Source organism: Ochlerotatus camptorhynchus, unplaced genomic scaffold (genome assembly GCF_037179485.1).
Source record: "Ochlerotatus camptorhynchus isolate MF236.1 unplaced genomic scaffold, CSIRO-AGI_Acam_v1.1 ptg000147l, whole genome shotgun sequence".
NCBI lineage: Eukaryota > Metazoa > Arthropoda > Insecta > Diptera > Culicidae > Ochlerotatus > Ochlerotatus camptorhynchus.
Window position 1 is genome coordinate 529,153 of NW_027040637.1, and position 109,032 is coordinate 638,184.

At 40.1% G+C, this 109,032-nt stretch overlaps 3 protein-coding genes across 4 annotated transcripts; 2 read left to right on the forward strand and 1 right to left on the reverse strand.

Annotated features, from left to right (window-relative positions):
- Positions 1–11,812: 11,812 nt before the first annotated feature.
- LOC135701032 (uncharacterized) lies at positions 11,813–27,630 on the forward strand. The gene is made up of 3 exons (XM_065221738.1): positions 11,813–12,167; positions 26,343–26,879; positions 26,943–27,630. Exons 1-3 carry the CDS (start codon positions 12,137–12,139, stop codon positions 27,482–27,484), a joined length of 1,110 nt encoding a protein of 369 aa, XP_065077810.1. The 5' UTR covers positions 11,813–12,136; the 3' UTR covers positions 27,485–27,630.
- Positions 27,631–32,423: 4,793 nt separating this feature from the next.
- Gdh (glutamate dehydrogenase, mitochondrial) lies at positions 32,424–77,160 on the reverse strand. Of its 2 annotated transcripts, XM_065221732.1 has the most exons (7): positions 76,989–77,160; positions 72,177–72,606; positions 42,486–43,078; positions 42,260–42,421; positions 41,988–42,192; positions 33,645–33,686; positions 32,424–32,749 (listed from the first exon to the last, which is right to left on the reverse strand). In XM_065221732.1, exons 2-7 carry the CDS (start codon positions 72,595–72,597, stop codon positions 32,478–32,480), a joined length of 1,695 nt encoding a protein of 564 aa, XP_065077804.1. In that variant the 5' UTR covers positions 72,598–72,606; positions 76,989–77,160; the 3' UTR covers positions 32,424–32,477. The 2 variants fall into 2 exon arrangements, with proteins under 2 accessions (XP_065077804.1, XP_065077805.1); XM_065221733.1 differs by lacking the exon at positions 33,645–33,686 and having other exon boundaries at positions 76,989–77,159.
- A 6,055-nt stretch (positions 77,161–83,215) lies between these two features.
- Pex16 (peroxin 16) lies at positions 83,216–91,820 on the forward strand. The gene is made up of 4 exons (XM_065221718.1): positions 83,216–83,503; positions 83,578–83,830; positions 90,678–91,067; positions 91,129–91,820. Exons 1-4 carry the CDS (start codon positions 83,374–83,376, stop codon positions 91,376–91,378), a joined length of 1,023 nt encoding a protein of 340 aa, XP_065077790.1. The 5' UTR covers positions 83,216–83,373; the 3' UTR covers positions 91,379–91,820.
- The last annotated feature ends 17,212 nt before the right edge of the window (positions 91,821–109,032 follow it).

Genomic DNA, 109,032 nt, shown 5'->3' on the forward strand with positions numbered 1-109,032 from the left:
CTAGGTAGAAAGTCACGTTAATTGGTCACGACTGGTCGGAAATGCTCATTTCATTTGTAAAAATTTACTAATAATAAGCACTTTTTCGTAGCTTCTTGTCTCCAAGCTTGATCGTCGGTAGAGGTGGTTTGTTATGATGTGGAGGGCAACCGGCGAGAGGGACCCAGATAGCACTCTCATAATTAATTTCATAGTTTGTCCTTCTTGTCAAGAAATGTGTTAAATACTTCGTTCTTAGGAAACTGACACCCGAGAGGATAATGTGGTTAAAATTTAAAATTTCTTATAAACTATAAATTTTGCTTTAAAAATTATGAAAATAGCGAAGTTTCTTCAAATTTATCGGATTTATTTCATAGCACCTTCGACCGCAAAATGCTTCTTACTTCTCGCAGGAGTTTCTTGTGACTTCCTTTTGAAGTTTCTAAGAACTTTTCCCAACTTTCCTGTGAACATGTGAAGTTTATTTTTGTAATTTTCATACTGATTTAAGAAAATTACCACGCTATTTATAAAAACAGCAGCAACAGGGTAGCTCGGAAATATTTCTATGCGGATGACTTGCGAATCTATAAGCCAATGGTTAGTTTTCGTTATAACGGGAAACTTCTTCCATGACACCAAGTTTTGGAGAGATATTGGGGGTGGGATGGATTTTTTGTTAAATTGTATATTGTATAAAACTGAAATTTTATATTGTCGATGGATTCATTATTCTTTTAAAGATAAACTTTTAGTTATGTAATTGGTATTTTTTAGCCACCCTTTTTGAGCAGTTCTTTGAAGTTTTGATGATCTTATTGTCGCGACCGGCTGGACAATCGAACCCAGGCAGATCTGCCATATTCTTTGGTTTGGATGATCCGGCCGCAGGTTCCTCGAAAATCAGGCGAGAGCGATGTCACTCGCTTACTCGACTTATTGTCGGATGCCGCTACGAAAAACAGCCAACTTCTACCCTGGTCTGCTTCTACTGGATCGTTGCCGACAAGCGAGAGCGATGCCACTCGCTTACTCGACTTATTGTCGGATGCCGCTACGGAAAACTTCTACTGGATCGTTGCCGACAAGTGAGAGCGATGCCACTCGCTTGCTCGACTTATTGTCGGATGCAGCTACGGAAAACAGCCAACTTCCACCGGTGCTCTGCTTCTACTGGATCGTTGCTGACAGGCGAGAGCGATGCCACTCGCTTACTCGACTTATTGTCGGAAAGGTGCTGGTGCTGCTGTTGTTGTTACACTGCCGCTGGTTACTACTGCTGCTGGTTAATACTGCTGCTGGTTACTGCTGCTGGTTACTGCTGCTGCTGTTGTGGCTTGTACCGCATCTGCCGAAAAAGTCCGAGAGCGCAGTTTGTGCTCTCTTATTTATACCCAAGATCGTTTCATTTCCCCTTTTCTTCTGACCAATGAGCATCATGATGACGATTTTAGTAAGAAGGGAGATTTATTGACGCTTGCCTTTTTTTTTTTTTTTGATACATATGTATATATTGTTATTCTTATTATTATTATTATTTTTTTTTATTATAATTATTATTATTATTTAATTTAATTTTTAAATTATTATTTCAATCCTGTCTCTACAATTCCTCTTGCCTCTACTCTCTAATGCTAATCAAACCATATCTTTTTAGCTATTTGGTATTATTTTTTTTTTTTCTTTTTTTTCACATAGGGCGTGATCTGATCAACTCTTCATGGCTAGATTGGTTCCGCATTCGTTGTTGGTACCAAACTTCATCGATTCCAGAGAATTTTGTTTCTTGGTAGCACATCTCTGGATCTTTCAGTGGTTTCTGTGAAAACAAAATCTTCTATTATTAACTCACTCAAAGCAATTTTTTTTTTTTTTTTTTTTTTTTTTTTTCATTGCAATTTGTCTTACCTCTAATTTCTAATCATAAATGTTAAACAAAACCATATTTTTCAGCTTATCCGGCATTCTTCTTTCACGTCTAGGGCGTGATCTGGTCAGATCTTCATGGCCAGATCGGTTCGGCATGTGTTGTTTGTGCAAAGCTTCATCAGTTCCAGTTTCACTTGATTCAGTCGTATTTTTGTGACCGTTTTGGTAGTGCATCTCTGTATCTTGCAGTAGTTCATCGGCTATGAGAGTTTTTGAGCTATCCAGAATATCACCATAATTCTGTGGTTTCCATACGTCTATAATAACCTCGATAGCCCTTTTGGCGTCTGCTACGTTTCTCGAATATACGACACCACGATCACTTTTGACGATTAATTTTGCCCCATCTTTGGCTATTACAGTGAATTTTTCTGGTCCAAAAGTAGGATCTGATTTGATTCGTTTAGATTGTGCTAGGACCACTCTGTCTCCAACGGTGAGATCAGAATGTTTAGCTCCTCTTCGAAAATCCGCATGTTTCTTACTATCAAGCTTGGAAAATCCGTCTTTTTCTCTGACATCTTCACGATCTACTTTTGACTGATCATTAGTTTTCCATAGGCCAGGAAAAATTCCTCTATGTTTCCAGCCAACCAGTAACTCAAATGGTGTTATTCCGAGTCTACTGAGGGGCCGTACTTTATTGTGCATATGAACATAGTTGTTCAGAGCACTCCTCCAATTAATATTATCTAATCTTGATGCTGCCAGTGCTTTCTTTATTCCTTCATTTTGGCGCTCAACAGCTCCATTGGATTGTGGGCTTAGAGGAATTGACTTTCTAATCTTCACACCTCTGTGCTCCCAAGTATCCACAAATTTATCACTTTGAAACGGAGGGCCGTTGTCACTTTGTAGAACTAGCGGGTAACCCCACACAGCAAATATTTTGTTAAGTGCTTCGATGGTTGATTCCGCATCAGTGTGGCGCATCTCCAAGACATGCAAATAACGTGAGTAGGTGTCAACTACCACGAGAAATTCTCCAAACCCGAACTCCTTATCGGTAAAAAAATCAATTTGCAGAATCTCCCAAGGGCCGTTAGGGAGCTCTCTGCTGGTAAGAGGAATCGGTGGATTCTTTTTCGAAAGCAAAAGGCATGTCTCACAATTTTGAATGAACGTCTCTACTGCTTTACTCATTCCAGGCCACCAGAAATGCTGTCGTAATATCCTTTTAGTTGATCCAACTCCCATGTGACCTTGATGAGCTGATTTAATTGCCTTTGCTCTCAAGGCCTCAGGTAGCACAATTCTATCGCCTTTGAACAGCATGTTTCCCAGGATAGTAAGCTCTTTTGCTTCAGATTCATATTTTGTTAATCCATTCTCCCACACTTCTGATTTAATTGACATTCTGACTCTTGCCAATTCTTTATCGAGCTCGGATTGTAGCTCAATCTCATCCCATCGGATTTCCATAGCACCCGAATCAATGAAGTAGAGCAGATGTTTTTCATCGGCTCCATCATCAAACGACTCAGATGTCTGCGATTGTGTGACCAATCTTGAAAGGGCATCTGCCACATTCATTTCTCCAGGTATACTGCATACATTGAAATCATACGGTTGTAACCGTAACGCCCATGACTCTGCTCGAGATACAGCCCGTTTTCCGATCCTGTGTAGTCCACCAAAAATAAACGCATTTGATTCGGCATCAGTTCTCACTGTAAAATTTAGGCTCATGAGGTACATGGAAAATCTTTCAACTCCCCAGACCATTGCTAGAGCCTCTTTTTGAGTCTGGGGATATTTTCGCTCAGTGTCCGTTAGAGTTTTGGAAGCACAAGCAATCACTCTTGGCTTAGATGTTTCGTCAAACTGTACCAGAACTGCTCCTAATCCATAAGGAGAGGCATCTACGTAGAGTTCCGTTCGATCTTCTCTCCTGAAGTAACCTAATGTTTTGATGGTCTTCCAAGCTGTTGTTCTGACATACTCAAATTCATCTTCCAGCGCATGATTCCAATAAAAATTGTCTGATTTTGCCAACTCTCGAAGTCTCCAGGTCTTATCTGCTCTTTGTGGGATGAATTTCTCGACAAAGTTAATTAAACCAAGAAAACTTTTAACCTCAGCTAAAGTTTCCGGGGTTCTGAAGTTCTGTATAGCTGCAATCTTTTCGTTTTCTATCTTCCATCCTTCATCAGAGACTATGAATCCCAGAAAATTAACAGAGCGTTTTCCAAACGCACATTTAGCTTCATTAATTTTGACGTTGTGGTTTTTAAAGCATTTCAATACTGCGGTTAAATTTTCGTCGTGTTCTTCCTTTGTTCTTCCGAAAATCATTACATCGTCTAAGTAATTAACGGCCCCTTTGCATCCAGCAAGGACAACAGTTTGAAGAACTTCTTGAAATATGTCCGGGGCGTTAGTAAGCCCAAAAGGTAGCCTACAGTACCTGTAGACTCCATCTCCAGCGAAAAAATTTGTGAGATGCCGAGAGTCTTCGTTCAACTCTATATGATGAAATGCGCTTGTAAGATCTATGGTGGAGAACCATTGAGCACCATGTAGTTCCATTACTATCGACTCGAACGTAGGCATCTTGAAGGGTGTGCGGTAGATACAACGATTTGGTCCGCGGAGATCTATGACAAGACGAATGTCATCTTTTCCTTTTGGTACTACCAAAAGGGAAGAGCAAAATGATCGATCCATATCTTTTGACACTTCCTCAATAATACCACTCGACAAAAGGTATTTAAGTCTCTGCCTTGTGGCTTCCTTAAACGCTACCGGAATATTCGTATACACATTACGAGCTGGAGGCATCTCTTTGTCGTATCTTAACGAAACAGCAGGGATATTGAATTTTGGAAACTTGTCAGGAATTAAAACTTCTTGTGTAAAATAAATTGTATCTGTGTCACATTGGCTTGACAGCAACCGATGATGACGTATTGGAACGTCTAGGCCAACGTCAAGGACGCAATACCTAATTGCAGTGTTGAAGCCCAGAAGTGCTCTTGATTCATCCACAACATAAAACTTTTCCACCATAACTGGCCTGTCCTCTGAGATAAACAATTCAGCGAAAAAGTTGGCAATAACCTTTATCTGACCGTTGGTCGCATATGCCTTCAAAGGTTTATCAGTACAGTAACGCAAAGCAAGAATCTTGGATACAGCTTTTCTCTTGGCCAGAATCTCATCAAACATCGACTTAGTTATAGTATTAACATGAGCGCCGGAATCTATCAAAAACTCGACTTTTACACCGGCAACTTTCGCTTCAACTATTGCGCTGTTATTTTTGATAATTTCCTTCCCACGTGATGGTTTGATTAATGACCGAACATGAGTCGTACAGCGTACATCTGTTTGCTGTGATTGTAATAATCCAAAACGCAATTTCTGTAATGCAGTGTACATTTAGTCATATTTATTCCAAAACAATTCAGTTAAATTCAATACAAAAGGAAATCTCAACGAATTATTAAAAAAAATTATTCAAGATCTTCATTTTCGCATACCTTGGTGTCGAATGACGCAGCTTTTGTATCTTCGATCGCTGCGATTTTCTTCTCAACGCCCGAATCTTCCTGGTCTGCAAAACGCTTTAGCTCTCTGGTCTGGTTTCTAGGCGGATTAGAAGTGCCACGAGAAGCACATGCCCGAGCAATGTGACCCAACCGTCCACAAACTCGGCATTCTTTGTTGATTGCGAAGCATCCAGACGCCCGATGAAAAGCACTACCACATCGCCAGCAATTTGAAGGTGCTTGTGATCGAAAATTTCCTCGTGAAATTCCATATCCACCTCTTCCATTACGGCGGTTTCCTCGATGGTATCCTCTGGGATACCAGTTAGAGTTGAAAGATTCACGATGTCCTTGAAACTCAGAACGATCTTGAGAAACTGCTGATACTTTCATGGTCTGACTGTGGCTACGAGATCTTTGAAATTCCTCTTCATTTGATTTCTCTATTTCACGGTCGCGTACAAGGTCAATAAGGTCTTGCATTGAACCTTGCTTTACCCAGTTACGGTGCGCTAGTACTCGTACTCTTGCATCATTTGCATTCTTGGTGATAACTCTCACCATGGCCTCCATTTCTTCGTCCGACCCGTAATTACACAATTTTGCTGCTGATCCTACACGCCGAACAAAATTGACGCTGCTTTCCGTATCCATCTGACTCATCATCATGAGTTTTCCCCGTTGGGATAGAGTGTAGGTCCTTGATCCGTAGTAATCATTCAAGCGAGCCATAGCATTCGAAAACGGTTGGGTCTCCTCATCAGGCATTCCTGGGACAGAAGATGTTGCTTGGAATATTTCACGTAGTTTTAGTCCCGACTTTATCTTAAACACACCGAATTTTGTTTCTTCATCTACAGCGTTAATAAGCTGAAGAGAAGAAATAAGGATATCTTTCCAGTATTCAAACGCTTGTTTGTCTATATCCGCTTCGCCAGATGACGGAACACACTCTGGAATGTTGAGTGTGCCCAATGTCCAGTTGTTCATTTTGGCTAGCATCGAAGAATCTTCACGTGAGCTAGCCTGATGAAATCCACTTCCGAATCCCTGATCCGCATCAGCGGAAAGTCGTGCTACTTGTTCTCGCAAAGTATTGTTCTTTTCGATGGCCTCCGTTAGTTCTCTCAAAATACGGTTTTTTGAAATCTTTCTGCAACAAAACAGTGAAATAAAAAATTCTCTATAAGTTACTTTAATGGATGATTGGGGCTCCGTCTATCTCCACCGGAACCCAGTATTCTGCAAAACTCTACCCTCCTGCATCAGTTTTTTTTTATTATTATTATTATTGCTGTCCGTCTTTTACCACCGGATGCACAAGCTATTGGGCGTTTCGTCTATCTCCACCGAAACCCCAGATACTATTATCATTTTGTTTAAACTTACTTTGGGGGAGCCGTTGGTTCATTTGCCGCGCCATTGTCGCGACCGGCTGGACAATCGAACCCAGGCAGATCTGCCATATTCTTTGGTTTGGATGATCCGGCCGCAGGTTCCTCGAAAATCAGGCGAGAGCGATGTCACTCGCTTACTCGACTTATTGTCGGATGCCGCTACGAAAAACAGCCAACTTCTACCCTGGTCTGCTTCTACTGGATCGTTGCCGACAAGCGAGAGCGATGCCACTCGCTTACTCGACTTATTGTCGGATGCCGCTACGGAAAACTTCTACTGGATCGTTGCCGACAAGTGAGAGCGATGCCACTCGCTTGCTCGACTTATTGTCGGATGCAGCTACGGAAAACAGCCAACTTCCACCGGTGCTCTGCTTCTACTGGATCGTTGCTGACAGGCGAGAGCGATGCCACTCGCTTACTCGACTTATTGTCGGAAAGGTGCTGGTGCTGCTGTTGTTGTTACACTGCCGCTGGTTACTACTGCTGCTGGTTAATACTGCTGCTGGTTACTGCTGCTGGTTACTGCTGCTGCTGTTGTGGCTTGTACCGCATCTGCCGAAAAAGTCCGAGAGCGCAGTTTGTGCTCTCTTATTTATACCCAAGATCGTTTCATTTCCCCTTTTCTTCTGACCAATGAGCATCATGATGACGATTTTAGTAAGAAGGGAGATTTATTGACGCTTGCCTTTTTTTTTTTTTTTGATACATATGTATATATTGTTATTCTTATTATTATTATTATTTTTTTTATTATAATTATTATTATTATTTAATTTAATTTTTAAATTATTATTTCAATCCTGTCTCTACACTTATTTTTTTTGTACAGTAAACGCAGCATGTCATAAAATTAAGACGATTCAGAATTTAAAAAAAAACATGAGATTTTTCCTTCTTTCAACCATGAGCAGTTCTTTGCAGTTCTATTCATGGTGGGTATATAAATGGTGATACAGCTTTGTCACTATATAGGCGAGGAGGTCGCGGGGGGGAAAAGTGCGGTTTTAGAACAAATTGTAAACAAACTCGGTCGCTGTCCCATACAAAAATCCAACATGGCTGAATCATGAATTTGACACATTAGAACACCTATATGTAGCTACCTTGGTTCTATTATTCGGAATAATGAAACTATGAGATTTTTTTCCGTCAATCTTGTTTTCCGTGCTGAGCACCAATGCTACCGACGCCAGGGAGGCAGCTCCCATACCTGGACCCTACCTATCGACCCATCAACTCATGAACCGGGGACCAACGGCTTTACTTCCCTTCCAAAGAAAGGCGTGATCAGAGATGTTATGCCTCAGAACATCCCGGCGGCGCCGACTGGGATTGAATCCAAGCCTGCTGGGGTGAGAGGTAATAACAAACTATGAGATATTATAATGATATTTTTTATTTGTAACATGCAGGAAGAGGAGGTAAAGTTTGTTTATGACTCATAAAACTTGTCAATTTCGCTTCTAAAAAACGCCCGCGAACGGTTGGTTTTTTTCGCTGGCGCTGATTTTATCTGTTTTCCACATTTTTTTTTTTTTAATTCGACCAAATCAAAAATATTAGTTTTCGCGTGTGGATAAGCGTGAATTAGGATCTATATCACGTTTTAAGAAGCTTTTTAGTGATATTGTAATTAACGTGAAAACTCTGGGACAAGAATTTGTTTCGAGTAGCTGTGTTGCTGTGGTGTGAGAGATGAACTAGCCGTCAGCTAAAAATCTCTTAAATAAAGATTTAAAAAAATATATGCTGTGGTGTCGCGTTGGTCGGTTTTTCTTTTCGCTTATTTTTGGTGCTTTGCCTCCCTCCCAAGAAGTGTTTTAAAGGGTTTTTTTTTCTTGGTGCTGGCGTTCTGCCTTCCGGAGGATGCACGCGAATGAGGTGTTACACTGTAACTGGAAAGTACCCATTAATGGGTACAATTTCACCAATTTTGATGTAAAGTAGGTTAACCAATTTAATTGCTAAAAAAGCCCATTAATGAGTATCTAATACCCATAAATGAGTAATTGTTACCCATAAGTGGGTAAACGTTACTCATTAATGGGTAACCTACTTTACTTCAAAATGGGTGAAATTGTACTCATTAATGGGTACTATAATGTTAGAGTGTAGGCAAAAATTCGGTGCAAATGAAAAACTTCGCATGTCATTCAAAATGTTTTGTTCGGTTGTAAAAACAACGCGGAAGATTTTTTTCGATTACCGCGAGTGAACAAACCGGTGCTTTTTCGGAGAGAATTTGGTGAGATCCATCTGATTATAAATCAATCATAAATGCATATTTCCCTATATGTATTACTAAATACGCGCCAGATTTCGCAATCTGGAAGTGTGTTTGCAGAAGCGTTGTTCATATTATAACGGTATTGCTTACATGCGGGGCTTATTGTATGTGAAAGTAACCTCGGAATGGACGTGAATTACCAGGCATTCTGAAATGGGTTGTTGAATCTGCAATAGAGCTATCGCTTTCTAACTCCCGAACTAAACTTCGACCAACATCGACCGGAGGAAAAATTACCCGAAATAGGGTACGGCCAGGGTAGAAGCGATTCGCGATGCGACGCGACGCGAAGCGATCGATGTGGAAGCGATTTTTAACGCGAATTGATAGCCAGAGTGAACGCGATCAGAAGCGATGTCGTGCAATGAGATGCAAACAGGAGTGGCCCAGAGAATTTGTCGTTGCTTCCCTTCTCTCACTGTTCACATGGGTGATGGAGCTTGATGTCACATCCCGTCAACGATCAATAGAGTGAAAGAACGAGCGAGACGACGAATTCACATGGCTTCACATATTTACCGCTCATTGGATGTCTTCATGTGTCAATGTCATTGCCAACGCACTTCAGTTTACAAGTTTATTGAAATTATACAGAAATGGATTTCTCTGATGAAGAATATTTTGCTTCAGATGCTGTGCAACGATATTTTTTTTTTGAACTTTTGAAAAGTTCGTAAAGCTTTTGAGAAGCATGTAGAATTTATGAGGGATTCATAGAGGTACTTTCTGAATATTGGAGGTTTTATTTATATTTGTGTCATGGATTGAAAGTTTAAAAACCATAACATTATCCATTCTCGTTTATAATATATTCTAAAACATCTGACTACACTCAAAAAGAAGCTGAAAAACTCTTATAACTAATATCACCCTCACTTTCAGTGTGCGAGCTTTGGGCCTTTCTATATAGAGCTTTTTGACGTTTAATCGGTGCACACTACTGCACCATTTAAATCGAACGAGTGCAAGCAAGAGGGAAACAGATTAGTGGGAAAACAAACCGTGCATTCATCCATGTGTGCTAGATAGAGAAAGACGATTAAACGTCAAAAAGGTCTATACACATAATCAAGCACAACTTGTTGAATTTTAATCCTGAGTTCCAGCCTCGGTTCCAGCTTGTGGGGACCGGGGCTGAAAAAATCACTAAAATTCATCAAAGTTCACTATGGATGAAAAATTCATTTCATAGTGAATGCTGGTGATTTTTTCTGGGGTCCCTCATTTCATCGTCCTGATCATTGGCTGCTGGTGTGGGTGCAATCTTAAGGTTTTCGGTTGATTTTCGGGGTTTCATCTGCTGCCTCAAGAATTGCATGCAGGTAAAATATGGCCAAGTGCTGTTGTGGCAGCTTTTATCTCCTGCACCACCGGATTTAGATACCAGCAGCTTGCGCAGTTCCCTAGCATAGGTATCTCGAAGGTTCTTCCACTTCCACTCAATTCATTTGCTGAAAATACAATATCAATTAAGAATCACAAAAAGAGTCGAATCAGTCATGAAAATACGTGCTGCTATAAATAAGGCGAATGCACCAAATTTGTGAAGTTTGTTCCCCAGTACAGCGAAAATAAAATATTAAACTTACCGAGAATCGAAAACTCCTTCTCGAGTTAGTTCCATCCTTTCTCCACCAGAACACGGTTCCGGTATTTTCGGGATGTTTGATCCCACAATTCTTCCCGCAAGAAAATAGCACCGATAAAATATTCTGCATCGATTCCGGTGGTAGCAGGTTCTGTTTCCGCCATCGTGAATTCATACGAAATCTGTTTGCAGAAGAAATACATACCATCAATTACTGTCAATGGTCGAAAGGTACAGTAGCAGCACCTACCCCACCCGTGTCCCCTCGAGATCGTCAAGTCGACGATGACAGGAGCACATATCGTGGTAGGGGTAAACAATAGTTGCAATATCCAAACCTACGACTGGATGCCTTCCTTCAAATAACAACTGAAGTGCGGTAAAAAATCGGTAGAACTGTTGGTACTTGAGCGGTCGATTTTCATCTCTTTTTGCCAGTGGTGGCGGGGGGGGGGGACACCCCTCACCATCCCTCTCCAAAGGGGGAGTTTGGTAAAGACAGATGAAAAAACCGATTTGTACCTTCCTTAAAAGTTGTCCTAGCTCGCTATTCTACTATCTATATGCAATTTTCACACTGCCGTACTCTAACGGAACTATCAACTCTATGCTTTCATCTACTCCATCTATCGTATAAAAATTACCACTACAGTCTGTTATTTGAAATTAGCATCTTCAACTATGTAAATCGTTGACTTCACGCAGAAGTAATACTAAAACATATAGTCAAAGTGAACATATTTGTTCCGTCCACTAGCGGTCCTACGTCAAGCTTCCGTTCGTGCCGCTAGGCACAGACCCTTCTACTTTTTTTTAAGTAACCAATGATTTTGTGAAGCAAACAATAGGTTTTGATTAATTATAACCATACGTTATATTGTATTTCTATGATATTTTGATTAGGGCAGCCCTACCTCCGCATCCTATTTCAACGTTTGACTTAAATATGATTTATTGCCAGTCAAACCGAAAATTAGAGCCATTGTGCGACGGCTGTTGATCAACGCAGCGGCAATTTTAACCGTAAGCGGCTACGATGGTTTGACAACCATACAAGCGAGCCGGCAAATTGACGTAAAATGTCTTGTGCATACTATGACAAACCCGTATAGACGAAGCACGCAAAGCAAAAGAAGCAATAACTTAAGGCAGACGTTTTCAAGTCACACGAGCGGCGAGAGTGCTTCAGTTAGCTTCAGTCATTCCTAAATTCCCGTTCGCTTTCGCCGTGTGCCATCAACAGTTCGCATTAATTTTGAATAGTTTTAGCGTATTATTTTTTACATTACCGTACTGTTTTGCGTGTTTCTTTTTTAATGTTTGTTACAACATAATCCAATTGGTGCATTGAGTTTGAATTGTGATTTGTGATACAAGAGTTTTCCTATCTATTTGGATTAGTTTCTTAAGTTTAGTGTAAGGGAAGGCAGAAATCACACACCGATAAAAGTGCATTATCATGTCGAAACCAAGGGTGCTTATTCTAGGAGGTAAGATTTTCAAAACCATTCACTGTTAGTACAGGAGGAACAACGCTGAGAAGCCCTTTAATAGATATAATTTGATTTAATGGTAGATATCCTTTTCCTTGAACGAACGAATATCTACACGAAGGAATGCAGAAAAGTAGCATGTTCCAATTGCGAACGAAAAAAAAAAAAAAAAACAAGTAACGTAACCAACACCAACGTCTGGTGGCGCACTGTTGCATGAGTAAAGTGTGATATACTTCAGAGCTAAATACTCTTCAAGGTTAGCAAATTTCTTCTTTGCTCCTTGCAGAAGAATCGTTCATCCCTGTGTGCAGTGCGATATTCAGTTGACCTAGGGGAGATAAGGGCCTGATGTAAGTTGTTTATCAACTGGAAGTACCGTAGATATGTTAATACGGTGCTAATTAGTAGCCATTAAGACTGTAGAACAGCTTATCATTATGTCGTAATACATGCTAAATCTAATTTTGAAAGTTCAGAGGCAGCTTGGGCGAGTTTTGATTCGCGAGAAATCTTCGTTGATTAATAAAAGTAAATACATGCTCCTAAAAATCTGCAGTGTCTACAAGACTGGAAATAAATGATTCAATCGTTGCTTATTTAATTACCCATCGGCGTGTATAAATGTATTGGGACTGATAATGCCCGGTGCGGCGGGTCAGTAGCCAATGTATTACGATAATAACGACTGTTTAATTATGTTTATCTCTTCTTGGTGGACGGCTGTGTGTTGTGCCTTGGTAAAACGACGGTTCTGCTTTGTGACGTAGGACTACAATGTCGTTCGTTGTTGGAAAGCAGGAGAACGAATAAATTATTCATAAACACAGCTCTGTGTATCTCCAGTTTTTTTTTTTTTTTTAATATGAGTAATATTTCCGTGTGAGAAAAGGAGATAGCAATACAAATTTTACTCAGTTACGAGTTAGATTGAAAGGCCGTGTATGGTCGAGAGTCAACTTTTTCTGTACGTACCAAAAGATTTGATAAAGAGAAACCAATCGTTGAGATATTGTCAAAAGTGCACTGCTTCTGGACGCCAAACTCGGCCTACGGATTTTAAACTCGACCTAACGTATTGAAACGCCATTGAAACGCCAATTAATTCACTTCGGCCTATCCGATGAAGATAAAACTTGATTAGGTCGGAGCCCTTCTTTTGTTTTTGGGAATAATGGGTGCAAACCTTCATATCACGCGTTCTAATTGACTTTGTTCGGTAGCTTATTAACTAATGTATCGTACCAAACGCATAATTGACTTGTTAACTCTGAAATCATGGATTTATTTGAAGTTTTCTGCTCGATAGGCCCAAAATGGGCGATTAGGCCGAAGTAGTTCTCTACCCTATTTATTTGATTTACGAACCAAGGCATACCAGCTAGCCGACTTGAACACTACACACTAAGATTATTTCACAGATTTCAACAAGCAATTTCAGTTATAATGGCGATGTACACGTTATGAACTCTAAAAAAATAATAGCTCGTCCTCATCATCTTTCTTCATCTCTTGAGCATTCCAATTCAAAATATGTAATGATTTAAAATCCATTACTAAACGTCGAAGTCATTACGATATTGTTCGTAAATTTAACTCCAGTTTGAATAGCATCAAACATAGAGTTTGTGTTCAGCATATCAGTAATCATGTCGATTAATAATTTCTGTGTCAGTGTTCACTCGGCTGTCGACAAAAGCAGGCCACTCTCGATGTGTGCTACGCGATCGTCTGTTTTCTCGGCAGCAACCATTGTGTGGTCCTCCTCATTGTTCTTTTTTTTTTTTTTTAACCAGTATGTTTATTTGGAAGGCTCAATCGCGTTAGCTTTACGGAGCCGATAGTTCATTGTTCTTTGTTTGTAACAAAATTCACTTAATTCTATGTCTAGTAGGAGTTGGGCCGAATACTCGCGGCTTACACGAGGTTAGAGAGGTACATTGTCGAAGGATAGGATCAGGGGAGGAGCTTGGGGGTAAGGTTTCGTTGTCTCATCAGAGCGTTGTCGCCAGTATGAATGGTAGTGCGGTTCTAGTTTCGTCTGGAGTTCGACCGGCTATGGTGGGTGACCAGTGGGCGACGATGAGACTCATCGAGACGGGGGGACAAGACAAACAAAAACTAATAAAGAGAGACAAAAGACAAAGGAATTAAATTCTTATACTAGACATTTGAAGAAATACATAAACCGACTGCATATAGCAGATATCGCGAGTTCCCAACACGTCTCTGATAGGAACATAGGGTTGTCTTCCTTGGGCCTCGAGGGTATTCAAAAGTCGCTCTCTGGCGGCGTAATTATCCGTACATTGCCAAACTGCATGATCGATGTCATCGTAACCGTTTCCACACCGACAGATGTTGCTGTCCACGAGGTTTATTCTATTGAGATGAGCATCTAGCGAGTAGTGGTTGGACATAAGTCTACTCATCACGCGAATGAAGTCACGACTTAAGTCCAAGCCTTTAAACCACGCTCTCGAAGAAACATTAGGAATAATTGAATGTAACCACCGTCCAAGATTTCCATTGTCCCAATCGGTTTGCCAACTCGAAAGGGTACTCTGACGCACTAAATAGTAAAATTCATCGTGTGAAATTTGCCTGTCATAAAATTCGCCTTCCTGCGCGCCCACCTTTGCGAGAGAGTCCGCCTTCTCATTGCCTGGGATTGAGCAATGTGAGGGGACCCATACAAAGGTAATCATATATGATCTTTCGACCTGCACACACATCTGCTCCCTTACTTTTGAAAGGAAATAAGATGAGTGCCTACCTTGTTTCATCGACCGAATAGCCTCAATCGAACTGAGACTATCCGTGAAGATGAAGTAATGGTCTGTGGGCATATTGGAAATCATCCCCAATGCGAAGTTGATTGCTGCCAGCTCAGCAACAAAAACGGAACAAGGTTCCTGAAGTTTGCGGAAGGCGCTAGAGTTTTCATTGAAGACACCGAAGCCAGTGGATCCATTGAGACGGGACCCGTCTGTAAAATATCTTTTCATGCAATTGACTTGTTGGTACTTTTCAGTAAAAATACGCGGAATAATAATAGGTCGAAGTTGATCGGGAATCCCATGAGTTGCTTGTTTCATGGTCAGATCATATTCAATTGAGGAACTGCGATTGGTGAAGTGAACACGGTCTGGAGTATAACAAGGAAGACACATATCTGATGATATGTAGTGGTGGTAGATTCTCATAAATCGAGATTGTGTGTTCAGCCCAAGAATTTCTTCAAAATTAGCAATTATAAGTGTGTTCGTCACTCCGCATATGATTAGTATTCTGAGAGAGAGCTCCCAGAAACGGTTCTGGAGGTGTGTTACTCCTGCCAGAACCTCGAGACTCATGTTATGCGTTGAGTGCATACAGCCTAGAGCAATACGCAGACAACGATATTGAATTCGTTCCAATTTTATTAGGTGACATTTTCTTGCCGAGAGAAAGCAGAAAGAGCCGTACTCTAGAACAGAGAGAATAGTTGTTTTATAAAGCGTTATGAGGTCTCCCGGATGAGAACCCCACCATGTGCCGCAAATTGAACGGAGAAAGTTGATCCTCTGCTGACATTTTTGCTTCAAATACGTAATATGGGCATTCCAAGTGCACTTTGAATCAAACCAGACCCCAAGGTACTTGAAAGACAATGATTGGATAATGTTTCTGCCCAAAAGATTAAGCTGCATTTGGGCTGGGTACCGCTTTCGAGTAAACACTACCAGTTCAGTTTTCTGCGGCGAGAAATCGATCCCTAGATTCCTAGCCCAAGACGACAAGTTATCTAAGGAACTTTGCAATGGTCCTTGCAAGTCCACGGCATATGGACCTCTTACGGAAACCACACCGTCATCTGCAAGTTGTCTAAGCGTGCATTGTTCTGCCAAACAGTTGTCGATATCTTTGACATAAAAGTTATAAAGAAGAGGGCTGAGACATGAGCCTTGGGGCAGGCCCATGTAGCTAATTCTGGAAGTTGTCAGTTGTCCAAGGGAAAAGTTCATTTGCTTTTCTGACAACAAATTGTACAAGAAATTATTTAAAATTCCAGAAAGTCCACATCTGTGCAGATTGTCTGACAGAATTTCAATGGAAACTGAATCAAAAGCCCCCTTAATGTCCAAGAATACTGAAGCCAATTGCTCCTTGTGCGCAAAGGCCAGTTGAATATCTGTGGAAAGCAGCGCTAGACAATCGTTTGTTCCTTTGCTCTTGCGGAACCCAAACTGTGTATTTGATAGCAAGTTATTTGCTTCGACCCACTGATCGAGTCTCCGAAGGATCATTTTCTCCAACAATTTCCTAATGCACGAAAGCATTGCAATCGGACGGTATGAGTTATGGTCAGACGCTGGTTTGCCAGGTTTTCGAATGGCTATTACTTTGACCTGTCTCCATTCAGGCGGTGCAATGTTATTTTCTAGTAAGGAATTGAATAAATCTAGCAAGCGTCTTTTAGCGATGTCTGGGAGATTTTTCAGAAGATTGAATTTAATCATATCGCTTCCCGGTGAGGAGTTGTTTGATGAAAGAAGAGCCATAGAGAATTCCAGCATTGTGAATGGTCTATCCAGAGAGCTGCCGCTCGGAGACGCTTCTCGAAGAATGTGTTGTGCTGGAACTGAGTCCGGACAGACCTTTTTAGCGAAATCGAATATCCATCGGTTGGAGTATTCTTCACTCTCATTAGAAGATGAGCGGTTACGCATGTTGCGAGCCACCCTCCACAAGGTGTTCATTGAGGTTTCTCGTGAGAGTCCCTCGACGAAATTGCGCCAATAACCGCGTTTTTTTGCTTTGATTATTTGTTTCAGCTTTGTTTCAAGCTTTGAATATTCCTCGAAGTATGTGGAGGTTTTGTGTCTACGAAAAGCTTTGAAAGCATCAGATTTTTCTAAATACAATTTTGTGCATTCTTCGTCCCATCCAGGTGTGGCTGGTCTCCTTTTGAAGGGCGCACTTGGAACTTTTCTTTTTTGTGCTTCCAGTGAGCTTTTGTATATCAAATCGGCGAGGAATCGATATTCTTCCAATGGTGGAAGCGTATCTATTGATTCGGCACCGATTGTCACCGCCGTTGCATATTTCTGCCAATCTATGTTCCTTGTAAGATCAAATGGAACACGAGATGGTTCTGCAGAGTGAGGGGCACACTTAATTGAAATGATGATTGGCAAATGATCGCTACCATGGGGATCATTGATAACCTTCCACATACAATCCAATGATAGCGATCTTGAACACAAAGATAGGTCGAGTCGGCTTTCTCGAGCCGGAGGTTTTGCTATACGTGTCGCTTCACCAGTGTTCAAAATAGTCAAGTTGAAATCGTCGCATAAATCGTAAAAAATAGCCGCTCTATTGTCATCGTATAGATCGCCCCACCCAGTACCATGGGAATTCATATCACCTAGAATTAATACTGGGGATGGAAGAATCGAAACTAGATTCCAGAGTTGACTACGGCTAATGGAGGTTCTTGGTGGAACATAAACTGAAGCTATGCAAAGGCCTTTGTTCTTCACATTTATTTGGCAAGCGACGATTTCGACGCCTGATAGAGCAGGAAGGGAAATTTTGTAGAAAGGGTAGCACTTTTTGATCCCTAAAAGTACTCCTCCATAAGAATCGTCTCTATCCAGGCGAATAATGTTAAAATCGTGGAAGTTGAGTTCTTTATCGGAAGAAAGCCATGTTTCACAGAGAGCAAATATATCACAATCAGAATTGTGAAGTAAAAATTTGAACGAGTCTAGTTTAGGCACTAGACTACGGCAGTTCCACTGTAGCACCGTGATAATATCTTCAACCTCGTTCGACGAATTATCCATCGAAAGATATGATTGATGCAAGGAGGGGCCATGAAACAGTCAATTGCTTAAGATATGATTCTAATGTTGGAAGCAAGGCAGAAACTAAGCTTCTAAGAGGGTCTTGTATGTTGAACATATTTAATATGAATTCCACAATGTCCGAAAAAGCTAGCAAACCTCGTTCGGACTTGGATTTCTTTTGAGAAGTTTGAGGAGCAGCTTTATTATTTTTATTATCTTTTTTGGGCAATGGTGGAAAATTCCTGCTGCATCCAGGGATTGGTTCAGCAGGAGCCTTCGGTTTCGTTTTTTCATCCCCATTACCCTGGGAATTTGCCAATCTTCTGAAGGTGACTTTAGTTTTCTTACGGCGCACTTTCGGGGAGGGGCATTTTCTTTTTGTGGATCCGTCCATTTTTGAAGGTGCGTGTACCACCGTAGAATCACCTTCATCGGATGAGTCAGAGTTCGATTCTTCAGCTGACAAAATCGAAAATTGGTTTGCCTCTTGGACGGCTGATGCAGCCTTCACCATTTGAGCATATGTCTGCTTGGAGCGTCCAGAGATTGAACGCTGCACTTTATCGGAGTGCTGCTTGTACATCGGGCACTCCTGCAAGGGGTGAGGATTCTCGCCACAGTAAGCGCATTTTACTGATTCTTTGTGGCAAGAATCCTCTTTGTGGTTTTCACCACATTTGCCACAACGAGTTTTGTTGCCGCAATGGCTGGCCGAGTGTCCCAGCCTTTTGCAGTTGGTACAATTATAAACCCTCTGTACAAACAACCGCACCGGAAAAAAAGCACCATCAACTTTGACAAAGTTTGGGAGAACTGAACCAGCGAAAGTCACCCGAAACGAGTCTGAATGCTGATAAACTTTCTTGCCATCTTGTAAAGACACTGAATGCAGTTGCCTAACATCCAGTATCTTTACAAGCTCGCTTGTGACTTTTATGTTTTTAAAACAACCCGAGGCACGTTTCAAGTCCTCGACAGACAGACTCGCGTCGGATACCACGCCTTCTATCTCCACATCTCGAGAAGGGATGTAGATGTTGTACTCAACACTAAACAACTCGTGATCAGCAATTTTATTTGCTACATCATAATTCGGTGCTTCTACACGCAGTTTGTTGAATCTCTCCTTATGTACCAAGATTCCCGGATACTTACGCAGCAAGTCTCTCGAAATATCGAGAGTTTTCAAGGGTTTATTTTTAGGCCGAAAAAAGACAACCCATGGTCCTTTCGAAAGTGGTTGGTAATACCTGGTTCGCGCAACGTTGGCATCGGAAGATGCCATAAGTGTTGCGCAAAAGCGGTGCGCAACCGCTTAAGAAGGAAAAAAAAAACCTTCTCCAATTGATTAATTTCAATTACTATTAATTAAATGTTTTGCACGGCGTACAAGCAAATTTAAGAGAAAAAAAAATCGAGAAAAAAAAACTTATATCTAGTTGCAACAAGTTGTCTCACTATGAACCATACTCCCTTACCAGGGGTGAGAGACAGAGCCACGCGCCACGAGGCAAAACAAAACTACAATAGGGAGGCAATGGACTTGCAAAATGTATTGTACTATACTTGTGCCGGTTGTGTAAACAACCTATCAGCCGGTGCAGCTAGGTATTCCGTTTGCTGCTGCTACTATTGCTGCTATTGACGGAGATGGTGCGATGATGATGGTGATGATTTTATGATGATCAATCACTGGGTTAAAGATGGACAGTCTATACGTAAGACTCAGCTTACGATAGCTGCTTCCGAAAATCGTGCGCGATTCACCTGAACACTTTTTTTTAACACGAGAGCGATGGAAACGCGGTAAAAAAACGAGTGTCGTATGAAGAGACCAGGACGCTGTTAACTGGCTCAGCGCTCGATACGGAATGATCATTGTTCTTCATCAGCAGTTCTTTCGGTCGATGCGTCGTCGACTTTGGAAAGCAACCGTTTCGTGATGAGTGTGTGAGTGCTGACCACGTTTTGCGTCCATTGCTGCAATGGACGCGCTCTAACCCTCGTTGGCGTACAACAATTTGCCATACAATGAAACTACTGGAAGCGGCTCCAGTTCTGATGGAAGAAGCTTTTTGGATAGCGGAAGATAAAGTGTTTATTGTGTTGTACCTTTTGACTATAGTTTTAAGATGTATTGTATAGTGACCAAGAATCCTCGGCTCTGTAAAGTTAATTCGGTTGAGCCTTATCAAATAAATTAATAAACAAAAAAAAAAAACAAAAATTTCAGTAAACATTTCTGTAACATTCAATTTTAGAAGCAGTAGGGTTAACTACCCCATTTCCGGCCTATTAAGCACAACCCGCACTTAGTCTTTCTTAATCTAGCTCAGGTTAGCACCAAACGGAATGTTATTAATACTGATGGCTTTCAAATTTATTTACCTTTCCGTACGTACCGTAAAATTTGATAAAGAGCAACCAATCGTGGAGATATTGTCAATAGTTTAACACTGCTTCTTGACGCCAAACTCGGCCTACGGATTCTAAACTCGGCCTAACGCATTGAAACGCCAATGAATTCACTTCGGTCTATCGGATGAAGATAAAAATTGATTCGGTCAGAGCGCTTCTTTTGTTTTTGGGAATTATCGGTGCAAACCTTCATATCACGCGTTCTCATTGACTTTGTTCGGTAGCTTATTAACTAAAGTATCGTACCAAACGCATAATTGACTTGTTAACTCTGAAATCATGGATTTATTTGAAGTTTTCTGCTCGATAGGCCCAAAATGGGCGATTAGACCGAAGTAGTTCTCTACCCTAATGCTTCCTAAGTCAAAATTAAAAAAAAATCCGTTAGAATTATGTTGGCTAAAATTTTCTTCCAGCTGCAATAGCAGCATAGGTAGCTCCATTAACTCGCTGAACATTGTAAGCAGCGAGGGGAGTAGGTATAGATGAAAAATTTGAAGCAGCGGGTGATATTTGTACTTATGGGTACGAATGTAGAATTTGTTCCTCACTGACCGTTGTTAACAGCAAAGGAATTTGTACCTGATCGGAAACGTGGAGCGTTTTCTACCTATCACTTAGAACGAGATTGTAGGATCGCTTGCGAGTCTTACATTCCCAAAAATTGAATTTGTGGTTTTCACCCCATTTTGAACATTTAAATTTCTTAGGATCTTCCTTCACAGGACAGTTTGTCCTTTGCGTGAGAGGAATCACCAAAAATTCATACAATTAGCTGGCGTGTAGCAATTTTTTGTTCCGTTTCTTGGAAATTCCCTCCAGTCTTCCTGAAGTGTTTCCACTTCATTCGGACATGGAGCTAGCTAGCTTTTTATAAGGCCTTAAGGTTGTTTATTTTACTAGACTTAAAGTGAACTAAATAAAAATCATTAGAAATTCCGATGCGCGAATCGCCAGGACGGGATTTCATTTTCATTTTGATTACTTGGAGTCGCACTACTCCAAGTAATTTAATCAATTAATCTTTGATCTGATCCAGGGATTCATCACTGGGCAGACATTTCAAGACAACCTTGAAGATACGTTCAGTTTTGGTGCCGTAAGTAAAAAATGTGTGTTGCTTCTCAATAAGGTATTTGTGAAAACGTTTGATTCCGTTCAAGGTTTCAGCCAATACATGGAATTCGCCCGACGGTTAATTTGAAGTGAAAACTTAAATTGAACAAAGTTCAAAAGTTCCTTGCGAAGAGCATAAAAATCGGAAGTGGTTACAACAATAGGAGGAATCTTTTCCGTTTTTGGCATTAAACCAGGAATAGTTAATGGAATTTTGCTTTCCCATCATCCGTAAGCATATCAAATTGATTGCTCAATTGAATTTTATCAGAAGGAGGCTCAAACGATTCCCCTTTCTTTTGCGCTTAGGCGCGATGGCGGCAGAACCAAATTTATCCAAATCGAATTCCAAGCAGATTATTATAAAAATCCATATCCACGCAGGATTACCTCGGTTAGGGTCCAAACAAGGATCAAAGAAGAATATTAAAATATAAATTTATACTTTTTTTCCAAATCTATTTCCAGGTATATTTGAGCAGCGAAAAGTGCTGTTTAAATTTGTTGTAGCTTTAGCAACACTTCCTTTAGCAAAAAGCAAATAAATCCGCACGGCAAGAGAGCACGATGCGGACTGTTTTATCGTATGTAATGCAAACGTTTGACCTTTATACGATGCACACATTTTGTATCATGTAAGAGTTCAAATTAAATCGGAAAAACTCGTAAGACATAGTTGGAGATGCTTATCAGACTTAAAGTGTTCATTTTATACGATAGATGAGGAGATGAAAGCATAGAGTTGATAGTTCCGTTAGAGTACGGCAGTGTGAGATAATTGTATATAGAGAGTAGAAAGCGAACAAAAGTCTATTTTGAGTATGGTACGAATCGGGTTGATCATCTCCTTTACCAAACTCCCCCGTTGGAGAGGGATGGTGAGGGGTATCTTCTCCCGCCATCACTGGCATGATCGCCCATTTGCTCACGTACCTTCGTTGTGCGGAAACACTTCTATCTATTGTTTCAAACTCAAGTCGTCACATGACGTAAGCATCTAGTCGATAGGTTTGAAAATTGCAGCTGTTGTTACCTCTACCGCTGTATGTGCTCCTGTCATCGTCAACTTAACGATCTCGGGAAGACACGGGTAGGGGAGGTGCTGCTACTGTACCTTTCGACCAATGACAGTATGATTGATGGTAAGCTCTCATCAAAATTGAACTTTGCTCGCTTTCTACTCTTTATAGAGTTCTCCAGATGCACAAAAGTGTAATTGAGACCACGCGTTACCTTTTTAAGTAGTTGTGATATCGCAATACCTTTTTGGTTCTTCTTCTTCTTCATTTTTTATACATGGATGTTGGATTTTAGTGTTCGTGAGATTGCGCTTGGAGATCTCTATATACAATGTTCATACTCTAACTCTAACACCGTACTCTAACGGAACTGTCAACTCTATACATTCATCTCCTCATCTATCGTATAAAATGAACACTTTAAGTCTTAGTTGAAGATGCTAAGCGTTAAATAACAAAACTTTGAAGAAGGTAAGAATCGGGTTGATTATCTCTCTTTACCAAACTCCCCAGTTTGAGAGGGATGGTGAGGGGTATCAAGAAAGCAGATGTGTGCGTTGGTCGAATTACCTTTGTATGGGTCCCCTCAAATTGCTCAATTCCAGGCAAGGAGAAGGCGGACTCTCTAGCAAAGGTGGGCGCTCAAGTAGGTGAAATTTTTGATAGAAGAAATTCACATGACGAATTTTTCCCATTAGTACGTCAGAGTTCTCTTCTAAGTTGGCAAAACGATTTGACGAGTAATACTCTTGGGCGGTGGTTACCTTCCATTATTCCAAATGTTTCTTCGAGAGCGTGGTTCAAAGGTCTGGATGTTAGCAGGGGTGGGATCCAGGGATGCCAAAAGGGAATCTGTGTTTTTGTTCCGAAATTGTCCAGAAAATCTGTGATGATATCTGTATTAATAATTCTGCTATTGTAAACAAAGATTCAAACGTCAATTTGTCAAAACTCTTAGCACTCCCACGCAAACTAGCACCACCACCAGAAAGGATAATGTTTCCTTATCAAGATGGTGTTGTAGGTTTGCGCAGGGAGTGCAAAGAGTTTCGACAAATTGACGTTTGAACCTTTGTTTACAATATCCGATGCGTCTCTTTGAAAAAGTAATCGAGAATTTATTAATTTAATCCTATAAAAATGTTTTAGCACAGTGTTAAAGCGATTTTTTCCCGCGTTCTATATTTCTGATACACGGTTAGAAAAAAGTACCCAAAAGTATGTTATTTTCACTCAACTCGGCACTATAGTGCAGGAACCCAAAAGTAGGTAAAGCGGGCCAAAGTAGTTTTCATATACTTGTGTGCAATTCGTATGGAATTTTCCACTAGCTTTCTACCCAAAAGTAAGTTAGTTGTACCCAAAAGTAGGTAAACATGATTATACGCAACGTTGGGTTCCCACACTTTACTACCCATGTTGGGTGGTTTTGCTCCTTTGTTTTTGACAACATTAGAAGGAGAAAAGGAGACAAACTAGTCAAAAGTAAGTAAAAGTGAACTTTCCGTTGGGTACTTTTTTCTTACCGTGTAGAGTCATGAAACTGAAAAAAGATAAAAGATTTATACATATAGGGGAAACGCTCCTATAGTTGCGGTACGTTAGAAGCGTTAGGTTCCTATAGTTGTGTACGGAGTCTCCATACACAACTATAGGAACCTAACGCTTCTAACGTACCGCAACTATAGGAGCGTTTACCCTATTGCCTGTTTGACTGAAAACCGATGCGAAGTTTTGCTAGCAGCACTTTTTCGCTTGTGTAACTTTGTATCGCAACTCATTCGCGACTTCGGATCATTGGTGCGAGAGCAGTATATTATAAATAACCATGTAAAATTGCATTACCATGTTTAACACTTTGGGGCTATTAGATTTTTTCCAGGTCTTGAACTTCGAAACATTTCTAAGATTCTGAATTCTTCAAACTATAAGGTCTCATCAAGGAAAAGAATGGATCGCGTACTTGATCCTAATTCTAAGATATCTGGCTAGGAAATCTTATGGATTTTACCATAGGAGTAAATAGCTGGGACGGGACTTGACAATAGGGTAGTGATTTCGAGCTAATTTGCTGTAAAATCTGAGCCAGTTTCTGATTGGTCGATTTGACAGTAGCAATCGTGGAATAAAAAGGACAGAGGAATCGCATCAATCTGGCTGGCAGTGATGCCTGAGTCAATGTTGACGTCAATGGCGTTGTTAATTGTTTATATTTGCGAAAGGAAAGTTGAAAAATTGAGTGCACTGCGTGTTTTAAGCTATGGATATTGTTGTTTGTTTATGGTTGTTTTTATTGTGTTGAGCAAAAATGATGTACAAGCTGCTAAACTGCGGTAGAAGCTCCGAATAAAATCCAAATTAAAATAGAAAAAAATATTTTACATTCCTCCCCGTCAAACACCACGCACAACTTTTCGAAGGGCATTCTTCAAAAACATTAAGAAGAGTGAAAAGCTCGATTGTCAAGTCCCGTCCCGGGAAAATAGCTACACAGTTGCCGTCAACGCCAATCGTCGCCTACCTCGTATAACAGGTTCCAAACGTAAACAAGCCATAAGAAACCTACATGGTTTGTTTACGTTTGGAACCAATATCATACAAGAATGATCAGTAGACTGATTAGACAGCACGTCTCCCTCCAGGATGTTAGTCGGGGCCAGGAGACTGGCAACCCCATATTAATCCTATACGTTGGACATACTTTGGCAAACTCAAATTTGGGTCGTTCTCATTCGCCGTGATATCACCTTGAAAGATATCGGCGCCGATGGTTAGCGTGATTACCTGTCACCCCAGCAGGCCTGGGTCCAATATCAGTCGGCGCCACCGGCATGTTCATCTCTGATCACGCCTTCCTTCGGGAAGTAAAGCCGTTGGTCCCGGTTGAGTTGATGGTAGGGTCCAGGTGTTGGAGCTGCCTCCCTGGCGTCGGTAGCATTGGAGCTCAGTACGGAATACAAATCTCGCGTCACTTTTCAATAGGTCCTATCTACATTGATTGATTCTCTTTATCGACAATCTATTTCGTAAATAACTCGGCTTCACAAATGTTTCCTGCCGTCTTCGTCGAATTAGATGCTAGATTGTTGCTTCTTCCATCGAAAATATCCGGCCGTGGCGATTCAAAGTTGATCAAGGTCTCATTTTTCAGGAACACCTTCAGCACGCCTCGTAAATCAGACCGGAGATACGTCAGACACCGCCACGGCTGGTAATCTCGAAGAATTTGCGTTTGGTTCTGAATATGGCGATGAGTGTGCAAAATATTACGCAATTCCATCCTCCCTATTCGCACGCGCCCGAGGATCGACTTGTTTCGTCTACTTACTACTCTCTGACGACTGTGCTGGGGAAGCAGCATATGCATGTAGGTAATTGGTGGATTTGTTAGTGAATTCGACGCTTTTGGACAATGCTGGACATTTACCAGTTTTTCAATAGTTTCTTGTTGAAAATCAACATTCGAAATTGTTATCGATGCGTAGCCATATTTCTGATCGATTGGTGATAAAATTATTGAAATTGGACCAGGGGCAGCTGGGTTATTAACGTTCAAAATCTTTCTTAATTTGATACATGTTCCATTTTCGGTTTTCACAAAGTGTACCCCCATATAGAAATCAAAGACGTAGTTCTACGTCAAAATGTCTACATCCTGATGCACGTGGGCGTCTTAGTGGAATACCTGTATAAAGAGAGAGAAGAATAGAAATTACTAATCCTTCTCTCTCTTTATAAAAAATTTACTACTTTTTTATGAAATCATTATGTTTATATTACAGGATGTGGCTTCATCGGTCGCCACCTGGTAGACTACCTGGTGTCGAACGAGCTTGCTGAGGTGATCAAAGTCGTGGACAAAACGCCTCCACAAATGGCGTGGCTAAACCAGCGGCATACGGACGCCTTCGCTAGTCCAAACGTTGAGTACTGCAGTGCCAATCTGATCAATCCTGCCTCCTGCCAGAACGCATTTAAAACGGACGACGGTTCGGGGTGGGATTATGTGATCAATTGTGCTGCCGAAACGAAGCCGGGTCAAACGGATGCCGTCTACCAGGAGGGAATCGTAAAACTGGCCATGAATTGTGCCACCGAGGCTGTGAAATATCGCGCTAAGCGGTTTGTCGAGCTCAGTACTGGAAGCATGTGCTCGAGCGAAAAGATCCCACAGAAGGAGGACTGCCCAGTGGAACCGTGGACCATGGTGGGTAAATATAAAGCTCTAACGGAGCAGGAGCTGGCGAAGGTGGAAGGGTTGAAGTACACAATTTTGAGATTGCCGATATGCTACGGAGTCGGCGATAGAAAAGGATTAAGTAAGTAATTAAGCATCATTCAGTTGCATACCGTCTGGAATAAAATGGCTTTCTTCATTGTAGCACCTCGTTTAATTATATCTGGAATATACAAATACCTCAATGAAACAATGAAACTTTTGTGGACTGATTCGATGAAAATGAACGTTGTTCACGTGGAGGACGTGTGCTGTGCCTTATGGGAGCTTGTGCAGAACGAACGAACCGTCGGTGAAACGATCAATGTCTGTGATGACAGTGAAGCCACGCAGGAAACCATTAGTGATTTACAGGCAGACATATTTGGTATTAAGATTGATTACTGGGGAGTTGTCATGTCTAGCATGACCAAAGTTGACATGGCTGGTGCGATTGAGGAAGTCAATGATAAACACCTTGGACCATGGGCTGAAGTGTGCCAGAAAGATGGTGTGCTGAATACTCCACTCACACCGTATATGGACCAGGAGCTTTTACTATACAAGCATTTAAATTTAGACAATAATAAACTTAAAAGCTATGGATACGAGCTAAGACGCCCCAAAATTACTCGAGAAAGTCTTGAGGAGATGGTTAGGGATTTCATCGCCATGAACCACTTCCCCAGATCGCTTCTTGAGGCCTAATGAGTCAAAGTACTTCGACGAAATGAAACATCTTAAGAAACTTAATTGCTCAATATATCATCCTTATATACGAAGTAATGAAAGCTATGTGATCTCGGTTTTGCAATTCGGAAAACAGTGTACTGAAAACGATGCCTAGCATTATAGAAATGAAACTTGTATAATGGGAAACCCCCCAAGTAAAGGAATTGAAATATTAATAATGAAACTATTAGTGATAGCTTGTATTCCTTATGAAACAAAATGTTGAAACGTACTTTAAAAATGTGCAGTATGTGCCTAACAATTACATAATCACACAAGTGTAATAGTAGAAAAGAATATAATAAATCGTTTCCCATATCATTCCTCTGTCGATTTCTTTAATTTTCTTGAGAAATAATCCTACACATTGGGAGGGGAACATCAGGTTTGATTCAATGTGCGTCGATTAGAAGAAGGTAATTTTCGAACTACATTCATTCGTGATTCAGAATGCGATCTTGAGGAAGATAGAAGATAAACCACAGAAGTCAAGGACTAAACCCGGCGACAGTATGTGGCTCTAGAGAAGGAAGTTCAGCGCTCCTATAAAACTGGGAAGACAATCCATAATGCACCCCATAATGGGTAAAGTAGACCGCGCTGGTTTACGGAGATAAATTCATTTAAAGATTTCGAATATATAAACACCCTTGAAAGCTTTTTTTTATTATCATAGTCACTTTAACACTCTTGGGTCATTCGTGACTTTTCCGGGGATGAGATTTGAACTCAGGACATTGCCATGAGAGGTATGCTGCCTATAATCGCATATCAGTCCCATATGTGATTTACGGAGATTTTCAGAGATAAATGTATTTGAAGATTTCGAACAATAACAATTTACGTTTTATTTACGGTGATAAATGCATTTAAAGATTTTGAATTATTAACTCATTACCTATATTACCCTACCGTATAACCGCGTGTCTTTGGTCTATTTCACTCTGAGAGGTGGAACGGGTTTGGGATGAGTTTTCAAGACCTTGGCTACCTTGCAGAATGGTCTGGAGCGGTCGTCCAGATTCTGGACAACACGCCCGAAACTTTCATTTCGGAGTGAGCCCATTCTGGAAGCAATCTGCCTGTTCAGATCGACCATTTCACGTTTTTGTCCAGATCTCCAGTCCTCTGAAACTGGTGTCTACGCACATCTCTCAAACGAATCAGTAATTGGGTGTGGGAATCAGTAGCAACAAACTTACCCCTCAAAGGAACTTGTCGAACACATGCCTCGTCAGCCACGGATATGGCCTGTTGGGGTCCATCGAACGCCCGGTCGATGTCATCTACGGTGTCAAGCGGCGGATCTTCGTCGATGCCGCTGTCAACCACACGTCCAAAGTGCACCCAGTATTTGCACAGGCTTCACGAAACGAAAATCAATTATTTTATTCATGTGTTTCACTTATACATTTTTGCCAAAACATCAGCCTTATACATTCTATAAGACAAACCACATAGGTCCTATAAAAATGCATAAAAGGTATGTGTGACCGCTTATACATTTCACTTGACACATGATCTTCATTAACTTTTTGCAAGACGTCTACTTATCAGTTGACTTATACATTTTATGAATAATCAGCAATAGAAATTTGTCAAAAGGTATAAGGAGATTTCTATCCGTGTTGGAGCAGAAGCCATGTTGATGCCGACTTCAGCCATCACTGGTTGGTGGACGGAACTAAGATCGCTGTGCACCTCCGGTTTGGATAGTCCGATGTTTGGCAGTAAAAAGTCCAGGGTGGCGTGATCTCCCGCCGGAGAGATGAAAGTTGGTTCGTCCGGAAACTGCACAGTGTACAGTCCGTGTTGTGCGTGATCGAATAGTAGACATCCGTTCCGGTTCCGCTGGTAGTTTCGCCAAGCTTCATGATGGGCATTCAAGTCACCCCCAACGATGAATCGGGAGTTAGAACAAGTGATGGCGGTCAGGTCGTTCTTGAACTTGCTTGCTAATCCGTAGATGGCGACACACTGCCGGGGACAGTAAACAGCGATGAACCGGACATTTCCAGTTGGCGATTCCACCTCCACACTAAGAGCTTCGGTAATAGAAGTGTGGATGTACGGCAAGGTGTAGAACTTGATTCCTTTCTTGACGACTACCGCAACACTACCCCCTGGAGCTGGTGCGATCAAGCCGGATTATGTTGTGGTCAGGCAACCAGAAGCTTTCGCCGGACTTTAGGTGGATCTCGGTTAGAAGGCCCACGTCGATGCTGTGCTTGCGGAGAAAGTCGGCAAGCTCAATCTTTTTTACTCTTATAGAGCAAGCATTCCAGGTGACAATAGTTAGCGGTTTAGACGCCATACTGGATGATAAACTTACCGAGTACTTGGATCTGCTGCGATGTTGGTTGTTTCCAGAATCCAGGAGAGGGGGAGAACTTTATCCAGCAGAATCACTGGAAGCTTCTTGAGGGGGGACGTGTTGCACCAGTGAATTCGTTTGCCTTTGATCAGGAGCACAAAGAGGCGGGCAATCCTTCGTCCTGAAGGCTGTAGCCTTTTCCTTTCTCTTTCCTGGTTGGTTGTTGGTTGATGGCTGCTTCCGGATGCGTTTGAAGTCCTCGCGTTTGCCACTGTCTGTCGGAAACGTGGTAAGCACCACAACAGTTGGTGCACTTTAATGCCACGGCTCCATCCGCAGTTCAGCTGGAAGTGGAGTGTTCTTGACCGCAGTTGCTGCAGCGTGGCTTCATGTTACAGTTGCGGGTACCGTGTCCAAAGTTGAGGCACCGTTGGCACTGCGTTACGTCACGATGGCCGTCACGGTATGGCTCCCAGCGTACGATGACGGAATAAATCAACTGGATGGCTTGCAAACGCGTTGAGTGTCACCGTCCCTTTTTGGAAATGAACCAGGAAAAGACAATCTGGGTAGGTCTTCACGCTTTTGACTCTCCTCGTCATCCGGAAAACAGCGATTGGGGCCAGCTTGTACTGGTCCTTGGTTTCGTTTTCGATCGCCTTGGGGTCAAAGTTTGATAGGCCCCTGATTACCACCTTGAAGGGTTTCTCACCAGGGATGTCATGCGTGAAGTATTCGGCCTTGGAATCCTTCAGGTAATTGATGGCCTGATGGGATGCCTTTGTAGGTAGCATCACCTTGGTGCCGATTATGCTGAGTTTTGTACTCAGCTGCGACACACAGCGATTCGAAATCGCCAATCAAGCGTGTTTAGTGGTTCTTTTTTCACCACCAGTGGAGGAAGCTTCACTTTTGCCGCACTCGAGCCGGCAGAGTTCTCGTTATCGACGGTGTCGCCGAAATCACCGATGTCGCTGGCGTTCATCGCGCCCACTTCCTCTTCTTGGTCTGCTTCATCACTGCTGGTGTGGTATTCTCAGCATCGGTTGGAAGAGTAGCGTACCTATTCGAAATAGGTATCAAGCTACCCTCACCACTGTCCTTCTTTTCCGCTTTTTCTCGGAGCTTGCTCCGGGAGCACTGCCTTCCCATCACACGATGCGACCGGCACTTCTGTCGACGCGAATAAACGCGCAGTAAAACTGCGAACGTTTGGGACAAACAGACAAACTGGAAACTTATCGAACAACTCGACAGTGCGAGCAAAAACCGAACTGTACTGCTTGACGGTCACGCAGAGAATCGTGGAATGCTACCAAAAACTCAAGTGTGCTCTTTCATATCCTCGTATATCAATTGTTGAATTTGGTTTAGAACATCGGCTGAAAATCTCTTTAATAAAACTAACCATAATTTTAACACCAAACGAATCTTGCATCCAATCTAAATCAAATGGTGTAATAAGATTTGACATGCATCCATTAATGACCGAATTACATGCATTCAAACCCCCCCAGCACTATTTCATAAAGGCCTTAATTTGCAATTTAATGGGTTTGCTCACCAGTATATTCCACAAAGACGTATTCTTTCGGCAGAATAATTAATTATAGATGTTTCTCTTGTCATTTTCGATCCAATAAAAAACTACCGTCCATTTCGTTATAGTAGGGGCTTTCTTTACGTTGTTCTACAAATTCACAAAACATTTCCTAAGTTTTGACGTATAATCTATATTTTTAAAGTGCATCAAATTTCTTGACTCTCATGTTTTTTTTTAAGTTGGACTGTGTCTTCGCTTCGTTTGTAAACTTTAAGCATTCCATTGTTGTTTTTATTAAACCGTCATCGTGTTTGCAGTAGCTAACTGTGCTAGCGCTTTTGGGGTTGAACATTGAAATCATATCCAGTATCGTTATCCTTCTCTTCACATAGCGAGCGCTGTTATTTTTTACTTAACTTGTTTTTTTTTCACACAGACAACAGAAAGTTACACATTCATTAATAATTGCAAAAGTGGTATCAGTATTCTGTAAGTACAATGCTAGCTTGTAGTCGTGTCGTTTTTGAGTACTATATTTTGGATTAAACATTTTAAAATGGAAACATTTTAGGTCACAATTGGCGTTTGTCAAGTTCAGATTGATGTATAAAACTAACGACACATATAATTTCAAGTGACCTTTACAAGTATTTGTAGAATGTACACGTAAGACGACAAACTAAATAGGGGGAAACAATTAAGAAGGGGAGTATCGTTGTTAACAAAAGTACGCACGACAATGTGAGAAAAAAAACTGTTTCTAATGTTTCTAATAGCACAAAGTTCAACGAAAAAACTGGTCTATCTTAATAAGATTCACACGCTGCAAAAGCGTGTATTTTTGCATGTTTTCCTATAGTTTCGGTAATAACTATCATCGTGGTTGCATTATTTAATTTGAGACGTGATACTTTAGGCTTACTCGCGAATAGATTTTTTTTTAAGTAACGTTGAAATATCGGATTGTGGCAGTTTCGGTTTGCGTTGGGGTGTTTAGTTCTGCTAGTCCTGCTTTGCTGCCTATGCTGTCCGAATCTGCTGCAGAAACCACAATCGTGTTTGTTTGTTTTACCTTGCCTGCGAGGATATACGAATGCCGGGGATGCTCTCTATTAGAAAGCAAGGCCAGCATCTCTGTAGGTTTGGAAGATCTTTTCGATCGAGTTGACGTACGCAGCCGAACGCAGATCGAGACCGAGGTTGTACTTCATGGCGGTCTTCATGATGGCACGGGCCGAACGTTCCATGGTGTAGTCCAGACCGGAGTGGACAATGTCCTTCTCCGAGGCACCGGAAATGCGCTTCTGGAACGCTTCCGATGGGGTGACGGGAATCTTACCGCCAACATTGCCGAAGCGTCTTTCCAGCGAGGCTTGCACCGACTCTGCAATTGACGTTGATAGAAGAAAGAAAAAAAATAACGATCGGAAGGATAACTTCCGTTAGTGCGACTGAGGCCGATTGCGGGATGGGATGAAGCATTGCAGGCGGAATGATGTAGAACAAAACGGAAACAACCAAAGATAGGACATGCATGTGAAAACGCTAAATCGCTATGATGACTCGGTTAGCACAGGTATGATTTCATCCATAGGAGAAGCATTTTCTCCAATAATTAGTTACAGCTCGTTTCAGACAGTCCCAGTGGAAAATTTTGAATACAATTTGCCGAGACATCGTGGAGATTCAATAACATGCGAATGGCTACCCCAAAACGATCAACTCACATTTAGCCACACCCACAAATCTCAAATCTTCAAATCGATGAAGCGCAGAATATTTTCAAATCACAAATAAATCGCCCCATTGTTCTAACTTATTTCGAAAACAAACAAGTTAGTTCAGTACATGTGTGTTAAATCGTATCTCTAATTCACTATTTCTATCTAATGGATTAATATCACAGAGTCGATTGCACGCATTTTGAGCAAATGTATGCAACAATCGTAAAACGTGTTAAAACTCGCAACTACGTACAAATGTGAAATGCAAAAGTGTGAATTTTCGTTCGAGTAGTGTTGCAAATAGAAAAGGATAGGTGTATTCAACTAAAGTTACACACTGAAGAAGACAGTGACAGAGAAAGGAAGAAAAACTTAAAACAAAACAAAAAAAAAAACAAAGAAAATTAAGGAAGGATCGGGAGAAAAAGTCTTCGGATGGATCGGAAGGGGTCTGATGGTTGGAATATAGAGAGGATGTGTGTGGCCGGATGGATTTCTGTTTTGCATTATCGCTTTGTTCTACACAACGAATAGTTGAAAGCTGTGATACTTTACGGTCCTCATCGACATATCTTTCAATTGATTCCTGGATAGAGGCTATAATGGTAGGAGAAAGAGAAGAAACAAAAAGAATGTGTAAACAGAAACAGAAGTAAGAGCTACCGAACGAAAACACGCTTGTCTGTGCATGGGCTCCGTTTAAATTTTCTTGGAGGGCGATCATTTTCATCTTCTGTTCTTATTTTTTTGTGTAAGCCAAATTCGAAAGGTTTACATTTTTTGAAAACAAAAATGATCCCAACCACAAATGATAGAACAATGGTTTTCTGAAATTCGTCTTACATCTGCACCATTTAAGCTGTAAAGCATTGAAATCCCAGTGCGATTATGATCTGAAATGATTTGTTCCCCGACTATGCTTCATAATAAATGGTAACATTTTTTTCTAAAACACCTGGTTGGTCAAAGTCTTTACAGAGAAAAAAGAACTTGAGCGATGAAACTGTTCAAATACAAATATCATTTAAAAAGAGTTGAGAAGCCTTGATTCTACATTACACTTAAAATCAACTAGATGAATAGGAAGACCTTTGAAGTGCCTCATGGGTATTAGACCTGTTCATTCTAACAGAAATGTTCGGGATGCACCGGGTCAACCGTGATTACTGTTCGTCGCGTTAATTTAGAGGTGCTTCAAGTTAATTTTATGTTTTTAAGGTAATTTATGGCTTATAATATTTGTATCTCGAGACTGAAACCACGAAAACTGCTGTAACAACTTTCATAGCAAAGCTTAATGTGTTATCTGCCAACTTTGTGACCAAAGGTTGACTATTCAAAGTGATTTTATTGAAGTTTGACTTAGTTTCTTGCTTGAAGATATCTTAAAAAGTGAAGAATTTTAAAGTATTTGTTCTACGAACTTTTCACCCATATGATATAAAAATGTGTAGTCTACGACATAATGTTCCTTATCCTGTTCTAGAAATTTCGTTCAAAAATAGGTTTCGTGTAGATTCCATAGATTGAGAGATAAAAATCAAAAAAGAGGCCGAGAGTTTTTTTTTTCCTTGATTTGTTTTCCGTTGATCTTGTTTTCCGTGCTGAGCACCAATGCTACCGACGCCAGGGAGGCAGCTTCCACACCTGGACCCTATCTATCGACCCATCAACTCATGAACCGGGGACCAACGGCTTTACTTCCCTGGCGTGATCAGAGATGTTATGCCTCAGAACATCCCGGCGGCGCCGACTGGGATTGAACCCAGGCCTGCTGGGGTGAGAGGTAATCACGCTTACCACTACACCACCGGCACCGCTAGGCCGAGAGTTGAAATTCACAAGACAACAGAGCCAATAAAAGCTTCAATTAGATTGACAGAACATAGTTGCATTGCTTTTCAATGACGACCGATGACTGTTTCATTGATAGATGATTTTTTTTAGAAATATGAATCCTCAGTAGACGTGTTTTTTTTATCAAAGGCGAGTGTCACTCGAGCCATCCAAAATGTTCGTAATTTTATAAATTGCATTGGATATCTTAAGTAAGAGGTTATAACTAAACAAGTGTTTCGATTATTCGTTGATAGAGGCCTCTCTTAACTCAATCGGTAAAGGCGCTGCTATAAAGCAATACCATATGTAGTAGACAGCTTTTGTGTCGTTTTCGAACCGAGTTTGCGAGTATATTCTCGGATGAGAACCTACCTGTCGAACACGTTTCTCTAGCAGCCAGTAATGTTCCAATGTATGGTCAATCTTTGGCAGCTATCAACATGGACCTCGCTATGATAACTAGGGTGGCTTCGCAACTGAAGTCTTCATTTAAGCCAGGACCTGACGGAGTTCCTTCCGTCTTTCTCAAACAACACATCGATAGCCTGGTGACTCCTCTCTGTCTTCTGTTCGAAATGTCCCTCTCCAGTGGGGTGTTTCCTTCCTGCTGGCTAATCAGCTGAGATGTTTCCAGTGCATAAGAAGGGATGCAAAAGAAAAAAATGTGTGCCATATCTAAACTGTTCGAGTTGGTCGTTATGAAACCTTCAAGCAGCACTTGAGCGAAGACCAGCATGGTTTCATGGCAGGGCGGTCGACTACTTCCAACCTTCTGTGTCTCATCTCGTACATTACGGAGAGTATGATAGACCATATGCATATATGACCAGATGTCATTTACACTGACCTATCAGCCGCCTTCGACAAGTTGAACCATCCTATAGTGATCGCCAAACTGGATAGGCTCGGTATAAATGGCAGTCTTCACATCCTATCTATCTGATCGTCAGTTGGAAGTTGCAATCGACGACTGCCGATCTCCTTCGTTCCCTGCCACTTCGGGTATTTCGCAAAGTAGTCACCTCGGCCCGTTGATATTTCTTGCGTATTTCAACGACGTCAATTTCGTCCTCGACGGTCCACGACGGTCGTTTGCAAACGACATGAAAATCGATCTCCGAATCCGAGCCATCGCTGACTGTCACCTTCTCAACTCAACGCTTTTGCTAATTGGTGCCAATTCAACAAAATGTTCAGTAATCACGTTCTCAAGGAAGAAACATCCAATTACATTCAGTTATACCCTAGAAGACGTACATCGTGTGAATCACATTAAGGATCTGGGAGTCATACCACCAGCATATCTCGTACGTGATCGACAAGGCATCCAGAACGCTCGGCTTAATTTTCAGGATAGCTAAAAGTTTCACGTACATCTACTGTTTGAAGTCGCTTTACTGCTCCCTCGTCTGGTCGGTGTTAGAATACTGCTGCCCTGTATGGAATCCCTATTACCAAAACAGTGTACAAAGAGTAGAGTCTATTCAACGACAATTCATCTGGTTTGCCCTTCGACAATTGCCTTCAAGGGATCCTCATCGCCTTCCAAGCTACGAAAGTCGGTGCCAGTTAATGCACCTGGTATTTGAGAAGACATCAAGAGGACTAGCAACTCCTCCATATTCTCATACAATCGGCATGAGACAACCACAATCGCGTCATCTGCCGCTCAATGATCCGAACCGATTTGAAAGCAAAGATTCCAACTTCAGAAGAGCGGTTTGTGTATTTGCTCGACGCGTTGTTTCCACCTTCGCTCAAGCGCAGCGCTACTCAGTGATGTAAAATATCATGACACTCACGCGACACTCGTCAACGCATCAACCGATCATTGCTGACAGACCGTTTTGTCACGCAGTGAGACTTACATTCATGGCAAATAACAATCACCAGTAATGGTCGCTGCTCACAGACAAAACGTTAAACTCGTCCTGTTCCCCTAGTTTGAAGTAATCAAGACTAGGAATCGGTGGTAGATCTTAAATCCCGTAACGTACCCCGAAACGGTGATCTACCCACGTTACGGGGCGTTCGCTTGTTTTACGTTGTGAAGGTTTTGGGATATCATTAATATGCCAACCATCAGACGGATCTCAGTAATTTGTGATGAAGAGTTGATTCAAGATCTTTTTTTTTTAATTATTATTGAGGTTTACATAGCCAATCAAGCTAAATTAAGCAGTTTTGGTCTGTATAAGTTCTTTTCAATCAGGCTAAATGGTAGATGAAGGACATGACATATTTATTTTATTTCTTAACCTTTTTAATATCGGTTAATAGGAATATTCGAACAATTTTGTAAACATGAAATGCACAAACTTTGTTTTATTTTCGCCTGCTCGGCAATTTTTTGCTGAGATTAGTTACTATACATTTATTTGTTGAGATTCAGCAAAATATATTCCGAAACTCAGCAACCAAACTATTGCTGAGATATCGGCAAACCATGTTTGCCGGAAGCACGAATGTGCAAATCTCTTCAAACAATATTAAGTGTGAAGAAATACCTTTGAAGAAAAAAAGACGCTACAGAAGCACAAAAAATCCAGTCTGGTATAACAGACAAATAAAAAACTTAAAAAATCGAAAACAGAAAGCACATAAACATTACAAAAAACACAATAATTGTGAAAATTTGGCTATCTATTTGGACTTATGCGATCAACTAGATTTAGCCATCAGTAATGCATTTGAAGAATTTAATTCAAAAACTGAACTTGAAATAAAGTCCTGCCCAAAGAACTTCTTTAATTACGTAAAAACCAAATTAAAATCTGACTATTTTCCATCAATAATGCATCTTGACGAACGTGTCGGGGATAGCTCGGAAAAAAATTGTAAGCTTTTTGCAATTTTTTTTCAAGAAATCTATACGACATTTTCCGATGAAGATCGCGACCGCGATTATTTTGCATTTCATCCAGAATTTTCAAGGGACATTGGCGTCAATCAACTTCAGGTGCAGGATATTTTGCAGGCTTTAAAGAATTTAGACGCCTCAAAAGGTCCTGGACCTGACGGAATTCCTCCAGTATTTTTAAAAAGTCTAGCAATGGAACTCACTGCTCCATTGTTTTGGCTTTTTAATATGTCACTGGAATCCGGAACCTTCCCAAAAATATGGAAAAGCTCATTTTTAGTACCTATTTTTAAATCTGGCCGAAAATCTGACGTACGTAATTATCGTGGAATAGCCATTATCTCTTGCATTCCAAAGCTTTTCGAGGCAATTGTAAATGAAAAATTATTTCTTCAAACCAAAAATAGAATTACTGACATGCAACACGGCTTCTTTAAAGGACGTTCGACCTCGACAAATTTACTTGAATTTATAGACTATTCATTAAATGCAATGGATAATGGAAACCACGTAGAAGCTCTCTATACAGACTTTAGCAAGGCATTTGACCGAATTGACATACCAATGCTTCTTTTCAAATTGAAAGAAATTGGAATTGAGCCAGGACTCCTGAAATGGCTTGAATCATATTTAACTAACCGCCAACAAATAATTAAATTCAACGGAAAGAAATCGACCCCAATTCAAGTCACCTCAGGAGTCCCGCAAGGCTCTCATCTGGGACCTCTTCTTTTTATTCTGTACGTAAACGACATTTCCTTCATTCTCAAAAAAATAAAATTGCTAATCTATGCCGACGACATGAAGCTCTTTTTGGAAATAAAAAATGATGAAGACATCAATATATTCCAGAGTGAAATACACATATTCTACACATGGTGTAAAAAAAGCCTATTAGAACTGAATGTAAAAAAATGCAACTTAATATCATTTAGCAGAAAAAGAACACCATCAAACATTTCAATTGCATTAGGAAATCAGAATGTAGAAAAATGTGAAAGAGTCAGGGATTTAGGGATTATCTTAGACTCCAAACTAACTTTCATAGACCATTACAATACAATTATTCACAGGGCAAATAACATGCTAGGCTTTATCAAGCGCTTTTGCTATAACTTTCAGGACCCATACACAATTAAAACACTATATATTGCCTATGTGAGGTCAATACTGGAATATTGCAGCATTGTATGGTCTCCATTTTCAATCACGCACGAAGAAAGATTAGAATCAGTACAAAAGCAATTTCTATTATATGCCCTTCGTAAATTAGGTTGGACATCATTTCCTCTTCCATCATATGAAGCACGCTGCATGCTTATAAACATACAAACATTAAAAGAGCGTCGTGAATATGCAATGGTTTCGTTTGTAAACGATATCGTTTCGCAGCGCATTAACTCAGCAGAACTTTTATCAAAATTAAATTTTTATGTACCTACTCGACAACTCAGAAATCGAAATTTATTTGCCGTAACCCATCATCGCACAAATTATGCAAAATTTGGGCCATTAAATCGCATGATGGCGTCTTACAATCAATACTGCGAAACCATTGACTTTTCAATGTCTCGGCATAAACTAAAACAATATTTTAACTCCATACGGAATCATAACTCGTAGGAAGTAAAAATATAATAGCTGACAATATATTTTTTAATATTCTTAAGAAAAACAAATTTGTATATGTATTTGTACTAGTCTACATCGGTTGATGAAATAAATAAATAAATAAATAAATAAAGAAAATTGTTTGAAAATGAAGTATAGTTTTTAAAACAGCTTAATGACCGAACAAATGCTTTTTGCAAAAACAAATTTGACAGTCCATCCATTGGCGCCAACTGAATGTGCAGGAAGGCAGCTTCCACACCTGCGTAGGATATCGCACCCATTCAACACACATGGGCCGGGACCAACGGCTTTACTTCCCTATCGAAGGAAGACGTGACCAGAGATTTTTATGCCTCAGAAAAATCCCACCGACCTCGGCTGAGATTGAACCCAGACCCAATGGGGTGAGAAAGCTATCACGTTTACCACTATACCACCGGCGCCGGCAAAAAGAGATATTAGGGAAAACAACTGCCCTTTCCAACAAAATTTTGTTCGTTGAAAATTGCCGAAGATGTGTGTGTGTGTGTGTGTGTTCAATCTAACCCCCACTGGCCGGCTGTGTTATTATGGAAGAACTCTCTCTACAATGTTGCAGTTATGGTCATTGTAGACAGTCCGGGAGTTAGAAGGTGATAGCTCTATTGCAGATCCACCAACCCATTTCAGAATATCTGGAGAGTCACGACTCACGATCTCACCATGTTAACTTGATCCTCCAATCAATGCGTTCCGTAGTTTTGATTTTCTCTAAGCTTTGCAACTCATTTCGTGATGCACCTTTGTCATAATACTTCCTTCAACGAACACACATTTTCTTGCTTTCCCATGGTCATCTGGGAAGTGGTTTGCGTTTAGTGCTTTCCCCAGGAACCGTTCGCGGCCACCAGCTACCACCCGTCCAGTCTTGGGCGTATCCAGCGAGGCATCTTTCATATTGCTCGCAATCTCCGGAACCGGCGAGAGACCAGCAGCCGAGCACTTTTGCAAGTGGAAAACTTGCTGATTCACGGCACGAATCACCATCAAAACTCGCGACGGACACATTATCAACACGTTCTCGGGCTAATTCACCAACCGGACCGGGTTCAAAATCGCCAATGGTGACAAATCTCTCACGCCGAAAGTGTGCCATCCGAACTCAAAGAATCGGGCTCCCGGGAGGCAATGAAAACCTTCACCGAACAATAGAATTGAAGCTGCGTCGTAGATTCTGGAGGTTAGATTCAAGGTCAACCGAGTCACTCAAGTCAATCACAGGCAAAACACGATATATCACTAAATGATAACTTTATGTGCACTTGAAACTAAATTTCAGCACACAAATTAACAATTTTAAAACAAAAAATGTTTAATTCGCTGTCAAAAAATACGAAAAACACGTCAGCTTTCAAGCCCAGCCTGCTGTGTTTTCGTTAAAAATTGCCGAAAATATTGCAAAAATCGTGAAAAATGTGTTTAATTTTTAAACTCCGTAGAGTGAGAATTGTTTGTTTTTTTGAATTTCGAACTATTCGACCATGTACTTATTACGAAGTTTTACGTGTTTTGAAAAACTTCGGTTTCTTAGGCATGGTTCGTGTAAATACAGTGAACTCTCTACAACTCGATATTGAAGGGACCATCGAGTTATAGAATTATCGAGTTATAGAATAACAATCCCATGCAAAATTGCTATCACAGTAGCCATGAAATTAATTTTTACTATGGTTCTATAACTCGATATCGAGTTAGTGGACATCGAGTTTTGGAGAGTCGACTAATTTCTTGATTTCTAATTTCTTCACCATGTTAGTTCTTGGACATTTATCAGTTGATTAAACATCGGATGCATGAATAAAAGATTGGTTTCAGTAAACCGTGACGAAATTTTTCGCGCGAAGTCCTCGCTTCACTACCCAACCCTGGTTTACAGAGCATAAAAAAAATAGAAAAAACAAGATTCTTCCAGGACCGACAAATGCGAAATCACCAGATAAAGGTAAACGCTAATCAAAGCAGGATTTTTCAACCTTTTCCGACAATTGCTGGCTGAGAAATTTTAGACAGTGGTCAAAATTTGTCTACGACAAGTTGGAATTAAAAAAAAACAGCAAAAAGTAGTTATATGTATGTATATATAAATAATACTGTAGGGTTGAGATGAGACGAACCAGCCCACGGCAAACCTAACTTGTAGCGGTTGCTCATAATCTTGAACTTTACTGCTTTGTGCCTTGTTCAGACTTCAGAGTTATAACATGTTATAACTTCGTAGTGCGCACATAGCATGACACCGTAGTTTAACAACAAAACAGGCAAAACCACGCATTCCTTAGAAAAAAAGAAGAAGTTAAATGGGTAAACAACAAAATAGGGGATTGGGGAAATCGAAATTGAAAACTCCAAACCCATACGCCTAGGGTGATGATTGATGAATGATGGTGTGCGCTTTCCGCCCACTACCAACCAAATGACACGATGGTGGAGTTAAAAATAGCTAAACAATCTAGGTATACCCATAAACCGGATGATGAAACTGAAAATGAGCCAAAAAATAAAAGCGCGTAATGTGGCATGTGGTGCAGAACTGGGCGGGTACTCACCGAGCAGGTGGTAGTTGGACTCGCGCTCGTACTTGAACGTCAGACGACCGTACGAGACGTGGTTTAGATTCTTGAGCCACTCGAAGAACGAAACGGTCACACCACCGGCGTTGATGTACAGATCTGGGATGACCAGAATGTTGCGATCGATTAAGATCCTGTCGGCGGCTGGAGTGGTTGGACCGTTGGCAGCTTCAGCGATGATCTACAAGTACGGGGAGAGTAATGCCAGTGACCACAGCCCTGCTTCACTTGAGAAAATCGCAACCTACCTTGGCGTTGATCTTGCCGGCGTTTTCACTAGTGATAACCTGCTCGATGGCAGCCGGAATGAAGATATCGCATGGCTCGTACATCAGATTTTCACCTTCGTACGGCAAAGCACCAGGGAATCCAACAATCGTTCCATGTTCGTTCTTGTAGTCTTCCAGAGCCTGTGATAAAGAGTGACATCGGTGAGATGCATGAACAGTAGATCGCTCACATGTTGATACTTACCTTGGGGTCAATTCCCTGCGGGTTGAAGATGGAACCATCATGTTCAATGATACCAATACAGGTAGCACCGGCACGGCACAGGTAACGGCACGAGTGCAGACCGACATTACCGAAACCTTGCACGATGAAAGACTTGCCGCCCCAGCCGGGGGTGGTACCGATCATGGCCATGTAGTTAGCCTCCTTGATGAAGTTGTCCAATCCGTGGAAGACACCGCGACCAGTGGCCGAGACACGGCCATGGATACCGCCCTGATTGATTGGCTTACCGGTGACGCAAGCGTGGGCGTTAATGTCCAGATGACCGATGGTCTTGGCGTAGGTGTCGGCAATCCAGGACATCTCACGTTCGCCAGTTCCCATATCCGGAGCCGGAACGTCAATACCCGGCCCGATGAAGCCCTTCTTCGCCAGCTCCAGGGCGAAGCGACGGGTGATCTTCTCTAGCTCATGTTCGGAATATTTCTTGGGGTCGATTTTCACTCCAGCCTTGGCACCACCGAATGGAACATCAACGCAGGCGCACTTGAAGGTCATCAGAGCCGACAAAGCTTTCACCTCATCGCGGCAGACGTCGAGCGAGAAACGGATACCTAGATAAAACAGAAACAAAGAAAACAAATCATTCAATTAGAACCACTGCGAACTAGTTTCGAAATTATACAAAATCGAATTGGCACCCGACGAGACACAATGGCAACCGTTCGAATCGAATGTCTCTCTATTAGGATCACTTTCCCAATTAAGTGTTGGTTGAGATGAGCGTCCCTCATCAGAAACACACCCCCACATGGTGAACGAACTTTACCCCATTCGCGCGTGATATAACCACCTTCGTCGGACCACTAGACAATCTTGTGTCACGTTTTCGAACGTCTGCAAAACCAATCGGTCCAATTGAGTCACGTTTTTGGCAATGCTTCAGAAACAGAAATACACATTGCAAAAGTGCAGCACCGACCGGCCCTTCATTGAGGTATTGATTTTTGAATGAGTTAGGAAAGGCGGTTATGGGCCACGCGGTTCCTTTAGCAAACCGATTTAAATACGAGCAAATGAGACAGGTGTTTGTGTAAGTTTGAAGCGGATTATAGTACGACTTTAGCTTATATCACGTAATATAGACTATAATATCAAAAATCATGAGTGCTCATTACCTAAATTACATTACATCAGCGATGATCTGAACATATTAATAGATTGATACGATACAAACTGTTTTTCTCGAACCAATATAGACGGAAAACATCCACTTTGTGACTGTTCTGAATGTTGTTCATGTAGTAGTGTACTGTAAAGTGTGTAGTGTAGTTTTTTTTGCTGAAGAAATATTATGTCTATCTGCAAACTGGTTCGAGATATAGGTATTCATTGTGTGGATATATAATTCTGATGATTTTTATTTTGATTAAAATTTTGAACGCCAAAAGATTCAGCTCTATCCTCTACTATTTAGATTGAAATGGTCACTAGTTTTCGTCATGTATGTTCATCAGGTCAAGAGAACTATTGGGCACAATAGTTCAAAATTCTAATCTCAATACTTCTTGTTATGTTTGATCGTGTGGTTAAAGAAATAGTCAGACTTCTATTGAAATATGCTATTTTTTAGGTGGACAGACGAAGTATCCCTTATTTGCTTGACTGTCTATTAGATCTATATACAGGGTGTTTGGTTCCGGGTTTTACATATTTTCAGACCGATCACGTTTGTCATAGTGCTCTTTGCTTTCTTTTTTGTTCATGATTCCGTTATAAAAAATCTGGGACTTTGAACAGTTATCTGAAGTCTATGACTTGGAAAATTGGTAACTACACTGCAATGCTCATTTCTGTTTGCAAACTTTGTAAACATATCAAACAGAAATGAATAAATAGTGTATTACTGAACTATAAGTGGGGATGGGTGGCATTCACTAGCCCGAGAATACCCTCCACATGCTAGCCTCTTCACCAACCATACATCAGTACACACTTATCGAGTCAGTAATTTTTACCGAGTTTTTGAATTGCGGTAAAATTTAAAAAATCTGTGAAAAATTCAAAGTTGAGAAAATCTGTTACGAAAATTTACAGACTAACTTCTGTTAACCCCGTGTAATGATGAAAAATAAAAATTTTCGATTTTATCCAATCTTTACGAATAACAGTCATTTGAATTTTAACCGAGTCAGTAATCCAAAAATCCAGTAAAAATGCTAACTCCTGTAAAAAAATCTAAGCGTGTATACAGAAGCAGCGGAGCTCCACGCTCCTTCATCGAAACAGCACCGCGAGGTTTAGGAGGTGCAGTGCGATTTAGGACTGGTCGATCGGGTGATTGCTGCTTCGAAAATCGCCGCTGCCTCTGTAGAAAAAAAACAAAGCATTGTGGCGGTAGGCTCAAGCTCGTTGGAGAGATCTTTCCCGCAATGTCTATCCCAACTCCGTTTTGCGATTTGGAACCGTCCGTAAAACGGGGCATATGCCTGGGGTACCCGGAGTTTAGCATCTCCGCGACGGAATGTCTGAGCGCCGCCGAGTTGTCTCCTACCCTAAACTGGTCCTTAATTCGGCTTTCGATGTTTAACGGTCTCGATTGCCAACTTTTTCCTCCTTGGCTCTTGGTTATTGGGGGAGATATATTGGTTATCGAGGAGATAGATCCATTCGTTACCCGATGTTTTTGCCAAGTAGGCAGCCGATTTGATGGCGTCTGCGGTGTCGATTCGATACCGGAAAGGAAGTACCCCGACTTCAGCGCAGGCTGTGTTGGCCGGCGTCGAGGGCAGGAGACCTGAAACTACCTGTAGCCGTTGTAAACTGATACAAGGACTTGCAACAGCTTGTCCTTGGCCATTGCGGTGAGCTCCAGACAGTAGAGTAGACGGATGTCAATAACTGCCTTGGCTACATGCAGCCGGATAGCTCGGTTGTTGGTGCGGTGCGGCATGGAGATTGTTTTGATAAGGTTTTATGTGAATCTTGCAACTATCCTTAACGCTCTGGAAGTGTTGCGTGAAGGATAAGTGTCAATCAACTAGAACGCCCAAGATGTGCATCGTTTTTTTTTCAGGGGGATCGGTTGATCCCCGATCTTGATAGAAGCGCCGTCGACTCGGTGACCGGAAGCGCAGACGTGACAGCGGATACTCTTTGCTGCTGAGAGTTGGAACCCGGCTGAGGCCGCCCATTTGGCAACTGCCGTTACAGCTGCTTGTGTTTGGATGCGCGTCCTTGCGATGGTGCGGCCGGTGGCCACAATTAGCACGTCATCGGCGTAGACGAAAATGTGGATGTTGAGTGGCAAACAAGTAAAGATCCGGTTTATCGCTATTATGAAAATCGTCACCACGGCACTCCTGTTTCCTCCAAGAAAGAAGAAGACTTGGTGTTTCACACGGCGACTTTAAACGATCGTCTTGCCAGAAAGCCTCAAATAAAGCAGTGGCGTCGCGTAACCTCACTTTTTACCTGTTCAACAACTTTGAAAACGTTATGTAGGGTCATTTTTACATTCGAATCAGTTTCAAAAGACATAGGGCCTTCTAGTTTCACTGATTTGTATTCATTGGTACCAATATTGTTTTGTTTGTTTAAGTTTTGAAAGTTGTTGAACAGGTAGATTGAGATTAGGGCACCGCCACTGAAATAAAGGAAAGGATATTTCCTTTGAATCCCCAGCTCTTGAAGTACTAACGGCGTCCATGTTCTGTTGAAGGCCTTGGAGATATCCAAGGAGATGATCTCCGCGTGGTGGCCCTTTTCCTGCGTGTCCTTTAACAGTTCTCGCAGCGAAGTTAAATACCTGGAGGTTCCCTTTCCTGTCCGGAAGGCGTGCTGCCGGTGGTCAAGGTATCCCTTTTCCTCTAATGCAGCGCTAAGTCGACGATTGACCATGCGTTCCAGCACCTTGCTTGCGCAGCTGGTTAACGCAATCGGACGGAATTTATCGGTATCTCGTGTGGTGGCGTTGGTCTTTGGGATCGGGATCACCAAACTTTCTCGCCAAGCGGCCGGAAAGTCACCAGGATCACGCCGATAGGAAGATTTTTTTAAAGGGGATAACCTATTTCGTCTGGGCCGGCCGAGTTGTCGGTATCTATATAAAGCTAACTTACGGCTTAAGGTCTTCGTGACATCCGGGAAGTCCGATTTTTATTTAGCAGTAAGCAGTTGGTTACTTGGGGTTGCCTTCCACTTTTTTTCCATCAGCATAATCAGCTAAATTTGATATTTAGAGCTGTGCTTTCATAAAATTAGAAATTTTGGTCCATATGACCGTGAGTTCAATATTTAATCATACTCTGCTACTCCACGCAATCAAAAAATCGTCCATCCAAGCAGGATCATAATTCCAAATTTTTATTTGATAGCTTATTGTCTGAAATCATCCGGCTCTTAAGCACACAATGAGGAACTAGAATTACAATTATTCAGAAATATATCTACTAACTTTTAGCCAGTCTTGCATTTACACAAAGACACTCCAACCCATTTTCAGAGGTTTAATTTTTGTTGGACCGAATTAAACACAGCGCCACCCAGAAACGCGCTAATCCACTTAGAGCATTAGTTTTGTCACAACCAACAATGTATAGCTCTACTCAAAGATGTAAATGGATTTTTACCGTCTCTCTGGATCCAGCACTCAGGGACGGCCCAAAATCATAGAACTGTAGTTCGCTAAGCAGAATCTCACGAACACTAGCGTGTTTATTCATAGGATTTCGACAGTTCTTACAGTAATGCATCTGTAATTTTTATACAATACATATGCAGCTGGAGAGGACTATGTTCTTTGTTTAGGCAATTAAGATAATTCATTTGAGCAACCACACCCATTGCTGAATTGAAGATTTTATTGATTTACAAACATCTAAAACTACATCGAGTAATTAAATTGCATCAGACTAGTGAGATCAGTAATACTTTTCAGAGAGGATTAAGAAATATTTCCCTGATTTTTAAAGAAATTCCCTGATTTTCCAGAACTAAAATGACTGACTAAATGTAAATTGGTATGCCCCTCGCGCGCCGCTAGCACGCCTCTAGTGTTGGGAATCTAAAATCTTTGACAGTGGTTTGTTTACACTTCTATATAGAACAACTGGTGTAAGTTTGATCAAAGTAGTCGATCGCGTTCAGAAATAACGTCAAATGGAACTCGAAATACTTAGTGCCTGGAAAATCCGGAGTGGTTTAAACTGGCTAAAGTGCTGAAGATACCGAAAACAACAGTTTGTTGAGTACTCAAAACCTACAAGGAAACCCAGAGTGTGGAAAGGAATCAGCGGACTTACGAAAAAACTGGAACCAGGGATCGTCAGCTGCGCAGCAAGGTGTTGAGGGGCGTTAAAGCCAACCCCGGTCTTTCAATCTGCGATGTGGCCAGAAGCTACAACACCAACTTTCAAACGGTGCAGAACATCCTTGCCAGGGAAGAATACAAGTCGTACCAAGCCAGTAAACATCCGAACCAGCACATGAAGCAGAATTCCGTGGCCAAAAAGCGTGCAAGGCTCTTGTACGACCTTGTTTTGACGAAACACAAGGGTTGCACTTTGATCGATGACGAAATATACGTCAACATGATTGACCGCCCACGATTGCTGCTCTGTTATTACCAGATCAGCTGCAATTACACAGAGAACCAACAGATGATGTTTGGGACTAACATTCATCCTCAATGTGTAAGAACTAATATTTAGCAATACCAGCGCGGGCCGTGTCCGAATGCAGGTCAACTAGGGAATGGGAAGGAATGTGTTGACGTGGTACTCGCTGTGAAGGAAACCGAGAAATCCTCTGCGCTTCCACGAGAAATCACTGGGATGTTGGATGTGGGGAAAGGTTGCACACGCACACGCAGGGATCGTTTTTGGTAGAGCGATTATAATACACAAACACACACACACACACACACACACACACACGCGCGCGCACTCATCCAATTTCTATTTTTTTAGATCAGGACCCACACTGTGGTAAGTGATGCGATCGGTGTTAAAGAAGAATTTGTTTTTTTTTAATTAAAATGTAGTGGGTATAGAATAAGGCAAAGTGAAAAATTGCAAGGAAGGGGACGGGCCTGGGATTGAACTCCCGACCTTCTGCTCAGTAAGCAGAAACGGTAACCACTGAGCTACCGAGCCTCGTCATCTTCACTTATAAAAATATATCTCCGGAAAAAGTAATCCGCATAAAATTTTCTACAAAACTAGTCTACAAGCAAGAAAGGTAAAAATTGTTTTCTTTGGAAAATTATTTGCTCGATCATAACAATATTTCCTAACAAAAGAAATCAACTTTTTGACCCAAATCAATACCGAACTTTTGAGGTATTAAACTACAATCCCATAGGGCTCCCTTATAAGATCTTTTGTTATGACCCTTTGAACACACTTTTGGATGATAAATGATTTTTTTTAGAAGATGGAAGTGTGCAAACTATACATTTTTAGAGAGTTTTCATACATGTAGCTATTATTTCTAATATATCATTCTAGGGGTGAGGAAGTTAACTTTTCGAAAGAAAAAAAATTTCTTTACGACCTATTGTAAGATTGATTTATTTAAGTTTTATCATCGGCTTAATTTTTTTATCCCTTCTAGAGTAGTTTGTGCGATGTAATGATTGACCATTAGGGTGTTTCATTTTGAAAAAAGTGATGAATTTTTGATAGGCCACCCTCCAGTTCGATTCATAGCCCCAAAATATGAACCTGTGCAAAAAATGGTAAAGATTGATGAAGGTTTAGAGGTCGCGCCAATGATTTGGATTTTGTATGGAGATTTTGGTGAATTAGTATGGGAAATTATTGATTTTCGTTTACATTGCTCTAACTTTGGTTGTAGTTGTCCAAACGTTGAAAAAAAAAAATATGTGGTTGTCATGACAATGATCAACAAGCCTGTTGTTGTTGCGATGAAATTGGCGTTGTTGCCTTGTACATATTCATCTGTCAATTTACCCTATTTTGCCATTTTTTCACATTTTTATAATTCTTGATACGCTGGCAAAACTGAGCGTAGCAACTGTAGGCTTTTTGTTTATTGCCATAGCAATAACATACTAAATTTTTTCGACATTTGGACAAGTAGAAGCAAAGTTATAGCGATATAAGCGATTTTTTAAATTCTTCCATAGTAATTCCCATACAAATTTCAAATCATTGGCGCGACCTCTAAACCTTCATCAATCTTTACCAATTTTTGCACAGGTTCATATTTTGGGGCTATGAATCGAACTGGAGGGTGGCCCATCAGAAATTCATCACTTTTTTCAGAATGAAGCACCCTATTGACCATGTTTTACAATTTTATAGTTGAATTTGAGACTCAAAGAAAAAAAAAGTCTAACTACCTCAAATTTGAGCCCGTGTGGGGTTATAAGAAACATGCAATCTATTCGAGTATGGCATATTTATTGAGTAAATTAAGCACTTGGAGCCCGTCCACATACTACGTAGATGCTTTTTGCTGATAAGAAACAGCTGGTCGTCATAATCAATACAATGTTTTTGTTTTTGCTCGCATAGGTTTATGATTATGAATAACAACATATTAAAAAACTAACGAAATCCAATAAGATTTAAAAACAGTTACGAATTCGAGTGTTTCTTATTACCCCATTATCTATTCCATCGTGCAGTTAGCTTCAAGTAGGCATGTCAAGTGCTTCAACTGCGATCCAAAAGAATCCACTTCGGAGTGACCGGCTGATAGTTGCAGTATCGATTTCTGACAGCCATTGCCCATGAAGCGAGCATACTAGAAAATAGTTCCTCCTGTAACCGCATTCACTAAACTACCCGTCACAAGGAATGCCCAAGACAAACGACGAAACAACACAAAACATCTAAGTAGTTGCTCACCGGTTGCAGTGATGTTGGGGGTGTGTTCGATTACGTCATCGATATTAGTTGGCGTGTGGTTTACGTTTCGTGTCGATTCAATGATTTCGAGCGTATTGCAGGCATTCATGTAAGGTCAATAGCTTAATTTCCAATTACTTTATGGCACTTTTCGACATTTTCTTTTCAAAATCCAAACTGTTCGCGAGGTGGTCTGCATGTGAGGTATGACGTATCTGTGCCTACCTATAGATACTCATGTGCCTTCGTTTGCGCACTAAAAACTTTCCGAGGAACACGCGAGCGAACCGACCACAACGACAACACGGTCTACCGATCGTCCTCCTCTGGGTCTAAAAATAATCATTCACCGATTTTGCGAATCGTGTGATGTTTTATATCTATCCTTTCGACGTAGGCACGTACGGTTTTCCCAAAAGCAAGTCGCGACAAATTTAGGTTATTTTTGTTTTTCGATAAGACCTTGCACAACTCTCCCTCCCTCGCTTGCACTGCGCTTGCAGATGCAACTGTTTGATGTATGCAAACTTATTTAGGTACATAAATACAAGAACGTGGCACGAGTAGAATGAAAATGAAAGTTACATAACAGTGTTCATTATTGTACTGCAAACTTTGCGTCATTGTCGCGGAATGAGGCTTGGCCAGTACTTGGCTGATATGGCAGATAAGGTGTTATCGCGAAGTGTGTTTTTTCTGCGTTCATACCAAGTAGCTAACACATGACTATTATTTGCAATGTTGTTGATGCAAACTTAAATCCCTGTAAGCGAAATTTTTCGGTTTTAGAATCTAAACAAAATCTGACAATTAGACAATAATCAGTTGTGTCACGTAACCTCACCTGTTACCTGTCCAATTAATCACGTGCATTCAGCTCGGTCTCAAAATGCATAAAGTCTTCTAGTTTCACTTATTTTTATCGATTTAAACCAATATTTTTTTTATTTAATTGCGTTTTGAGAGTTGTTGAACAGGTAGATTGAGGTTAGGGCGACGTTATTGACAATAACAGATTGAGCTGTTAATTTTCCGCCCATGCCGGATGCATTGTGCGTGGACTTTTAGAATCTTGGTGATACGAATTTGAACATAAGAAAATGATCAATATTCAGCATATTTAAAACAAAATATCAAAATTATACATTAAAGTAAAATTTAACCAAGGCTATATAAAATTTCTGCGCTAAATTTAGTGAATACATATTAAATATTGATCTTTAGAGTACTTCTCTAATTACATTTATTTTCAAAAAATTTCCTTTTCATTTCAGGGAAAACATGTCAGAAGGGTACAACTCGAAACGTAAACAATGACTTTGAACGTCGATTTCGCTTGAATGACCACAAACCCACGGAATCTGACTAAACCAGCTCATAGAACAAACATTGCTCTGTCAGATGATTTAGTTAGTTTGAGTGGGTGTGTTGTCATTCGTAAGAAACCGACGATCCAAGTCATTGTTTACGTTTCGAGTTAGACCCTTCTGACATGTTTCCCATGATTTGATGATGTTTTATCACGAACCAAAAAAAAATCTAAGCAATGCTAGAGTAAGGTTGGCCAACCCTAGGGGTAAGACGACCACATGGATTATCACATGATCATAAGATCAGAGAGAACAGTAGTTAAGAATTTTCTCACTATGCGGCGCTAATGTGCAAGTCCATTTCCTGTATAAAATATATCTTGAGATCTTGACTATATAGGAAGTTTCCGACTTCGGAACAGATTTTCAGTTGACCAAGGTTTTCTAAATTGTGGGCACTTAATCCAGAGTTCACCCATTATGCGGCACTAGTGTGCATGTGGACTTTACATCTACGTCATCTAAGAAGTTGCCCGAGGCTGAAAATCATTTTAATAAAAAAAAATAGTTATCTTCGGAAAATTTGTTCAGGTGATTAAAACCTTCTAGGAGTGGCACTAGTTCACAATTTTCGCACTACACGGCGCTTGTATGTCTCAGGAAAGCCTTAGTCGCCAACTTTTCCAAAGACGGCAACTTTCTAGATGATTAGGATATCAAGCGAGCCTTAGCATATAGGTACAGGAAGCTCACATGTACACTAGTGCCGCGTAGTGAGAGAATTAAAAATTTACCTAGTCACCAAGACCTTTATCATCTAACCAGTACCGGAAACAGAAACTTCGTAGAAAGCCGGAATCTGTGAAGTTGTAACAGTTTCTGTAATATCAAATAATTTATAGAAAAAATCATTTTGTTCATTTTGACGTTTCACCTGTTATCAAGCTAAAATGTGTTTTACAACATCAACAATACTATAACAAAGCACTCTACATCATTTGACTATTTTTTCAAGATTGTATTGTTTCAATTATCCATAGCGTGGCCGTCTTCCCCCGTCGTCCCCTAGAACAAAATAAACCATCAGTTCAAGTTTTTGTTTAAATATGAACCTCGGAATATTGGAATTAGTAAGATATCCAACCGTCAACAATCGCCTAAAAGCAAATGTCAGCAGGAAAATAATATGACCAAACCAGTCAATCGATCACGCGTGTTTACGTTGACTTCGATTTGATAAAATAAACACACACACACATCCAGCGCAGCAGTACTAGCACTAGCGTGCACAGGAATTTTGTTAAGGAGGGGCAATTTTTTTCTATGGTGCATTTAATCTGGGTATGGGGAGTACTCCAATGTACGTAGTAGATGGTGCTGTCCTCCTTCCACATTTTCCCTACTGTTCAATTTAGCTAATTTTATTTATTTTTTGCTCCGGTGGTGGTTCATCTTCTTTACATTACATTGTGCAACGGCGTAATCATGTCATTTTGAATACGGTTACTTGTATACTGGCAATTTTTGGCACCTTCCGCCAAGTGTTTTTCCAGCACAGGATCGTAGTTAGCCACCAACTGGGTGGCACACTTTCTGCTCCTTCCGAATGTCCACAAAGTGGTCGGCTACCTTTGCAAAATATGCGCACAATATCGATGAAATGTTCCATTATATAGCGATTTTGAAGCCGCTTTGCCTTACTAGCAGTAATCATAGCTGTTTTTTGGTGGTCCAGTTCTTTGTCGATAGCCTTCCTGGTTTTGAAATTCTTCCACGCTTCCATACTTACAACATGGGTATCACTGCGATTGTGTTTTCCCAGCAACTCGGTCGATTTCTTCTAATTTCTGAACCCTGTAGGAATTACATTATTACATTACATTATTACAACAATGTTTTGCGGCATGCTCTTCTTTACAGGTTAAAAATACAAATCAAAGAAAATATATTCATCAAGGTACTGGTATCATCTTTTATTCAGTTACCTTTCTGAAATTTTGTGCAGTACGTTTTGTATATTTTGAAGACATCGTTACAATTTTTGACTATTTCAAGTAGGTATTTTTGTAAGCCCTTATATCATAGAGGTAACTCTATGACTAGTAGGTCCCGAACAAACAAGCTCTTCTTTTTGGCTCAGCTGTAGTACTATCTTCGGTCCCAAGCTAGTCGATTCACCCCTCGAAACATAGGAAAATCCAATAGCCCCTCTGTTTATCTGTGTAGTACTAGAATTTTGACAAGAATGGGGTACGTTAATCGATTTGCTTGGGACCAATAGGCTAGTCAAGTAGTGAGCCAATATAAAATCGTTAGTTTCGTATTGATTGTTGCTTATATGTTGTTGTAGTCACTTTACTGTTACCGTTGCGAGAACGTTGAACTTGGTCATTTTCAGCGAAAATTGCAGTTTTAATTTTTTTCAAATTTTGACCTAAATGCCAAGGCTAATAGGATCATTAAAAGGTTTAAAAAATATATAACGATTGGACCAAAGGCGCACAAAATTATTTTGATTAACGAGTACAGGATTGTTAACGGAATGACGACTTGTGCGAAGGATTGAGCATGTCAACCACGGTAACAAGTGATTTGAAATTTTCAGAGAAGATTCTTAGTCAAATTCTTAGTAAGACAAAAATCGACCAAGGTTCAATGGCCAACTTATATCTAATTTTCAATTAAGGAATCCAAAAGCTGTCGTTAAACTTTGTACAGTTGCGGAAAAGTCCATCCTCAGAATTCCTTAGGTTCTTCTAGAATTTCTTAGAACTCTATGAGCTCTTTTGAAATTCTTCTCAGAAGTCCTCTGGAATTATTTTTAGAACTCTTCTTGACTTTTACTCAGAACACCTTGGAACTGAAACTCCCTTAGAGTTTCAGAAGAATTTCCTCAGTTATTATCTAGAAATTATTCCCGGAATGAGCTAGAAATTATTGGTACTCCCTTGAAATCTTCCTCAAAATCCCTTTGGAATTTTACTCAAGATTTAATTTTCTCAGTATTCTTTTCGGAATTATCTTGGAATTATCTGCAGGATTCACTAGAAATTATTCGCAGACATTTCTTGTAATACTCCCCAGAAATCTGTTGGAACAGTATCAGAACTCAATATCGGATTTTTTAGAACTCTCCGAAGAGCTCTTTTGAAATTCTTCTTAGAAGTCCACTGGAATTATATTTACAATTATTCATGATTTTTTTCTCAGAACACCTTGGAACTGAAATTCATTTAGAGTTTCAGAAATTATTCCCGGAATGAGCTAGAAATTATTCTCGGAATCCGCTTGAAATTTTGCTTAAAATCCCTTTGGAAGTTCAAATAAGATTTGATTTTCTCGGTATTTTATCTTGGAACTATCTGCAGGATGCACTTGAAATTATCCGCAGAATTTTTTTTGAATTCTCTCCAGAAATATTTTGGAACTGTCCTAAGAATTCAATATCCTTGAGGTTCTTCTCGGAATATTATAGAACTTTATTTTTTCTCAGAACACCTTGGAACTGATTTCCCTAATGTTTCAGAAGAATTTCCTCTGTATTCTCCAGAAATTCTTCCCAAAAATTTGAAATTATCCTCGGAATTTCCTTGAAATTTTCCCCAACATCCCTTTGGAATTTCATTCAAAATTTGATTCGCTCGATATTATTTTTGAAATTATCTTGCAACTATCTGCAGGATTGATTAGAAATTATTCGCAGAATTTTCATGGAATCATCCCCAGAAATCAAGAATTCTCTTCAGAATTCAATACCCTTGAGGTTCTTCTCGGAAGTCAAGTTTAAGTTGTCCGTCCATTCACCAGAACTGTGCAATTTTTACATCAGTAATTTTCAATTCAGCTAACCCCTTCATGCAGCAGATTGAATCTTACACCAAAAATTTTCAATACAAACTTGCCCCCAGAAAATTTAACACCAGAAAATTGTACACCAGAAAATTGTACACCAGAAAATTGTACACCAGAAAATTGTACACCAGGAAATTTCAATTGAACAGAGCGATGCAAATGTTTCACCGTTAATGTTCAATAAAAATTGTTCTCCAATCTTCTGATTGGTGCAGATTTCCTTTTTCCATTTTCCACCAGACATTTTCAATATAGCTTGCTTCTCCTATCATAAGAATGTTGCAGGTTTTCCACCAAATAAAACTTGCCCCTATTTTCAGATTTTTCAGCATAAATTTTCAGTAAAGCAGCTTCCCTCCAATCATAAGAATGGTGCAAACTTTACACCAGAAATTATAATTAAAGTTTCTTCCTCTATTGAGCAAAAGGATGCAAATTTGAGACCAAACATTTTCCGAAAAGCTTGCCCATCCGTTCTCCAGAACGGTGCAGATTTTCCTCCAGAAGCTTATATAGCTTAATTTAAATAAAGCTTGTGCCTTCATTTACCAGACCAGTGCAAGTTTTGCACCATAAATTTTCTGTTAATTTCATTCGCAGCGATACAAATTTTGCACCAGAATTTCAATAAAGCATTCTCCTCCATTCATCAGAATGGTGCACCAACTATTGTCAGTGACGTTTGTTTTACCATGCACCTTTGTGGTGTAATTCTCAGGCACCAGAATGGTGCAAATTTTCCACCATAAATTTTCAATGAAGCTTGCATTTATCAGAACGATGCAAATTATGCACCAGAAAAATGATTAAACCTTGCTTCTACATTCACCACAGTATTGCGAACGTTCCACCAGAAATATTCAGTTAAATGTGAACCTCCAAATTTTTAGCGTGATTCAATTTTTCCACCAGGGTTTTTCATTTTGATTAGTCCCTCCATGATTGATGATATTTTTACACCAGATATTCAATAAAAAGCTTTCTCTTCGATTTACCACCACGAAGGTGAATTTTTTCAACCTTTAATTTACCCTCTTCTTTTATCCCTCCATGAAACACCTTGAAAAAAAAAATACACCAGAATTTGTTTGCATGCACAAGAAAACAAGTTATTTTATATCGTAATTTGGAAATGTGGAAATAAACATCTTATTTATAAAAGGAGGGGCAATGCCCCACCTTGCCCCACCCTGTGCACGCCAGTGAGTACTAGCCGGCTGCAATATACCGTATGCGTGATAATGTTTGCACCATCGTACAAATAAGGTTCCCGTTTCACCTTTGCATACAATGCCTTGGTTTTCTTTGCATGCACGTAACCTATAGCTCATACCGTAGTAGGCTGTGTATAAAAGAAAATGATTTACTTAGTTTGACAGTTGCACCATGGCGAAGTGGCAGCGTATTCGTGATTTGTCCCACGCGCAAATGTCGCAAAAAGACATTTCAATCGCCGTGGGAGTGACCGTCAAAAGGGTTTTAGAGCGAGAAAAGAAAGGACAAGAAAGGAACACGGGATCATGGACTTTATGGCACGGAAGATCGTAAAGGAAGATTGCGGGCGAAGTCGAGAGCACGGAAAAAACTCACTTGATTACCAACCGCATCCGGGAGCTACGAGTCGAACGATGCAAGAAAATCTTGAACTTTCTTAAGCGAATAAATCCGGTAATCCTGTTCACCGACAAGAGCATGTTTACCGTTGATCCCGTATCAAATTCCAGAACCGACCGGTATATTAGTTCTCTTCCGGTAAAAGACGTGGTCTTCGAGCACAAGAACGTGTATCTGACCAAGCATCCTGATAGCGTTATGGTGTTTGGATCGGTGGCTGCCGATGGCAAAAAAAAATGGACCCGGTGTTCATTCCAGAAGGCGACAAGGTCAACCCGGAGGTCTACATCGGGATTTTAAGTAAGTATGTTCTTCCGTGGATCAAAGAACAGTACGGTCCGAAGCCAAATGTTGTATTTCAACAAGATGGGGCTCCGTGCCACACCTCGAAGCGCACTCAGAAGTGGTTGCAGGATCATCTTCCGTTCTGGGCGAAGGTATGTGGCTGCTGGATTACTCAATATGGCGCGTCATGAAGGCCAAGGCCTGTTCTAAACGCCACCCGAGTACAGCAAGCCTCAGACAAACATTGACCCGTACCTGGAGAGAAATGGATCCAGACTACATTATTAGAACCTGTCGTGCATTCCGGAAGCGTGTGGAGGCCGTAATTGCAGCAAGTGGAAACTTGATCGATGATTAACATAGTTTAAGACTCTGAGAAACATCTCCCTTTGAATAAATAATAAAAAAAACTCGAAAACGAAATTTGAGATTTTTTTATATTTTGACATTGCTCAATGGTGCAAACATTATCACGCATACGGTATTATATTCCAAGCCAAGCCAACACCATCATCAGCAGTCCAGCAGCATAAAGAAATTTCGTTTTGTTTTCGTTTCGGTTTCAATACAGGGAAAACCGGCATAAACCGGTTCTTGGGTCGTCGAAACAATTGTTAAAGTTAAAAATGTTGTTTGAAAGTCAAGGATTGAAGTCATCAAGTCAACTGACTTAACCGGTCGGTCAGCCAGCCGGTGGAAGTGACGTCAAGCGATGGATGTGTGAAAGAGATTCAAATATTCAGACAAATGCACATAAATAATTATTGCCTCTCTTGACAAAACCGGTTTGAACTTCGAATGGAAGGATAAAACATTTCGCAGGTTTTTTCATTGCAGATCAATCTGATCGCCACTGGTTGCTTACCAGAATATTTTCTTTCTTCGGCTGTTTTTGTGCAATCACATGATGTGAGAAGATGGTACCTAATTTGATTGTTGAACCGAGGATCATCCGGTTTTGAGTCCGACGCACTACGGAGAGGTTGGTATATGAATGAAATTTGTGACGGAGAAAAGCATCTTCGAGCTAAAAATAGTTAAATGCCTTAGAAAAGACGTAAAAACTTGAAAAATATGGTTCACAAAGGCAAAAATGCCTGGGAATCAGCTGATGTAGTGCCTGACGTACACAAGCGCATGAAGTAATTGTTTGAACTGAAGCGTGCTACCCGATATCATGTGGAATTAGTATTAAGTTAATATCGAAATGTGAGAATATAGTGAAAAATAAAATTAATCGTTGAGTATTACTTATTAAACATAGAACAAATATTTTGTCAAACTGCATGGGAACGTAACAGATTTTGAAACTTTGAAACGAGTAAAATGTACTTGAATAGGGCTGACCTTAATGAACTTTAAGGGATAAAGGGTCATTATAATTAAATAAAAACTTGCATGAGGTCCAGTGAACTTGGAGAGATGTCTACAGGGTGATTCAGAATAACTGTCACCGATTTCACAAACCTGCAAATCTCAATGGGTAAAATGGGTATGCGTTCAAGCATTTTTGTTTTAGAGTATGTACAAATATCAGCTTGTATTGATTTTCCTTAAGTATTATAGCCATTATAAATGCTCACTAATTTTCGGTGCTTACCTGAAGTTCTCTAAATTTGTTTAATAAACCGGCAAATTTTCTAATGAATATTCACAATTACCTGGTGCTTTCGAATCAATAATAGAATTCTTGGAATACCCCATACCGGAATTTCTTGTAAGTTGCTGCAAGTTTGCTTAAGTTAATGGGATTTTTCTGATCGTCCTCGAAGTACTCGGAACTTTGATGAATATCATGAAACTATCAAGAAAAATCTAAATTTATTAGAAGCAGTGTTGGCAAAATCAGAAATCAATTGATATTTTTCTGCTCTCGTGCGCTCGCAATATCACGCGCTATATTGGAACAAAATATCATGCTTGATATTGATTTTACAAGCTCCTTTGATATTGCGAGACTATCCACAACGTGCAAAAATCAAGCTGAGAGTTGACTCGACACAAAAATGATTCCATTGCACATCGTTTTCTTAAAAAGAGAAAGCATAGTTTGCTATCTCTTTTTAATCTTCACCGATGGCAGACACGAAGTGACTGCTGCCAGCCGTTATGGAAGCTTCGGTTGCATTCGGGTGTAAAACAAAAATCATTAAACTCAATCTCACCACAGTTTGGTGAGATTTGCAGTAGGTGAGTTTTGTTAGCTTGATATTCCGAGTTGCGATATCACAGCTTGCAAAATCAACCGCAGTTGTTTGTTTGTTGATTTTTGTCTTGGGCATAGGAGAGATTTATTTTTTTGATATTTTCCCAACACTGATTAGAAGTTCTCTGGAATTTCTTCAAGATATCGCTGCTTGCTAAAAGTTCATGCATTTTTTTTTGATTAATGGAACTTCGTTGATTTTCTTTAATCACTTAGCTAAATTTACACACTTTTTTAAGTTCTTGATATCTCAATAATATAATACCCCTAAAGTACATTCACGTTTTCCGAATGTTCATATAATTTATATTACCTGAGTTTCTCGGTTTTTTCTTCCTTGATTTGATTTCCGTCGATCTTGTTTTCCGTACTGAGTACCAATGCTACTGACACCAGGGAAGCAGCTCCACCTATCAACTCATAGACCGGGGTCCACCGGCAGAGATTTTATGCCTCAGATAATCCCGGCGGCGCCGACTGGGATTGAACCCAGGCCTTTTGAAGTGAGAGGCAATCACGTTTATCTCTACTCTCCCGGCGCAGCTCTTCTCAAATCTTCTTTAAGGTTTTTACAATTTCCTTGAAATTATTTGACTGCCCTTTGATTCTCTGATCTGGCTTGATGTTCTCGAAGCTTCCCTAAAGATCTCAATTCTATTGAAGATCTCGGTTCTGCTCGGAAATAAATGAATTTCCCGTAAACACCTTTATGTTTCCCTAAAATTATCTGGACTTCTGTAAAGTACCTGAAATATTTCTGAAGTTTTCATAAATTCTCTGAAGGTCTCTGTACTTCTCGGAACATCTTATCACATCACAGAACTATCCTGAATTTTTCTGAATTTTCGATTAAAGATCTTTAAACTGCTCCAAAAGTCTGGATTAAAGCTACGTGAACTGCCCTTAAGATCTGAAATTACCCAAAACATCCCTAGATCTGGCTTTTCTGAGGTGCTTAGAACTTCTTCTTGCAAATACCCCTCAAGTTTTCTATATATCTCAAGTTCGCTTGACACCTGTGAAGTTCTCTCAAATTCTAGGAACTTCATAAAAGTTCCTGAAAATATTCGGATGCTAAAGCTTCTAGTAAGTTCCCCATATTTTCGGCGTGTTAACTTCCCTTATGTTCCCGCAGTTTGTTTATGGAGCTTCACTGAAATTCTCAGCATTTCCTTTCATTCATCAGAACTTCTCCAAATTTCCTACAATTGTTGTGACGATAATGGGACTGCAATGAAGATCTCTAATCTTTCATAAAGTTAGTAACGAACTTGAAATAAATCATTCTGGCAGTTTGAAAATTTGCAATATCTTGAATTTGTACATGGAATACGAAACTTCAAGACACTGAATGTTTTTAGATCTTAGACTTACTCAAATTAAGTTAGTTTTTTTCTTAACTATATTAAAGTGGGAAATTCAGTAAGTGTTAAACTTCAACATTCAATGGATTTGATTGTAAAACTGTTTCTTAAAACTGATTGCCATGTCTTATTTTTTGGATTAATTGCTGTTGATTTTTTTCTTCAAAAAAGAAAACATATTTTAACGCATTTAAAAAAAAAGCTTTCTTATTATTAGCCTGGAATTTATCCGTTAAAATTCTAAGACTAAGTAGAGAAAGACGATTAAACGTCACAAAGCAAAGAATGCTCAATCTTGAAATAAATTCACGCTAAAAAAGTTGAAAATAGTGTCTGATTATAAGAAAAAGAGACTTTAGTGACTTCCCTAATAAACGGGTACCATATACTGACGATATCTTAGATGGTGTGACCATACCACATAAAGTTGAGATGATATCTCGAATGAGTAGTTAGGCGCATCTTATGGTTATTGTTTATGCGGGTTGGCCTTTAAAAAAGAGACTTTTTAGTGACTGGCTTGAAAAAAGTGACCAAGTCACTAAAAAGTGACTCGCTACCAGGCCCTGTCATAAAGACATTCAAAATATTAAAATGACATGGTGACCAAAATATTCCGATTCATAATTTTCCGTGCGGATCTAGGGGAAATGACTCTAATGTTGGCCTATGGATCTAAGATTGGGCCCATCACAAAAAATCTGCTATTTATCAATATTAAGTAGATGAACGCGTTATTGGAACGGTACTAATGGATATTTTTGGTCTACTGTTGAAAATTTAGTCGATTGCCGACATTACATCCATTACATTATTGAGACCAGAACCTAACTCATAAGACCTCTGAACAGACATCTGAAATTGACTCAAAGGCCGTTGAATTTGACTCATAACAAGACATCTAGATTGAGCTTCTTAGGCCGACAACATAGTAGAAGCGATTCGAAGCGATTCGATGCGATAGCAATTGGCAAAGCGAAATGCAGCGGCAAGCGAAGCAACCTATGACATAGTGAAAGCGTTTTTGAAAACATTACAGTCGCGCGCGCAGTGCAAAATATTTGTGATTTTCCGAATCGATTTCGGTGTCCATTTTTCCTCACTAGAATCAGTCCACTTGCGTTCGAAGGCGTCAAAACACAACACGAACAGCTCTGTCGCTTTGCTGAACGCTTTACACCTCTTCGCATCGCTTTCACTATGGCTGGTTTGGGCGATTCCCATAGAACGCTCATAGAGGGTGCTTTCACGCAAGCGCTCCGCTTATTGCCAACGAATCGAATCGCTTCGAATCGCTTCTACTATGTTGTCGGCCTTAGGCTTCTGAAGATGACTCCCAAGGCCCCTCGAATCGCCTCACAAAACCATAGGTACCGTATGCGTGATAATGTTTGCACCATCGTACAAATAAGGTTCCCGTTTCACCTGTGGAGACAATGCCTTGGTTTTCTTTGCATGCACGTAGCCTATAGCTCATACCGTAGTAGGCTGTGTATAAAAGAAAATGATGTTTGACAGTTGCACCACGACGAAGTGGCAGCGTATTCGTGATTTGTCCCACGCGCAAATGTCGCAAAAAGACATTTCAATCGCCGTGGAAGGGTTTTAGACCAAGAAAAGAAAGGACAACTATCCGCGAAGGTGGCCACAGGTCGTCCGAGGTCAGCTCGGGTTTCGAGGGTTATCGCTGCTATCAAAAGCAAGATTCGGGTGAATCCAGTGCGTTCAATAAGGAAAATGGCAAAGGAACACTAGATCAGTGACTTTACGGCACGGAAGATCGTAAAGGAAGATTGCGGGGCGAAGTCGAGGGCACGGAAAAAAACTCACATGATTACCAATCGCATCCGGGAGCTACGAGTCGAACGATGCAAGAAAATCTTGAACTTTCTTAAGCGAATAAATTCGGTAATCCTGTTCACCGACGAGAGCATGTTTACCGTCGATCCCGTATCAAATTCCAGAACCGACCGGTATATTAGTTCTCTTCCGGTAAAAGACGTGGCCGACGAGCACAAGAACGTGTATCTGACCAAGCATCCTGCTAGCGTTATGGTGTTTGGATCGGTGGCTTACGATGGCAAAAAAAATGGACCCGGTGTTCATTCCAGAAGGCGACAAGGTCAACACGGAGGTCTACATCGGGATTTTAAGTAAGTATGTTCTTCCGTGGATCAAAGAACAGTACGGTCCGAAGCCAAATGTTGTATTTCAACAAGATGGGGATCCGTGCCACACCTCGAAGCGCACTCAGAAGTGGTTGCAGGATCATCTTCCGTTCTGGGCGAAGGTAAGTGGCCGCCATCCAGCCTCGATCTTAATCCGCTGGATTACTCCATATGGCGCGTCATTAAGGCCAAGGCCTGTTCTAAACGCCACCCGAGTACAGCAAGCTTCAGACAAACATTGACCCGTACCTGGAGAGAAATGGATCCAGACTACATTACTAGAACTTGCCGTGCATTCCCGAAGCGTGTGGAGGCCGTTATTGCAGCAAGTGGAAACTCGATCGATGATTAACATATTTTAAGACTCTTAGGGGCTTTAAATAAAAAAAAAAAACTCGAAAACGAAATTTTTGAGAATTTTTTAATTTTGACATTGCTTATAGGTGCAAACAAGCTAATTTCAAGAATATGGCGTTCCATTTCGTGATCAATGCTTTTTATGAAGGCGCTGTAACATGTTATCACTAACGATTATGTTCAGGTGGCGGTGGCCAAATCTCTCAACAATGAACACTCATTTTTACGACCATCTATCTGGATACCGTCTGTCCCAACACAACAGATAAGATAATCTGCATACCATCATAAAGAATGTTGTCGCTCAAATCATCCACCAACAGTTGGTGCCTAAGTGTCACCGTCAGCAACATGACATGGTAACAATGATATGGCCCCTCGATTTTGTCCCAGGGCAGGCCTGCGATGTTATCACGTTATTGTACTCACAAGTAATAATCACTTATCACCTATTCGTTACACAACTCCATGGATCCATCGGTCCAATCCGAATTCGTTGTTATTGACTGCCAACCAGCGGACAATTGTATTTTCGATTAACGCTGCACATTCCGCTAACAGCTTACCCAGACATCGATCGCCTGCACAATGACGTCATTGACAAAAGTGTTATTATAACTTAAATAAACTTTTGGAAGTCATTATAAAATCTAGCTATCACGTGTCTAATTGGTCTGTTTGTTTGTTGTGGCCAAATACCGCGGACAAGGCGAGGAGGCAAAAGTTCAGGAGGGCAAACTGGTTTCATAATCTTTGTGTTTCGTGCTTGTCACAGTTAATTTCAGATTAGACCCATTTGTCGAGAGCCGTCGAATCACGCCTCTTTTTTTTTTGGGATGTATGTTATTCTTAGATGCTCCGAATAGTCTGTGTGATAACAACCATTGATAATGGCCCCATGCATGGCTAACTAGTGATCAAATGAGCGGTGCCCCAACGACGAGGCCATCGAAAATGATGGCACTCGAGTAAGAGAACAAACACAAGTCGACAAGGTGCTTGAGCTAGAAATTAGAGCACCATCGAAAATTGGTCACCTGATTAGACCTGGAAAGCGTGGGTACTCTTCAAATATGATCTCTAGGTAAACACATCGATAGAACAGAAATAAACATCGATCGGCATCGCTTAACTCACTGTTGCTGATGGCGAATCGACGGATTAGCAACTGTGTACGATGGAGACAGGGACATGCCCCTTCGTTCGCGCAAGCCACTTGGTGTTTGTTTTGATCGTTCTGTGCCAGTTGTATGCGGGGATCACACATACTTACATATCAAGAGCACACACCGTATAAATAACTTGGACAAACAGAGATCCTCTCAGCCGGTGTTTCGCAGGCGAATTTAGCGACTACAGAGTGGTTGTGGGATATTTTTAGGCAGCACATCGGCGCGGCTTTAATGGTTCAAACGTTCGAAAACATGTCGATGACAAACCAAAGACACCCTCCTTTTAGGAAGGTCTAATTCATTTTGCGAGGTAGGAAAACATATTAGCGACGTCTCCTTGGGTGATTGAATAGCTATGTGATAAACAAGCGATGTCGGTAGATATGTATGTTTACTGGTCTCACTATCACCGTGTCTATTGAAATTGATTTGCTAGTAAACAGTGCTGGCATTTGAATGCACGTCCAATAAGCTACAATCGCGCTTGCCACTTAGGCCGACAACATAGTAGAAGCGATTCGAAGCGATTCGATTCGTTGGCAATAAGCGGAGCGCTTGCGTGAAAGCACCCTCTATGAGCGTTCTATGGGAATCGCCCAAACCAGCCATAGTGAAAGCGATGCGAAGAGGTGTAAAGCGTTCAGCAAAGCGACAGAGCTGTTCGTGTTGTGTTTTGACGCCTTCGAACGCAAGTGGACTGATTCTAGTGAGGAAAAATGGACACCGAAATCGATTCGGAAAATCACAAATATTTTGCACTGCGCGCGCGACTGTAATGTTTTCAAAAACGCTTTCACTATGTCATAGGTTGCTTCGCTTGCCGCTGCATTTCGCTTTGCCAATTGCTATCGCATCGAATCGCTTCGAATCGCTTCTACTATGTTGTCGGCCTTAGTTAGCACCTACGTATGATTTGCTCTTTTTGTGCTATCACAGATTTCTAACACAATTTACTGACATACAGTTAGATTTTCGTTGCTGAAATGCGCGAAAAATAGAATTGTACGTCAAATCGAAGATATAAAAAAATTAAAATACAGTAAGGGTCCGATTTTGGCAACACATACCGTTACACTTTAAAGCTTTTCAATTATTGCAAACCTGATTATTCGATCACGTCCAAAGTTTCACAATTATATTTTAATAATTTAATTATTTAATTGTATCATTAAACTCGTGGTAAAACAGGGTTGTGATTTTTAATTTAAAAATTCTCGGTTTTACGTTTACAAATCTAAATAATTTCCCGGATTTTAATATTCAATAAAAGACCGAAGTGTTCAATGACAACAACTTTTTTTTAAATCAAAACCACGTGTAAATTTTTGAAGTTATTTGTGTGTAAAACATCTTCAGTAGCAGAACTAAAGCGTGTTGGTTAATTTCAAACGAATACTGAGGAAGATTCCGAAAAGTATTTCAAAGAGAATTCAGCATAAAATATCAAAGGAATGGTATTCTGGGGATAATTTAAAAGAATTCTTTTACTCATTCGTATGGAGAAATTTCTAAAAGCGTAGGTTACCTACGCTTTTAGAAATGTATCCATACGAATAAGTAAAAGTTACTCAGAACTGTTGGCTACTTTTCTCGAGGTTCTAGAAGAAAAAATCTCAAAATTATGTTTTATTTCAAAGTTTGAGTGGTAGTAAACGTCATTCTAAGTGCTCGAATAAAGTGGTTAATTTCTGGTACGTTTAGACTATCTGATTTGTTGGTCTGATTCGAGCGGACTGCTCGATAATTTTGTCGGATGCGTTCACACTTTTTCGACAGGATGATTAGATTTGACGTTTGATTTGTCGAACGAAATAGGTTTGCGTTTAATTTTCATTCGACTCATCCAACAAAATAGCCGCAAGTTAGGTGAAAATATTGATTTTTCACCTAAAATTTCACGAATCAAAACACAAATCAAGCGTTCTTTAACGGTGCAATTAAAGAACCCTTGATTTGTGTTTTGATGGCATCCAGCAGCAACCCTAATAAAATGTGTATGGTTATTTTGCTTAACGACGTGACCAGTGTATCATCCAAACCATTTGTGGAATAGTTCAATCATTTGGGTTATAGTTCTGGCACAGACAAACAGACATAACACTCGCAAGTTGTGCATCGAACAAGCTTTTAACGGACAATTTAAAAGTATCGTAGTTGGTAGTACCGCCACTTGTGGCGCGCATAGTCAATTCCCTTGCGTTTGACGTTTAAACACTACCGCCATCTGTTTAGCGTAGTGCCCACCACAGTGTACTCAACAGATGGCGGTAATGTTTTAACGACGATGTTTTACAGTGAGAAACATTCAATGTGTTATGTCTGTTTGTCTGTGGTTCGGTTATGATATTTTTTTTATTAGTGAAGGTAAACCGATTTCACTATTCAACAATGTCCTGTGTATGGTTTGACTGATTTTTATTTTCCAGTGATTGTGATTGACCGAAAGATGCCGTAATGGCTTGAATCATGGCATGGTCAACAAAACAGTGTTTATATAATACGAAGCATGTATTGTATAAGAATGCCAGACAGCAGGTCTGAGAGCCTACATAGAATTGTTTTAGAGCTTTAGAGAGGTTCGGAGATCTACTGAGAAATTTGTTGAACCCTGAAGCTAGTTCGTAGATCTTGAGAACAGAACTACAAACAAATTAAAAGAAATTTACAGAAATTCATTAAAAAAAATTACAGATAAATGTTCAAAGAAATTTTCAAAACTTCAAGCAAGCAAACATAATTTCAGATCAATTTGTAAAACTATGAGCGAAATTTTGCAAATCTTCAGGGAAATTCGCATAACTTCAGACAAGTCCAAGAATCTACAGTATTTCACAGAAGTTTGGAGATCTACTGAAACATTATTCAACATCAGAAAAGTTCGTACATCTTCAGAACAAAGCTACAGAACTTTGAAAAATTACAGGACTTCTGAAAAAATCACAAGAATGGTCATAGATCTTCAAATAAATTTGAAGACCTCCAAGAAAGTGGGCAGATTATCTGATACATTTTCAGAATCTCAGAAATGACAATGGATCTTCAGTAAAATTTGCAGAACTTCAGGGAAGTTCGGCGATTAAAAAAAAATATTTACGCGATTTCAGGATAATTTGTAGATCTTGAGAGAGACACTTAAAACTTCTAGGAAGCTCAAATATTCAGATAAATTTTGACAACTTTAGGTAATTTAGAAGATCTTCAGGGAAATTTTCAGATCTCCAGGGTAGCCCGAGAGCCTACAGAGGAATTTACAAAACATCAGAGAAGTTTGCAGATATACTGAGAAATTTATTGAGCCTTTACAGAACTTTAAAGATATTTGCAGGAATTTGACAGAAAGTTTCACAGTTTCAGACAAATGTGAGATCTTCAGAAAAATTCGTTAAATGTCAGAAAAGCACCTCAATTCCAAAAACAAATCGCAGCGAAGTACAAAAGCACAAGACTATGCAGAACTTCATGGAAGTTGGAAATAGATAGATCTAAAGACCTTCAGAGAAGTCCGCAGACCTTAAGGGAAATCCGTAGACCTTAAGAGAAGTCTGTCAGAAAGTTCATACGTTTTCAGCGAAGTTCAAATATTTTCAGATAATTTGTAAAGCTTTGTGTAATTTCAAAGAATTTCTGTTAAATCTGCAGAACTTTATGGAAATCCAAGAATCCACAAAGAAAGTTACACAACTTTAGAAAAGTTCGGAGATCTGGTGTGAAATTTATTGAACTTCAGGGAAGTTAGTAGATCTTTGAAGCAGAAATACAGTACTTCAGAAAACTTTACAGAACTTGAAATAAATTTTAGGAACTTCAGAAAAGTTCAGAGGTTAGATCGTAAATCTACTCAAAAATTAGCAGATGTTTAAATAAATATTCAGAACTTTACTGTGGTTCTTGGATTTTGAGAGACATTTACAGAACTACAGGTAAGTTCGCTGATCTTTAGAGATATTTGCACAGCTTCAGAAAACTTCCTAAAACTTCCGGAAAGCTAAAAAAAATCTAGATAATCTTTTAATTCTTTAGGAAATTGTATAGATGTTCAGAGATATTTGCAGATATTCATTGAATCATGAAAGTCTTCAGAGAAAATTACAGAACTTTCGAGAAGTTCGTAGATTATAAGAAATTTTGTGAACATCAGAGATAATTGTTGATCTTCAAGGATCTTAAATCTTCAGGGATTCAGGAACTTTGTAGGTTTTTAGGAAAATTTGCAGAACTTCTGAAGAATACACAGAACTTCAAAGAAATCTGTAAAATTACCGAGAAATTTGCAGATCATCAGGAAAGATTGTTGATATTTAAAGAAATTTTACCTGAGAAGAAAAACAAAACTTCAGGGACGTCCGAAGGTCTTCAAAGAATTATGCAGAATTGAGTTGTTAACAGAAATTTTCAGAACTCAAGGAATCATGTAGATCTAGTGAGAACTTTTCCCACTAGCTTGTCTAAAGTTGGTATCGACATCCTGGCGAAGTTTTGAAATCCATTTTCATCTTCATATCGCAGCTCTTGAAGGACAAGATGAGCCAGATCTCTGCCGGTGTTCCTCCTGAGCAACCATTTCCTACTCCACCTTCTCCTTCTCATTTTATTTAAAATAATAAAAGCAAATACGTCTGCCGAAACTAGAGCAATTTTCCGGTAATTCATGATGGAAGTAGTTACTTTTGATTCCTGATACAGTTTTGTTTTGAAATTAGATTTTGATTGACAGTTCTTTCTACATGTGCAAGCAGTGTAAACACCAGCAAACAGGGGGGTTCGACAAAATGTGTCGAAAGTAAATTCGAGCAAATTTTTCATTATGGCGGCAGTCAAAATCAGACCAAGAAATCAGATAGTCTAAACGAACCTTAAGGTTGTAAATAAAATTTGTCCATGAAAAGTGACGTTAAGTCATATATTTTTTTAGGGAAAGCGAAAAACGCTCAAATAATCAATCCCTGTATTCACCCTATATTCAATCCCTGTATCTCTGCATAAGTAATGTTTTAAAAATGTCGCTTGCCCATCGCTACGCACTTCTAAATATAAACCATTAGCAGGGTGATAAATTTGAGTAGGTTGCTAGATAACAGATTTAACTGAAGTGCGCAGATCACAGTTCAAAGCTATTTAAACTGCCATTCGGCACTTATTTTGGAGGGATAAAATTAAAAATATGCATCTATGTTGGAAAAATATGGTGAAATTTTTATTTCATGGCCAAAATCTGAGTGGGACTGACACTGACATTTAACATCAATGAAAAAAACAACCGCAAGTCAGTCACAATTCCATGACGATGCTGCATTAGTTTAGTGAACTATTGAATAGTAGAAAGATATTATGGTCCCATAGAACGTTATTGAATGTTTCTGGATTTGTTCCGCTGGTTCCAGAGCAATGGCCGGAACATATTTCGGTGAGTATGGGTCTTCATCAGACCAGAGCTTTTCATGATCGTGCCAAACCCACCATGCGATAAATCAATTCACATGTGAATTCAAAAATAAAATCAATAAGAGTAATGATGAGTGACCAGCACCATGTTGGCCACACCCGGACATGTTCCGCATATCCCCGGGGAAGTGGTAACTCCTTTTTAGATCAAAATCCATCAAGCGATACATCAAATCACATGAGAATTCAAAGTCATATCCTTTGGAAGGTCAAACTGAGTATCGTAAGAACTATATTGGCCACATCCGGACATATTCCAGATACCCTAGGGGAAGTGGACAAAATCTGTCTTGAGACAAATCTCATGATGCGATGTGTTGTCTAACATTTCTAACATATGTTTTTTTCTAATGGGATTGACTTGCGGTTACTTTTCGCTGTGGGACAATTTGACTTGGAACTGTTTTTCATTTTTCTTGAACAAACCTTTTTTTTTTCAATAGCACATCTCAAAAAACATAGAAAGATAAACTGAATAATGATGCTAAATCAAAATTGTTAAAACTGCAGATGGGACTGACTTGCGATTACCGGCAGTAAAGCTCCTGTGCCTTTTTCTATAGAGGTGTTTTTGAGGTTAAAAAATTAGGTTATGTATCTCGTTTTTAATTTGTCATTAACCAACGTCAAGGAGATTAGGATCCCAACTTTTGAAAAGAGACCTGAACGGTTTCGTTTAGATTAATTCTCCCGTAAATTTATTGTTTCTATGATGAGACGATTGTGCTACATTACCCTGAATGCCGTTACCCCGAATGTCACTTCCCAGAACGGCCTTTTCCCCGAATGAGAGTCTACCTTCTTCTGATTGCTGCTCGTTCTTTCCACATTCGAGGTAATGGAACCCGGGTGATGGCGTTGGCATTGGGGCTAATGTAGCACAATCGATAAAACATCCACAATTTACAATTTTTGAGTAGTTCATGACATATGCCAAAAAATAAATAAAATAAAATAAAATACATCTTGAATCCAATAAAAAAAAAGTGTCCTATTCAAATTCTAGTTCTCTGCCATGTCTAATGCTAAACTAATCAATGCATACTAAACAATCACCGGTCTCAGGTGACGAAACTGGTTTCACATTCCAGCATTTTATTCATTGGCTATTATCGGAATATCTTCTTCATTCGAACGCGTTTCTGCAATCAAATTATGGGAGCAGAATTAGTAAATAAACTTTGATCATGATCATTCGATTTTGATCCCGCAGCAGCCTGTGAAGCGTGTTGCCATGGAAGTTAACTTCTGCGTTGCAACTTTTCCATAAAAAAATATGGAAATCAAAACACTTACTCCAACTAAATGGGACTGATATGACTAAAATCACACGCAGTCTACACGTAGAATTTGTATCGTTTAATCAAGCTTAAGGCAATTGGTACATGAGACTAGGCTCATCCTGAATAAACAAAAATCGAGTCGCTTGATAGCCATGATGAAGACCGTTGAAAGCGATACAGAGAGCAGTCAATTCCTGAATTAAAACCAATCAATGAACCAGCATTATACATATCATTTCGCTGCACCAACCCATCTGGAGAGTTGCAGCGAAATCGGAAAGAACTGCTACAAACATATCCGCATCTGAAATATGCGCAAAGGGAGCGATTTCCTGCTACTGAAGCAAGTAGGAACGAGTCTAACAACAGCTTTATTGCCACAGGCAATTACACTTGTAGAGACAATCGTCGTCATCGTCGTCATCATCATCGATGATTGACAGGTTACACAAGGTAGTGATAAATTAAAACCAGTATCCCTCCCTGCGAACTATTCTCAGCCGCGTTCAAAAGCATCATTTCGCTTTTCTCTGCCCGCACCAAACGCTTCTTCCCGAGCGAAAGGAAAAAAAGAACGTCTACCAAAAAGTTACATAATCGGTCACATTTTCGTTTACGCTGTGCAAAGCAACACCAGCAAGCAACAGTGACGAAAAGTAGGGCCATCGTCCTCGTCGCCGTGTCTCGATTGTGTGTTCTCCCCCTTTCCCCACCAGGGCTGATTTTATGCTTAGTAACTAAAGAGTGTGAGCAATGTAAAAATGTAAGGATAGGTCACTTACCTCCCTTGGTCGGGGTACGGTGAGTACAGTGCTGGGCACGATATCCGGTAATAACTTCGTAGTCACCCGAATCTCTACGCAGCGGGAATGCAATCTCGATGATGTGGTCGCAGGGCTGCATCAGCATCAGGATGCCCTTGACCCGCTTGCGCTTCTCCTCCAAGGAGATGCGGCCCTTCATGTCTTCGACCATCTTCTCCTCGCAGATCTGACAAGCCCGGTGGAAGAAGTACTCGACCATGTCGAAGAAGCGGGGGCTGGCAGCGGTGCCGACATCCTTTAGCCGGTCCGGGATCTCATGAACGCAGTAAGTGCGCTGCTGTTGCACCTGCTGGACACTTGCCGCGGTGGCCGCCTTGACCAGGGTGGTCACTTCCTGCTTGAGCGCAGCGCTCTTGGCAATCGTTCTCAGGTGGAACATTTTTCACAGCTGTGTGGTGCGGTAATATAAATCGAAAACGGGTCTTTGAACGGGATGGGTGACATTTTCAGGTTGAATGCGTGGGTGGGTGAGTGGCGAATAGGGTTACAAAGTGGTCTAATGCTTGTCTTGGAATCGGCAGTCTTTACGATTTTAACGCGTTCGGTGGTGAATAAATAAATGGATTGTTTTTAATACACGTAGAGTAAGGTCGGACAAGATGGGTCACGGGGCAAAATAGGTCATCTACTTTATTTTTTAGTTTGTCAACATCGATATCAATATTATATGACAAATGACAACATCAATTGAAAAAGAAAGCCTCCATTGGGGTTGCATTGAAACTGTTGATATTAACAAACAAATTAATTAAAAATGTACTAACTGGCCCATCTTGCCCCACATTACCCTACATGTTCATTTGAGAAAGATAGAATTTTAGGTTAATTTGAAGCCTATTAATTACTACTACTTATTTACTTATTGTCTTGTGGTTTACAATTATTGTACATTTCAATTGATTTAGCCCGAAAGCTCTTCATCTTTGGTGACTATGTCTGTAACAATTTACTGTTTGATTTTAGTTTTAAATTTTGCTTTTGAGTAAAGCATATTTGTTAATTTTAATTAGGAAATTTGAAATTCTACCTACTTAACCCAGTTGCCTAACATAACGTGCCGGAACCCTAATCTGTTGATCGGATCGCATGCAGCAATCTCTGAACCTTTCGATGGTAGCAGTTCTCCGTAACGCCAAGGTCTGAAGACTAGCCAGACGGTGGACCTCACAATTTCTAGTACGCGGTGGACTGATGAGGATCATCCTCAGGATCTTGTTCTGGATCCTTTGTAATTTGAGGTCATGAGAATGTGCGCAACTCTCCCAGATTGGCAACCCGTACTCTATGACGAGAAGGATTATTTGCTGTAGATATTAAGCTTCTGTTTCAGGGATAGGGTGGATCTCCTATTGATTAGCGGGTACAACGACCTTATCAAGATGTTGCATTTTGTTTTTGTTTTGTCAACATGCTCCCTGGAAATAAGCTTGCTGGCGTGTGTTAGTCCGAGGTAGACTACCTCTTTGGACCACTCCACCACTGTGCCGTTAAGGCAGATTTTGTTATTCTCAGACGGAACATGTCTGGGAGATTTTGAGTGTGGAAAAATTATGACCTGGGTCTTCGCCACGTTGATACGGTTCTTCCAGCTGTTGAAATACTCAAACAGGACATCCAAGCCTCTCTGGAGTTTGGTAGTCAGAGCTCCGATGACCCTACCCTTGTAGACGATGTATGTGTCGTCTGCGAACAGAGACAACGATCCACCATCAGGGAGAGCCGGAATATCGGAGGTGAATAGATTGAACACACCTCGGGCACACCTGCACTGATGTTAAAGGCATCCGATGTGATGCCATTCAGAGAGATCTGGAACGTACTGTCCAATAGATAATTTTGTATGATGTTCATGAGGAAGATCGTAAGACTGATCACTGGACTTCAAATTTTATAATATTATGGACAATTGATCTGAATATTAAATTATGTTGGGATAATAGTTTGAATTTCAATTATTAAAAGGTTGTTGAAAATTGTTGAGACAATTTTTTAACCAAATCTATAGAAAACATTTGAATTTCATTATGATAAATCAAACTTCTTAACGGAATCCTTTATATTTGGAATTCATAGATTTTTTCCGATTCCCTTAAATAACCTTAAATTTTTTAGTGTGTCAAGACATTTGAGGAATTTCAATACCATTTTTGCGATTTATCCTCACTTCTACGGAACCCCCCATTTTAGGGCTGTTTTATCATTTCATGTGGGAGCTATTTCAGCGTATTCAAAAACCATTCTAGCAGTTGTAGATAGGTTTGGTAATTTTAACGTTTTTAAAGCTTTGGCCATTCGGAGGCCATGTTTAGCATTTTTAAGCCATTTTGGCACTTCGGAGGCCATGTTAAGTATGTTAAAAGCCATTTCGGTGATTCTAGACCGTTTGGCCATTTTTGGCGTTTTCAAAGCTATGCTGGCGTTTGGAAAGCCATTTTGGCGGTTTTTAGGTCATTTTGGCGTTTCTAGTATGTGTTTGGCACATAACACCTGTCAATGTTGCTTTAAGAACGCCACAATCAGCGATTTTACCACTCGTGAGCGCTCACTCTGAGTGAACACTCACGAATCATAAAATCGCTGATTGCGACGCTCTGAAAGCAAAATTGACAGGTGGCACAACAAATACTTTTCAACCTCTTGTTGTAAATTACAAGTTCTAATTATCATTATAACAACTAATGAATTCAGAATTCCAGAAAACATTGTTTTATAGCAAGTGAGTGGAAGCAACCCTGCTTGAAACTGATCCTAAAGCTTCGTGGTTTTTTCGAAACTACTTACAGATGTCTCATTAGAACGAATTCGGTGTTGTGACCAGAATATGGACCCTGGAGGCCAATGGTTGATCCACCGGTCAATTAATGAAACTGGTCCTAGAGTTCACACATTATTAGAATAAATTCGGAGTTGTGAAAGCAATATGAACTCTGGGGGCCAGTGGTTGACCCGTTCTGGAGCAACTGTAAAAGTGGTCAATTCATGAAACTGATTTTAATGCATCGTGTTTTTTTTTAATTCGAAACCAGTTATAGGTGTGTAATAAGAATTAATTCACTGCGGCTCAAACAGCGTTTGACTGGCATCCAGCGGCTGAATATGAACTGCTTATCCTAAGAATCTACAAGATGGCAGCATCATCCCGTCGATATGAGACCTTAGGCCAGCCGCCTGTTGTCCCCGAAAATTCTAACCGTAACAGAAACTCACAATGAAAAAGTTTCGTCAGTCTTGATTTCAATGGCAGTGTTGCTGGAAACCACCCAGCCAAGGCATGAACTTCGTTCTTTTTATCCATCACTAAATATAAGCCACGAGTCTGTTGCGATGTGAACTTACACTAACATATTTAGATTATTTATAGAATTTTCATCAGGTGGTATGGAAACAATTCTCATTAATATTTTTTTTTTGTTTTGGTGTAAGTGAACCATTCTTTAGACTACTTCTAAAATACTGAAAATCATTTTAAGATATTCGCCTGATAAATCCATATTGATAGTGCAGTACATTTGAGTCTGACCAATTGGATTGAATGTTTGCGTTGAATTATTAAAAATAAAGTATTTTATTCACCTTACCTTCCAACTCAAAAATATTCCATAGTTTTACTTATTTTACCCATAAGTTAAACATTAAGGAAACTGGGAAAATTACAATTCAATCTGTATAAATCCCACACATGTCAGTGAAATTTTCATAACCACTTGTTTTTCTTTTGTTTTTTTCTTGGTCTTACCATTACAGCCAACATTATGTCGATTTTTTAACATGCATTGAACTTAAATTGCAAAGCAAGAGAAGAAGAGTTGCCAACTGAAAGTTCGTATCGATTTTCAGCAGCAATATCGACTCATGAGCAAGCATTTTCGATGTCAAAGCCATTCAAATAAGTAGTTATACAATTATGGATCTTCAAACTACAAGACAGAAATAACTGACAACACTCAAGTTCCCTTAAGTGATCAGCTGATCGGCTGATTCAAGAGAGAATGGATGGGTGGCACAAAAAAGTAGGACATCAGTAAACTTTCTGGACGGTCCACTTGATGAACGTGGAATCAAACTGTCTTGTGATCATTTAGAACTCTTGATCAATACTAGCCTCTAATGGTTAAAAACCTTTACCATTCATATTCATAGCTCACGTGTTCAAAAGACCACATGATGGATTTTAAGTAATTTCGAGCAGTCAAGTATCGGTTTTCCATCAAAGAAAATGCCTATTGCCGAAATTGGTGGTAATCTCCTAGCGTATATAGAAAAAAAAAAACGATTGGGAAGGTACCGACGGTACACTTAAACTATGCATATCTCACTATATTTCTAATTAAAATAATAAATTGAAAATGGTTCTCGTTTTTTTATAATTTGTACCTAGGTTATGTAATAATGAAAAAAAGAAAATTATAAAAAATCGCGTTTTAATCATATTTAAAATCGAGTCAAAGACCTCCACAGACTGGATACAACTTTGTAACCCTATTTCGAAGGTGGAACAGTCTCCGTGACAGGCGCGTGTAAAATTTCGAAACCAATAAACATGTAGAATCTGATATTAGATGTGGTCCTGCCTCCTCTCCAGCAGACAGGTCCCAGCAATATTTCACCAACAGAATAAAAAAACTACACTTCCAAAAACACTGCCGCATTTAACAAAAATCCATGCTGGGAATTTCCACAACTATTTCGAATATTTTTCGCTACCTCCCAGAAAAAAAAAACCAACAGCGCACACTTTCTTGGTTTTATGAACAAAAAAAAATAACTCACTTTTTCAACACTCTTGTGCTTCCGCCTCACTACCGAATCGTACCACTACTGAAAGTAGGTACGTCAAGAACGAAGAAAAACGACGACGTCCAAAATAGAAGAAAAATGCAACCAACTAGAAGCAAATCCGCGTACAGGAATACAAAATATTCACACGCTCTCTCTCTCTCTCTCGCACACAACCAACACTATCTGCTATCTGCTCCACGGGGAGACAAAACAAAACTCCTTCTCTGCTCGACACAGCAAGCAGAACTACTGGATTGATCACCACTCCGAAACGGACTTGGCTGCGAGCGGATGGGTCGGGGCGATTTTTATGCGAAAACACCAGTGCCGCACTTATTTACACAAGGCGGCTGACTCACGGGCCGCCGGTACCAACACAACGGTAAACACGGGAAACCGTTGCTCGCCGACTCGCTCGCAGCTATGGGTGCTCAATGGTATTGGTGGCGAAAGGATTGGCTCTCTCGCGTCTCGCGATTTGCGTTTGGTTGCCACCTCGGGCTCGGACCAGCTGGCTGCTGGCTGGTCGGTGCTGTGTGCGATAGAACGGCACGGCACTATCGCTCGCACTCGCTCGCTTTTGTGCTGTGCGAGACAGGCGAGACACGACGTGATGGTTTGCTTACATTTTGAGTCCGATGGTGCATCAATACATAAGCCGATTGTTACGCCTTTACTTTTACGTTCATTGAATGGAAAATAGTCCCGTTGCTCAACGAACGCACCAGGGGCTACATAAAGTAAAACTGAACGTTTAAAAAGTAGCGCACCAAAAATTGGAAGATTGCCGTAAAAGCTTAACGCAGATGTCACCACTGCATGATGATGATAATGTTGACAGACTGCATATAAAATTCGTGAAAATTAGCGTTAAATCATAATTTTCATCAAGCCTGTGTAAAATCCTTCCAATATAACATTCGAATTCAAGGAGAAAACGTTTTTACGATCAGACTGATGTGCATCTATGACTTTTCCAGTTGAACTTTCATTAGATATATTCATTTCATTTCGCGGCTCCATCAATGCTGCATCGTAAATATGATGTAAACAGAAGTAAATCGCTCAATTACTCAAAATAAAGATGATTTGTCATCTTGTTATCACATTGAAGACCATCTAGCACCATTTTATAGTATGGTGCGTGTTGAGTAAAACAAGTTCCGTTGCGTTTTCCGTCGAAAATTGTGAGTATCAAAATGAATATTTATTTAATATTGGCGTCCTATACAACCAATTCTCCATTACCACCAGCATGATACAACCTTTCATAAGTAAATTAACTTAATTTCCACTTTCATCTTAGTGGAAATCGCACATATTCACCATTTTCCGAAAAATGCAGCTGCGCATGAGGTAACCTTTCGCTGTGGGTGCAAACTTGCTATGCATTATTTTCCATGAAAACCTCTCCGATCCATACCGAAATAATAACAATTAGTTTTCAAACACGTTTTCTTACACGATTCAAGCAAAAGTTTCCACGAGAAATTATTAGTTTTTCTTTATGGACCGATTTGCCCCAAAAATCGTCTGTTTTACTTGGAAAATTTGGAAACTATCCTCCTTCTAGTAGTTCTCACTTCGAAATGTAGGAGGCGAAAGCTTGGAAAAGTTTCACTGCAAGACGCCAATACCTATATATTTTTTAAGATTTAATCTCGCATGTAATAAAATTACCTGGTGTGGTTGCATCCTATTTGATAAAGTTCTTGTGTGGTACACAGCTAAAAAAGTTGTACAATGTACGTGAGTGCTTTTGATATAGTACACAAAACCGTTGTAAAATACACACTTAGAAAATAATACCGAACTCGGTTTAATTTTCTACCGAACCTCCTCCGTTACCAACGAGAAACCGAATAAATGGTTTAAAAAGCATCGTTTATCGAAGCAGACCCGAATTTCAGTAAATGAGTATAAATTTGACAGGTAGAAATGAAGACTACGGTAAAGTATCGACATTTACGAATTCTCTACGTGAAAACCGAGAAACTCGGTAAACTAAACCGAATATTCGCTAATACGTGTTAAACGTCAAACGTTCCACTTGCGCTCAACTCCGCGACGAAAATTTTAACCAAAAACTCGGTTCTTTAAGCTGAGTCTAAAATTATTCAGCCATTTTTTTCTCGCGTGTGCTCATCGGACGTGTGTAAAATTTTAGTAAAAATGGAAAAAGTTCTGGAGCAGCTGTAACCCGAGGATGCACGTTTGATTGAAATCTTTTGTAAGTATTTGAAACTAACTGTATGATTTTGTATGCAAATGTACAAGGTTATCACCCATATTCTTGTTTTTGTTCGAACCGTATTTTCCATACAAAAAAAAAAGTTACGAAAGAAAACAAGAATATGGGTGTATGTCTCTGGCTTGCAAAGCCATTTAAAACCCATTTGAATAAGAATGACTTCAAAGTCAGTGATATTTTTTTACTGTACATTTCCACGCGTTCACATTACAGCGTATATCACGTGATATACGCTGTCTTGCAATGAGCACTCATACATCTAGTTTTCACTGGAAATCCTATGTATGAGTGCTCATTGCAAGACAGCCTATATTACGTGATATAGGCTGTAATGTGAGCGGGGTATAAAACTCGCGTTACGGGAGTTTTTATTCTCCAAAACAAATTACATTTCAAAAGGTCCTATCGGACATTTGTAAACAAATTGAGTTTAATGCTTCTCTGTACTGCAGAGCTCACCATCTCTAAGTATTGTTCCAGAAAATTATCAAAAAATATGTGAAAAAAACGTCCAATTTAAAAGTTTTTATAATATCTTAAACATGTTTACAGTCCAATATGTCATTCAACAAAAAAAAATACAAATGCTATTAGGACCTTTGTTTCACCTCGTGTTTCACGTGGAATAGAAAAACTAAAACTCATAATAGTTAGTTGGAAATGCTATAAAAATATCAATCGGTTTGATTTCAACCGAGTTTTTATCTGCTGAACGCTCGGTAGTCTCTTCGGTTCAAAGAGAAATAACCGAGCTGTCGTTAGTTCTAATTGTTACCCATAATCTGTCAAAGTTACCGAAAATTTCGTTGACGAAAAACTAAATAAGAAATAACCGAAAATCGATTTATTCAAGAATTACCAAACGCTGTCAAACAAACCGACCCACCTGTTGTAATTACAGAATTCGGTTCTCTTGGACAGCGCTCGGTTTTCACTTCAAATCCCGCTTTAAATTTTGATTACGGATGCGTGCTTTCAATTTTCATAAAAATAAAACCAGTTTTGTCAAAGAAATGTATGAAATCTAGACAAACATTTCAAAAGGTCCTATCTGTCATTGAAGCTGATTGGAGAAAAATTGATTTGAATTTTCGCAATATACTTTTAAATGCCATTTTTAATTACGACATAAAACGATAATCTTTTGTATTCTCAAATGCATACACTAATAAAATTCCACACATTTTTATTGACGAATTTCCATATCAAATTCCACATGATTTTCATGTGACCACACATAAACAGAATCCACCCAGAAGCACAAATGAAATTTATGAGTCAAATCAATAGTATGTGTGGTTGCACATGGCTTCTATGTGTACACATATTAAGTATGTGTCCGACACATAAATATGATTTGTTGATCACATTGCAAAAATTCATGTGTGGGACACATAAAAACAATCTTTGAAATTTTATCAGTGTAGGAAACACATAGAATTCGACTGAAGTGTATGTTTTTTCGTTTGATTCATAATTTTCAGGTTTAATTCGTGCTTTTGTTACATAGGACCTTTGGCTTTTTTCAGTATCAGTTAGGACCTGTCAATTGCAAAGTTAATGTTACTTAGGACCTTGGTAAGAATGAGGGTAAGAATACGGTTTAGAGGTCAGATAATTACAACTACATGATTATTTGTAATTGTTGATGGGCTTAAAACTACTATTCTGCCAATTTATTAAGTAAACAACGTTTATAATAAGAACTTGTCCATTATTTTTTCTGATGTATGCAGGAAAAATGTAAGTGTATGGAAAATTTGAATTTTTTTTTTCATTCTACATAATTCGTTTTACATTTATTAGCTCAAGCTGTTCATCAATAATTTACATTCATTCATGTTATTCGATCAAATCTACATCGCTGTCCTCCAGTGGATCGAGATCCCGAGCGATATCCACATCAAAGTGGTCTACAACGGTATTATTGTTCTTCTTCCTGTTTTTTTCTGGAACTAAGTATTTGAGGAATGTTGCAAAATAATCTTTTTGATTGACATATGGTATCAGTTTGCATAAATCGTCCAATTTAGCACTTGGCAATTCAAGTGGTTGATCCGCAATTGGATCCAAATCCTCGTCCAAATACACGCTTGTAATATCGCATGTCGGATTTGACAGAATTTTGAATAAGCTTTTGCCTTGGTGTACTCCTGGAATCGCAATTAATTCGTCATCTCCATACCAGAAGCAGAGCGATTGATTACAGGCATCGTAAATGAAACTTTCTCATATCCCACTTCCCAGTTAGATGTTGAATCCATAGGAATTTCTAAAGCTTCATGTTGATATTAGCATCATAGAGGTAACTCTAAGACCACTAGGTCCCGAAGAAAATCATTATTATTTTTGGCTCACTCAGTACCAGAACCTCGACCAGAACAACGGTCCCAAGCAGTCCCAAGCTATTTCACTCACCCCTGCATGTTCTGCATGAATCCACACACCCCTGATGTTATCTGTCAAACTTTCATAGCGAATCAAAACAAAAATAGTGTAGTAATAGAATTTCAACTAGAATAGGGTACGTTAATCGTTTGCTTGGGACCAATAGGCTACTAAAGTGGTGAGCCAATTTAAAATCGTTAGTTTCGTATTGATTGTTGTTAGCATAGAGGTAACTCTAAGACTAGAAGGTCCCGAAGAAACGTGCTTAACTTTTTGGCTCAGCTCTGGTACTCTCTTCGGTCCCAAGCTAATCGATGAACCCCTCGAAACATAGGAAAATGCACGAACCCCTCATTTTATCTGTCAAACTTTCATAGCAAATCAAAACAAACATAGTGTAGTAATAGAATTTCAACTAGAATAGGGTACGTTAATCGTTTGCTTGGGACCAATAGGCTACTAAAGTGGTGAGCCAATTTAAAATCGTTAGTTTCGTATTGATTGTTGGTACAATCCAGTAGTAGTGGTGTTGCCATGTGGTACACTGAAAAATTGCAATAGCAGGTTAGTCACCAAAGTTTTCGAGCCACTCCGTCTGTCACTTCGTTAGTGATGGTAACATCGACAACAGTTGTATTCATTTCAAATACAATATTCGTTCTACCGAGATTTAGTGGTATTTTGCTCGGTATTTTGTTTTCATTTTTAACCTACACAGCAAAAAAAGTTGTTGAATATTACATCGAAACTGATGCAACCAGGTCAATCCATCGGTTGTGTAATATCACATTGTACGATGTACATCGATTTTGCGAACAAAATTACATCCATTGATGTAATATTGTATCTACTTTTTGCTATTACATCATTATTTCATACATCAGCTTGAATTACGTTGATCGATATTACATTTTTTTTTGCTGTGTATGAAATAGTAGTGGTTACCATGGGACTGTTTTCAGTGTAGAAGGTCCTGAAGAAACGTGCTCAACTTTTTGGCTCAGCTCTGGTACTATCTTCGGTCCCAAGCTAATCGAAGCACCCCTCGAAACATTGGAAAATCCACGAACCCCTCATTTTATCTGTCAAACTTTCATAGCGAATCGAAATAGAATTTCGATTAGATCGCCGTACGTTAATCGATGTGCTTGGGACCAATAGGATAGTCAAGTAGTGAGCCAATTTAAAGTCGTTAGTTTCCACCGGTTGCTTAAACTCTATTGTACTGACTGCTTCAAACAGAACTATTTTTCGTCAACTCTGTGCAAAGTTGTTAGCAAATGAGCAGTTTGCGAACAAAACTGTGTATGCATGCATGTTTCCCCTGAGTTCTTCCAATCGAACCGTCAAAATGCACCGCTTTGCTCAATTGGAACAGTTTTTTTCAGTTTTGTGGTGACAGTCGTCCATACTTTAACTAGAGGGCTTTAGTTATAACTCCTGACAACCGGGGGACAAGACATGCGTTAAATTATAAAATGTCATTCTTGTCATTACATTTTCATTCATTTTTTTTTTCGGTTTAAAAATCCAGACAGGGATCATTATTTACTTCTGACTACTGAGGTCACAGCTCGTCGATTGTTCATTGTATATAATAATTAACTTTTAACCTTTGCTCTGGGAAGTGCTTCGGGATTTGGGCCGAAATTGAGCCGTGAATTATTGTCTAATTCCATTATTTGGTCAATGTGAAAATACTATCAACGCAGTGCCAATCAATCTAGAAAAGCAACAATGAATTCTTCCACACCATGGATTGAAATACGCAGTTTGTACGGGAAATACGTCAAGTGGGTCTCCAGCAATCCCTCCGCTCTGGGTGATGTGGAAATGACGGTGAAATGGTTATCCTACTTCATAGCCGGTTTGTGCTGATACATTATGCTGAGTGTTTTCGGATTATGTGCAAATTTAAACGCCTGTAACTTATCATTTTAGGAAAAATTAACAACTCATCGGCAGTGTCCGAGCTGGTGTACTCCCTGTCCAACCTGTTGGTGTTTTTCAACGATCGGATCATCGAGAAATCGAACAATGCTGTCCAGTACACAGAGAGCAGCCCACTTGCACGACAGATTAAAGTAGTTCTAACTACGCTGGAGTATTGCGAGGTTTTCATCGAACTGTCCGCCCATAAGGTATGGGGTTCACGTGGACGGTGGTTCTTCATCGTGGTAGTGCAGACAATCAAGTAAGTTCGCTCATAGGGTGTGTAGAGGCAAGGGTGCCCACCTGAACATTTCAAAGATAAATGCAGTTCCCTTGCTAATTTGAACTAAGGGAAATTGATGTTATGTCAACCTAAATGCCCCTAATTTGGGCCCATACATAAATTCAGCAATCGACTAAATTTTCAATATCTACCAAAAATATCCATTAGTACCGTCCCAATGACGCGTTCATCTAGATAAAATTGATAAATAGCGATGGGCCCAATCTTAGATCCATATGCTAACATTAGAGCCATTTCCCCTATGTTTCAATGAAGCATTGTTGTTTATTTAGTTTATTTGGAACAAAATTCAATTATCTTAGGATTTAAATTAGTTTAGGGCAAAATTCAACTCTAATAATATTGTGTATGAATGTGTGTGTAAGTGTGTATAGGGGATTGTGGCGCAAGGTGGCATTTCATGTGTTCCTGAGTTGTTTTTTGATGGTATTTTCGTGATTTAAAATTGGCTCACTACTTGACTTGCCTATTGGTCCCAAGCAAATCGATTAACGTATCCCATTCTAGTAGAAATTCTAGTACCACACTATGTTTGTTTTGATTCGCTATGAAAGTTTGACCAATTAAATGAGGGGTTCGTGGATTTTCCTATGTTTCGAGGGGTGCATCGATTAGCTTGGGACTGAAATGAGTACCAGAGCTGAGCCATAAAGTTGAGCACGTTTCTGTGGGACCTTCTAGTCTTAGAGTTACCTCTACGGTACACACCTGTGTAGAATCCTTATGGAATTATAATTAATTGAAAATAAATTATAATTTTGTTCATAATATTACAATACTTCCCCCGCAAAAAAACACCATGATGACGTGATACTCGTTTGGCTACACTGCCGTCATACGCATAATTGTCCCATGGTCCATAAGGAATACATAGAACATGGGACAGTTATGCGTATAACGCCAGTTCGTTTGGCTACATTCTGCTTTGCCTCCACTTATCTATGGAATCTATTATATCTAAGCCTCCTAAATAAAGCTAAATAATAATAATAATAATCTATTATATCTATAGTTAGTTCTAATTCTACCGTCAAGCTTTATTAATAGTAATAAACTTCAACCGTTTAAATCAATCCGACCTTTCTCCGCTACGAGTAATAAGAGGTTATGGGGCACCTCGAAGGAAGCTGTGCATGAAATTTCTCAGGATTCTGGTGGACCAGAATTCGAGAAGTGGAGCTACATCGTCGGATTCTTGGCAGATGAAGTTCTGTAGGTAGTCCGATACAAAAAGCAACGCGATGGACTCAAGCTTGGGCGAAGTTTTTGCAGAGAAGTTTGTGGCGAGTAAAAAGCTCCTGCGAAAGCAGCTTGGGTGCCTACGGATGAAGGAGGGAACTTCGATGTGGTCTCATGAGGCAACTCAAAACGGCTGGTGCGAACCTGGAGGATGGAAAGCTCGTGTCTCAGCTATTCCTTAGTTCATCTTACGACACCCTCGCCACAGCGCTAAAAAATATCGAGGCAGAAGACTTGAACTTGGATTTGGTCAAGCAACGACTCCTGGCGGAAGAGCCAAAACGTGCTGATCAGATGGGCGAAACTGTTAAGGACAGACCAGCGGCTTGCACAGAACATCAGCGAAACAGACGTGGTGGAAAATTCAAGGCTAAACGCCACAACTGTGGAAAACCGGACCACATGAAGAAGAACTGCCAAAACCCAAAGAAGGAAGTTTATGCTGCAATTAGAAAGAAAGCAATTAGCTTTATGGTGAACCGCGACAAGTCAACAAAATTGAACGGTAGCATAATTAATTTCAAGTTGGACTCTGGAGCGAGTGATCATTTGGTCAATATAAAAACGTTTTTCGATTCGACTGAAAGCCTGCCGACCCCGGTGGTGATCAATGTGGCGATGGATGGTGAAAGCCTAATAGCAGAGGACGAAGGTGAAATCTGACGGTGAGTCACGGTTAATCAGTGGAAAAAGTCAGCGTATGGAATCAGATGTGAAAGGAGAGAACACTCGTGATTACAGAATAAGTGAAATTTATTAAAAACAAAGTAAAAACTTGGAACGTGATAAAAACACCCTCGCGTCGGTCGCGGTTCGATCGGAGAATGGCTGTTTTGAAGATGACAGCCACTTGCACTGCTCGAGGGATCGGCAGCTACTAGGGGGTTCGGACGGGTATGGTGACCAAGGAGTATCTATATCATAAGGTGAACATTGTTTTTATCCACACTCCTCAATGGTTAACCGCTTCACTGGAACTTCCTACCACAGAACATCTGGTGCTTCATCGATCCGAGGGGTTTCGTCAGAACATCCGCGATCATTTGATCACTCGAACAGTAGATCAACTCAATCTCCTTCTTCTCGCATAATTCCTTAACGAAATTCTCTCTCGTGTCAATATGCTTGTCCTCGTTTAACACTGTTGAACCCTTTTGCTCCTCACCAAAATCGCGCAGAAGTTGCCTCAACCATACGGCAGGCTTCGCTGAGCGCCACGTACTCGGCCTTCATAGACGAGAGTGTGACGGAAGTCTAGCGACGAAACCGGATGTCGATTTTCGACTACCGACGTCTCCGGCCCAATCAGAATCTGCATACCCGATGAGTGCTTGATCTGGATTTCCTCCTAGTCCTAGACTGTAATCGGCCGTAGCATTCAAGTATCGGAGCACGCGTTTCGCAGCGGTCCAATTCACTTCTCCCGGAGCACTGAACTTGCGTCCGAGGATTGCAGTACTGGCCGCAATGTCTGGTCGAGCGTCGACAGCTAGGTACAATAATCCACCTACAAGAATTCGGTATCTCGTTGGATCTTCGAAAGTTTGACCTGAATTGACCGTTTTCAAGAACCCAGGCTCCATGGGTGATTTCGCCATCTTGGCCTGCTCCATCCCATACTTCTTAATCAGCTTCTCGATGTAGTTCTGCAATCGAATTCTGTAAACTCCAGCTTTTCGCTGCACCTCCATTCCGAGAAAGTGTCGAACCTCACCAAGGCATGTTTGTTCGAACTCTTCCTTCAGAGAATCGAATAGTCGTTTGATTTCTCGTTCGTCAGTTGATCCAATCAACATGTAGTCAACATAAACAAGTAGAAACACTCGAGTTGTACCAACAGTCCTCACATACAGGCACGGATCAGCGCCTGATGGTTTGAATCCTCGCTTCGATAAAGCTTCGTTCAGTTTTGGATGTTAGCAACGTGCTGACTGCCGCAAGCCGTAAATACTTCGCTTGAGTCTGCAAACAAACTCATCCTTTCCAGGTACTGCACATCCAGGGGCTGGCGCATAAGCATCTCCTCATTCAATGAACAGTAGAGTTACGCGGTCGAGATGTCACAGGACCATGTTCTGCTTTGAAGCAACTGCAAGAAACGTTCGCAAAGTTGCCTGAAGTGTTACTGGTGCGAACAGCACAAAATCATCGAAACGCTTTGGTACTGCTCCACGGTTATGTCGATTTGATCGGCGAGACGTAACAGGAACATCTTCATCTTCTTCACCTGCTTTGTAACATTCTTCACTATTATGTAACTCCGCATCACTTTCGTCCATCTTCTTCTCCTTTAAAGGTAGTTGTTCGATTTCGTCCTCGACGTTTTCCTCGGGAACACTGGAATCCGGAACCGATGCAGGATACTCCACTGAACTCGTTCCATTGCCAAGTTCGATAAACCTGGTGTCTCGGGTCACTATGATCTGGTCCGTCTCACGATTTACAAAGCGGTAGCCATAGAATAGCCAATGAATGTAAGCTTTCGTGCCTTGCCTTCCATTTTTCCTCGCTTCATATCTGGAATGTGTACAAAAGCCTCACTGCCAAACACTTTCAGATGACCTATCTCTGGCTTACGACCCCACCACTGTTCAAATGGTGTTTTTTGGACGGATCTCGACGGTAAACGGTTCTGCAAATAGGTTGCGGTAAGCGTCGCCTCACCCCAGAAACGCTTCTCAAGGCCAGAATCGAGTAGCATACAGGTGCCCATCTCGGTGAGCGACCTGTTTTTTCGCTCGGCAACGCCATTCTGTTGAGGTGAATAGGGGGTGGTGAATTGTGGTTTAATGCCTTCCGCTCGGTAGAAGTTTCGCAGCTCCTTGTTGTCAAATTCTCCGCCTTCATCAGATCGGGTGACCTTCGGCTTCCGGCCGTATAGGGTTTCCACACTCCTTGATGCTCTCAGCTGCTTCCCATTTGTTCTTCAGGAGATACGTCACCGTAAACCGACTGAAGTCATCGATGATGTTCATGACATATCGGTTACCGCTCGGTGTGGTGGTCTTCATCGGGCCACACAGGTCAGATATCCAGTATTCCAGTCGATTTCCGTTAGGTAACGGCAAGAAATGGAGGTCGAGTCGATTTCCCCGCCATACAACACTCACATTTAAGCCTCAAACCACAACCGCTTACCTTCATACCTATTGGTTCTCCTTCATGATGCGTTGGCGATCGGTGTAGATTTCAAGCGATGCGATGCTTGTGCGCAAGGCAAACAGTGTGCATTTCAATGGAGCACGTACCCGAGCAAAACGACCCCTCGACCCCCGGAATGACTCGGACGTATGCGGCCAAATCGATCCCTGCCTGGGATGGATCAAAATTTTCACATTTCGGCACGCAGATTTTGAAACTGACCGTGACTACTACAAGAAGAAAGGCATTCAGGTTAGGGCCACTGTCGCTTACACGCCTCAAACGGTGTGGCTGAGCGTTTCAACAGAACGCTAGTGGAAAAAGTACCGAAACAGATGTGGAATGAAGCAGCTCTTACAGCGGAATACTTGATCCAAGCAACCCCTGCTGCGTTTTCCTTCGCATTAAATGTTCCTGAAGCCTACAAGTATGTGCTAGTTCTGGAAGACATAGACGAGTTGCAGTCGATGGAGAAGAACCAGGTGTGGGAGATGGTACCATGCCCCGCTAACGTGAAGTCATTAAAAGCCAAGTGGGTTCTCCGGGTTGAGGAGGATGAGGCCGGATAGTACGGTACATCGCCCGACTCGTCGCTAAGGGTTTTCTGCAGAAACCGCGAAGAGACGTACGTTACGGTGGTCAAACTTGCGACGATTAGAATCATCCTTGTGGTTGGTGTTCACGAAGGCAGTACCAGATGGATGTAAAAATGGCCTTCTTTACGGCGAGCTAAAGGAATCAATCTTCATTTGTCCTCCAGACAGTACGAAGTTAGCACCGGGGATGGTGTGCAAACGGAAAAAGTCGCTTTATGGACTGAAGAAATCTCCACGGTGTTCGTCAGGTACCAGGATGGCGACGAGCTTTATGTCATCTTGTACGTCGATGATCGTCTGATTGTGGGAAGATATTTGGACACCATCGACAAGCTAAAGATGAAGCTATCTTCTGTCTTTGCGATGACCGATTGCGGAGAATTGTGACCCTTTCTTGGTATACGAATCAATTACAACCGTAGTGGTAGATCTTTGAAACTGTCACAGAGAACAAACCGTTAAATGATGAATTAAACAGAACTCACCATTGTTTTTTACTGAATGTAAATTACATTCACTAGTTCATCATGCATGCAGATACTGATTTGAATTATTTACAAAAGTTGAAGCTTATATCAAAACCTACAAACGCATCGTAAATGAATGTACGAAAAGAATGTAAATGATTTTCCATACCTGCCTTGGGGTCGTAACGAAGAGAAAGTTCTGAACCTTTATATACCGAACTTGTGATGATACATACAACCAGTTAAAATGTATAAAGCCTGACTAAAAGTAAATTGGTACGCCCCTCGCTTGCCGCTAGCACGCCTTTAGTGTTGGAAATCGAAAATCTTTGACAGTAGTTTACACTTATATAGAGAACAACACTGGTGCAAGTTTGATCAAAGTAGTCGATCGCGTTCAGAAATAACGTCAAATGGAACTCGAAAGAAGAAAAATTATTGTGCACAAACACCTGGAAAATCCGGAGTGGTCCGGTTCCAAGCTGGCTAAAGTGCTGAAGATACCGAAAATAACAGTTTGTCGAGTGCTCAACACCTACAAGGAAACCCTGAGTGTGGAAAGGAATCAGCGGACCTACGAAAAACTGGAACCAGGGATCGTCAGCTGCGCAGCAAGGTGTTGAGGTGCGTGAAAGCCAACCCCGGTCTTCGATCCGAGATGTGACCAGAAGGTACAACGTCAACTTTCAGACGGTGCGGAACATCGTGCAAGGCTCTTGTATGACCGTGTTTTGACGAAACACAGGTGCTGCACTTTGATCGATGACGAAATATACGTCAAACTCGATTTTAAGCTGCTTCCCGGTCAAAAGTTTTACATCGCGGCTGGACTTATAGATGTGCCGGGAAGATTCAAGTCGCGAAGAAGGCCATGATTTGGCAAGCGATTTGCAGTTGTTGCCTGAAAACGGAACCATTCGTCATCCTCGACGATGACATCTCAAGTTTACATCGAAGAATGCCTGAAAAAGGGTGTATTGCTGTTCATCCGCAAGCATAGGGGCAAAGTCATCTTTTGGCCTGATTTGGCCAGCTGAGGAATTTCAAAGCAGCGACTTCGAAGCGGCGGGGCAGTCAAGTACATCCAGCGAATGTGGGAAATATGGAAGAAATGCGCTGATTCCGTGTCCGTTTCTACTGTGCGGGCGCTGATGGGCTTCATCAAGAGGAAGGTTCGATATTTCGTTTGAACTGGAGAAATGTAACCATCTAATGCTGTAACTTTGAAGTTTTAATAAAAGTACTGTAAAGCAACCATTGATGGACTTTATTTTAAACTTATTGAATCACGAATTACAGGTCTTTTTGTGCGTACCAATTTACTTTTAGTCAGCCTTTAATGTACAACATTACGTTCCGCAGATGCATCGGCCGTTTGATTCTCACCATGTTCTGCCAGAACAACAACATCATCCAGAATCCACCCATCCCAGTGCTGGACAGGAAAAGTCTAACGGAAACGGCTGCTAGACCGGACACCAACACTTTCCAGGAGCCCAGTGATACCGTTGTCCTGAAACGTTCCGGTCGTGTCCTGCGCAAAGTTGAAGGCGCACCACCGATAGTGGCTCGGACATTCAAACCTCTAAAGCACGAAACAGTGGCTCATCCGATCCGGTACGGGGGTCGATTCATCCGAACGGCTGAACTGATGTACATCGTGAAACCTCTAGTTCATTTAGCGTGCATTCGACGGTACGGCATGAAGAGTTGGAAGTCGTATCTAGTACCCATGGCTGTTGACGTTGCCAGGTGAGTTTTTGTTAGTGCATCTTCAAAATCCATCAACTAACTAAATACTGTTTTTCTTCAGCCTACGTATCTACTACAAAAACCGGGAGCACCTGTCCAAGGAGCAGAAACAGGAACTCTCACGACGTTGCGTTTCGATGCTGCTCTATCTGATGCGATCGCCTTTCTACGACAAGTACAGCAAGCAACGGATTGCCTCTCTGTTGAACAGCATCGGCAAAAATGTCCCCCTGACGGGCACCATTACCAATTTGATTCTGTCCTACATTCCACACTGGCAGGAGACATACTTCTACATGTGGTCCACCTAGAAAGGATTCTGACTTTCTATAATGTACCTTCTATCTATTGTATAAGTAACTGTGGTGATTGACATTTTTAATAATTGTATTACCTACTGTCTAGTTGAAAATTACTAGAAGGGGGGGAGGGGGGAGGAGCATAATGAGCACCTTAAGCAATGTACACAGTTTTTGGTTTAAAAGTGTAAAATTAGTTGTTGATTTGGACCTTAAAAAATACAGTTTTCAGATTGGTTAACAACGGTAGCATATTTTAGAGGCACGGGGCGAGTTGAGCACCCGAATGAGAACATTTACAAAAACGGATAGTGGTAGTACTTTTAAATATTTAACGGAAGGAAGCATCGTTTTATTTTTCCAATGTGGATACTGCAACAAATGTTCACCATTTTTTAATGTGCTCATTTCGCTCCTTCTAGAACAATTATTCTTCACGCTATTTCAAAACTACCCAAATTAGGGTAGAATCCACCCAGATCCGTCAAAACTGAACCTACCCAAAAATGGGTAAACTGTGTTGGGAGTGACAAGTTGACAAATGACATCAATCCGATCGACGTTGTTCATTTGTCAACTTGTCACTCCCAAAACAGTTTACCCATTTTTGGGTAGGTTCAGTTTTGACGGATCTGGGTGGCTTCTACCCAAATTTGGGTAGTTTCGAAATAGCGTGTTAACTCATTGTATTTAAAATATGAAATACTGACCTTTATGACGGATATCACTTTCCATCCGTAATAAGGGAAAATGGGGTGTTCAACTCAACCAGCATGCTCATTATGCATATTCCCCCCTACCTACCGTATAGTTGAAAATACAGTTGAACAGCAACGACTTTTTGATTTCGATGCGGGTTGAATGATATAGGTATTCTTGATAAATTGAATGTTGTAGAAGAGTAACAGTTTGTTAAGGAGAGGGTGTGAATTGGGGAATAAAGTGCGATGGGGACTAGCAGGGAAGAATAATATCTTGTGTTTTGTTACAATCTCTGTTGGTGCCAAAATTACTGCAAGCTGTGATAGAATCTAATCAATTGACTCTAATTCAATGTGTGTCTTCGTTCGTTCTATTCAATTCTGCATATGTATATTCCGCTACTGGCGATGTGAAGCGATGTTAGAATTCGATAGCAGTGTCTAATCAAGTAAATTGATCATTTGATATATCTACCTACCAAAACGGGCCATCGAATGCCAGAACAACAAATTATTCAAAATGAAGCGATAATTCTCAATCAAAAATGACCAGCTGGCGAGATTTGATCAAGAAAACAATTAAATTTTTTGTACAGTGGTAAAAAACTAAATTTAACTAATTTTACCTATTTTTCCATTCCTTGTTCAATCTATTAACGAATTTTGAATCTTTGAAGTGTGATAGAAAATACCGTCTTTGTTTGGCGTAAGGATTGATGTTTCATTTGTTTTGTAAGGTTCAGATTTTTTATGGCAAGATGAGAAATTTTCCGCTATGACGTTTTTTTCCCGATGAAAACATTTCGCGTATACGTATACGTGACCCAAGAACCTCTCCCAGTTGATAAACAGAAAGTTCTAATGTTTTGTGCAGGGTGGCCAGACCTACCGATTTATTGGTAGTCCAACCGATTTTCGGGATGCCTACCGATTCACAGACGAAAGGTTGAAAACTACCGATTTTTCACTTTTCCTACCGAGAATCACAGATTTTTAGTAATCTTGAAAAATGTTCAATATCTATGTTTTGTTTCCCGTGTAGTGATGATGATGATGGTCCCACCTCTTACCCCTACAAAAGTTTGAGCTGGACGAGTTATCTTTAAGATAATTAAATATAAACATTTTAACCAGGTTTGCAAACAAAATCGAGCTGGTTACAATTACAGATATAAATGTCCTGTTAAATATGCTATAGGCATCAACCAAAAACATTCAAAGGTGTAACTAGTTATCAAAAGTCCAAGTATAGTCCTCGACAATACTTCCATTTACACGTGACCTGGGATTTACACGTTTAAGCTTCCGCAGTGCCAGGACTATATCCAAGGAAACGACTTCCAGCCAATCCTTTACTAATTCAAGGCTTTTGCCACAATTTCCACGTATTAGTCATTTATACCTGTATTCCGCGCGCGAGGCTCAAACCATCGTAGACTACTCAAAGCTATTTTTACTATTACTACTACAAAATCAAAAAACTAAAAATCCATCATCACCATCGAGGCAAACAATGTAGTTTTTTTGTATATGCTACACCAATTACTAAAATGTCTATATGACAGTCTCCATACAAAATAATCCGTTAGAGATAACTTTGTCAAGATACATGATTTATCCATTCATAAAAATTTAACTGCTCAATAAACAGCTTTTACATGTGAAATGCAGCGTCTCTTGAATTCTGTAAGTGTAGTTGCACGCTTGATGTGTCTAGGCATCGAATTGAAAACATTTATACCTTTGAAAAATAATGAATTTTGTGAAGCATTATTCAAAAGATGTGGTGTTCTTACTTCATCCGCGTCTTAGTGTTATATCTATGAAAATCACTTCCTCTTTCAATCCGATCACACAAATATCGAGGCAGCAAACCGTTAACTACTTTAAAAATGAACACCATAGTCAAAAACACAATTCTTTGCTTCACTGACAGCCATTGCAAAGCGTCCAGCATAAAAGTTGAGGAAGTGAATCTATTACATCTTAAAATCAAACGCATTACTTTATTCTGCAAACGCTGTAATCTCGATATTTGTGTTTCATTGGACAAAAATAAAATGGAAGGGCAAAAGTCTAGATGAGGGGAGATGATTGATTTGTATAACTGTATTTTACTACCAATAGTTAAATCGTTTTTCAAGCGACATAGGATTCCATACTTCTTGGCAATTTTCTTGATGACATTGTCAATATGAGAATTGAACTTGAGTTTGTCATCAATAATCACGCCAAGATATTTAATTTCCTGAACGCGATCAAGTGTCTCATCATCAATAACAACAGAGACATCATCATCTACACGATTCCGCGAAATTACCATGAATTTAGTTTTACTTATATTCAATTTCAATTGTTTATACTTCAACCATCTACTTAGAGAACGCAAATCTTCATTCAAGCGTGAAACGGCTTCTTCTAAATCTTTAGCTGCAATGAATAACACAGTATCGTCAGCAAAAAGATTAATATCACAAAACCGTAAAACTCGTCGCATGTCATTATTATACATAATAAATAAAAGGGGCCCTAATACACTTCCCTGAGGCACTCCAAGGTCATTGTCAACGGGACAAGATACAAAATCATTAAAAACAGTCCTGTGTGTTCTGTCAGATAAATAGCTTTTAAACCATTTGTATGCAGAACCCGAAATTCCAAACCGCTTGATTGTTCTCAACAATAAGGGCCTAGAAATTGTCTCAAAAGCGCGTTTTAGATCCAAAAACACAGCAACAATCGTATCTTTATGCTCCAAATTTTCTTTCCATTTAGCTAACACTAAGTTTAACGCGGTTTCACTAGAATGGCCTTCCCGGTATCCCGATTGTTCCGGTATCAACAAACAGTTACTATTTAAATATTCTAACAGCTGGCCTTTTACAACAAGTTCCAAAATTTTCTCTAATGTGTGCAACATGTTGATGGGACGAAACTCTTCGGCTTTAATCGTCCCAGCAACTTTTTGTATAGGAACAACTAAAGATTCTTTCCAAATATGCGGCACGTGCCCAGATTGCAATGATTGATTAATAAGGTCCCGCAGAGTGTGTCGAATGACATGAAAGCAATCTTGAATAACTCTAGCATTAACATTATCTACTCCAGCCGTTTTTCCTAATGAAAAGCAAATATTTTTAAGTTCATCTAATGTAATTGGGTGAAAACCATTAAATCTACAATTACTATTAATCGGCTGTTTTATTTCGTCCGGTTCATTGATCAGTTCAATAGATTGATTGATCAGTGAAACGCTCTCGACGAAATAGTCATTAAACTTAGAAGCAATTACTTGTTCTGACTGTTCTAATATGCCATCAAAAGTTATGGTCCGCGATTTACAATTACTAGGCTTCATCAAAGATTTCAAAATTTTCCATAACTCTTTGCTGTTGTTTTGATGCTGATCAATTTTCCTCTGAATATATTCACATCGAGTTTTCTTAATCGATTGTGAATATTTATTACGCACGACCGTGTACCTATTCCAATGATTATCACTATTAGATCTACAAAACTTTTTGTACCATTTGTCCCTCTTACGTTTAAGACGCAAAAGATCCAAATTGTACCAGCTGTTCGAGTTTTTCAAAGAAACAAACTTTTGCTCAACTAATTGATTGGTACACGTTTTCAAAGTGTTAGTTAGAACAGCTGCAGATTCATCTAAATTACCGGCCGCGAATGGAAAATCCACGCTTCTCTCAACAAGATTCGAAACAGCTTGCTTCGAATATTTCCTCCAGCACTTCAATTTTACAAAATTATCGTTATCGTTAACACTGTCTAAGAAATTAATTACTAAAGTTTCATGATCGGTTATTTTCAAATCAGCTTGAGTAACTGAACTGACAGAATCAAAATTAGAATAAACATGGTCAATCAAAGTTCTACTGTGCCGGGAAATACGCGTACATTCACTTACTAATTGTTTTAAATTAAAGAAATCAGCTAATTGCTTCAGATGGTTCGAATTGCTAGTATCGTGCCAATTAATGTTAAAATCACCCGCAAGTATATTTAATTTACTAGAATCTAAAAATGTCTCGAACCAGTTCTCTAAAATTTCAATAAAACGCTGATTACTTGAACTGGGAGAATGATACAAAACACCATAATTACCCATCTTCATGCCACGTTCAACTGTAATGCCTAAGAACCAATTGCCATCAATAACTTCGTTTTGGCGAATATTGAATTGAACTGATTCTTTGACATAAATAGCAACACCGCCAGTGTGCCTCGAATGTGACAAACAAGCAGCAGCTTTATATCCCGGAATGCTATACTGATCAAAAGATTCAATTTCTACAATATGTGTTTCTGCTAACAAAACCAAAAGTGGACGATTTTCTTCTACAATCTGACGTAATGTTACGTAGTTTGTAGATAACCCCGCAATATTTAAATATAAAATCTCTAATTTACTCACATTACTACTGGAACTTGGTTGCTATTTATTGAAATGTAAGCTGCTTTTTTTCTGATCATATAGTTTTTTATACACAAAACAATTAGAACTAAATGCTGCGTGGTTGATGTCCAAATTTAATTTACGCTCCTTATTAGTTTTTAAACAATTAACGCATTTCAATACAGTTGACGTACACTTAGAGGTGCTATGTTGTTTGCTGCATCTAGAGCATCGTTCGCAATTTTTGCAATCCGTGCTTTTGTGCCCAAATTCTCCACATCTGAAGCATCGCAAAACATTAATCGCGGGAACTATCGAGCACCGATCAAACCCTACATTTACTTTTTTCGCACATAACAAACATTTATACGTCTCGATATCGACTTCAATCACAACACTAAACTTGTTGTAAGTGAAGCGTGGATTTTCAAACATGTTAACTACTTTTACATCATTAATTGCGATGTCTTCATTTTGACTTTTTAAGAAGTCAATGAAGACATCGGAGGAATACTGATCGCTCATGCCCACGACTTTTAACATTGGCACCGATGTGGGAACAACAGCGTTGTAGTTTTCACCCAAATTGCTTTCAATGCCCTTTTTCACCTCATTTACATTGTATCCTGTTGCACACTCAACAATAATGGAGCCATCTTTCCCGTTTCTAAAGTTACTGATTTTGTGTGTTTTTGGATCCAGGTTTGTTTTCAAAAACTTGCGAGTTTCCTCGCAGTCTTGTTTGGACTCTTTAGGTTTAATCACAATGACCGGGCGAGCCTTACGGTTGTTCAGTTTTTTACTTTCAAACTTACTTTTATCATTTTCAACTTTATTTTTACTGATATCCTTACTTTTACTGTCCCCAGTAGTTAGAATTTATTATAAATATTGATTTCGACACGTTTAAAGCTAAGAGAAGAGGAGACAATATGGTGGGGAAAACGAACCACTTTTCTGTCAAATGCGAACCAGCTCGTGATTGGCCGATTTGAAGTGCGTTAGATAGAGATAGAGATAGATATAGATATAGATAGAGACAAAAGAGTAAGAAGTCAGTTATCTCCTATTCCTCTTAAGCGAACCCCACACGTATCAATATATTGACGCGAAAGGTGATTATTGACAATAATATTGATGATGTGAATTCAGAAATATTGTCAATCTCGATATATTGACGTCAATATAGAATGTATTGACAATACGATTATTGATAATAAAAGCAATCGTGAAGGGTCCACTTTAGGTTTCAAGCAGAAGAACTGAAGGGTATTGTTCTGAAACAGAGTGCCCCCCGCTCACAAAGGTTTCAAGTTTTGGGAAGGCCTTCTTAAGACGGCCTACCGATAACTACCGATAAAAGTTTTGAGAAGCTACCGATAATGAAAAAAATAATCTGGCCACCCTGGTTTTGTGCAATTGGCGTTGACGGCGACTCTGTAGCTCTTTACTCCTATGAGAAAATCCATAAGCAAACGTCAGACATGGCGTGAAACATGGGGGACTTTGTACTATCCTTTCACTCCACCGAAAATTCCCATAAGAAACTGTCTACATTTGCTGGAAGAGCAAATCGGGAAAAAAAAACGTCACAGCGGAAAAATTTCCCGATGAAAGCGTTGACTGTGCCGTCAACGCCAATTAAAAAGTGCAGTCTGAGCAGCGTTGCCAGATTGTGTGAAAGCTTATCAGTATCGAAGATATTAAAAAAATTGGTATTTATCGGTATTTACTATTTAATTAATTTAATATTTTTGCCGTTTTTGAAAGCGAAAATTTTAACGATGGTGACGACTGGGACTTGAGGGGAATTACTTTATTTAATGGCTTTCTCAATCTTAAAACACTCTTTGTTTATTAATTTTTTTTTTTTTAATTACCGTTTTCCGTGATCAAAATTGGAAAATTAGCCACAACAACGACGATAAGCAATATTTTCCCTTGAAAAAGGCAACAACCCATGACCACAATGTCTTGCAGATTACATCGTAGTCACTGCAGTGTTTTAAAACTGAGAAAGCCGTTAATCAAAGCAAAATTTTAGCTTTTAAACAATGATCGGAAAATTCCGGGGAATTTTTTAATTAGCTTATGAACGAAGCTGAAAAAAATCCAGGGAAAGACGAAAGAAGCTCTCCTGGATGAAGTTCGAAGAATGTTCTGAGAAAAGTTGGAAAAACATCCGGGAAACTTCCAACACACGAGTTGAGATACTTGTGGCGAACATTTAAATAAACTATCGGAAAAAAAAAATCGAATGTCACATACAAAGGAAGCCAGAAAATTTTGGAAATCGGACGTAAATTTCCAGAAGTAGCCATTTCCAGGGAAAGCCAGAAGAAGCTCGGAAAAACCTTCCAATAGAAGTCGAACAAAAAAACCTTTAGCTTATGGTCAAACTTCCAGAAGAAGACGAAAGAAATTTCTGGGAGAATTAATTGAACTTCCTAGAGAATAATACGAAAGAAACTTCCTGGAGACGCTGGCAGAAACTTTCTGAGGTAAATTGGAAGAAACATCTGAAGAAAGTCGGAAGCCAGAGCGCTTACGGAACAGTTGAAAGAAACAAGGTCATAATTCATAAAACATCCCTGAAGGCTCCGCAATGCACTTAGGAATATTGCATAATTCCTAGAAATTCCTTAAAAGTTCTTGTAGTTTTCCTAAAATTAGGGGCTGTTTTGGAGTTCTCTGGTCATCCTCGAAGCGCTTGGAATTTCCCTGATTATAATGAGCCTACCGGAATATCTCCGAAATATCATCTTTGAAGGTCTCTGGACTTTCTTGAAGGTAACGAAATCTCTTAAGTGCTGTCACAATTTTCTTCAATTTATTGTAACATCAGCATTGAAGTTCTCTGATCTTCCCGATTTTTTAATTTTTAAAAGTTATCGACCTTGGCATAAAAAAGCAAAGAACTTCCCAAAAAATGTTCTCACAGTGTTCTAATGTTCATGTAACTAACCTTACGTTTCCTAAATTTGCATGAGCCCCTCAGGACATTGCTAAAGTTTTTGGAAATTTTCTGAGTTTCTCGGAACTCCTTTATAAGTTCAGCAATTTCATTGAAATTAATTGATCTGTCCTGATGTTCTCTGAGCTTCACTATAGTTCCTGAAAACCATTAAATTTCCCTGAAGTTCTTTGGACTTGTGAAGTTTCCAAAATATTTATGATGTTTCCCTAAGTTCACTAGAGTTCGCTGGACTTTTCTGAAATTTCCGGGCTTTCGAATTTTAACAGAAGTTAATGAAACTGTCTTAAATTTATCAAAACTTACACAAAAGCCTGGACTTTTCTGAAGTTTCAGAACTTCTTAAATGTTTCTGCAGCGAGTGTGGATCCGCATTAAAAATTTGATAGCATCCTTGAAGTTCCAGGAAAATTGAAAAAAAAAAAACTGGCGGGAGAAGATGAAAGAATCATTCGAGCGAAGGCTGAAGAAGCTTCCAAGGTAGGGTGGAAGAAAATTCCAGGGAAAGTTGGATGAAATTTCAGGAAGTTTAAAACTGAATAAAAACTTCCGTAAGTTAAATAATGTTTATACAATATTTCTCGATTCCCTAGGAATTACCGGAACGAGCCATCGACTATTTCTCGATTGATGGGTAGCCAAAAACGGTGAGGAAATGCAAACATTAGTCGAAAGAGTATCAAGCATAAGGCATCTTTAGAGATGATTGTTTAGAATTTTGAAGGCTCAAAAATATGAGGTATTCAAAAAGATACAAGCAACAATCAATACGAAACTAACGATTTTAAATTGGCTCACCACTTTAGTAGCCTATTGGTCCCAAGCAAACGATTAACGTACCCTATTCTAGTCGAAATTCTAGTACTACGCAATGTTTGTTTTGATTCGCTATGAAAGTTTGACAGATAAAATGAGGGGTTATTGCTTTTTCCTATGTTTCGAGGGGTGAATCGATTAGCTTGGGACCGAAGAGAGTACCAGAGCTGTGCCAAAAAGTTGAGCACGTTTCTGCGGGACCTTCTAGTCTTAGAGTTACCTCTATGATACAAGTCTCATACAAAAATTTTCTTTGAAAATTTGAGTGCGGGCAGGCAATAATAAATTTGATAATTTAAAAAAAATCGGTATAAATCGGTATAAAATCTCAAAAATCGGTATTCTGAGGAACCTTATCTGTATATCGGTATCTGGTTCGGAAATCGGTATAAATACCGATAAATCGGTATATCAGGCAACGCCGATATTTCTGATTTTCTCAAAAGCATTGTTCTGGCAATGCTTCCAACACACTAATCCAGCATTTAATTGTTCGGTATTTTTTTGTACTGGGCTTACACGGTAAAACGAAAGATTTACTAAAAATTCAGTTTAAATCAGGTGAATAACCGACGTTCTGTAAAACACAAACTGAACTTCGGTATCGTTTGATGCAAAATACTGTACGCAGAATATTTATTTACTGAGAAAGTCGTTAATTTCAAAATTTTCGTGATTTCACGAAAAGTCAGTAAAAATAATTACTGTCCACAAAGTAGTCTTTAATTTTTTACCGACTGGTCAGCAAAATAGCCACCTTGTTTTACCGACCACGAATTGTAAAACTCTAACGTGTCAATTTTATTCCCGCCGCCATTTTAGCTTCAGTAAAATCCGGGAGCAAGTGTTTAATCGCGCAGAATTGTTAAAATTTGAATTGTATCATGAATTATATCATGACGGAACTGAGAACGCTCGACAGCGAAATTGAAGAACTATTTCGTTGGTACCAACACTAATTATTTACTCTTTTTGCAGTTCCTTGATCTCCAACAAATTTTGATTAACAAAATGGATGTTTGCATTGTTTGCTTTCACTGTCGACGCGCTATTCCGGGGTACGTCAAGGGATTAAGTCGTCATATTAATTGGCATATTATAAACGGTGAATTGCACCAGAATTCATGCTTTTATTACTGCACATTCACTACTTTTAATATAACTGGGTAACACGGTATAATAATGAACCAAATAACTGTCTTCTCAGTTAAATTGCAGCAAAATAAACAAAAAGAAAATACTGGGTTTTCCAGTATACGCAACTCGAACCAATTACTGACTGAACAGTTATTTTTGACAGATTGACTTTACGGACAGTTCGGTGATGCAAATTATTTCTGTGATGATTACTGGGCGATCCGCAATTCAAAAACCCAGTAAAATTTTACCGACTCCAGTAATCTAAAGTTAGTGTGTACTGTGAAGACCCTCTTGAAGTAATTGACATTGAAGTGGCCCCTCCTTTCAGCAATCATTTCCTTCGATGGGTAATTTTCTAAACGAAGTCGGGGATTTGATTACTTTTCTACAGTGGAATTGTCGAAGTCTTATTCCTAAATTAGACTCATTTAAGTTTTTAGTTCACAATAATTATTGTGATGCATTTGCTCTTTATGTATTTTTAACTAGTTCATTGTTCTTTGTTTGTAACAAAATTCACTTAATTCTATGTCTAGTAGGAGTTGAGCCGAATACCCGCGGCTTACCCGAGGTTAGAGGGGTACATTGTCGAAGGATAGGATCAGGGGAGGAGCTTGGAGGTAGGGTTTCGTTGTCTCATCAGAGCGTTGGTGCCAGTATGAACGGTAGTGCGGTTCTAGCATAGAGGTAACTCTAAGACCACTGGGTCCCGAAGAAAATCATTATTATTTTTGGCTCACTCAGTACCAGAACAACGGTCCCAAGTAGTCCCAAGCTATTTCACTCACCCCTGCATGTTCTGCATGAATCCACACACCCCTGATGTTATCTGTCAAACTTTCATAGCGAATCAAAACAAACATAGTGTAGTAATAGAATTTCAACTAGAATAGGGTACGTTAATCGTTTGCTTGGGACCAATAGGCTACTAAAGTGGTGAGCCAATTTAAAATCGTTAGTTTCGTATTGATTGTTGGTTCTAGTTTCGTCTGGAGTTCGACCGGCTGTGGTGACCGATGGGCGACGTTCTTCTTTGATATATGACCTCTATGACAGCTTCAGTATGACAATTCTTAACAATAGAGAAGTAACACGTTTGGCTGGCTCATCCTCAAATAGAAGTAGATTAGACCTCACACTTCGCTCTAATGGATTGCTCGTGGAATGTGATTCAAGATCCCCATGGTAGTGATCACTTGCCGATCAAAGTTTCAGTTGCCGCCAGTGGGTTCAATCCGTCGGAACCCGTTAACGTCGACAACGATCTTACCCGTAATATCGATTAGACAAAGTTCAAGAATGTGATAGAAGATACCCTAACGTCGGTAGAAGGGCTTCCACCGTTAGAGGAATATAACTTTCTCTCCAAGCTGATCTTGGACAGCGCGCTTCAAACTCAAACGCGGCCGGTTCCAGGAACGTCTTTCCGTAGGAAACCTCCTTCCCCTTGGTGGGACCAGCAATGCACTGAGGTTTACCGAAAAAAATCCGACGCGTTTGAGCTTTTCCGCAAACGTTGAACACTTATACTTTTGGCTGTCCAGCCAGAAACGTACGGTTTCCTTGATCTTCCTCAGGAAAGTGGTCCGCGACTGCTGCCAGACTTCCATAATGGTATTCACAATCCAATGCCTGACGTCTAGGAGGGGCACGTTCCTGGTGTAGCGGGGATGGGACGCCAGTCTGTCCGTAGCCTCGTTTCCGGGAACACCGCAGTGTCCGCGGATCCACGTAAAGACGTGTAATGGCTTGTATCCAGGGGTGGCTCGGGTCTTCGGCTTCCAGCGATTGGATGGCGCTGTGCGAGTCAGTTAATACGAGGATCGGTTGATCTGCCATAATGATGGCTGCGTCTAGAGTAGCTGCGGCTTCAGCGGAAAAGACGGAACACTCCTCCGGTAGACTTTGACTCGTTGCAGTGTTCGGTCCTGCCACTCCGATTCCAACTCCAGCCCGCGACCGCGATCCGTCCGTAAAGCGATGAACGTGCCCCGGATAAACCGACCCGAGAAGCTCTGCAACAGAACGTCTCAAAGCTACAGAGTTATCTCCGGCTTGGAATCCACTCTTAATCCGCTTATCTATTTTGACGACGTTTTATCGCCAACTCTTCTCTCCATGCCAGTGGAGCCTGGCCACCGGGGGGAGGTCACGGTTAACTGCAGTGCGGAGGGCATTGTTCCCCTCGTTGAGGAAAAAGACAATTTCGTTCCCGGATGTCTTAGCAGCGAGGGCAGTGGCTTTCGTAGCAATGGCTGCAGCAAATCGATAGCGGAAAGAAAGGATTCCGATTCCCCCACATGCGGCGTCTGCAGGCGTGGAAGGGAGAAGGCCGGATACGATGCGTACGTAGGTATTGTATACCGGAGCGAGGATGTGATTGAGCTTCTCGGTGGCTAAGCAGATTATTTCGAGGCCGTAGAAAAGTCGACTGTTGAGAACAGCCCGAGCGACACGAAGACTGATCTCACGGTTGCTGGAGCGATGCGGGCGGGAGATTTTCCTGACTATGTTGATACGGCTAGGACAGTTTTCTTTCACCATCCTGAAGTGCTGGTTGAATCTTAGGGTGCGATCCAGTACTACCCCCAGAACACGAACTGTTTTCTTGAGCGGAATCGTATGATCTTGGATGGTGATCGGTGGTCCTCGAATCAGATGTTGTTTTGTTGTTTCACCCAAATCCGAACGACTTTGGGGGAAGTACCCTTGCACGAGGCCACCCCGCCGGGGTAAAATCGGCCAGCTATAGGCTGGCAGGTAAGCCGCAACTAACAACTATACATGTCAACTAGCTTATGTGTTTTGTCTTCGTACTTTTATGTTCTTGCATACGAATTTGTGTTTTTAATAATTGAACCAGCGCGACTTACGGTTTTGGTGTTGACTTATGGTGGTGGTACCGACTATCAGTGATGGTGGCTTACGGTGGATTTTGGCGTGATGTCGGCAATTGTCTTGCAGCCGGATGGATGGCGTCTTTGAATGGCGACTAATAATGGCCGCAACAATGGTTTCCCTGGCCATGCCTCTATCTGACGACAATGGACAATTGTCTATTGAATCGCCATATTGATGGTGAACGTGAATCTACAAGTTCCCTCTTCTGCCGCTGTCTCCATGGGAGTACACGCAGGGTTGATTTCTGGCTCCGGAAATTGTATAACGTCCACGTGTGTCCAAGTTGGGAGTAAAACTGGAAATAAAATGTCCGATTTATGCACAACGGACTGAAAAAGGCCTAGTCAGACCTTTTTTCCATCTTGAACGCGTAAGACCCGCTTAAGGTTCAATTTACTTTGATGCATTTTAAAAAAAATCAAAAGCAGTTTTTTTCGACGCATTATTTTAGATTGCAAAAAGCTCGCGTCATTTTGTGTAAAATATCAAAAAGAATCGAATAGTGCGAGCTTTTTGCAATCTGAAATAATGCGTCGGAAAAAAACTGCCCAAGTAACCAAAAGTTCTGATAAAAGGCTATTTGTGGCTTAAGCAGCTTGGTTGGAGGTGGTCTATAGAATTCTAAGCAGCCTCATTTTTAAGTCGTTATAAGAACTTGAAAGTGCCGGTATCATAATTGAAGAGCATTCTTATCAGCTTCTGACGGAACTTGAACGGAACTTTTAGAAAATAAATTAAAAAAATGTTTTTGTCCTCTACACCACCAATTCTATATTTAGTTCGCACTTTTATTAAAGTTATTTCTAAAGGCAGGTATTAATGGTGTATTGATTTATCAGCATTTTTAGTAGGCTTGGGCTGTTTGAAGAACTATACTCAGTCCTTCTGCATGAGAACCGCTGCGTCATCTGAGATATAATAAAGTGAGCTGTTGTCCCGCCTACTGTTGGAGTTTTCAGTGCCAGCCTGACTTGACTGACTGACTTGAATACGAAACATGACACCTTGATGAATTTTAAATTAGTGTTTGCCCGCTTGGTATTCCAACACACTTGTGGTGTAGTGGTTAGTGTTCGTAGATCGCATGTCGAATACATGGGTTCGAATCTAGGAAATTACTTTTTAATTTTTTTAATGTTTGGAGATAATGTTGATGCACTGCATAAATATAAGAATTTTGATTTATTCGGGCCACAAATCATTTTATATTTACGTACATTAAATTTTGTTACTAATAAAGACTTGTGCGGATTGCTTCATGTGGCTTGAAAGTTCTGTCGGGACTTTATTCGAACTTTATGGAACTTGAAAGTTCTGTCGGGCCGTTATTCGAACTTTATAGAACTTAAAAAATTCTGTCGGAACTTTATTTGAACATTGTGGAACCTGAAGGTTCGGTCGGAACTTTATTTGAACTTTATGAAACTTGGAAGTGATTTTAATCGTTGAATGTGGAACTTTTGGTTACTTGGGTGCTTTGAAATTTTTCCAAAAAGCATCAAAGTAAATTGAACCTTAACGGAAAAGGACCACATTGCCTTTCTGTTACACAGAACCCTAAATAAGGTAACACTGGCAGTTAATGTATACACTACTAACCAACAACTAACTCTTTACCTTATTGACTGTAACTAACACTACTTCTACCCGAAACACTAACTCCCTTACTACACAGTACTAACTTTCCTAAAATAAAAGAATAAAATGTATGTATGTATGTATGTAAGTAGCCACCATCCTAGCTTGGGTCTTGCCCTGCATGCGGCTCGACTCAACAGCAAGATCAAATTCCGTCATCATTCTGAATTCAACATACTGCTGTATGAAGGGCCAAAAAGGGTTGGACGGGCCCGTAAGCAGAGGCACTTACGCGAAACCCGCGGGAATAAGAGAATCTCCTTCCAACAATTTGATCCAACAAAATGAATAACGAAATTCGCAATACATGTTAAGCTTTCCACGGGATGGTTTGTTTAAGAAGAGCGCGTCAAATTCATTGCAACTGTTGGAGTGGAATGTAACTATCTAAAATGACAGTACACATTCCCTCCTAGACTCCGGTTGGCACTCCACTCCATTGTCCAGTTACAACTTCAATGATGCCCTGATGCTCCCTCCCGTCCCAGTATTTATTGTAATTTACATTATGAATTTATATATAATCATGTAATATATAATGTATATAAAATATGTAGTAAAATGAAAAATATAATAAAAAATAAAGATGTATAACAAAATACAAATAACCTAGATTGATTCTTTATTAAAGAGATTTTTAGCCTTAGGCTAGTTCATCTCTAAGTGCCATGAAATGACATAATGCATCATTGTATGTTTTGAAAATATAATACTAAAGTATTGAATCAATAGACCGAAAATCGAGGTTATTTGGACATGAGACATTATATTTAAAAGGATACTACCAAACCGACCATCAAACGCACTGCCCACAAGAGCAGACACGTCCCCTCGAAAATGCAATCAAGAAGTGTACAAGAACAATCCTCAAGTGGAACGTACTCACCAAATCAATATATCCGGGAGCGCATACCCGATGTCGTCGAACGGAAAAAAAGGGAACTCATTGAGCAAATTAGTGATACGGAATTTTCACTGAAAACAACCACGAATTTCACCACATCCAACTGCGAAACACGTTCAGAAGCACTTTTGGTACACTTTCGATATCAATTTCTTTTGATATTTTTTTTTTTGCTAAAATAGTTGCAAGTGTACCAACATCAATCGTGCCAAGCTTTACACGCACCTTGCAGCGCGTACATAAACTGAAATTAAAATTTTCACTCGCGATGCCACAAATTTCTGGTCTGGGAGAAACAATCAAACCACGCAGCGCCACACCTTCTGATGCTTGTTATTTTGCAAACATCATGAATCACGTTTTCTTTCTCGATTCTAAAACTTCTCGGAAAGCGAGAAAACTACCACTCACACACGTATAACCGTCCGGGAGGCAGAGTGCCAGCGCTAATCCGACAAATGCAGCCGAAAACTATGAAGGCGAACGCACGCACAAAACAGAGAACAAACACAACCTTATCCAAATGGGTTCCGTGCGCGACTCCTCCTAAAATAAAAGAATTAAATGTTACTAAAAAAATCACACTTTTTATTTCGGACAACTAACTCGATTTTAAAAACGCGCCGCGCACTACTAACTATCTCGAAGTCTTGAGCCAGAAATAAAGAATTTGTTGAACGGTGGTATCTAGAAGGTTCATGGGGTTTTTTTTTTTTTTTTTTTGACAAGCCCAATATCATTCATTCGTGAATCATGTTTCGTTATTATGCTGCATTTACAGTGTAAGAATAATAAAAGTCGACCTAATTAATTTCTACTAAATGAACCCCTTTGCACACGGCAAGGTGTTTTTAAAGGAGGTGATGCACTTGACGAAGCTAATGCAAATCGGTTTATGAAACCAACGGCTACAAATTTTAGATTTAAGACATTGATAATGTAGGTATAATGCAAATGATAACTTGGCTCTGTAAAGTATATTCGATTGAGCCTGTACAAATAAAGCAATTAACAAAAAAAAGTGACTCAAGTGACACTCAAGTGAAGTGGCGGTAATAGTAGACCCCAGAGCTCTGAGTAACCGAGTAACATTTTTGTGAGGGATAAAGAAATATAAATACAATTTCACTAAGTCGCTGAGAAAGATTCTACGGTCTTACACACTTGATTGGATACACTCAATAAAGCTATCATCGGTTTCCAGCAAAGAGGTTTGACTTAATACGAACAATTTTGTTCAAAAGAGCCAAGTATTTTGAAACAAACCAAATGAAAGGAGAGACTCTTCAAACCTTTACAGCAAATGCAACTCATCATTTGGCGTAGTGACGATTAGTCAACCATTTAAAATTTGATGGGTTTATCCTTGTTGTGAATCGTGGGCACTGTCTGGTCGAATATTTAGTGTACGTTCAACCTGACCGAGGACGCTTGGTGGATCATAATGGGTAGAGATTAAAATAAATTATCCTTGGGCAACCTAACGCGTTGTAGTAGTAAATCCGACTATGCTAATTTTGGTGCTTCTGATTTTCGATCTGACCTTGCCTTTATAAGAGTGGGCTGTAAAATAGGATCATCGCAAACTGCCAACCGCTATGTGATATTTTTGAAAATATCACCTCAGTAACATCAGTGCACATGCCCGCCTATCAAGCGACGAACCTGATCTGTGTTTTCAATAATAAATCATTAACATTGAACTGAATCTCATCTTGTAGGTACTTGTGTACTGTCTTAGTGTACTGTTTTACCTGGCTGTAAAGGCGCTCTCGAGCAATTATCTCTCACATGTTGCTGTTCTCTTTAGCAGATCGTAACTAGTTTGCACACCTCCATGAATGAGAGATGCATTTTGGTCTAGTTCATTCATTAAGACGTGCCCACCACTGACTCTCGCACAGCACGCGTTGTTCTGCTTATTAAGCTTCCACAACATGTGTGTCTACTACATACAGACATAGCTTCGGTGCATCAGCAGAAAACCGTTTGCTGTGCATGGGTTGAGGAGTAGTAAAGTAAGTACATACGTAGAGTTAACGACGCGACACTACCGTGCAGACTAGTTAGCAAGTTTGGTTAGTTCTAGGACAAAACACACGGAGGTAGGTGTATGTAAAGTGCTGAGCTGAATAATAAAATACAGCAAGCTTGCTTATTATGCAATAATGTCGCACT

Bases quoted from the DNA above. Each gene is read 5' to 3' on its own strand.
- LOC135701032 (XM_065221738.1), top strand. From the start codon at position 12,137: ATGTCGAAACCAAGGGTGCTTATTCTAGGAG. The intron at 12,168-26,342 runs GTAAGATTTTCA...TTTATATTACAG, and splicing joins AAGGGTGCTTATTCTAGGAG to GATGTGGCTTCATCGGTCGC. The intron at 26,880-26,942 runs GTAAGTAATTAA...TCTTCATTGTAG, and splicing joins CGGCGATAGAAAAGGATTAA to CACCTCGTTTAATTATATCT.
- Gdh (XM_065221732.1), bottom strand. From the start codon at position 72,597: ATGTTCCACCTGAGAACGATTGCCAAGAGCGCTGCGCTCAAGCAGGAA. The intron at 43,079-72,176 runs GTAAGTGACCTA...TGTTTTATCTAG, and splicing joins CCGTACCCCGACCAAGGGAG to GTATCCGTTTCTCGCTCGAC. The intron at 42,193-42,259 runs GTAGGTTGCGAT...CCGTACTTGTAG, and splicing joins CCGGCAAGATCAACGCCAAG to ATCATCGCTGAAGCTGCCAA.
- Pex16 (XM_065221718.1), top strand. From the start codon at position 83,374: ATGAATTCTTCCACACCATGGATTGAAATACGCAGTTTGTACGGGAAA. The intron at 83,831-90,677 runs GTAAGTTCGCTC...TACGTTCCGCAG, and splicing joins GTGGTAGTGCAGACAATCAA to ATGCATCGGCCGTTTGATTC. The intron at 91,068-91,128 runs GTGAGTTTTTGT...GTTTTTCTTCAG, and splicing joins ATGGCTGTTGACGTTGCCAG to CCTACGTATCTACTACAAAA.